This window comes from Silene latifolia, chromosome 7 (assembly GCF_048544455.1).
Source record: "Silene latifolia isolate original U9 population chromosome 7, ASM4854445v1, whole genome shotgun sequence".
Taxonomy (NCBI): Eukaryota; Viridiplantae; Streptophyta; class Magnoliopsida; order Caryophyllales; family Caryophyllaceae; genus Silene; species Silene latifolia.
In genome coordinates this window covers 15,470,460-15,582,028 of record NC_133532.1, presented here as the reverse complement: position 1 = coordinate 15,582,028, position 111,569 = coordinate 15,470,460, and the positions used below count along the sequence as shown (strand labels likewise).

General features: G+C 39.5%; 6 protein-coding genes across 6 annotated transcripts; 3 read left to right on the top strand and 3 right to left on the bottom strand.

The window, feature by feature from the left end:
• The first annotated feature begins 878 nt into the window (after positions 1-878).
• LOC141591837 (multiple organellar RNA editing factor 2, chloroplastic-like) lies at positions 879-4,431 on the top strand. The gene is made up of 4 exons (XM_074412320.1): positions 879-1,354; positions 2,944-3,041; positions 3,354-3,419; positions 4,146-4,431. Exons 1-4 carry the CDS (start codon positions 939-941, stop codon positions 4,286-4,288), a joined length of 723 nt encoding a protein of 240 aa, XP_074268421.1. The 5' UTR covers positions 879-938; the 3' UTR covers positions 4,289-4,431.
• Positions 4,432-6,951: 2,520 nt separating this feature from the next.
• LOC141591836 (ethanolamine-phosphate cytidylyltransferase-like) lies at positions 6,952-15,971 on the bottom strand. Its single transcript, XM_074412319.1, has 10 exons — positions 15,451-15,971; positions 13,535-13,770; positions 13,000-13,187; positions 11,764-11,835; positions 11,145-11,212; positions 9,650-9,770; positions 9,314-9,379; positions 9,110-9,232; positions 8,025-8,114; positions 6,952-7,433 (listed from the first exon to the last, which is right to left on the bottom strand). Exons 1-9 carry the CDS (start codon positions 15,771-15,773, stop codon positions 8,043-8,045), a joined length of 1,269 nt encoding a protein of 422 aa, XP_074268420.1. The 5' UTR covers positions 15,774-15,971; the 3' UTR covers positions 6,952-7,433; positions 8,025-8,042.
• A 3,096-nt stretch (positions 15,972-19,067) lies between these two features.
• LOC141591835 (putative ribose-5-phosphate isomerase 2) lies at positions 19,068-20,649 on the top strand. The gene has a single exon (XM_074412318.1). The coding sequence runs from the start codon at positions 19,683-19,685 to the stop codon at positions 20,484-20,486; it is 804 nt and encodes a 267-aa protein (XP_074268419.1). The 5' UTR covers positions 19,068-19,682; the 3' UTR covers positions 20,487-20,649.
• Positions 20,650-20,809: 160 nt separating this feature from the next.
• Positions 20,810-21,328, bottom strand: LOC141589776 (uncharacterized). Its single transcript, XM_074410400.1, has one exon. The coding sequence runs from the start codon at positions 21,326-21,328 to the stop codon at positions 20,810-20,812; it is 519 nt and encodes a 172-aa protein (XP_074266501.1).
• Positions 21,329-24,851: 3,523 nt separating this feature from the next.
• Positions 24,852-90,188, bottom strand: LOC141589775 (aspartyl protease family protein 1-like). The gene is given in 8 exon segments (XM_074410399.1): positions 24,852-24,860; positions 24,974-25,168; positions 27,530-27,647; positions 88,514-88,612; positions 88,696-88,821; positions 88,823-88,920; positions 89,642-89,780; positions 89,893-90,188. Coding segments are annotated over 8 exon segments (1,080 nt in total).
• A 17,518-nt stretch (positions 90,189-107,706) lies between these two features.
• LOC141589774 (uncharacterized) lies at positions 107,707-108,991 on the top strand. The gene is made up of 2 exons (XM_074410398.1): positions 107,707-107,835; positions 107,987-108,991. The coding sequence occupies exons 1-2, from the start codon at positions 107,707-107,709 to the stop codon at positions 108,989-108,991; spliced, it is 1,134 nt and encodes a 377-aa protein (XP_074266499.1).
• Positions 108,992-111,569: the final 2,578 nt, after the last annotated feature.

The following is a 111,569-nucleotide window of genomic DNA, read 5'->3' as shown; positions in this document are numbered from 1 at the left end:
AGTGGGGGCCTAGATTATTTCTAGGCTGCCCACTAATTTCTTGTAAAATTTTTGATGTTTTCCTTTAATAAAAGTTCTGGTTATAAGAAAAAATAAAAATAAATAAAAATAATAATAATATAATATAATATAATTCACAAAAGTGGTAATTAACCCATAACTTTAAGCCAATTGTGAGATTAGGCCTCGTAACTTACAAATGTAGTAATTAGGCCTCATAACTTTGGCAAAAAGTGAAATGTAACTCAATTTCTCTTTTCAACTTAAATCATATCATTAAATCATTTTATATATAAGTTCATTGTGCACTAAATAATTATTAACATTTAAAAAGTATTTATTTAATTTATTAGCATAATTTTTAGAATATTTTTTTTACTAATTTTATCATAATTCACATACATATGAGAGTACGTTTACAAGATTTCAATTTTATTTAATTCATTCAAATATTTGTTTCCAACAATGTATACATGATTACATACACAATTTTAAAATTTTAATAAGTTTTATTGTATACTTATAAATTGTATTGATGAATGAAATTGAATTTTTGTGGTGCAATTTTGGTTGAAAATAAAAATTGGGTTGAATTTCACCTTTTTATCAAAGTTATGGGGCTTAATTACTACCTTCGTATATGGATTAATCTCATAATTGGTTAAAGTTATGGGAATTAATCATCACTTTTGCGTAATATAATTAAACAAACTAAATCTAATTGATCTTACTGAAATCTAATTAATCTTACTGAACTTGAACTAAACTGAACTGGACTGAATACTAACTGAACTAAACTAAACTAAACTAAACTAAACCAAACCGAAAAAATCAAACTAAACTAAACGGGTTTAAGTCGACTTGGAATTCCCAACACAAAACGCACCCTACAACATAAACACAAAACCCTCTCACTCATTTCATTTCTCTCATCAACAATGGCGACAACCACCATCACCAAAACCCTAACAACAACCCTATCCCTCCGCTCGTCCCTCAAACGCCTCTTCTCCACCGTCCCAACCATCACTCGCCCACCCACACTCTGCCCCACCCGACCCGCTCGACCATCCCTCATTATCTCCAACTCAACCCGGTCCCTCGCACCGTTTTCCGCCACCCGGTTCGACTCCATCCGATGCCGGGTCAACCGGTCCGGCCCATACTCTCCACTCAATAACAACTCCGGTGGGTCCAACTTCAGTGACCGCCCGCCTACGGAGATTGCGCCGCTTTTTCCGGGTTGTGATTATGAACATTGGCTTATTATTATAGATAAACCCGGTGGCGAAGGCGCTACCAAACAGCAGATGATTGATGCTTATATTGAAACCCTTTCTAAAGTTGTTGGCAGGTTATTACTCATTTTAATGTAGATTGTTACTATTATGGAGTTGTTTTGATTGATTAATTTTAAGGTTTATACTCCTCGGTCCCAATCATTTGTTTGACTTTGATTAAAATTCCGCTCTGGAAGAATAGAAAGCTAAACATGTGATTGTAACGGAGGGGTTTATACATTCTTGTTGTTTTATGTTATTGAAGTTGAGGCAAATCTTCTGGATATCATGTTAATGTCTTAGGCATTGATGGAATTAAGTGCACTCCCTCCGTCTCAATTATTTGTTCGCATTTGATTAAAATACCGCTTATGAAGAATTGAAAGGTAAACAAATGAATGGAACGGAGGGATTATATACGTCCTTGATGTTTTATTTTATAGAAGTTGAGGCGATTCTTCTATGGATATCATGTTAATGTATTAGGCCGTGACGAAATTAAGCGGGCTTGAAAATTTTAGAATTTTTAGTTAAATTTATCATTTTTGTCTCTTTGTTTACCTTACTGTAATACAAGTTTCCTTGAAAATTTTCACGCTTGTATGAATCTTGGTTCCGCCACTGGCGTTGGGAATACTAGTCATTTGTAATCTAAAAGACCCTCTTAATTCTCATGTGCTTGCTTCAAGCTTTGTGTAGATTTGAGCCATTTGACGTTTTTCGAGGAGAAAAAACCAATTGGAATTGAGTGACAGAGGGAATAATAAAAGAAGTATAATACCATTTGCTTTCATTTAGGGCTAATGGTCTAGATTGGGAAAGCAACAATTTGGATCCTCTGATCCTCTCCCTCTCAATGGTCCAAGTTTAGTTCCGAGGTGATCCAATGGTCAATCGTTTGATGAAATGGAGAAGGAATAATGATTTGACATTGTTCTATTAGAGGAAATGGAGAGAAAACGAAGAGTCTCTATGCTCGCAAAACGGGGGTAGGAACTTGGAGGGGAGGGAGGGTAATAGTTACGCACCTTTCCACCACTCTACTATAGGTTACTTTCCCTCCATATGGCAGTCAAATTCCTCATTACCACCTGTTTCTTTGCTCGTTCCCACAATCGCACATGTATTACTTTTAATATGTTACTCTCAATTAGAGATGTTCATAGACGGTGAGTTGGGGACAATGCATTTTCAATATTTTATAGTCTCTTGCCCCATGTTTTACCTGCTAGCCCCTTTGTCATTCAGCGAAAAAGCACTGTTAGGCCTGGCTTGGATTTGGTAACCTATGTCCTCAATCCAACGCACCTTTTATGGTTGCTTGTTTGACTGTCATGGAGCTGCGCTGAACAAAATTTGGGGCTTTTTGTTCACAACATGATCTGACAACTCTATATATTTGCTTTTTCAAATCTATAGCTCTCTGTAAAAGGTAGTAAAAATAGAGTTAAATTGTTACATGTGAGCATATGACTGTTTTGCTTACTTGTGCTTTTGAATCTTAAACAGAGTCAAATTTATGAATTCATCTGTGGATGTTTGCTTTCTCTTTTGTCCTTTGCTGTTTTTTTATATTAGCGACACATGAGTCTACGACAATGTGGTTTCTTAACTTGCTTTGTAAATTTGAATTTGATTTTTACATTGTGTATGAATGAATCAGTACGGAAGAGGCGATTAAGAAGATTTACAACGTCTCTTGTGAGAGGTACTTTGGGTTCGGTTGTGAAGTTGATGAAGAGACTGCAAACAAGATGGAAGGTAATGTGGCTTTTTATGGTGGCTTGTTTATGCCTCTCTGTTTAGTTATATACTCCCTCCGTCCCGGTCAATTGTTCTTTGGTTTTGGCACAAAGACCAAGGAAAGAGGAGAGGACCAATAACTAAATGACAAGTGGAACAAATTGAATGAGAGTGATCAAATTACTCATCAAGTTCATTCTTAAAATAGAAAGGACAACAAATGACTGAGACACCCAAAAATGGAAAAGGACAACAAATGACCGGGACAGAGGGAGTACTTAGTTATATACTGGTATGCATTTATTCATCTGGAAGTTGGTTTGCGTGTAGGTTTGCCGGGTGTTCTTTTCGTTCTTCCGGATTCCTATGTTGACCCTGAGTACAAGGACTATGGAGGTAAACATATTATATTCCATTCATATATGTTTGTTTGAAGATAACTTTGATTCTCATAGAATCCTTGCTTGTTTCGTTGAATTGGATCAACATTGGTTAAGAAGTTCAGATGAACTCTAGCTGCACCGATCTGCCTAACATACAGTCGTTGGAGTGATATATCATGTGTTTTTTGGTTGTTTTCTAAGTTATGCATACCGTAAATATTGAGATGCCTTGGGTTCTTGCTTGTGTCTTCTACAATTTCCAAATTTTGAAGCGTTGGAACATGTTGGGTTCTTGCATGAGAATATACATGATATTTTAGCTCAACTTTTCACCGTAACTCCTCCCGAAGAAAAAACAGAATATACATGATATTTTTTGATGATAAACTAAATACTAAAGAATTGTATCAACCAAAATTGATAGATATTTGTATATTACTCCTTCTATCCCATTTTACAATCTGATTTTAGTGATTAACAGTGTTTACTTGAGAATATTATAGTTGCAACTTTTTAAAGATGATAATAGAAAATAGTAGTCGTAATAAATTAAACTTGACAAAATTTACACTCTTCGTATATTTTGAGGAATTTCTGTTCGAAGGTGATATTAGTAGACCACCGTCAAATAAGGGCAATATACTGTATGTGGGATTGGTGTTGTACAACTCACTACTAGTTTGTAGTTTGTACACATGTTTTAAACCCTAAAGTGTGCTCTCCGTTTTATACTCTGCAGGGGAGCTGTTTGTTAATGGTGAAATCGTCCAGAGATCTCCAGATAGGCAAAGGAGAGTTGAGCCAGTTGCTCCAAGGCATGGTGATAGGCCCAGATATAATGATAGAACTCGTTATCAGAGGAGGCGTGAAAGCACCAGGTGATCTCGATTGGAAGTTTGGAACTGTCAACTGCTGCTATCGATTTGGCTTAAGTATGTAAGAAAGTTGAATGAAACTAGCTTGTAACCCGCCTACCTCGAATTCATATTGTTCCCACTTTTTTTTTTGCTTAGTTCTTTGTTTTTTCGTTTTTTTATTGTGTACCCTCATTTTTTTTTATTTTCTACGGTGTACGTGTACCTTTACTTTTCCTAAAACACGGCGTATACCTATAAAATTCTAGTATTAATTAGTATACAACGTGACCCAAACTTAATTTTCCGTCAATTTTTGCTTAGTTTTATAGATGATGTGCATTGTCGGACTTTTATAATTGCCGATTCACCCATTTCCCTCCATAATTAGTGACTCAACAGTTTTCCTCCATTCATTCTCCTGTTTTCCTTCCTCGAGTATTTATGGGTTGAAGTTTGTTTTTGTGTCATCTTGATTAATCAATAATAATCACCAAAAAACTGAATTAAAATACGTTATCTCAAGAAAACTGAATTAAGATACATAAACTCTACAAAAGATGCATTTTTTTCTCAAATGAGCAGTACGAATATCAATATCGAATGAAAAGCATAAACAACTAATCATACAAACTGTCATTATTTAAGAAGTAATTAAATACCTAAATATGAAGAATAATAATTGATCGCATAAACACAAACACAAATCTTGATTGTGTCTAAATTTTTGGGGGAGAATCGAGAGTTCTTAGGTTTTCTCTAAGAGCTAAAATGAAAAATAACAATACGAGTGGAAGAGTTTTTGATAAAGAGGTCGAAGTTTAAATCCTGAGAATGATTAGATGGCTAATAGTGAGTCATGCACTAAACATTCTCCACGTCAGCACTTATCACGGATTGTCAAGTTTGGTCACGTTGTGTACTACAGTAATTAATACAGTGGAGTTTAAGGGTACATCGTAGAAAAACCTTTTTTTTTTCTTTTCTTTTCAAGTGAACGTCTTGTGTCCTTTTTGTTTCAAGTGAATGTCTTGAAAGTTTCCAACTTACCCATCAATTAACTAGCATGTTGCCAATAATTGTAGGTGCTTTTATGTCAAAAGAGAGTTTGAATAGAAATGATCCGCAAAATCTTACGGAGTAGTAGACTATTTTTTTTTTTTTTTTTTTTTTTTTTTTTTTTTTTTTAAGAATCAATCAGTAAAGAAAGTGTTTTTTACATTGTGGTGACGCCACTAAACCATACCTATAAACAACAGCATAAAACACGAAAATACTACTAATAACATAATCTAAAACAACAAGGTAAATGCATCGGCTGACAATAATGTGTTGGCGGCGTACGACGGCAGGCAGGCCACAGACTTGGACTTCAAAAACATCCTTTACACTCTGCGATAGACGAGCAACGTTGGCCAAAGGAAGACATCCATCTTTGTTTGTCTTGATTGATGAAGCTTTGGAGAAATACCTACAACAAAACCCAATGAAGAGTCTCGGAGATTCATCTCCTTGGCTGTGATATACTTCCTCAGTAGACCAAAGAGCCCCCTTAATCTCGTCTTTACTCGTCTTAAACGGAACAGCTTCAGAGAAATACCTACAACAAGACTCAAAGAAGCGTCTTGGAGATTCATCTCCTTGGCTGTGATAAACGTCATCAAGAAACCAACGAACCCCTTGACCCAACGAGGAAGACCAAAGTGCACTTACGCCCCAAGGACGTAGAAAGAAAAGGCGGAAAACAAACCATGAAAATCTGTCTCCAGAGGAGAACAATCTCCTACACTTTGGAACACCTCCCCCGCTGATCAGAACCTCGTGACCAAGACAAACGAGTAAATATGTGGGAAATAACTTAGAAACCCACTTGAACTTTTCCTTTACCAAAACCCTCTTGTAAAACCGCGGAGAGCTATGTGCAACACAAACCCGATGCAAAGTACCAGACAGCCTAGTTAACCCGTGGATAAGGGGACAGGACACCCCAAACCATAAGGATTTTATTATTTGGAAAAACAGAAAAAACGATAAAAAAGACTTAGACATCAGCTTGATGTGGATTCCACCGCATCCGACCCGAACCAACAACACAGCCAAGAAAACCCGACCTCACCCTACCACACACATCTCAAGAAAGAAAACCCCAAACCATGACCTCAGACACAAAGAATGACGGAACCAACGGACCCACCAAAACCAAGACCGATTAATCAGACCGAGCTGACACAACGACACCAACGACAACACCCGACACCAAACCCAAAACTCCCCAGGACCATCGGCCCTACATGCAACTAGATCAATCCAACGGAGCTAATACAAACCTGGTAGAGGATACGACTCACGTTTTGGTATCAAACCTTTCTAAAAAGAGGCATGCGGAGCTAAATGGATAAATGGAGAGTGTGTGTTATGATAGTTCACCATAAGTCACGATGCTTTATAAGGCTTGACAAGGTCTACATTGGCATTTTGGTGTAGTAAGCCAGTAACAACTGCATAGGAAGAGCAGGCCGGTTTGAGCCCCCCATCAACTGCAAGCCCGAGTCCTGACCCTTTAAAGCAATGACACAGATCCTATAACAATGACTCCCATGGCTTTGAATATGCAAGTCAGTGGGAACACGAGGTGTGAAATTTGTACCATGTCATTTTTGTACTCGTTCTAAACATTAACATTCAGCCGTGTGAACCTTGACGATAACAACTCAATTATACTACAAATTTCAACAGAAAAAACAGTGCTCGAGTTAATTAACAAGCCCCCAACCTAGGGCAAGGAAACAGGAGTAACACAACATTCCTCTACCTTGAATGAGGAGACGGTTTTCAAACACAATGCTAATTACAAACAACCATATTTGCAAAATTGTGCATGAATTGGTTTGTAAAATTGACACATCAAAGGCCAATCGGAATTTTAATAATAGTAAAATGTCAAAATTTTGTTCCCTCCTTCAATGAACTTCCTCTATCAAGAAACAGAAAGGACTGGTAATCAAACCACTTATGCTTGGAATTGCATTGTCAGCGCACCTGAGATTACATTACATCGTGTGCAGCAGCTTATTTCCACCCTCCTTGTAGTTTCGGTACCCTATCTCTGCTCGAAAATTTTATGCCGCCTAACTATAACTTAATGAAAGCTGAATGGACTCCAATGCGGCAGCCTACACATGTATTTTGTTCGTTAAAAGATGCAAAGTTAACTTACACTTTGAAACTAAACATGATGATGTGCATATGACACTCCGAGTTTTCATTTCCATAGGGTCAAAGACGGATATATTCTTAGTGTTGCGAAGTAGAATAGTACAAATGCATTTTACAATGCAATTTTTTATTATGAATCATATGGAAACAGTACACGGGGACAACTGCATACATTCAAGCCCCTATTACCACGCCACAAGCAGAGATCAATGAAGCGCTAATGTAATGTCATTGTTATTTACTCTTATTCGTCTGCAATTTGTGTCAGCATGATTACACTGAAAAACTTGCATATTTTGCTAGAATAAAAACTTGCATATTTTGCTAGAATAAAAACATGCATACTTTGCGCCATGATGTTTGGCTGTGTGGGGAGACGTGTCCCCACGCGACGCACAACCAAATTCAAATGCTGAAGTATTGTAAAGCCAATGTTACATCAGCACGAGTGTAGAACCCATTTAATAAAGGATTTCAGATCACGGACAAATACTGATAAAAACGCATGTAAACAATAAAAATTGATAAAACGTATATGATTTACCTACCTATTCCAGCAGAAGCATTCAATCACCAGTAACGTGGATTTTATTCTCATAATATCTCCTTTCACTCTCTCCTTTCTTGTCATTGCGTTTCTGCACAGAAGGATAGAGGACCAAAGTGAATTCCAACCAGTAAATACCAGCAGAAACAGATAAAAACACCACAATCTACTATTCCTTTCTATACTTTCTTTTCCCTAATTTTGAGGCAGGGAAATCCTATTGCCACAAAATGCCTTAAGAGTGTCTGGAGAGAAATATACTGCTCTTAACATTCTTAATATGAACGACATGACATTCGTTAGCCTCTAGAATATTTTTTTTGTGTGCAATGTACTAACACTCAAATCACTTTACCAGTGACATCCCCAAGCCTATACCATAAGTAGACCTCGCAAAACTGACCCAACCCGAATGACCCCACCCGATAAGGCTGACCCGAGGCCCGAAAGTGACCCGAACATGACTCGAAACCCGAATTGACCCAACCCGACCCAGACCCGACCCTTGATTGACTCAATGTTAACCCGACCTAAGATGACCCAACCCGAAAAGACCTGACCCATAATTGACTCGATTCAAAATGGCTTTATGTAACCCAAAATGACCCGAAACGACAAGTACTAAGTCATATTAATGTTATATGCATCAAAATAGAGTTTCATTGGTTACAATAATTCTTAATAAATAGTTAAATTTGCAAAATAGTATTTCTTAATCAAAATAGTACTAACTAAAGTGTTTTAGCGATTAATCCGAAAACGACCCAACCCAAAATGACCCATACCCGAAAGTGACCCGACAATAGGTCACCCGAAATTGACCGAAAATGACCCGACCCAACCCGATCCGAAATGTATGACAGACCCGAAATGAACCGACCCAAACTGACTCGACCCATACCGGACCCGATTGACCCATTTGCCACATCTAACCATAAGCAGACCTGGAAAACGGGTCATTTTGGGTATGCTTATGCATAACTAGATTAAAGATAGTTGCGCTAAGAAGTAGGTGACTCAGGCAGAATAGCAGAAATGATGATCAATGCAGGAGTCGGGTGAGTGAAAACTGAAAAGAAAGCACACCTGATATGCTTCATGATTCGAAACTATTCTCTTAATGATTGTTGTTGTAGTGATGTCCAGTGGACTTTCTATGACTTCGAAGATACCCATGCTGATCGGAACTGCATATGGGTTGTCTTTTTCCTGCATATAAATAGCATCTCAGTCTCAACCTACCACAATAATTACATATGTAAATTACGTTACAAAGTATGAAATATTCACCAGCCGAAAGTCATCACCCTCGGCAACGGTTCCATGGATCACCAATGAGATGTTGAAAGTTGAAACCTGAAATATCATGACATCGATCTTAGTCAACAAATATACTTGCCCTTACTAAATCAATGCTGACAGAAAGTAGCAAGGAATCAGGGATAAAGGATCCTTGAAGAAATTAATCTGAGTAAGAATCTATATATCTATGTAAAACAAAACTTGAGCAGAAGCAGGGTGTACAGTCTCTTCCCTATCTCATACACCACAGCCTGTAACTCCTAGGCATCAACAAGAGACTGAAAAGAAAGAAGTAAGAAATGCTGGATTGAAAAGTGTACTAACCATGTCTTTAGAAATTTCCATAGGAGCACCAATAATCACCTCATCTACATAACGACAGGCTAATACACTCAAGCTTCTTTCATGTAAATTCATGATTGGGCGATGAGCTCCTCTTTTAGCACTGTTCGTCACAACATACAAATAAAAAAAAAAGCGCTTAGACCAACCCTCTACAATAAATGTAAAGTGCTTTAAAATGGCAACCACAATCAGTAGCACGAACAAGGATTATAGCACTAAAGCTCGTATTATATTATGGGTCATCCAGTAACAATATTTTGTGTTTTGAACACAGAAAAGGTTGTTTACATCCAACCGTCACTACTTCACCATAGGCAAGAGCCTTGGAGACACTAGGGTAATGTCGTTGCTATTGTAATTTCAATAGAAAAGTAATTTCAATAGAAAACAAAATAGTTCTGCTAATAAAATCTTTTGCTGTTGTAGACACTAGGAAATAAAAATATACCATCAATCTTACATTCTTGCGCGCATATAAAAGCTACAGAATTCTCTGATACCTATAAGAACAGTAACAAGAACTTGATAAAGTTTACTTGTTCTTTCACTACACTTTGGAAAAAATGGTGAGTAGAGTATAATGACAGTATGCTGCAAAATGTCGATAAATATCGAAGAAAGAAGATTAATATCGACACCTGCTTAAGAGAGTGGCATAAAAAGAAAAACTAAGAGGGGAGAAAACAGTAGGCTCCAGGGTGTGCTGCGACAGGTATATTGGAGATGGAATTATGGAAATGTCAACCAAAGAAGGAGGTCTAGGAGTAGGCCTTCAATATTTAGTGAAGTAATCAACTCTTAAAAAGGAACATCACTCCTCTATCCAGTAACAGCTCTAATAAGTTCTGGTAGCTCTCGCGTGAAAAACTTGATGGAGTCTTTATTTAATGGAAGTTGATTATTTTAGACAGGAATACTTGGATTTATAAAATTAAAAGGAATGAAGATAAAACAGCCTCATAAAAGAACGAATTACCAATTGTCTCAATTGACTAGTAAAACTGTGACGGGGATTCCCTTAAAAGTCTCCGGTGCTTATATTTTTCAAGCCAAAAGTTTACAACCACACAATAAAAACAATGGGGATGCTTTCAGATAAACTGAGATTAGAAGGAAAGTAGCGTTATCATTTAAAGATGGTAAATCAATAAACGAGAAGCTACACGAGGCAGAGCCTTCAAACACCAAATAAATCTACTCAAATCTCGTGGAAGTGAGGCAACGCATGGACTATGTTATTGCCTGATTAAACAATAGAAGACCATGAAATAATAATATTTATGATCTTTGACATGGGTTTCATGAATGTTGAAGAGGCAGAACAATGTTGATAATATTCATTACTAGATATATACATGTCACGCGTTTCACGCAGCAATGTGAAATATACATGCATGAATATATTAGCCCACAATGAAGCAATATCAAAAGGAACTTCATGTTTGTAGAATTGCTTGAGAAGAGCATGAATTACCTGATAGTCTGATCCGTGTGGATTCCAACAAGAAGAAAATCTCCAAATTCCCGAGCAAGCCTTAATATCTATAAGAGCAAGGATCAACATAGGTCAATTTAGCAAATATATAGAAGCAGACAAACAAAAGAGAAAAAAAAGGCGGTAGTTATGTCCATCAGGATACTGAAAAGCCCAAGCATGATGAACCACAAGAACTCCCACCAGAATTAGAGTAATAAACTTTTGACAGGAAAAATTATGAATCTCAAGGAGTGATCAATCGCAACCAAATTAACTCTTGAAAAGAACAAAAGGAAATTTTACACGGATATGGATAGCCAAGACGAATGAACACTTTCTTAGGACCTCCCACTTCTAAGTTCTAACTTGCAGAACATGTTATGACAATAACGGGAAAGACCAGATGCATTACATATATATGAAGTGTATCCTCCACATATGGACAAAAATCTAAGTAACATGATGCAGAAAAGCCTAATTAAATTGGAGAGCAAGTACGGAATGAAGGCTAATTTCCTTAACCCTTAGATAACTATGGAGTATATTGCAGAGTTCCTTAGCTAACATGACCTGTAGAAAAAATAGAAGACTCAGGAAACGGTAAAAGGCACTATACCTCCACATGGCCTGCATGGAAAAGATCGAATGCACCATCAATATAAATGACTCGTGAATCTGGTTTGGGGCCCTGTACATAGAAGCCACTAAGATAGCATCAGTACCAGAAGCTTAGTATGTGTTTCATTTTCAAGCTCGTAGCTAACATCGTAACACATCACAATTCCACCAAGAGATCTCTAAATATGCAAGAAGCCAAAAAAATGCAAAAAGCCACAACGTTCCAGTCTATTCACCAATTCAGTGTATGCTTTGTTTCATAAATGCACATGATATGATTTATGTTTTGATAAGATACGGTGACTCCCTTCCCAATGTCTAAGTCGGAAAGATGCTTCAGCAGTCCCCTCCTAATGCATTGCTCTTATAACCAAATCAAACCAAGTCTCCTACCATGAGGTATAGATCAAGTGAAAATTGAATTGCAACCTATCAGTGGCAGCCTATTTCCCCCTTCTACAACAACTTCCCTTGGTGCCTCAAAGATTTCTCCAAACTGGTCAGTACTAGCCTTACTCCTATGTTCATCCATTAATTGCTCAAGTACTTCACAATATAATATGTCAAGCTGGTATGAAGGCCCAAAGCAACTCACAATAAAAGACAACTTCAAATATTTACCCGTGTTAGGATTGTAAGATTATAATCACGACATTAGGATTCAAGCAATCTCACACATTTAGTTGCTCTTGCTAATGTAATTGCTATAGGATTACATGTTACAGAAAAGTAATAGGATTGACCTCTCTAGTTAGTTTTCATAATAATTTAACATATATCATATCACTAAATTTCGCCTGCATTTAACAGTAACAGACTCTTGAAATATAGTGATTTCAAATTAAATTCCCCAATCTCCCCAAATAGCGTACGCATAAATAGTACTCCCTCTGTCACTGTCCGGTCATTTGTTGTCCTTTTCTATTTTTGGGTGTCTCAGTCAATTGTTGTCCTTTCTATTTTAAGAATGAACTTGATGAATAATTTGATCAATTCACACTCAATTTGTTCCACTTGTCATTTAGTCATTGGTCCCTTCCTCTTTCGTTGATCTTTGTGCCAAAACAAAAGGACAACAATCGACCGGGACGGAGGGAGGAACACACTAACACTAATCATAATAGATTTCACATTACGAATGGGCCAGCTTACATTTTCAGAACTATAACCCATAACTACACACATACCACATTCCAAATAGGCCTCATCACTTAAAATTTGTCAGTTTCAGTACCTTTCCATTAGAGAACTGAACAATTCTACGAGACGTAGGAAGAAAGTGTGAAATGCGAGTTTCACCAGCTGCTACGCCATCCTCAAATTTTTGGCTATTATTACTACCATGGCTGAACTGTCTCTGGAGGGATGAATGATTAGATTTGTCATTGAGTGATCTTTCTCTGACACAAAGGAGCATACGGCCTGTACATATATAAGAAACATGTCTAAAAACTCCTGACATTGATTGTGTGATAAATAGAAATAATAATACATACAAAGCTATCTGAACTGTTAGCCTAAAGAGCATTACTGCACATTTTGATACAAAACATGTCTAAAAAGCCCTGATATTGATAGTGTGATAAATAGAAATAACAATACGTATAAGGCTGTCTGAACTGTTAGCCTAAATAGCATTACTGCACATTTGACAGGACAGAAATCACCCAATAGCACACACAGGGAAAAAAAATGGTGTTAAACACATACGGAGTATTACATAATTTTAGCAATAAAGAAAAGTCAAGAAGTCAGAACAGAGTTAGTACCAACAATGTCAGTGCTGGATACGCCCTCTGTACGTTTGATCTGCTTAAATCGGCCAGCTGTTTTGGCAAGAGCATAAGCATCAGAACCATCAGGAAGAAGACATGGGTCGTCTCCATGAATAATGTAGTCAATGTTATATTCCTCAAATAGCTTCTTCATGAACTCTTCAGAAATTGCATAAGGTGCATCAGGAATGACCTCATCCACCCATTTCACAGCTTGAACCATTATCATCCTGTAGAGTGTTCAATTAAATTTAATTAGTTTTAGTTCCAAATTTTTTTATTTCCAGTAACATCAGATGACACCCTATATCAGCAAAGCTAGATAAGTATAAATCAAAGCTAAAAGCATTAATACAACACCACCTTCTAAACAGTAGGATATCATCACCAAAAATTCTCAAGAATTTTATACCAATTTACATCTACCAACTAAAAGTAATAAGTGACAATACAACCAAATTTACATCATTCATCAATATACCTATAAACCAAAATAAATTGAACAACTAAAAATTATATTTTGTTTAAAGACTATTACGAATAAGCAGATTCTACGACTACACTCAAAAGTATACCTTACTTTACTATTAAGCTCAAGGTTCAGATAATGTATTCAGAAATGTCAAATTCAGTAAAACCCACTGAACAATAGACATAACTCGTTGGAGCATTGGGTAGTGTTGGATCAGATTAAATTTCGGTCATAAGCTAAAAGCCTAAAGCATCACAAAACAAAGGTCTAAATAAAACCAGCTCCCTTTCTGAAAAGGGTTCTGAAATTCCAGTAACAAAACTTAAGGAAAGTCATACTCACATTCTCAAGGATTTATGACAGAATAACAAATAATGTAACATTATTTCAGTGTTCAGCACTAGGATTACAAAAACTATGTCCAGACTCCACAAGACCATCAAACAAAACCTCAATCCTGAATCCTAGGATTACAAAAACTATGTCCAGACTCCACAAGACCATCAAACAAAACCTCAATCCTGAATCCCCGTTTCCCAACGTAACCTCCCAAGTTATCAGCAAAAATCATCCATAAATTATCACCTCTCTAGGAATCTATGACTTAAACGGTACAGACTACAGCGTACATCTCAAATAAAAGTATCAAAAATTCAGTAATTAAGCTCAAGGATCTCACAATAAGCTCAATAAAACACTAAAACCATAACTGACACCTCCATTTCCAATACAGCGTCCAACTTTTTAGCTACAATCACTAAGACACAACAAAATTTTCTCATCATCCCATGAACAAATGACAAGAAAAAAAAGCATCTAAAATCAGTAGCTAAGCTCAAGGATCACACTAAATACACTCAAAACCAACAAAACCACATCCCCAATTCCAACAAAAACTCCAAATTTCAAATGCCATTTACTACTATCAATAAATGAGTGTTTTCATATATAAAAGGACCGCCTCACAATGAACACCGCTGCACAATGAAGACGATCTTCAATTCAACAAGCGCCTAAGCTCAAGAATCACCCTAATTACACACAAAAACAACAAAACCAACATCCCCAATTCCAACAAAAACTCCAAACGTTAAGCACAGTTTATAACTATCAATAAACTTAAAGCACAATTTATAACTATCAATATAAAAGGACCGTCTCACACTCTATGCTCTTGCACAATAATTGCTCCCAAAACAACAATCTAAACAAAGAATAGTATCTTAAATTCAATAAACACCTAGCTCAAGGATCACACAAAATACACTCAAAAACAACACAACCCACATTCCCAATTTCAACAGAAACCCGAAACATTAGGCACCTAAGCTCAAGGATCACGCAAAATCAACAAAACCCACATCCCCAATTCCACCAAAAACATCAAATTAAACCTAAAAAACACAAAAACAACAATAAAAACAAAGAAAAATCAAACCTTTCATCAAGAGAAGTAACAGGAGGACCCTTATTAGCAGTAATTTCAGCATCACTAACAACACCAACAACCAATTGATCACCCAAAGCACGAGCTTGACGAAGAGCATTACAATGTCCATAATGCATCATATCAAAACAGCCATCCATATAAACCCGAATCGGTTTCTTCTTCTTCCTAACCCACATTTCTAGGGTTTCTGATAACCCAGATGCATGATTTATTCCCCAAATTGATAACCCTAATGCTACCCCTGTTACAACACATTTTGCAACAAATTTCAACCTTAATTCTGTAATTTCTTTCGCCTCATTGGATCCCATTTCTGTGAGAAAGATGTCGTATGATTTGGGAATCTAGTCTTATGTACGAATATTAATGTTAATTCTTATACATTAATAATTGATCTGGTGAAAATGGTTCTAGTTTCTACATTAAAACAACACAAAACAAGCTTTACAGGCTCATTTTGTTAGGCCAAAAATGGTGTTGACCACTGTTGATAGATCCTCAAACTCCTTTTCTAGAGTTTATGCGAATACTTTATCTCAAGAATATGATTCTTCTTCTCGAACAATTGGGACATTTGGACTGTTGGTCCAACCCGAGCCGAACCCGATGCCATCCGAGTCGATCATCCATTTTGATTTTTGGCAAATCCGGTCTCTAATCTTAATTGGTTTAAACCCGTAGAAAATCGATCCAATGCTAAATCATTTTTTTTTTCTCGAACAATTGGGACAATTGGACAGTTGGGTTCAACCCAAACCAAACCTGATGCCATCCGAGTCGGTCTTCCATATTGAACTTTGGCAAATCCAATCTCTAATCTTAGTTGGTTTAAACCCGGAGAAAATCAATCTAATGTTAAAGACCCTAGAGGCTTAGATGGATCATCTATGTTAAGGTTTTTTTATATATGAAATCATGATTCTTATAGTAAGGGTAACTTAAAACTCATCAAGAAAAAAAAAGAAAAAAAAGTAAATGTCTCGTTATATAGTAAGCTTTTATATGGGCTTCAAATAGGATCGGGGCTTTTTTTATTACTGTATTATTTATTTTAGAGTCTCACTGAGGTTGAGCATCGGGCCTAGGTTGGAGTGGAATGTGGACAAGCGTGAGATCATTTTGATTGAGCTCGAGATCATATTTAACAACAATAAAGAGTTTGTTGGGTGGATTAGACTCATTAGTCATTATATACTGTATGTTTTTACATATCATACAAAATAAAGTATTTTTTTTTTGAAGAAAAGCCGAAGGTTATACTATCAGAGACGAAGCTACGCCTGGGCCAGATGGGCCATGGCCCAGGCAAAATTCCTAAGAACAAGTATTAAATAAGTAGGCTAATGATAAATAAATTACATATGGCACATTGGTAATTGCTAAAGTGGTAAGGACAACTAAGTGAATTCAGCCAGAAGGTCACACTTTCGAGGAAAGTAGCTTGCAATTTTTAAGTTTTATTTTTAATTTTTTAACAATTTGCTTCATTTGTTTAGGTTGTCTATTAAACATTCTTTTTTGTCAACAATAGTTTTTTCGCCCAATAATTATTTACACTATTTCAAAACGGAAGGACCCATATTTTATCAAAGTACTATTTATACGACTTTAACCCCATTTTAATTTATCATAAAGGCGTCTTATAAGAGATTTATTATTGTTTACATTTGTAATTTTATTCATCGTTTAAACTAGTATTAAGAACGCTTTGTAAATATTGAGTAAATTAATTTATTGGAAAAAAGGAATGCATAATCCAATAATTAAACAAGAATAAATCCTAATTCAATAAATATGTTTTATACTCCGCTAAAAATCCTATTAAAAATAAAAACCGTTGACATAATGGTTTGAGGTCACCCTAATGAATGAGTATATATCGATAAAATAAAAATCGGCCTAGATACAAATTTTGTCCTAGCTTCGTCCCTGTATACTATAGTAACGAAATATCAAATAATATAACACTGTTAGCAGAAAGCGGTAAAACTTCCGCCCATATTACTCTACCAGTAGCCCTTAGAATAGGATGAGCTAACTAATGAGCAACACAGTTATGAATACGACTAGTATATGACTAAATAACGGAATGAAAATTACTACATAAAAGAAAATATCCTCTAAGACCAGCGAAACTAAGCTCCGTCCAACACGCTTTCCTTTCAATGCTTTCACCACTTGAAGACAGTCACTCTCCAAACTTTGTGTTGAATAAGATTTCTTTATTGGTGTTGGTTCTAAGTACATATTGCTATGACCTCTTAATGATGATATCAAACTTTTAGGATCCTTAGTGCTCAAACCAAAACAAGTAACATCGTCGCGATATTCTGGAATTCCAGGGTCAAAACTCCAAAGTTGTTAATGTAGAAGCTTAATTTACTGAACAATTTTGCTTATTTTACAACCTAAACCACGAGCCCCTAGTTCCGACCACCTCTTCCTCAGCTCTCGACCTCATTCTTTCCCTAACCCCCGCGCGTCGACCCCTTCCCCTGTTCCCGATCGTTGATCCGGTCATGGCCATTGGTTTGGGGCCATGCGTCGTTGCTTGTGGTCTATGGCCTAACGTTGTCACCTTGTCGGTAATTTGTGGCCCTGCACAGTCTCTATCGCATGTTGGTGGTCCCCCTCTTTTTAATTCAGTTTCATTAAGTTCAGTTCAATCCATCTATTCGCAAACTAACTCTTACTTCATCTTTATTCGGTTTAGTTCAGCTGAGTTCCATTCAGTTCAGTACAGTTCAGCTCCTATCAGCTGAAAAGGACGTGTCATGTGTCTCTGCATTTTTTTTTGAAAGAAAGAATCAATTCATTAATAAATAGTCATACAACATATACAACATGTGTCAAATTTGACCGGATACAACTCGACTAAAACCAAATAAAATAATATCTCGTTCAAAGAAAGATCTGTAAACTTGAATTGCTCCAATACACATCCTCTATCATATCGCCACAAACAACTTTTTACAAGAGGATCATAAAATCTTGAACCTTGACGAGAGACGATTTTATCTGACCAAATTGAGTGTAAGCAACAAATCGACAATATATGTAATACCATATAACGATCCATTACGAAACTGATCTTCCGCATCTTCACCATATGAGGAACACCAAAACGCTCTTATCTATATTTCTAATAGAACTGAAACCTAGAAAGACAAAGACTGAAAGAACTCCGAAAATAAAGACGGACAAACGGATGCCATCAAATAAAGCGTCTTGCTTGTGACTTGTGACCTCTCACAAAAAGGGAGATGGGACAAGGTGGAGCACCCCACATGTGCTTCTCACTCGCCTCTCAATGAACATTTTGTGAGAGAAAATGGTATCCCTCACAACATGTGACGAATATCGTCCGTCTTTAATGAGATTTTGCGTCAAAAGATATACTTTTAGTTGTGTCTCAGCCTTTTAAACCTCATAGTTTTTTTTTTTTTTTTTTTTTGGATGGGGATGTACTCCGTTGAATTTAGTAACGTACCGAGTACATGAAACAAAGCCATCAATTAACACGAGACTTGACGGTTCTACAAGAGACAACCCTCGCGGATTGGCCTCCCAATCAAGGAACCATGAAGAAAACGAGTAAAACAAAATGCCGTAAAAAGAAGACCGAATCTCCCTCTTTCCCTACAATTCAAATCTTCAGCTTTATCCTTTACGTTACGTTCTCCACCCATTAAACCCTAAAAATTAATTACCCCAACACCTTTTTCCAGTTTTCCGCAACTCTCTTCTCCTTCAATCAGCCACCACCGCCCATTCTCCGAATCCCATCCTTTTATCATCTTTTCTCCCTCTTTTTCACACCACCACTTATTATATTCTCTTCTATCTTCATTTTTCCCTTTATATCTTCCTTAAAAACCCTTAATCTTTCCTACCCATTTCAGCATTTCCCTTTAATTTATCTGGGTATTCCTCAATTTCCCCCTTTTCTTCTTCATTTCTTCATACTTTCCATTTACTTTTTCGAGTAATTATTGTGTGAGACGGTCTTATATTTTTGGTTGTATTGCTAACAAGCGCTGTTCTTTCCTACCCATTTCAGCATTTCCCTTATTTTCATCTGGGTATTCATCTGATTTCCCAAATTTTGCTTCTTTTCCATCCAATTTTGAATTTTTTTTATTGGGTATTCCTTTGATTTTCCCAATTTTGCTTCTTTAATTAATTGGGTATTCTTTTTCATCCAAATTTAAGAAAAAAAGATGGCAATTCCATGCACACATTTGATAGCAGGTGAAAAATCAACCATGGAAAATGGGGTTTTAATCGGTTCACCATTATCAACAACAGGAATATTATCACAAGATGAATTGAAGAAAATTGCAGCATATAAAGCAGTTGAATATGTTGAATCAAACATGGTTTTAGGCTTAGGAACTGGGTCTACTGCAAAACATGCTGTTGAAAGAATTGGTGAATTGTTGCGTCAAGGGAAATTGACTAATATAATTGGTATACCGACGTCGAAACAGACTCAAGCACAAGCTATATCATGTGGGATAACATTATCAGATTTGAATTCTCACCCAATTGTTGATCTTGCAATCGATGGCGCGGACGAGGTAGACCCACATATGAATTTGGTTAAGGGGAGAGGTGGGTCTTTACTTAGGGAAAAAATGATTGAAAGTGCAACAAAAAAGTTTATTGTTATAGTTGATGAATCAAAGATGGTGGATTATATAGGTGGAAGTGGTTTAGCAATGCCTGTTGAAGTTGTGCCATTTTGTTGGAAATTTTCGGCCGAAAGGTTGAGGATTTTGTTTGAGGATAAAGGGTGTGTTGTTAAGCTTAGAACAATTGGTGAAAATGGTGAAGAACCTTATGTTACTGATAATGGGAATTATATTGTTGATTTGTATTTGAAAGAAGATTTGGGTGATTTGAGTTTAGCTAGTGATGCTATTTTGAGGCTTCCTGGTATTGTTGAGCATGGTATGTTTATTGGTATGGCTACTACTGTCATTGTCGCTGGCGAACTCGGGATTTCCATTAAGAATAAGTAGAATTGAGATTCTGATGTTTTTGTTTTAGGCTTTGTAGTGAATTTTGTTTTGGTTAATTAGTTGAGTAGGTTGGTATGTGGGAAGTTAGTCTTCCAAATTCTTGTTTTGTTGGGATAATTGTTCGAGTTTTTGTTAGAATTTGATGATTAATGTCGACTCATGACGATGTTTTTGCAACTATTTCATACATTCAAGAAATCTGAATTCTCTCAGAAGAGGAAGTGATCAAATGTGTGATTGTTTTCTTAATGTGTATGCTGAGTTTCTTAATGGGACCGTCTCACAGTGAGACGATCTCAGTACAAACATATCTAATCATATCGCTAACCCAGCAATCTGATAAGATCACTGGACAACCGCGACAAGTCCTCTGTCAACTGGTTCATGGCACTTATCATTTGCCACTTAGGGGACGGGTTGTGATCAACACCTTGTTGACACTTTCGGGCATATTTCATAGCTATGTTAGCCTTATGTTTTGCTGCACCGTTTGGCTTGCCATTCAAAGCCATGGCCCTATATAGTTGAATGCATCTTCCGACCACTTGTTCTTCCTTGCCGACAACCCTACCTCGCAACCCTTGTAGGTATCTTGATGTAACCTTTGCCTGAGCCGATAGCTGGTCAAGGGCGATTTGGGTTAACCCATTGACATTGGCATGTACACTTCGTGGATCGGTTCCAAGTGTGTAGGCACAAAACCCGAAGTCTCTTGTTTTTCGGCAAGTTAATGACAGTTGTGATTCGCTGTTCAACTTCCGCATTAACCCATTGCATTGAGTTGATGGTGAAGTGATGAAAGCAGATATGAGAGCAATGTAAAATACAAATGAAAGCTTCATGTTTTAAAATTCTAAGGAAATACCAACAAATTGTAGATGAAATAAAAGGCTGGTCTATACTCTCTATATAATGTGTGTATGAGCCGGACGAATTCTGCAAAATTTACATGAAAAGGAATAAAATCAGCAAATCCAGAAAAAATATACATGGAAAGAAATGTATACATTAAAATCAAGAGAAATACTATGAATTTTATGATTTTTATCCTAAAAATTCGAAAAGAAGCAAATCGTTAAGATTTGAGCAAATCATAGAGTGCAGGTACAACATTCTTCCATTTTCAGGCACAAGACTTGTTTAAACAAAAAATGAGGCTAAGACTCGATTCGTCTTTCTGCTCATATTGGTACATGAGCTTGGTAAGCCTATCTGGCCTAAGCTTCGAGCCATCGACCTGTTCGCTCTGAAGTGGTAAACTTTGGGTCGATTTAGAATTAGTACCCATGTGAGTTAACGAGTAAAAGTGTACTAAGTATGACAGCTGAGAACAACAATGTTGGTAAACTGTAACTTTAATCGATTGATATCAAGTAAATGAAGAAGATACAACAGATTGAAGATAACAGTATTACAGACAGTGTGACTTGTTCGACTTTGCAAGATGAGATAAGACAACAATACGAAACTGACGGCATTTGTGACTGTAACTTAAATCACGAATGTAAGACAATAATTAAGATGAGTGATCAATGGAAGGAGATTGCAAGGAAGTGATCGATGCGTTGCAAAGTCAAGCTGGAAGAAGTGATTTTCATATAGTCATTAACGAATTTTTGTTGCTTTGTAATAGCTTTAATTCAGTTAGATGGTCGCATATTACTATATTAGTAGGAAGTATAATCGAGCCGCTCATTCTTTGGCTCATTGCCTCATTCATGTAATTTGGGTGGAAGTAATTTCTTCGATGCCTCGACCATTCCTTGTTGCATCGTGGATATTACAAAAGCCGATTTAATGGCATATGCGTAATCCCGCTTTGGGTTTATTTCAAAAAAAAAAAAAAACCGAGTTTGTTATTTGGTGAGATGACGATGATGTGTCAAAGAAAGAACACATTTTTTTTTTTTTTTTTTTTTTTTTTGAGAAAAGATCATTATCATTAATAAAAAGTCATACGACATCTACAACATATGCCAAGCTCAATCGGATACAAATCGATTACAACCATAGGAAATAAATTCTTGTTCAAAGAATGAAACACCGCAATGTAGTCTCTATCATCGATTCGCCGCAAAAGGCTTTCATCCATAAGAGGGTCTCCGAATCTTCCTTGACGAGTATCCATTTCTTCTGACGTGATTGATTGTAGCCATGAATCGGACAAAATATGTAAAACCATATAACGATCTATAACAACGCTGATCTTCTGCTGACTTATTAGAAAACTGCAAACGAACCAGAAAACGAAAGCTCGCAAACTGAGAGAAGGACACCACCGATAGTTATCGGGGACAAAGCCCTCAGAAAGAGAGACGAAACAACAACGAAAGCGGAAATTAAACAAAATCATAAAGGAAACAAAGCAGAACACAGGAAGAAAACGGAAGCCACCGCCTCCCTACCAACCCACAACACCGCCAGATCCAAACACCACCCTGCCACACCACCTCAACAAATTCGTCCGATAAGACCCAAACAGCCCACATACACCACGCGGACCGAGAGGAACGGGCAGACCCGTACGATCCAGAACCGGGTGTGGGTAAGAAAGGGGAGGAGGGTTAATCGGAAGAGAGGAGATGGGTCGCCGGAGAAAGGTCTTGAGAGACCCCATCCCCGGCGACATGGTAGGAGGTTGATGGGTAGCGGTGGGAGGAAGGAGGAGAACGGCGACGGCAAAGGGTGAGAATATAGGGTTTTGTTTTTTTAGAGAGAAGGGGGAGAGAAGACACGGGTGATTATGTTGGTGATGCTAACTTATTTGCATGTTATAGATTTTAGGTAAACTAAAAGAAAGAACACAGTTTTAGTTCTACCACTGTTAGGTCCTGTACTTTTGGACTTAAAGTCACTTAATTTAAGTTCACTTCAGATCGTTTAAGTTCAGTTCAGTTCAGCAGTTCAGTTCAGTTCCTATAAGTTCAGTTCAGTTCAGATCCTATAAGTTCAGTTCATAAAATTTATAAACGGAGTATTATTTTTAAAAATCGACACAAAAACATTTCACATTAATTATTCGATACACATAATAATTTTAGAAAAAAATGGAAGTGATGGATTCTTTGTCGAGGCCATGGATTCGATACACATAATATTAATTATTCGATACACATAATAATTTGGCGAGGCCATGGATTCTTTGTCGAGAGTGAGAGTGAGAGTGAGAGTGAAGATGGAAGTGATGATGATTACGGTAATATGGAAATTAATGGTTAGAACAAAAGATGTAATATGTGATATAATTTATCGTAATGTAATTGTAGTATAATGTATGAACAAAACAATGTATAAAAAGCGGAAAAATATTTTATCGTATCTTGTGTTTTAGACTATATTTTTTTTAATCAATGTCCTCTCTTAACAATTAATAATAATAATAATAATAATAATAATAATAATAATAATAATAATAATAATAATAATAATAGTTGCGCTTTTTTATTAAAATAATAATAATAATAATAATTAAGTTAAATAAATTAAGTTAATTTAAGTTCGGATCTTATAAGTTCAGTTCAGATGAAGTCCAGTTCAGATTCTATAAGTTAAATTCAGTTCAGATCCTATAAGTTTAGTTCAGTTCAGATCGTATAAGTTCAGTTAGATCCTATAAGTTCGATTCGATTCGATTCTATAAGTTCGATTCGATTCGAATCCTATAAGTTCGATTCGAATCCTATAAGTTCGATTCGATTCGATTCGATCCTATAAGTACGATTCGATTCGAATCGATCCGTTTGATCAAAAGAACATGACCTTAATGCTCTATTGCTCTAAGACCACTTTCCACATAGGACCAGTCTAATTACAAAAAAACCCAAATAGATTTAGTTAATAAAATCGTAAAAAGGTATTTTATTTTGACAACCTAAAATTTTATATTGATAACTTATGTATTTAAATATACTAGTTTTCATTGTAAAATGTCGATTAGTTAAAGTAAAATTAAAATTTAAAATAAACTAATACTCCCTCCCATTCACAATAAACCTCTCATTTCATTTTGGCACAAATATTAAGGAAACACACTACCCCACCATATAATTAAATTTCAACCACACAAATACACTACCCCACCATACAATTAAATTTGGACCACACAAACACTTACCAAAAAAGGAAATATGGAGGTTATTGTGAATAGACGGAAAAGGAAATAGGGAAGTTTATTTTGACTGGGAGGGAGTATTATTTTTGGGCTTATTTTCTTTTGGATTAGTCTTATACTAGGCCTTATAAAAAAGTTGTTGATTATTTTAAAAGTAAAATAAGGCCCAACTGCCCAAGACTTCCTACCTTTGACGTTTACTTGTGCATATCAAGACAGTTACTTATAATATTTAATTGTTCTCCTTCAAATACTCAACAAAGCTGTAGTAGCACATTGGCAAATCTAATGACTTAAGATTCCAGGTTCAACTCCTGGCTACAGTAAACTTTTTGTTTTTATTAATTTTTTTTTTATTTACAACAATCCGTTTTACGCCATTCAATCCATCCCTCTGCAGCTCAGCTGATAGCGGTGCTTCAACTTGGCAATCTGGCCTAAGCTTTGGCTCTTTCAGCGATCTGCTTTTCTGCTCTGAAGCGGTATACTTCGGGTTCTCGACCAATTTTATTGGTTTACATAGGACATCCAATGCGTCTTCGGGCACAACCAACAATAATTCCTTCATTTTCTAGAAGCCATACAAAAGCAACTGTATAACTATTCAAAACAATTTAAAGAGAACAAAAAGTTTTGAGATTTTTCAAAGAGCTCGACATATTTAGCAGATAGGTCTAGAAGCTTGCTACGGTTATTAACGGAGTAAAGAGACATGAACGGATGAACTTGACAAAAAATCAGAGGAACGGTACTACTACTTACTAGAACAATGAAGCTGATATATATCATATACGAATACTCAAAAATCCTTAATCAAAGCGATGAGATTTCTCAAGTTTACAGACCGCTTAGCATCTTCCATTGTCAAGTACAAGACTTGTTTAAACAAAACACGAGGCTAAGATGATGACTGAAATGTTCATCTACTTCATTTAATTAGTTTGATATGATCTACTCATATCGGCATTTGAACTTATCAATCTGGCATAAGCTTTGAGCCGTCTGCCTTTTCGCTCTCAAGTGCTAAACTTTGGTTTCTCTGCTAATTTTGCTGTATTACATAGGATTATCACGTGTTTATCTTTAAGGATATAAGTTTATATATTTCCATAAACTAAACAACAAAGTTGTAGTAGCACATTGGCAAATCTTCAAGGTATGAGATTCCAGGTTCAACACCTGGCTACAACATATTTTTTTACTTATTTCTCAAGGCTTGTTCAATTATTCCATTCTATCTTCTATAGTTCTATGTCAACTTCCTTTTATCATTCTTTAAATTAATTTGTTCTTCGAAACAAATTGACCATCTTAATAAGGTTAAAAACATCCATTGCATTATTGATTGATTTATTTTTAATTTGTTATTCTGAAGTTTTAGAAAATATCACTATAATTTTCAGTACTAGCAAAATTATGAAGAAAAAGTTATTTTTCTGTTAGTTTGACAAAATTATACAGAGTACGATGAAAAATCATCTGCTGGCTTTGTTCCTGATTGTTGTAGGGTAATTAGAAGCATAGATTGATGATTTGATACAAAACTACTTGAGATTAAATAGGAAGGGCTAGGCCGAGCGAGGCAACACGTTCTTGTCAGCCCGTGACGAAGCAAAGGACAACATGTTCCAAGGTCATCAGGCCACAAAATGCTGAATGACGTCGACATATGTCATGAGGTCAAAAGGATGAGACATTTGTATACGTATTACATGACAATCCCCTGAGCTGGAGATTGGTATTCATTCATATGTTTATTGTTTTAAACTATGGAGTTGAAAGACATGTAGTAGAATCAACTCTTATCTAAGGGCAAACAATGCTTGCTACCACGCACAAATATCTGATCATGCTTACAACAACTTCAATAGTTGGTCAAGGGCGATTTGGGCTAATCCATTGACATTGGCGTGTGCGCTTCGTGGATATAAACCGAAGTCAGCTGTTTAACTTCCTCATTAACCCCATTGCATTGGGTTGATGGTGAAGTTATGAAGGCAGAGATGGAATAAAGACCAGGGAGATCCTATGAATTTTCCGTTGTAAACAAAAAATGAGTGTAAGATGATGACTGAAACGTCGTAAATTTTACGCCATTCAATCCGTCCCTCTGCTCATAGCGGCTCTTGAACTTGGCAATCTGGCCTAAGCTTTGAGCCATCTGCCTTTTCGCTCAGAAGAGGTAAACTTCGGGTTCTCTCAGAATTTACTAGTTCAATTATCAAACGTTGTTCAGAATTGCAAAATTACTCGTAAAGCAAATCTCGTTATATTTAATTGTTCTCCTTCAAGTACTCATCTAAGGGTGCAATCTTTTCTTCATTTCCTAGTAACCACATAGAAGCAATTGTATAGCTATTCAAACCGGTTCAGACAGAAGAAAAAAAAAAAAAAAGTAGACAGTTTATTAATCATATTTTTCACATGTTCATCGAGTTCAATGATCAAACCGGCGTTGCTAACAATTGCAAAATTACTAATAGCCCCACTTAAAAGAAACTGTATTTGAAGAGTAGGGATACCAAGTACTTTAGTCGGGGTGAATTTGGTACTCCTTTTAATTTAAAGCTTCTATTTTACGGAGGGCTAATAAAAGTAAGTCAAATAAACAATGTAAATTAGTAAAAGTGTAACTTTTATCGACTGATATCAAGTAGATGAAGAACATCCAACAGATTGAAGACTTCCTAACTTTGACGTTTACTTCAGCATATCAAGGCTGATACTGATAATATCTAATTTGTTTCCTTTAACTAATCACCAAAGCTGTAGTAGTACATTGGCAAATCTCATTATATAAGATTCCAGGTTCAACTCCTGGCTACAGCAAACCCTTTTTTCATTTTTTTCCCACAAAAAAAAAACGGTTTGAACTTCGCAATCTGGCCTAGCCTGTCAATCACAATGTTGATATATCTGAGTACTACTTGACCTTTTGGAGGACTGGTGTTTGGCTTTGGTTTTTGCTGCCTTTATCTCCGAAACTGATTCGACCTATGCCATCAGGGCTAAAACACATGGAAAAGGAATTTGCAACAAGTTCTTGACTTGTGAAATTCTAATGAGCAAGGAAGTCTGGGAATCGATTAATTCTCATTGATCAAACCTAGCATATACAAACCTATGTATATATACAGTACAAGGCAAAAGATACAATCTAACTATTCCTAAGTTAGCTCCTATTAACAAGGTAACAAAATAATTTACTTCCCTAAAGTTAAGGATCACTACAACCGAATAAGATCAAGGAATATACTCTAATACTCCCCCTCAAGTTGGAGCTCGTGGCAACCCGAGACCCAACTTGTATAGTAAGTGATCAAACAACTCTCCACCTAACGCCTTTGTGAACAAATCTGCAATTTGTTCCTTGCTACGGACATGGAACATGTTAATCACATTTGAGACTAAATGTTGACGGACGAAGTGACAATCTATCTCAATGTGCTTCGTCCGATCATGAAAAACCGGATTTCTCGCTATATATATTGCAGCTTGGTTATCACAATAAATGTCCATAGCTTTCGTATGAAAAACCCCCAACGAAGCCAAGAACGCTTTTATCCATATCACCTCGCTAGTCACAGCTCCCATAGCTCTATATTCCGCTTCTGCAGTGGACTTGGCCACGGTTAACTGTTTCTTCGTCCTCCATGATATAGGCGAGTTCCCTATCGAAACAAAATACCCACTTAAAGATCTCCTTGTCAATGGGCAACTCGCATAATCCGAGTCACAATATCCCCGTATTTGCAAATCTCCATCTTTCTTAAGGAATATCCCCTTGCTTGGACTTCGTTTAAGATGCCACACGGCCCTTAGAGCCGCTTCCCAATGCTCCTTGCGAGGCTCATTTACAAACTGGGATAGTATGTGTACGGCATACACTAAGTCAGGTCTCGTGATTGTCAAATACACTAACCTTCCAACAAGCCGTCGATACTTCATTATATCCTTGAGCACATAACCTTTCGCCATTGCTAAATTGTGTCGTGACTGGACGGGTGTGTATACGTGTAGATACCTCATTTCTGCACCTCCCGCAAACCACCCGGTGATGATTGGGCCGCATGTTTGGTACGCGGAACGACTTGTGACAATTCGTAAGATTATCGTCAAGTGATTGCTCAAATATTAATGTCTACCTCTTAGTTGTCATCTACGTGCCGATACGGTCGTTTTGATGAATTAGAGTACATTCGGAGTCCGGGCCTAAAACCGTCTCCATTTTCTGATAACCATTAAATCCCGAGTCAGAATGTTCTGGAATGTTCCGGATATTTCTATTCCATATTTCATAAATTTTATCTTTTAGTAAACAATTTCCCGTAATATTCACATAAGATATTAAGGAAAACCGAATTATTTCCGTCCTACCATAACTCAAACACGGAAATCTTTCTTCCGCAGAGGAAACCCCTTGGGAAACGTACGCAGCAGTCTGCGCCTCTTCCAAGAGACGCAGTGGGCGCCGCGCCTCTTCCCAGTGCCCTTTTCTCGCGTATTTCTCGTATCTTTTTCATATCTTTCCGAGATTCACTTCCAAAGAGTCTCCGAAACCCTAATTCCTTCACGTGATTAGTATAAATAGGAGCCTTCGCTCCTCATATTTCTCACGCAAGTGTCCGCCCTTCTCTTCTCCCTTTGCATTCTAGACTTTGTTCTTACTTTTTGGCGTCTACGTGCTTGAACTTTCGACCACGTAAGCTCGGATCCTTCTGAGTACCAGCCTCCCCGTTTGCATGACCGACCAATTTGACCAACTACACATCAATCAACTTAATTAACTTAATCGTTTTCCTCTTACGAGGGCACTTTCTTTGCATTCGCGTCGAGCATCACTAATCGATATCTTAGTCCTTCTCGTTTCGTCAACATGTAAGTCTGAGGGTGTAAAAATCTCTTTTATTTATTGTATTTGTTTATTGTAATCATCAATGTAAGATTTATGTCGAAAATATCATTAAATTCGATTTCTAAAACCATGCTTTAAAACTTCCTTTTGCGGATTTCCAGTAGATAACCGTCGAGAAAGGACGCAGCAACTGCTGCGCCTCTTCGAAGGAGCGCAGTTCCTGCTGCGCCTCTTCGTGAGGCTGCCGCAGTTCCTGCTTCCTTTCTTCTTCGTTCGTCCTCTGTTATTCGTCAAAGTTCTTTTATTTGTTTCGTTTGTTTGTTAATTCTTCGCCATGATAGCATATAATTCACATGTATATTATTATTCATCATCTTTTTATCATCACAAATTCGACTTAAATCCCAAATAATCCAATATTTGCGGGTTTTCGTCATTAAATTCAATTCCGGGTTATAGAGATTCAATTCATCAATATTGGGTTTCTGGAATTCGTCTTTGATATAGTTTTCATCTGTTATTTGTCATATTCATCGCATATTCGTCATTAATCCATCGTGTCTAACCTACTTAATTGAATTAATTTGTTTGGTTTGTTAATATTTTTCACTCCTGTAATTAATCCATCCTATGTTAATTCCGTCTTATTCATGTTTTACTGTTTTCATGACCCATTCGTATGTTAAATAACCTACTAATCACTTCCGTCCGAGTAAATAATACCAATTGATCATTAAATCACCAATTAACATTAACGGCTTGCAATTACGGCTTCACAAATGAATCCGAGCCAAGGAACAGACGCAGCGTCACGCGCCTATTCCAAAGGACGCAGGCTCTCTGCGCTTTGTTCTGGCCGAGTTCTCACCCCGAACTCTGTTTCTGCCTTGACGTAGCATAATTAGTTTACATATTAACTAACTATTAACCGTAATATCACGCTAATTCCTGTTCGTTAATTTATTTGATCCTTTCTTTCATTCTTTTATTCTTTTTTTCTCAAATCATCCGTTTTAAAGGTATTTTCGACATAAATCGCCTATTCCATTGTAATTGTTGTAATTTTCATTATTGTAATTTATATTTATTGTATTTCTTTTATTGTTTGTATGCATTCGCATATAATTGAACCATACATCCTACTTTGACATTAATTGTATGCTAATTAACTGTCAACCGACTTAGTATTAATTTCTCACATGTTAGGCTTAAAACTTGGATGTTGCATTGCATGCATATAACCGACGATATATCAAGTACGAATAACTTCCCTAATCATTAGTAGAGGCCGCTATCGAGGCGGGCGGGATTAGGTGTTCGATCAAAAGAGCTTCCTAATACGTACCCTCACCCCTTACTCCAGATATCTGTGAACACCCGTGTTCATTGGCATCCACGAGAGTCGTTCTAGACATAGAATGCTAAGGGTAACGATTGCTTAGTGTTCATGTCACTACTTTGTGCCTTGACATGACACGAGGTATTCGAACGGTTCCAATTTCCCATAAAAATTGGTGGCGACTCCATACAAAAATGCAAACGCTTGTTTCTCTTTTCCTCCCAAGCGCCCCGTGCGACCCGTCCATCCAGTTTGGCGACTCATTGGGAAATACACTTACGTGTAGCAAGGGTAAAACTTGAACAAGGTTAGGGAATAATTTGTACAAGACAATTGTCGGTTTTCATAACTCGGTCTTCCTAGACCGTTTCATTCGGTCTTCCTAAGCCCAACCCAACCCATTCGACCAATCGTCCCGTCTAAACGGTCCTAATTCTTATTTGGGCCTAAGGATGGATAGCGATTGACGTCATCCATACCATGATGCTTACTCTTGTTTGTATCAAGGGCCTTCACTACTTGAGGAAATGGACTAGGAATCGGCCTTACTCTTGTTTGGTACGAGCCTCTCCACAGACTTCGGGTTTGATGGTTCGGTATAGCAACCCACCCTTTAAACCAAAACCCTTTTAAATGCACTCAGCATCCCGTTATAATGCTTGTATAAATGTGTATACCTTACATGATTACCACTTCTAAACAAAACCATGACGATTTTTTTTTTCAAAAAATCAAAACCCATTTTCAAACAAAAATTTCGAAATAGACCTTCAATTAGCGCAAAATCCGGTCAAAACTCTGTCGTGTCAAAATTCGGGCCACAAGCCCATTTCAAAACCTCACTTCGAGTCCACTCCTACAACTACACTATAGTTGACTAGGACACACATTTTCAGAAACCTTGTCTTTCTTCAAAACTCACTCAACACAAGTGGCACACACCCACTTCACGAGTCAAAACATTTCTTCTTTTAGCAAGTGTGGTAGAATGGTCGATCGTGTTTTGATCCGTCGCCGATCTCTTATCCAGTTTTCAAGATGCCCGGATCAAGTGATGAAACAAACCTCCACCAACTTCAAGATGGTAATGATCGAATCCTAGCCGCGCTAGCCCAAATGCAAGTTACCCAAGACCAAGTCTATGACCGCCTTGAGCTCATTGAGGGCCGTATCTATGCCGTAGAGGGAAGGTTGCCTCCTCATGAAAGTGAAGTACTACGTGACTCTGACAATGAATCCAAGGATGAAAATCCTCTCATGGGGATGATCTGCAAAATGAGAAAAGACTCCAATACTTAGAGGAGCAATTGATGTACCTTAAGGGGGATGACATTTATAGGGAGAACAATCGCAAGTATGAGGCCGTCAATTCCAAATTGCCAACTAACTTTAATATGACGGATATCCCTAAGTTCAAGGGACACGAGAACCCTTTGAACCACATCCGTGCCTTCAAGGATTACATGTCTATCAAAGGCATCAAACCCGAGATGTTCTTAAGGATCTTTCCTTCATCTCTTGACACCATCCCGAGGCAATGGTTCTATTCCTTAGATCACAAGAAGGTCGCTACTTGGGAAGACGCCGCAATCGAGTTCTCTAAACAATATGCGGATAATGCCGAAATCCATGTCAACATGCGTACTCTAGAGGTTCTTACCCAAAATGACAAAGAAGGATTCATCGACTTCCTAAGTAGGTGGAGGAAGACTAGCACTCAACTAGTTGAACGCCCGGATGAAGCTACTCTTGTGGAGAAGTTTGTGGATAATCTCAAACCCATCTATGCCAATCATTTGAGATACCAAAACATCAAAACTTTCAAGGACTTGACCGTACTAGGGACAAGGATTGAAGATGACATCCGTAAAGGACTCTTGTCCAAAACGGTAGGTCGAGGATATCAAGGGTCCACAAGTCGTTCATACGGCTCTACTAGCAAGACCGATGAAGTTAACCTTCTCGAGCCATCCAAGAAAAGTACCCCACCAAGGAAATTCACAAACCTTGGGACACTTACTCCAACGCTCTAAAAAGGTTAATAAAGCAAGGTAAACTCCAACCCATTGGACCTACTCTCGAACCCGAAAGGAAGTCCAAGTTCTGGGACGAGAATTCGTACTGCGAATACCATAGGGGTAAGGGGCACGACACAGAAAAATGCTACAAGTTGAAAAACGTGCTTCAAGACATGATTGAAGATGGTCGACTACCAATACCACCGGGAGGCAAGCCCAACAACACTCAGAATCCTCTTGGAGTTCTAGTGATCACAAGTGATGAATCTACCTTAGATTGCTCACACCTCATTTCTCCAATCGAAAATGAAATTTATGCAATCGAGAATGAAGGGCTCTACTCTACTATCTCCCCTACCATTTCCGACTTCATCACCTGGGCAAGGAGTGTGGATAGACAAGTTTGGGAATTAGAAAATGTGGTGATAACTTTACGCGATCCCAACGCAACACCCGAAGAACATGTGCCACTAATCTTCTCTCAAAATGCTACTATGCAAGAAGTAGTCACCGTGGTTGATAAACTAGTCGACCAAATCATACGACTGGAAGATGATATCATGAGAATGAGGGAACTAACTGCAATCAATGAAGTTTGGGCCGACGATGACGAGGACGAGTATCTCATTGAAAACTCCCTAGTCAAAGAAATAGTCCAAAATGGTGAAGACCAAGATGTGGACCACCTAACTCGTTCGGGTCGTCCATATCAAAGCACTACTCAAAATGGTCCAACCAACATCATCACACCAAGTGACAACGAAGATGACTCCACTGATCATTTGCTCAAGCAATTACAGAAGACAAAGGCTGATCTTTCGGTCTGGCAATTAGTAGCAAGCTCATTCCCACATCGCCAAGCTTTACTGCAAGCTTTGGCCAAGCTAAATGTAGCACATAACTCCACTCCTGAAGATGTAGTCAACTTGGTCTTCAAAGAATCACCGAAGCTAAGTAATCATATTACTTTCTCGGACGAAGATTTGCCACCTTTTGGCGCTAGTCATAACCTTGCTCTATACATCACTGTCATTTGTCTAAAGAAGAATGTGCCAATGACCTTGGTGGATGACGGCTCCGCGGTCAACGTCATACCTCTCAAAACGGCATACAAACTAGGCATGAAAGAGTCGGATTGGACCCCTACCAATCAAGGTGTGCGTGCGTATGACGGTACACGACGAGAAGTGGTAGGACTTGTTAACCTAACCATAGCCACAGGGCCAATCGAACGAAAGGTTAACTTCCAAATAGTGGACATTGAAGCTTCATTCAACATACTTCTAGGAAGGCCGTGGATTCACGCTTCCAAAGCGGTAACATCCACCCTTCATCAAAAGATCAAGATCCTACTAAATGGAAAAGTAGTGACAATCACTTCGTCACCCATCAAGGCAATAATCGAAAAACAGTCGAACAATCAAGTCCTTGCAGATCCTGTATACGAACTTGGGGGCTTCCAAAGTGTAAGTGTCATAGAAAGTGAATTAGCACCCTTGTATTATGATCCCTACTCCAACTTGGTGGTCAACCACATACTCAAATCCCAGGGATACTTCCCTGGAATGCCTTTGAACCTTATTCGGAAGAATACCTTCGCACCATACAAGGAAGGCAACTCAAAGAGGATACCACTTGGACTAGGGTACAAACCCACGAAAGAGGAGGTTCTCGAAATGCTTGCCCAAGTCCAAAACCGCAAGCACGTAGGAGTCCAAATGCGACCCTATCTCCCTACCTTAAATGGGTACTTTGTTCAAGAAGGAAGTCTAGAACTCTTTCACGGATTTCCCGAGCCTTGGCATTATCTTGAGAGGAAGCTAGTCGGAATCGAGATCTTTCACGATTGCTACTTTATCCCTCCAGAAACGGTTCCTACCGTCAAAACCCGTCAAGCACCTTGCTTAGACGAACAAGCTGTTAGCCTATTGTTTGGAGAAGATCGATTCGTCAGGGCCGCGCAGGATGAGATCATTACCATGATACTTCAAGACGATCGCTTCAACCCCACCGCGTTAATCACGAACCGACACAAGACAACGGCGAAAGGATGGAGAAAATCAATCAAGTGGACCAACAATCAAGGAAGACTCTTCAAGCTCACCACTAGAGAAGGAGAGATGTTCAAAGGAGAACCTGAAGACGATGAGTTCGAGTCGGAGTCGGAGTCGGAGTCTAGAGAAGTCATTAGAGAGTCTACTCCTGTCGTCATCCCCACTCCCTTTATTTCTCCTAGCTTAGCCTCGAGTAGTCACAGTAGTTCGGGGAATGCCCCAACCATTGTTCCTTTACCGCCACTGACCATGGATCAGTTAGCTTCTTTGTTTCAACTCTACTCAAATTTTAATATGAATAAATCAGGTTCTGCTTACTCTTTGTGTTATCTTGAGTGCAATTCTGTTTATGATGATACTGAGGATGACCAAGACCCAGACTCGATCGAAATACCTCCCTACATAGCCAAAGAAATACTACAGGAAGGGGAAGGGGACCAGTAATAGAGGACACCGAACCCATCAATGTTGGAACCGAACTAGAACTCCAAGAACTTAGGATAGGGACTACCTTGAGCTCTATCGAAAGGGCCGATTTCATAGACCTCCTAAATGAATTCAAAGACGTTTTCGCTTGGTCCTACAAAGACATGCCAGGGATCGACAGGGATATTGCCGAACATAGGATTCCGATTAAGCCAGGTTTCAAACTCGTGAAATGTGCTTCGACGAATGAGAACAGAATGGGCTCTAAAGATTAAGGAAGAAGTTGACAAGCAATTCAAAGCCGGTTCATCAAAGTTTAGTATTCGACGGGTAGCTAACATAGTACCCGTACCCAAAAAGGATGGGAGAATCCGTGTTTGTGTTGACTTTAGGGACTTAAACAAAGCAAGTCCAAAAGATGACTTCCCTCTACCTCACATCGACATATTGGTGGACAATACTGCTGACCACGCATTACTATCCTTCATGGATGGGTATGCGGGTTACAACCAAATCAAGATGGCCATGGAAGATATGCATAAGACCGCCTTTGTCACCCAGTGGGGAACCTATTGCTATACGGTAATGCCGTTCGGATTGATCAACGCCGGAGCTACATATCAACGCACCGCAACTACACTCCTACATGACATGATGCACAAAGAAGTTGAGGTATACGTAGATGACATGATTGTCAAGTCCAAGGAAACAGAGGGACATATTGCAAAACTTCGCAAGTTCTTCGCAAGGCTACGAAAGTACAACATGAGGCTCAATGTAACACCCCCATACTCCAAGTGCCTTACCAGGACCACTCAGGTATGAAGATATTACCATCTCGGTTACCCGAGGCAATGATAATCAAATAAACAATAAAGAAACAACGTTTAAATAGAAACACTTAGTGAAAGGTTACAATCTCGAAACCAAAACCTAAAGTACAAATACATGTTCTCAAACTGACTGTTTACTGTTCTAACTGAAATGTAAAAAAACTACTAAGCTACAGCGGAAGACTTCTATCATCATATCGTGCCAATCCCAGCTATCCCAGTACTCATCTCATACCTGCTCAATATCTGCTCACCATCCCCGAATGGATCACCGCAGGTTTATAAAACAACAACCGGGTCAAGATTAATCACACAACTCAATATATATCAACAATAAGATAAATGACATGACCTTAATCATCACACACACAACCACACCAATTCCAACAATCTCCATCACCGATCCGTCCACCTGGACCGATCCTGCCATGGGGGACCGCAGCCCGTACCCACCAAATCCCCGCTCCTCATAATGAGCGATAACCCTGTCCATTAATGTGCACATCCCTTCTGTGGCGGGTTCCACAGAAGGCGAAACTAGGGCGTGAAGCCACTCCCGCAAGTGACCCCACTCAGCCGAGGACACGCCTCGAGAACCAGAGACAAACAATCATAATCAACAAACCGTCACAATACAATTACTATATTATTCAATCAACCACAACACGTCAACAATCATCCCATTATGGGACTAATACTGAGTAGGAAATCCTACCTGGAAAGCACAACAATCAGACGGTCTCTACAGCTGTATCAAAAAGCCTCTTCTACAAATCCTCCTCTTATCATACATACACATAAATGCTACCAAATCACATACTACTCAAAAACCCCCAAATTCCTATATTAGGGTTTAACCAATTCAAAGGAAAGACAACAAAAAGGGTACATAGATCTTACCCTCGACGCAAGGAACTCAACGGTATAATCAACGCTGAGAACTGACCTTCCAAACTCCGGGGATTGCTAATAATGCGATTAAGATGAAGAACTTGCTTGCTTTCTCTCTTAAACAGTAATTTAGGTTTTTGCAAAAGTGTTTAGAATAATGACGACGAAGGTTATATATCTTAATCGCATAATTAACAAAACCCGAGAAAACTCCTCGTAAAACCGGCTACTCGATCGAGTACCCAAGGTACTCGATCGAGTACCCCCTACTCGATCGAGTATCCCAGCTACTCGATCGAGTACCCAACAGGTCAGAAACTTTTCTAAAACGCAACTTACCCTTACTCGACAGAGTAAGGCCTACTCGATAGAGTACCCCAAGACTTATAAATACGGAGTATTACAGTCTTCCCTCCTTAAAAAGAACTTCGTCCCTGAAGTTTAACCCATACATGAAACAACCATGCTAACTCGACCAAGACACAACAACATAACTAAGAACTCAAGAACTCGACCAAACATAAAACATGAATTCTTGACACCCACTCCACCAACTATGTTTACTTCCTTAATCATGACTCACGATATCGTATCCACCACATATATATCTCTCACGACACCAACTCCATACATAACCAACTGCCATCCTCTAACGCTGCTAGCTCCATAGTATCATCTACTATCAAATCCAAAATCAAGACACTCATAGACATCAAACGGAATGTTACATTCTACCACCCTTAAAAGTGTAGATACCTCATTTCTGCACCTCCCGCAAACCACCCGGTGATGATTGGGCCGCATGATTGATACGCCGAACGATTTGTGACAGTTCGTAAGATTATCGTTAAGTGATTGCTCAAATATTAACGTCTACCTCATGGTTGTCCTCTACGTCCCGATACGGTCGTTTTGGCAGTAATTAGAGTACATTCGGAGTCCGGGTCAAAAACCGTCTCCATTTTCTGATAACTGTTAAATCCCGAGTCAGAATGTTCTGGAATGTTCCGGATATTTCATTTCCATATTTCACAAATTTTATCTTTTGGCAAATAATATCCCGTAATATTCATAAGATAATCGAATTATTTCCGTGTGACACCCTCACATATAGCGTTAAATAAACACGTAAAATTCTACAGAAAAACTGACAGGATATGTTTGTAATTGGTTCAACCAAATAAAACCTGTAATTTTAAAAACTTTTCTAAACCATTCACAAACATTTCCAAAAGGAGAGTGCCAAAACCTGCAAAATCTAACAAACTAATTTACATAACATAATTAAAGACGCGGGGATATAGTGATACAAACCAAAATAGATGAGGGAGACATATGTCCCTCCAAAATATAAATACAAACAAAAGTTAAAAGGTTTACTACAAAATATAGACAACTAAGTCCAAGGTTCTTTTGCTCACTAGCTCGTCTGTGTACCCCATTTAATCATCAACCTGTCAATCGCATTTTATACAAACACGAAAGCCACAATTCAGTGGGGAGTAACTTCGAGTCCTCCCAGCCACGGAATGTCAAATTTAATGTAACATGTAGTGTAACATGTAAACAACATCATAAATCAATTAACTATCGAGTATTCTAACATATGACCACTAAACTGACTAAATTAAACTATCATGTGAAACATATAACAAATAGTAATCCAAACTTTATCAATTGTAACCGGCTTACATCTCACCTATTACAATTCATAAAATCACCATACAAGAAAGGGCAATATATCAAAGACAGCATAAGTTCTTAGCACCGTCAATAGTCACTCAGAACCCGAGTCTATACCACGAGGTAGGGAAGGTAATCGAACCGGTATCTTGGCTCAGAGGTTCTATCAAAACATGGCCAAGACACAACACAACCCTAGCCTAAAATCTGCGCAGACCTAGACATGCGGATACACACCACCGCACCCAAGACCCACAATTTTTCTAAAACAAAGTGGTACCCTAAGGAGTCCACCAAAGGGTTGGCTAGTACTTAAGCTGACCACTTACTATCAAAATAAGTAACGAGGTCATGCCCCAACTTGGATATAAACCCACCAAGTCAGGAACACAAAGGCTATTAAGCAGTGAACATATACTCGTCAAAGACTATAAAGACCTATCTATGACAAACACAACAACCTGCAAAAAGTATTCAATACCAATTCCATTTCTAACATTATTAACAATATTAAAGGTTTCAGGGAATCTAGGGCCGTTTCTACAATATAAGGAACTATTAAATTCAACCAACAACACATGTGAACTAAAACTTAATGAATGGCCTAAAACAAGTAAAAGGCCAATTATCCATTTTCACATTAATTTTCATCCAACCGAATTTTTACCCGCAACCCCAGTCCCGCGACAGGTACGGGTTAAATTGCGGCTGACCAATCACACAATTGACTGACATCGAATCAGTCAAAGGGACTAAGGCTCAGTTTTCGGCACAATCATCAAAACATTACAATTATCACTATAAAATTCATTTTGAGCCTATTCATTACAATTTCATTTTATAATCTATCCTAACATGTGATAACTATCAATATAAGCATAATTTTACCAACCTCATTATCTTTACTACTAACATTATTCATTTCAAAGGTTTAACCATATGTTACTTATTCTAACTATAACATTAATGAACCTAAAACGATGAACAAAGCATGAAAAACCGCGAAACAAGCAACGGACCAACCGGGCCAACCCCAAGGCGCCGTGGGCTGCTCGGCCTGTCGCCGCCGCCGCCACCCCCATCCCTCCATTTCTCCATTTTTGTTCATTTAACATCGTCCAAACATCAATTAATCATTCCTATACTAATATGTTAACTTAAACTAACAAAAGACAAGCATTAGACATGCATGCAACCCATTTTATCATGTGAAAATTTACTACTCAAACAAAAATCACAAAAACATACAAAAAGCAAAGAATGTGACGATTATTCGTCGAGTAACTCGAAATATGTTACCTTAAGCTATAAAATGAGCAACTAGCACCTTGAAAACCAAACCCTAACATGAAACTAGCTACTATCTTCAACAACATACGAGTCTCCAAACTCGTCCTCCAAATCTTCACCTAAATAAACAATAAAAACACAATTATAAGTACAAAAAACCGAAATTTGCCCAAATTCGTCTTAAATCAACATCAAGAAAACTGAAATTAAAACATACTAGGTTGTAGATCTCGAAGAGAGGATTCCGAAAATATAAATTTTGTGAAAATCCGACAAGAAATGAGGAAGTTATGGTGAAAACTAGCTTAAAAAGCTTAGTTTTGGTATGATAATGGTGTTTTATTGTTTGGAATAGTTTAGAATGAAGAAGGACAAAGAAAAATCAGAAAAAAAGGAAGGGGAAAGGAGGTGCCGCGGGAAAGGAAAGAAAAGAGGAAGGGAGCGGGTTTTAGTCGGGATTTTACGAGTCGGTTTTGGCTCGTTTCGATAATAATTAGAACCGCTTGTCAAATGCAAATTCCGACAAGACCAAAGTTCTTAAACACGAGATTACAAGAAAATTGAGTATTCATATGACCCATTTCCATAATCGTTTGCCCAATTTTCAATAGAGTTGTCATTTTTCCCCGATATGCCCTTATTTCAAAATAAAAAGTTTTTACACGGTTTGAACTATTTTTAAACATTTCGAAATTATCAAAATAAATACTTTTCTTCAAAATAAAAAAAAATTATATTTCTTTGAATTATTATTATTTCAAATACATTAATATCAAATTTTACTTGATTAATAAATTATTTCCGCAAAATAATAATGGTTCGAAATTACGGGGTGTTACAATCACCCCTCCTTTTAAAAAGTTTCGCCCTCGAAACTTAGAAGGAGAAATTATAGTATACAACATCTTAATAATATAATCATAAGAAAAATATAGGTATCTTTTCAAAGAAACGGTGATACTCTTGTTGATCAGACAAGAACATCCACATTCATATCAAGATATATAAAAATATTTCTACACCAATAAATGAGAAAACCCATTATTGGGACGTCTCCAATAACGAGATTTAATATTCATTAATGTTAAAACCATTAAAAATCATAAAAGCATTTTCAAAATTTTAGTTTAAAGTTATATAATAAGAATAATATCTTTACTAATTATGATTAAATACGGCTTAGTAACTCGGAAAAAGAGTAAGAAAAAGGATTACCTTACGGAAATAAATCAAAATTTCATTTTCAAATCTTTAAAAATAGGTTAGGTTTGCAGAAGTGACATAAACTTTTATGAATGAATCGAAACTGGTAGCTTGAAAGTTTAGAAGTCGTACAAAAAAGGAAAGTAACTTAGATAGCATAAAAACAAAGTATGTTAAGAGAGCTCAAACTTAATCAACAAGAGAGCTATAATGAATTTCATGGGGTAAGAATTGAAGTCGAACCTAACAGGGTGTCAAAGATGGAGTTTCATAAGAACCAACATCAAACTTATGAGAGGAGTATGATGAAGTAAGGAAAAGAGGTATGAGCGGTAACGCTCATGATCAAGGAAGAAGGGAGATTAGACAACAAGGAAACGCCAGACACTCTTATCTCAAACAACAACATCACTCAAAACGGTTCCGAAAACTTCCTAACAACAAAACTCATAACCACATCACTCCCAAGGGTTTCCTCAATCGCTTATGTTACCTCTTCCTAATATATTCCCTGGAACAAGATATTTCACTCTAAGTGTGATCTCATCGCTCCAAATCCTCAAACATCCCGAAACAATTTCACAAGCCTAAGGTCAAGGCTTCCAACAAAGTTATATTCGTATCCAACTAGTGTCAACTATGGGTTCCTCAAATATTCTACAAGGTTCTCATTTCAAAACAAGGTAGTAACATACCCACCCCAAAATCCGAAAAATTAATAGGATCTCAAGTTCCTCTATCCTTTTACTTATTAAGGATTGCCAAATGCGGAACTACACTCAGCTACACTCAGCTACAACACCGTCCCATCATCTCAAGTACTCAATGCGACCTCAAGGTCTATAAAACTATAGGATTAACAAATTCTTCTCAATACTAAGTCTCTCTCAACTCAAGAACTCTCAAGAGCCAACTAATACCAAATCACATCACCAATCCATTCTGGTCATCAACATCCCCAAGGAGTATTCTTTCAAATTTGATATCCTAAACTTACTTACCATCAAATTCTCAAGGAACAAGGTCATAATTGTAACAACACTTTATCACCTCAGAGTTCCTAAAGCCATAAATTGAAATTATGTTCCTTAGCCTAACAATTGGTGTCAACCATACCATTACCCTTTCTAGTTACCAAAACAAGTGCTAAAACCTCCCAATAATGTAGCTTACTCTCACTCTCATACCATACCTCAAGTATTAATCAATATCACTCACTAAAACCAACTAATAATCCCACATTTAACATTTCTCACACGGTAACATATACATTATCAAACCCTCATCTCCAAAGTGATTATGGAAGCCAATCACAAACTCGACTACTTAGTCAATCCTATATCCTCAAGTCACATCTCACTAACTCTGTAAACATGGTCAACAAGGTACCAACTATACTAAGGAGATAAGGAGTGATAACGGGATAGAGAAACGGTAAAATATTTTCGAAGGGTGCATGAGCCTGACAAGTTAGGAAACTAAGGAGTCGGACCGTAAAGATAACGGTTGGCAAAAATAAGAGGTATTCGAGTTAAGAAGATATCTCGGGCAAGAAGAAGACACGTAAACTTTGGCATAAAAACAGGGTTCAATGATCGTTAAAGAGAAGGAAAGGAGAACAGAAGCGGCATAATGAAAGGGTTACTGCTTACCAAACACTCATCAAAGCTTATGATCGATATGGTAAGGTTACATCACTAAGGTGCTCAACAAAGCCTCAAAAGTCCACCAAATCATAGGACTAACAAGGACTCCACGAGGGTAGGTATTCCTCAACTCAATTGGTTCTAAGAGCCAAAATTAATTCACCACACAAATTCATTTGTTACCACCCATGTCCCAAAGTATCTCCTTTACAATTCTCGTCATTGAACTTCACTTACTATGTCATCCCCAAGTACCATAGCTTGTCAACTCCATCATCTCACCACTTAATACTTCTAGTCTCCGATACCATAAATTAGAATCACAACCTTGAACTCACGAACTACATCGAACAACATTCCACCCAAAATTTCCAAATCCAGATATGATTAATAAGGTCAACCACGTGTTCTCAAATTTCGAAAGGTCAACAAGGGCTACTCTATACTAGATTTGGTCAACTCAAAAGGTTTAACAAACTAACTAATTCCAAAGTACGATACCAATCCATTAAGCAACATCAATGTCCTATTGTATTCCTTTCAAGGCCTACAAGGATTAGTGCTAACTATCATTCCTTTAATTCTCCACAGGAAACATCGAGACTCTCAAATGAAGTAGCTCAAGTTCATTCCATCTTATGTGCTATGGTAGTACCCATGCTCAATCATCTATAACAAACAAGCTCTCAATAGACATAAATCCCAAGGTGTTTCTCATTTCACTAAGTTCTCATATCAAACACAACTAACAAGACTAACCAAAGGATCCCAAGTTATATTTTCCTATACAACTCAAACCCTAAACAATCAATTTCTCAACTCGTTCACGCCCTCCAATGATACATTCTCTCAAAACTGGGTTCTCTTGAACAAGGGAACTATCCTGCGGAATAAAAGGAAGGTGTCCACAAGGACTCTTATTATAAGAAGAAAACGAACCAAGGATGAATCGGGAGAAAGAATAGAAGAGTAGTTACCAAGGCGAGAGAAGAGGAATTAAAAAGACGAATAAACAACGAGATTGGAAGATTAAGGTAAGATACACTGAATACGAAAAGAAGTATCGAGAAAGTGGAAGCATTCATCATTTGGCATAACCAATCTTCAACATTCGGCAACGGCCACTCAGTCTTGGTCACCAACGAGTAAGATCACGGTCATAGCTTCAACGACACGAAAATTAATAACTAACAATTAACAAACCCAGCTGGTAAGATTGCATTATCTACGTTTCTTGAAGAGCCATCTCGCAAAATAGAACATTGGTTAGAATCTAACAAATAGCAATCACAAACAGACTACCACATAAAATCCTAAATCTACCCATCCTACCCATCTCTCAAGTTTATTATTTAAAGGTCAAGTGATTTTAAGTGGGGTGCACAAACGTGCGTCGGGAGCAACAAGCTCTGATACCAACTGTGACACCCTCACATATAGCGTTAAATAAACACGTAAAATTCTACAGAAAAACTGACAGGATATGTTTGTAATTGGTTCAACCAAATAAAACCTGTAATTTTAAAAACTTTTCTAAACCATTCACAAACATTTCCAAAAGGAGAGTGCCAAAACCTGCAAAATCTAACAAACTAATTTACATAACATAATTAAAGACGCGGGGATATAGTGATACAAACCAAAATAGATGAGGGAGACATATGTCCCTCCAAAATATAAATACAAACAAAAGTTAAAAGGTTTACTACAAAATATAGACAACTAAGTCCAAGGTTCTTTTGCTCACTAGCTCGTCTGTGTACCCCATTTAATCATCAACCTGTCAATCGCATTTTATACAAACACGAAAGCCACAATTCAGTGGGGAGTAACTTCGAGTCCTCCCAGCCACGAAATGTCAAATTTAATGTAACATGTAGTGTAACATGTAAACAACATCATAAATCAATTAACTATCGAGTATTCTAACATATGACCACTAAACTGACCAAATTAAACTATCATGTGAAACATATAACAAATAGTAATCCAAACTTTATCAATTGTAACCGGCTTACATCTCACCTATTACAATTCATAAAATCACCATACAAGAAAGGGCAATATATCAAAGACAGGCATAAGTTCTTAGCACCGTCAATAGTCACTCTGTAACTCGAGTCTATACCACGAGGTAGGGAAGGTAATCGAACCGGTATCTTGGCTCAGAGGTTCTATCAAAACATGGCCAAGACACAACACAACCCTAGCCTAAAATCACAAGAGACCTAGACATGCGGATACACACCACCGCACCCAAGACCCACAATTTTTCTAAAACAAAGTGGTACCCTAAGGAGTCCACCAAAGGGTTGGCTAGTACTTAAGCTGACCACTTACTATCAAAATAAGTAACGAGGTCATGCCCCAACTTGGATATAAACCCACCAAGTCAGGAACACAAAGGCTATTAAGCAGTGAACATATACTCGTCAAAGACTATAAAGACCTATCTATGACAAACACAACAACCTGCAAAAAGTATTCAATACCAATTCCATTTCTAACATTATTAACAATATTAAAGGTTTCAGGGAATCTAGGGCCGTTTCTACAATATAAGGAACTATTAAATTCAACCAACAACACATGTGAACTAAAACTTAATGAATGGCCTAAAACAAGTAAAAGGCCAATTATCCATTTTTCACATTAATTTTCATCCAACCGAATTTTTACCCGCAACCCCAGTCCTGCGACAGGTACGGGTTAAATTGCGGTGACCAATCACACAATTGATCGACATCGAATCATCAAAGGGACTAAGGCTCGATTTTTTCGCACAATCATCAAAACATTACAATTATCACTATAAAATTCATTTTGAGCCTATTCATTACAATTTCATTTTATAATCTATCCTAACATGTGATAACTATCAATATAAGCATAATTTTACCAACCTCATTATCTTTACTACTAACATTATTCATTTCAAAGGTTTAACCATATGTTACTTATTCTAACTATAACATTAATGAACCTAAAACGATGAACAAAGCATGAAAAACCGCGAAACAAGCAACGGACCAACCCGGGCCAACCCCAAAGCGTAGTGGGCTCTGCCGCCACCCCCATCCCTCCATTTCTCCATTTTTGTTCAGTTTAACATCGCCTGAAACATCAATTAATCATTCCTATACTAATATGTTAACTTAATCTAACAAAAGACAAGCATTAGACATGCATGCAACCCATTTTATCATGTGAAAATTTACTACTCAAACAAAAATCACAAAAACATACAAAAAGCAAAGAATGTGACGATTATTCGTCGAGTAACTCGAAATATGTTACCTTAAGCTATAAAATGAGCAACTAGCACCTTGAAAACAAAACCCTAACATGCAACTAGCTACTATCTTCAACAACATACGAGTCTCCAAACTCGTCCTCCAAATCTTCACCTAAATAAACAATAAAAACACAATTATAAGTACAAAAAACCGAAATTTGCCCAAATTCGTCTTAAATCAACATCAAGAAAACTGAAATTAAAACATACTAGGTTGTAGATCTCGAAGAGAGGATTCCGAAAATATAAATTTTGTGAAAATCCGACAAGAAATGAGGAAGTTATGGTGAAAACTAGCTTAAAAAGCTTAGTTTTGGTATGATAATGGTGTTTTATTGTTTGGAATAGTTTAGAATGAAGAAGGACAAAGAAAAATCAGAAAAAAAGGAAGGGGAAAGGAGGTGCCGCGGGAAAGGAAAGAAAAGAGGAAGGGAGCGGGTTTTAGTCGGGATTTTACGAGTCGGTTTTGGCTCGTTTCGATAATAATTAGAACCGCTTGTCAAATGCAAATTCCAACATGACCAAAGTTCTGAAACACGAGATTACAAGAAAATTGAGTATTCATATGACCCATTTCCATAATCGTTTGCCCAATTTTCAATAGAGTTGTCATTTTTCCCCGATATGCCCTTATTTCAAAATAAAAAGTTTTTACACGGTTTGAACTATTTTTAAACATTTCGAAACTATCAAAATAAATACTTTTCTTCAAAATAAAAAAAATATTATATTTCTTTGAATTATTATTATTTCAAATACATTAATATCAAATTTTACTTGATTAATAAATTACTTCCGCAAAATAATAATGGTTCGAAATTACGGGGTGTTACATTCCGTCCTACCATAACTCAAACGCGGAAATCTTTCTTCAGCAGGAGGAAACCTCCTGGGAATAGACGCAGCAGGCGCTGCGCCTCTTCCAAGAGACGCAGTGGCTGCTGCGCCTCTTCCCAGGCCCTTTTCTGCATGTTTCTCGTATCTTTCTCATATCTTTCCGAGATTCACTTCCAAAGAGTCTCCGAAACCCTAATTCCTTCACATGAATAGTATAAATAGGAGCCTTTGCTCCTCATATTTCTCACGCGAGTGTCCGCCCTTCTCTTCTCCCTTTGCATTCTAGACTTTGTTCTTACTTATTGGCGCCTACGTGCTTGAACTTTCGACCACGTAAGCTCGGATCTTTCCGGGTACCAGCCTCTCCGTTGCATGACCGACCAATTTGACCAACTACACTCAATCAACTTAATTAATTAATCGTTTTCCGCTTACGAGGGCACTCTCTTTGCATTCGCGTCGAGCATCACTAATCGATATCTTAGTTCTTCTCGTTTCGTCAACATGTAAGTCTGAGGGTGTATAATCCTTATTTATTTATTGTATTTTACTTTTCGTATCATCAATTTTAAGATTTACGTCGAAAATACCGTTAAAACCGATTTCTAAAACCCTTTGTTAAAACCTGTTTTTGCGGATTTCCAGTAGATAACCGTCGAGAAAGGACGCAAGAATCGCCGCCTCTTGAAGGAGCGCGATTCTGCTTGCGCCTCTTCGTGAGGCTGCCGCAGTTCCTGCTTCCTTTCTTCTTCGTTTGTCCTTTGAATTTCGTATCCAAAATCCTTCTTTTGCTTATTCGTTTGTCTATTCTTCATCATGATAACATATTAATTTCACATGTATATTAATTATCATCATTCACATGTTTAATTCATCAAATCCGACTTAAATCCCAATTAATCCATATTTGCGGGTTTTCGTCATTAAAATTCAATTCCGGGTTGTAGAGATTCAATTCGTTCATATTGGGTTTCTGAAATTCGTCCTTGATATAGTTTAATCCGTCTTTTGTCATATTCGTCGCATATTTGTCATTAATCCATCGTATCTAATGTTAGTTAATTAATTTCAATAGAGGACTCATTAATATTTTTCACTTCTATCATTATTCCATCATGTAATTAATCCGTTTGCATCCGTCTCATTCATGTTTTACTGTTTTCATGACCATCATTCATATGTAATAACCTATTAATCACTTTCATCCGAGTAAATAATTAAATTAATCCTTTAAATCACCAATCGACATTAACGGCTTGCAATCACGGCTTCACGGCGGGCGAGCCAAAGGAACAGACGCGCGCGTCACGCGCTTATTCAAAAGACGCAGCTCTGCTGCGCCTGTTCCTGGCTGAGTTCTGTCCCTAAACTCCGTTTCTGCCTTGACATAATTTAATTAGATTACGTATTAACTAACTATTATCCGTAATATCACTTCTGTTCTGTTCGTAATTCTTTTATTCTTTTTCTCAAATCATCCGTTTTAAAGGTATTTTCGACATAAATCGCCTATTCCAATGTAATTAATGTAATTTTCGTTATTGTAATTTATAGTTATTGTATTTCTTTTATCATTTGTATGTTTTCACATGTAAATCAACCTTAAATTCCTACTTCGACCCAATTGCATGCTAATTACGTGTCAACCGACTTAGTTAATTTTCACATGCTAGGATTAAAACTTGGATGTTGCATTGCATGCATATAGCCGACGATATATCAAGTACGAATAACTTCCCTAATCATTAGTAGAGGCCGCTATCGAGGCGGGCGGGATTAGGTGTTCGATCAAAAGAGCTTCCTAATACGTACCCTCACCCCTTACTCCAGATCTCCGTGAGCACCCGTGTTCATTGGCATCCACGAGAGTCATTCTAGACATAGAATGCTAAGGGTAACGATTGCTTAGTGTTCATGTCACTACTTTGTGTCTTGACATGACACGAGGTATTCGAACGGTTCCAATTTCCCATAAAAATTGGTGGCGACTCCATACAAAATGCAAACGCTTGTTTCGTTCTCACCAAGCGCCCCCGTGGGCGGCCCGCTGTCCACAGTTTGGCGACTCCGCTGGGGATAATACACTTACGTGTAGCCAAGGGTGAAACTTGAACAAGGTTAGGAAATAGTTTGTACAAGACAATTGTCGGTTTTCATAACTCGGTCTTCCTAGACCGTTTAACTCGGCCTTCCTAGGCCCAACCCAACCCATTCGACCAATCGTCCCGTCTAAACGGTCCTAATTCTTATTTGGGCCTAAGGATGGATAGCGATTGACGTCATCCATACCATGATGCTTACTCTTGTTTGTATCAAGGGCCTTCACTACTTGAGGAAATGGACTAGGAATCGGCCTTACTCTTTTTTGGCACGAGCCTCTCCACAGACTTCGGGTTTGATGGTTCGGTATGGCAACCTACCCTTTAAACCAAATCCCTTTTAAATGCACTCAGCATCCCGTTATAATGCTTGTATAAATGTGTAAACCTTATGTGATCACCATTTCTAAACAAAACCATGACGAATTTTCAAAAATCAAAACCCTTTTTCAAACAAGAATTTCGAAATAGGGCTTCCAATTAGCGCAAAATCCGGTCAAAACTCTGTCCGTTTGTCGTGTCAAAATTCGGGCCACAAGCCCATTTCAAAGCCTCACCTCGAGTCCACTCCTACAACTACACTACAGTTGACTAGGACACACATTTTCAAAGACCTTGTCTTTCTTCAAAACTCACTCAACACAAGTGGCACACACCCACTTCACGAGTCAAAACTTTTCCTCTTTTAGCAAGTGTGATAGAATGGTCGATCGTGTTTTGATTCGTCGCCGATCTCTTATCCAGTTTCCAAGATGCCCGGATCAAGTGATGAAACGAATCTCCACCACCTTCAAGACGGTAATGATCGAATCCTCGCCGCGCTAGCCCAAATGCAAATTACCCAAGAACAAACATATGACCGCCTTGAGCTTATCGAAGGCCGTATCTTTTCCGTTGAGGGAAGGTTGCCTCCTCATGAAAGTGAAGTACTACGTAATTCCGATGATGAATCTAGGGATGATAATCCTCTCATGGGAATGACTTCAGCTGAGAAAAGACTCCAATACCTAGAGGAGCAATTGATGTACCTTAAGGGTGATGACATTTATAGGGAGAACAATCGCAAATATGAAGCCGTCAATTCCAAATTGCCAACTAACTTTAACATGACGGATATCCCTAAGTTCAAGGGACACGAGAACCCTTTGAACCACATCCGTGCCTTCAAGGATTACATGTCTATCAAAGGCATCAAACCCGAGATGTTCTTAAGGATCTTTCCTTTATCTCTTGACACCATCCCGAAGCAATGGTTCTACACTTTAGATCACAAGAAGGTCGCCACTTGGGAAGACGCCGCAATCGAGTTCTCTAAGCAATACGCGGATAATGCCGAGATCCAAGTCAACATGCGCACTCTAGAGGTTCTTACCCAAAATGACAAAGAAGGATTCACCGACTTCCTAAGTAGGTGGAGAAAGACTAGCACTCAACTAGTTGAACACCCGGATGAGGCTACTCTTGTGGAAAAGTTTGTGGATAATCTCAAACCCATCTATGCCAATCATTTGAGATATCAAAACATCAAGAATTTCAAAGACTTAACCGTATTGGGGACGAGGATTGAAGATGACATCCGTAAAGGACTCTTGTCCAAAACGGTAGGTCGAGGATATCAAGGGTCCACGAGTCGTTCATACGGCTCTACTAGCAAGACCGACGAAGTTAACCTTCTCGAGCCATCCAAGAAAACTACCCCACCAAGGAAATTCACAAACCTCGGGGATACTTACTCCAACGCTCTAAAAAGGTTAATAAAGCAAGGTAAACTCCAACCCATTGGACCTACTCCCGAACCCGAAAGGAAGTCCAAGTCTTGGGATGAAAATTCATACTGTGAATACCATAGGGGCAAAGGGCACGACACAGAAAAATGCTACAAGTTGAAACACGTGCTTCAAGATATGATTGAAGATGGTCGACTCCCAATACCACTAGGAGGTAAACCTAACAACACTCAGAATCCTCTTGGAGTTCTAGTGATTACAAGTGATGAATCTACCTTAGATTGCTCACACCTCATTTCTCCCACTGAAAATGAAATTCATGCAATTGAGAAAGAAAGGCTCTACTCTACCATCTCCCCTACCATTTCCGACTTCATCACATGGGCAAGAAGTGTAGATAGACAAGTTTGGGAACTAGAAAACATGGTAACAACCTTACGCAATCCCAACGCAATACCCAAAGAACGTGTACCATTGATCTTCTCTCAAAATGCCACTATGCAAGAAGTAGTCACCGTGGTTGATAACCTAGTTGACCAAATCATACGACTAGAAGGTGATATCATGAGAATGAGAGAACTAGCTGCAGTCAATGGGGTTTGGGCCGATGATGATGAGGACGAGTATCTCATTGAAAACTCCCTAGTCAAAGAAATAGTCCAAAATGGTGAAGACCAAGATGTGGATCACCTAACTCGTTCGGGTCGCCCATATCAAAACACTACTCAAAACGGTCCAACCAACGTCATCACACCAAATGACAACGAAGATGACCCCACTGATCATTTGCTCAAGCAATTACGAAAACAAAGGCCGATCTTTCGGTCCGGCAACTAGTAGCAAGCTCATTCCCACATCGCCAAGCTTTACTGCAAGCTTTGGCCAAGCTAAATGTAGCACATAACTCCACTCCTGAAGATGTAGTCAACTTGGTCTTCCAAGAATCACCTAAGCTAAGTAATCCTATTACTTTCTCGGACGAAGACTTGCCACCTTTTGGCGCTAGTCACAACCTTGCTCTATACATCACTGTCATTTGTCTAAAGAAGAATGTGCCAATGACCTTGGTAGATGATGGCTCCGCGGTCAACGTCATACCCCTCAAAACGGCATACAAGCTAGGTATGAAGGAGTCGGATTGGACTCCCACCAATCAAGGTGTGCGTGCATATGATGGTACGCGACGAAAAGTGGTAGGACTTGCTAACCTAACCATAGCCACGGGACCAATCGAACGAAAGGTTAACTTCCAAATAGTGGACATCGAAGCTTCATTCAATATACTTCTGGGAAGGCCTTGGATTCACGCTTCCAAAGCGGTAACATCCACCCTTCATCAAAAGATCAAGATCCCACTAAATGGAAAAGTAGTGACGATCACTTCGTCACCCATCAAGGCAATAATCGAGAAGCAATCAAATAATCAAGTCCTTGCGGATCCCGTATACGAACTTGGGGGCTTCCAAAGTGTAAGTGTCATAGAAAGCGAATTGGCACCCTTATACTATAATCTCTACTCCAACTTGGTGGTCAACCACATATTCAAATCCTAGGGATACTTCCCTGGAATGCCCTTGAACCCAATTCGGAAGAATACCTTCGCACCATACAAGGAAGGCAACTCAACAAGGATACCACTTGGACTAGGGAACAAACCCACAAAAGAAGAAGTTCTCGAAATGCTTGCCCAAGTCCAAAACCGCAAGCACGTGGGAATCCAAATGAGGCCATATCTCCCCACTTTAAATGGGTACTTTGTTCAAGAAGGAAGTTCAGAGCTCTTTCATGGATTTCCCGAACCTTGGCATTATCTTGAGAGGAAGTTAGCCGGAATCGAGATCTTTCACGATTGCTACTTCATTCCTCTGGAAACGGTTCCTACCGTCAAAAACCCGTCAAGCACCTTGCTTAGACGAACAAGCTGTTAGCCTATTGTTTGGAGAAGATCGATTCATTAGGGCCGCGCAGGATGAGATCATTACTATGATACTGCAAGACGATCGCTTCAACCCCACCGCGTTGATTACAGAAACCGACACAAAACAGCAGAAAGGATGGAGAAAATCGATCAAATGGACCAACAATCAAGGAAGACTCTTCAAGCTCACCACTGGAGAAGGAGAGATGTTCAAAGGAGAACCAAAGACGATGAGTTCGAGTCGAGTCGGAGTCGAGTCGGAATCTAGAGAAGTCATTAGAGAGTCCACTCCCCGTCGTCATCCCCACTCCCTTCGTTTCTCCTAGCTTAGTCTCGAGTAGTCACGTAGTTTGGGAAATGCCCCACCATCGTCCCTTTGCCGCCACTGACCATGGATCGGTTGGCTTCTTTGTTTCAACTTTACTCAAAAATCTTAATATGAATAAATCGGTTCTCGCTTACTCTTTGTGTTATCTTGAGTGCACTGCCATTTACGATGATACTGAGGATGACCAAGACCCAGACTCAATCGAACTACCTCCCTACGTAGCCAAAGAAATACTACAGGAAGGGGAAGGGGGACCAGTAATAGAGGACACCGAACCCATCAATGTAGGAACCGAACTAGAACCCAAAGAACTTAGGATAGGGACTACCTTGAGCTCTACCGAAAGGGCCGATTTCATAGACCTCCTAAATGAATTCAAAGACGTTTTCGCTTGGTCCTACAAAGACATGCCAGGGATCGATAGGGATATTGCCGAACATAGGATTCCGATTAAGCCAGGTTTCAAACCTGTGAAACAGAAGCTTCGACGAATGAGAACAGAATGGGCTCTAAAGATTAAGGAAGAAGTCGACAAGCAATTCAAAGCCGGGTTCATCAAAGTTTCCGAGTATTCTGACTGGGTAGCTAACATAGTACCCGTACCCAAAAAGGATGGGAGAATCCGTGTTTGTGTTGACTTTAGGGACTTGAACAAAGCGAGTCCGAAAGATGACTTCCCTCTACCGCACATTGACATATTAGTGGACAATACTGCCGACCACGCGTTACTATCCTTCATGGATGGATATGCGGGTTATAACCAAATCAAGATGGCCATGGAAGATATGCATAAGACCGCATTTGTCACCCAATGGGGAACCTATTGCTATACGGTAATGCCGTTCGGATTGATCAACGCCGGGGCTACATACCAACGCACCGCAACTACACTCCTACATGACATGATGCACAAAGAAGTTGAGGTATACGTAGATGACATGATCGTCAAATCTAAGGAAAGAGAGGGACATATTGCGAACCTTCGCAAGTTCTTCGCAAGACTACGAAAGTACAACATGAGGCTCAATCCTCAGAAATGCACATTTGGGGTAACATCTGGCAAACTCCTGGGATACGTGGTTAGCCAACGTGGTATAGAAATAGATCCGTCCAAGATCACGGCTCTGATCGAAATGCCACAACCCCAAACAAAAAAGAAGTCGAGGATTCCCGGGAAAAGTACAGACATAAGTCGATTCATATCGAAACTTACGATGATTTGTGAGCCTATCTTCAAGAAACTCAAGAAAACAGACCACACCATGTGGGATGATGATTGTCAAAAGGCGTTTGACCGAATCAAAGAAATATTGGCTAAACCACCAGTGCTCATGCTGCCACAACGAGATCAACCTCTTGGTTTATATCTCACAGTAACTGAAACCGCCATGGGTGCTATGCTGGCTCAAACTGTAGGAAGTGAAGAAAGAGCCATTTACTATCTAAGTAAGAAGTTCTTGGAATATGAGTGCAAATACTCACAACTCGAAAAGACATGCCTCGCTCTTGTGTGGGCAACAAAGAAGCTACGTCACTACATGCTTAGCTACTCCGTCAAGATATACTCTAAAATGGATCCAATCAAATACCTCTTCGAGAAACCCGTCCTCAACGAACGTCTGGCAAGATGGACTCTGATGCTCTCAGAATTCGACCTTAAATATGTGCCACTGAAAGTTATAAAAGGTCGCGCCGTCGCCGAATTCTTCGCAGAAAATCCTATCAACGACGCACAAACCATAGATACTTGGTCATTTCCCGATGAGGATATACTTCAAACAGATGTAGATTCCTGGGATCTCAGACTTTGATGGAGCATCCAACTTAAGAGGATTCGGAATAGGAGTGTTGCTCATTTCTCCCGAAGGTGAGCATACACCAATTGTCATCAAACTCGACTTCGAGGTGACAAACAACGCTGCAGAATATGAAGCTTGTCTCATTGGACTACAAGCGGCAGTAAGCTTAGGCATTAAAAACCTCCGAGTACATGGGGATTCATCACTGATCATCAACCAAGTTACGGGATCTTGGAAAATCCGAAGCGAAAGCCTCGCACCCTATCAGGCTAGGATAGACCAAGTCGCTCAATTCTTTGATCACGTAACCTACCTACACCTACCTCGGGAGGAAAATCAATTTGCAGACGCTCTTGCGAAACTTGCATCTTTGATAAATATGCCAGATCACATGATGGAAATGTCGTTGTGCATCGAACGATGGTCAGAGCCGGCTTATGTTCACCAAATCACCGACGAAGAGGAAATCGCGCAGGAACCCTGGTTCCAAGCAATCCTGAATTTTAAGCTTAATGGTACCTATCCACAAGATATGGACAAAAGGGGACAACGTGCTATACGCCTATTAGCTTCCCAATACATTCTGATGCAAGGAGAATTATACAAAACAACACCTCTTGGTGTAGTCCTACGTTGCCTTGATCATTCACAGGCACGAAAGGTGATGGAAGAAGTCCACGACGGAGAATGCGGTCCTCACATGAGTGGGCCTATGATGACAAAGAAAATCACACGTTTGGGATATTATTGGACCACTATGGAATCCGATTGCATCAAATACGTGAGACATTGCCAAATCTTTGGGAATGTACAACATGTCCCTCCTTCATTGCTCTACACGATGACATCTCCTTGGCCATTTTCCGCATGGGGAATTGACATAATCGGGAAGATAACCCGCGCCGGAACAGGAGGTCACTGTTTCATTCTAGTGGCAATTGACTATTTTACCAAATGGGTAGAAGCGGCTTCCTACACTGGTCTTACGGCTAAAAATGTGGCAAAGTTCATACAAAACAACATCATCTGTCGATATGGTTGCCCACATGAGATCATTAGCGATAACGGGTCACACTTCCAAGCTGAAACCGAGCAATTGCTAGCCAAATACAAGATTAAGCATCACCACTCTTCGCCCTATAGACCACAGACTAACGGTGCGGTAGAGGCGGCAAACAAAAATGTTGTCACAATTCTCAAGAAAATGATCGACAACTACAGAGATTGGCCAAGCAAAATACCCTTTGCCTTATGGGGATACCGTACATCTGTCAGACGCCCACCGGGCTACTCCTTTCTATTTGACCAACGGCATGGAAGCCGTACAACCAATCGAGCTAGAAATACCATCCCTGCGTATTCTACTAGAAAGTCAAATCCGGAGGCCGATTGGAAGAGGGATAGATATGAAGAACTCATCCTCCTGGATGAACGTAGGGTCGCGCGCCTTACATAATGTCCAAACATATCAAGCACGTATCAAACGAGCTTTCAACAAAAGGGTTAGGCCAAGAAACATCAAAGAAGGAGACTTAGTACTCAAATCGGTCAGAGCTCTTTTACCTGTTGACCCAAGGGGAAAATTCAAACCTAATTGGGCCGGACCATTTCTAGTCAAATCCATACTCCCAGGGGGTGCGGTTAGAATCACAGACCTAGATGGGAATGAGTTTTCAAACCCCACAAACCTTGACCAACTAAAACGGTACTATGCCTAGAATAGGAACAAAAACGCGCCTCGCGTAAACCCATGTGTCGCTCTTGTGGCACTAAATAAACGGCCCCTGGCCAAGCTTAAATAAGCTAAATGTCACTGTGCTCTTGCATTTTGACGAAATTGTCATCCTCATATCATCAAATAAACTAAATTCGCACCTCCAGAGTAAGCAAAAGCTCATGCTTATTTTCTATGTTCATTACAAGCTCTTGCTTCGAACAATTATTCTTTTACATTTACTCGAACTACGCGCAAGGGTTTGATTTCGCTTTAAGTGAAAACGTAGGCAATCCTTCACGGGATTCAACCCATTATATCTAAAATGTAAATAGAAGGACATTTGCATTGCATTTGAAATTCGACAAGAATAATAAGTAGAAAATCCCAACGGTTTCATAACCATTTAACCTCTTTATTTCATTCACTTCCTAAATAATAGTAGTACGTTACATAATAAAAATGGAATAGGCTAGGATTCTAAAAATCCCTCCTTTTTATTACAACAACAATAATAATAATAATCAAATAATAAATAAAGACTCGGGCTATTCCTCCATCTTCCCCCTTGCCCTTGTCATTCTTGTCATATTTCTTGTCACGACCTCGAGCTGGGCGCTCTTGCACCACTTCAGACCTAATCACCAACGGTCTTTCTCGAGGCCTGACTCTTCCATTCTTGCCAACCACCATCTCTCGCGACAGAGTAGTCTTTGATTTCTTTGAAAGATGAATGACTTGAAACCCGGCTTCTTCTTCTCCTCTCGTCGATGTTTCTCCTTCTCTTTCTCTCCTCGCGCACCTTGTAGTCAACAGGCTCGCATTTTCTCGCCTCTCGCGCTCTTCCGGAGTTGTAGCCTTTCGCCACCTCAGATAAGAATCCGACACCCACAAAGCATTGGCGGAGAAGCTCAAGAACCACATGTTTCTCTGGGCCCATTTAATAGCCCACTCCCTTCGGCTCTCGGTAGTAAGCGCCATAGCAGTCATGGGGACGGTGTCAAGCCTCGGATCGTCTCTGCTTCAACCCAACTTGCCTCATCGGTCTTTTCCGGAAAGATGCATACCATAAACTCCAATCCCGGAATGCGCACGGACCTAGTGGGATCCAAAGAAGACACTCCAGTGACAGACTTGAGGTGCCACCACGGTACAACCCACCTAATCAACGGACCATCATCACTCTTCAGCTTATTCTTCCAATAATCACAGACCCGAGTGAAGTCCACCATGTACAACCGCGTCCTCATCGCAATCGAACGGGAATGATAGGAAAGTGCATGAACTGGGGGCTCGATCAATCGGAGCCGTTCCATAAGCCAAACCTACCAAAAAGCAGGCATTAGACATCGAAAAAAAAAAAAAAAAAACGAAAAAAAAAAAAAAAAAAAAACGAAAAAAAAAGAGGTGTCTTTTACCTGCAAAATGACGGGACTCCCCAAGAACGGCAGATCGCGGTTGGATTTCCTATTGTCCAAACCCAAAATAATCTCTCCTAAACATAAGCAAGCTGGGCTCCTGCGCAGCTCCATTTGCTCAATAAGGCCCAAAAGACGGGGATCACCCCTCAAGTCTTCATCAACGTGTCCTTGGAAGACATACACGTGCAACAAACAAAAGCCAAATGCCCTCCTCCTAGCAACATGAGAAAACAGGGTCGGCCTGTTGATGAATCGGTCTACAAAGTCCAACATTCTCACACCTTTTGGGGTAACTAGACGGTCCACCTCAAGTCTGGACAGCCCATGCAAGTCTCTGAATTTGCTCTTATACCCTTGTGAAGTGGAAGGAATGGCAGGTAAATGTTCGGGGTCCCACCCACCAATAGCAGCAATTTCTTCAGGAAATGGGCAAATGTCACCTCCTGGGAACGCGAAAACATGATAATTCGGGTCCCAATAGTCAAGGCAAGCATCCAAGCATGGTTTTACAACCTTAATGAGTTTCAAACTCAATAAAAACCCAAGATTATAAGCACCCATGTCATGCTTCTCCATATTTGAAAATTCATTGGTCCATTCCTTCAAGCGGATCTCCAAAGTATTCATGATGACAATTTTTTCTCTTGAAGATTTATTTTGTTAGTTTTATGTGAATAGACGAAGAAGAGACGGAAGATTTATGTGAATTAAAGCTCCGTCGACGCTTCTATTTATACTAATTGCTGTTTCCAAAAATCCGCCAGAACGGACCAAATTGGGAACAAAGCGCGGCCGCTTTGCGCCTCTTTAAAGGGACGCACTCATGCTCGCGCTCTTCCCTTTGATCTCACTTCTGTGATTTCCGCGTGGGATCTTTCCTAATTCTATAATGAATGATTTCCTATTCCTACGGGGTTTGATTTTGGTAAATACGGGAAGATTACCATGTTTCAGGCTTCCTAAATTCGCGGGCACGCATTTCAAGGCGACATCGACACCTTCGCCATTTTATCACACTTAATTCATTTTATTTTTTTAGGATATAATTTTCATTGTCTTTTTTTAGGAAATAATTTTCATTCATTTTTTTTTCAGGAAATAATTTTCATCTGTTTTCGCTTTAACGAATTTCAAGATTTCATTTCTACATTTTCTAACTTATAGATTTCTCTTTTTTCTTTTTTTTAAGGGGTAACCCTCCCTACCGTCCGGTCATTTCCGGCAAAATTTTTGCATTCTTGTGTTCTTTTGAGTCTCATTTTGCGCTAATTAAGGCCATCTGTATATAAAAATGTATGCTTGGCGTGATTTCTATGTAAATTTCGGCAAAGATGACGGCGTAAACCGTTATCTACCAAACTGTTCAAGAGCTAACTGCAGATACAAGCAACACAACCCAAAGAAACGGCACTCAAAGCCGTCGTATATACACCAAACAGAGCAAATGTACAAGCAATCGGGGCTTGCGCCAACAAAGTCCAAAAGTCCAAGCAAACCGGGGCTTGCGCCCAAACAAAGTCCAAAAATGTTCAAAATCGACGTCCAAATGTACAAGTCTACGTAACTACACAAACTACTGCTGGCGCCCTCCAACTCGGCAACTCTCACCACAAGAGCAGCGATCTCGGCATCCCGAACCTCGAGCTCCCTCAACACGCGAGCTGTCTCCTCCCGAGACTGGGTCAACTCTCGCTCCAGCTCGCGGTCACCCTGTAAACAGCAATAAATTGGCTCATGTCAATCGGTTCAAGCAAAATTGGAAATCAAAAATCAAAAAAGAGAAATGGGTGTAAGGTTCATACCGACGACCTCGACCACCGACGAGTGCCTCGATGGCAGTAGCTCGCAGCCGGTTGGCCACCCTCCATAGCGCCACGAACCGGGACGGCGCGACCGCATTTTCAAAAGAAACTCTCGGAAATTGAACAAGCTCAATCAAATGTGTTCCTACACGAAAGTTATACAAGTTAGAAACTCACCCTCCGAATCGATGATGATCTTGCCATCGTCTAGGCCAAGATCCGTCACACATGCCTACGTCAAAGTCACGCAGCTCGGAGATCGTCGTCCTCCCGGTCGCGTCGGTGTACTCGAGGGTCTCGGGGTACTGGGGGCTCGATGCCCGCCGCCTCGACCTCCCCGCAAGGACAAATAGCTCTCATTAACCGATGATCTTTCATCGTAATTCTCAAAATCAAATCAAGGAAAAGTAAAAGATACTCACCACTACCGGCCAGTACGCCAACCTCCCGTAAAGGAACGCCGAGTAGTCCTTGCCGAGGAGAAGGAGGTCGTCGCCACGGCACCGCCCAAGTCCGCCTCCCTCTCGGCCTCGAAGGCTCCCTAAACATCGTCTGGGAGGATCGACGGAACCGTCAACGCATCCCGAGAGCACCGACGAGCCAAACGCCGCCAAGTACCACACAGACCCATCGACGTCCTCAACAATGCGCGACTCGGGCTCCTAGGTCAAAGGACCTCAACCACGAAAGGAGGCGCTCCAGCGTACTCCGCCCAGGTCCGGGCACCCACTGTGACAAGGTAAGGCAAAGATCAGTCCTATGATCAATTAAAAGCAAAGTATAAGAAGTATAAATGAATACGAATGGGATACTCACGCCGCTCACCAAGAGCGTTCACATCCTCGCCGTAGACGTTGTGAGAAGAACGCTTGCTCTTCGTCCGGTACATCACCCAATCCCTCACCACAGGATAGGCCCTCTCCAGCGGCTCCGTCCTCTTGGGCGCGAGACTTGGGAAGTAAGAGTACACCCACGCCCGTAGCGAAATAATCGTGACGATCTTTCGTGATTTGATAAAGAAAGGAATTTACTTTGGTCTAAAGGAAGGTTCATACCTCCAACAAGTAGTCCCGTCCGACAAAGACCGGAGAAGTCCCCTTCTCCATCAACTCCGGACGAACCATGGCCCTCATGAAGCGGATGAGGACCGCGAAACCAAGAAGCATGACCAGTCCCAAAGGTGCCCTAGGGAACTCGGTCGAAAGGAAGAGAAGAAGCTTCGTCGACAACCTCTCGCCCTTGTCTCCGAGGTAAATCGAAGACAGAACCACCAAAGCCACGGACGAGCCCTCTCGCTCACCAGACAGGAGGAGGAGCCGTCTCCCTCCCGTCAATCGTCACCGGCCGGGTCTTCCCCAAAGTAGTCTCGAACGTAAGAACTGGGTACCAAACCCGAGAGATCAGAATACCTTCGGCGACAAGTTCCAGCCAATCAACATCCTCGCCTCGGCCGAGTCCGCCCTCATGGCGCTCCGCCACACCATCTCCTCGGTCCCCACACGGCGGACTGTAAATCATGCCGTAATCCTCCAAGGTGACTCCCACCTCACCAAAAGGCATGTGAAATGTGGAAGTCGTATCCCGGAACCGGTCCAAGAAAGCGCGGACCAGGCTAAGGTTAGCCCGCAACTTCCTCTTTACGATATCCCTCCAGACCTGAACCAGAGGACCGAACGCTCCACGCTCGATCATGGCCCTCTCCTCCGCCGACAGCCGCTCGTAGTGCTCCATCGCCGTCGTGTACCCCGAGAACGACCTGATGTTCCCGGCCTCCTATCATGATTTGAAACAAAGCTATCTTTAGTTTTGACTAAAATTTGAAAGAAATTTGGACAAAAAGAACGAAAGAGGGGGAGCAAAGGGTAGTGAATTCCTATTTACCAAGCTCTTCACCGTCCCCGTAGGACGGGTGACCCTCTCGCAGCCCACACGAGGTGACTACTCTCCCGTGTCTCACCACGCAGGGCTCCCCTCGGACGACCTCCTCGCCCGACGTTGGCTCGTCTCGGGATCTCTTCCTCCTCGACGCCTCCTCCTCGTGAAACTCGGCGGCCATCACCGCAATGGTGAAGGCCCGCTCTAAAGCCTCCTCAACAATAGCGGCGTCTATCTCCATGGGAGCTCTCCCAGAAGTAGAAGCCTCATCACCGCAACGTTACAAAGAATTCGGCCGCGTCACATGACGACGAGCCTTTGTTAAGGAGTTTTCGAGCTTTCAAAGCCCTGAAATCGCTCTTTCCTTGCCATCTTTGGCCATATTCCCACCAACCCGATCACTCATGTGATAAATTGGGTCAAGTCAAGTCTAATTCGAAGCCTAGTTCCGGGTTCAAGTCAAAAATTCGGCAGCATTTCGCTATAACGGCGATTATGCCCTAGAAAGGTGTCCTGAAAAAGTTGTCACAAACCAAAATTCCGAGACAGTAGAAAGTTTACCCATCACCCAAGGATCCCAAATATCAAATTTCATCGCAAATGGGCAGTCCTAAGGCTATTTTCGAAGCAATTTACGGTTCAGCTGTAAAACCGTCTCAAAATTTCACTCAAAGGCTCAAAACTTGATGAAAATTCGAAACAAATACATGGTTATGTTCCTAACATCACCTACTATCCGTTTCTAACATCAATTTGGCAAGGCAAATCCATTTGGGGGAAAAGCTCCAAATTTTCAATCAAAAGGGTCGAAAACCCTAAAGTTCGCGGCTCAAAATTCAACAAATGTAGAGGATTAATGCAAGATTAAGATACATACCTCGATTAGTCATGTTTAAAGCAAGCTTTTGAATCAAACCTTGGCGGAAATGGTGAAGATTTGAGAGGGAAATGAGTGATTTGTGTTTCGAATGCAAATGAAACAATCCCTCTGATTTTCGCGTTTTTACGCAGGAAAGCCAAATTGGGGAATAGACGCAAAGAAGGCGCCGCGCTTTTTCCAAGAGACGCAGCTCTTGCTGCGCCTCTTCCTCTTGTTCCCTCCATACGAATTTTCAAAAATTCGTTATAAGTTCGTTATTTGTGGGCCCATCTTTGGTGCGCCTCTTCCCAGATGCTATTTTACTCTTTCGGTCCGTTCGACGATTTTCTTTCGTTCCGGCTCGCATTTCCAAGCCAGCAGTAGAATATTTATTCCTTCCAAGACTCATTTTGCTTGTCGCAACGACAATTTAATTATTCACAAAAATTCGACACACGTTCATTATGTCTCAAGCGAGAGTAAGCGGATATACTTTCCCTCTCATGACAAGAAGAATAATCCCAACTATGTCTCCAGCGAGAGTAAGCGGACGCACTGTCTCTCTCAAGACGTGAGGATTGACTTCTACCCAAGCATATCTTTCCCTCCAGCAGTTCCCAGCCGTGTCCTGCTACTCAATATTTTCCCGAAGATTATCCAAACATTTTCCTCCAGCAGTTCCCAGTCGTGTCCTGCTACTCTCAATATTTCGTGTTTCCCCGCGGAGTTCGACGAGGGTGTCGTTCTCCAGAAGTTCCCAAACCCAAAGCCTTCTTTCTTAGGTTCATAAACCCGAAATTAGGATTTTTTAAACTATAGGATCCCAATCCTTTTAGGTTCATAAGCCTCCAAGTCTCCCAAACCAATAAAGTTCCTATACCCAACCTCCGGTTTACCCTTTAAGTTGAACTTACTTTAGACCTCCTTCCCGTCAATGCTTTCCTTTAGGGTCCCACACCCTAGCACCAATCCTTATATACCCTTTAGGTCTTACCCTTAGCTCCCATGCTCAACCTTAGCTCCTACGCAACTCCGGAAGCATCTCGAGGAAGAAGTCTCAGGTATGGTCTCTTCTTATGGCTGGCGAGCCTCCTTACGTAGTCTAATGGACTTTAAACGACCCTCCCCGATAGTCGACAGACTCTAAAATGTTCCCGACGACAAGTCCTTGGTTCAGACCCCTTGAACCGCCTCGCGTCGCCATAGTCGTCAGGTTGTAATCTTCGATTGACCTGATGGCTATACTTTGACTTTCGCCTTGTCCAAGCCTCAGTCAAAGTGGGGGCTCTGTAGATACCTCATTTCTGCACCTCCCGCAAACCACCCGGTGATGATTGGGCCGCATGATTGATACGCGGAACGATTTGTGACAGTTCGTAAGATTATCGTTAAGTGATTGCTCAAATATTAACGTCTACCTCATGGTTGTCCTCTACGTCCCGATACGGTCGTTTTGGCAGTAATTAGAGTACATTCGGAGTCCGGGTCAAAAACCGTCTCCATTTTCTGATAACTGTTAAATCCCGAGTCAGAATGTTCTGGAATGTTCCGGATATTTCTATTCCATATTTCACAAATTTTATCTTTTGGCAAATAATATCCCGTAATATTCATAAGATAATCGAATTATTTCCGTCCTACCATAACTCAAACGCGAAATCTTTCTTCAAAGAGGAGGAAACCTCCGGGAATAGACGCAGCAGTCTTTGCGCCTCTTCCAAGAGACGCAGTGGGCTCGCGCGCTCTTCCCGTGCCCTTTCTCGCATGTTTCTCGTATCTTTCTCATATCTTTCCGAGATTCACTTCCAAAGAGTCTCCGAAACCCTAATTCCTTCACGTGAATAGTATAAATAGGAGCCTTCGCTCCTCATATTTCTCACGCGAGTGTCCGCCCTTCTCTTCTCCTTTTGCATTCTAGACATTTTTTTCTTACTTATTGGCGCCTACATGCTTGAACTTTCGACCACGTAAGCTCGGATCTTTCCGGGTACCAGCCTCTCCGTTGCATGACCGACCAATTTGACCAACTACACTCAATCAACTTAATTAATTAATCGTTTTCCTCTTACGAGGGCACTCTCTTTGCATTCGCGTCGAGCATCACTAATCGATATCTTAGTCCTTCTCGTTTCGTCAACATGTAAGTCTGAGGGTGTATAATCCTTATTTATTTATTGTATTTTACTTTTCGTATCATCAATTGTAAGATTTACGTCGAAAATACCGTTAAAACCGATTTCTAAAACCCTTTGTTAAAACCTGTTTTTGCGGATTTCCAGTAGATAACCGTCGAGAAAGGACGCAAAGAATCGCCGTGCCTCTTGAAGGAGCGCAGCCTCTGCTGCGCCTCTTCGTGAGGCTGCCGCAGTTTTCTGCTTCCTTTCTTCTTCGTTTGTCCTCTGAAGTTCGTATCCAAAATCCTTCTTTTGCTTATTCGTTTGTCTATTCTTCATCATGATAACATATTAATTTCACATGTATATTAATTATCATCATTCACATGTTTAATTCATCAAATCCGACTTAAATCCCAATTAATCCATATTTGCGGGTTTTCGTCATTAAAATTCAATTCCGGGTTGTAGAGATTCAATTCGTTCATATTGGGTTTCTGGAATTCGTCCTTGATATAGTTTAATCCGTCTTTTGTCATATTCGTCGCATATTCGTCATTAATCCATCGTATCTAATGTTAGTTAATTAATTTCAATAGAGGACTCATTAATATTTTTCACTTCTATCATTATTCCATCATGTAATTAATCCGTTTGCATCCGTCTCATTCATGTTTGACTGTTTTCATGACCATCATTCATATGTAATAACCTATTAATCACTTTCATCCGAGTAAATAATTAAATTAATCCTTTAAATCACCAATCGACATTAACGGCTTGCAATCACGCTTTCACGCCACAAATCGGGCGAAAGGAACAGACGCAGCGTCTGCTGCGCCTATTCCAAAAGACGCAGCTCTGCTGCGCCTGTTCCTGGCTGAATTCTGTCCCTGAACTCCGTTTCTGCCTTGACATAATTTAATTAGATTACGTATTAACTAACTATTATCCGTAATATCACTTCTGTTCTGTTCGTAATTCTTTTATTCTTTTTCTCAAATCATCCGTTTTAAAGGTATTTTCGACATAAATCGCCTATTCCAATGTAATTAATGTAATTTTCGTTATTGTAATTTATAGTTATTGTATTTCTTTTATCATTTGTATGTTTTCACATGTAAATCAACCTTAAATTCCTACTTCGACCCAATTGCATGGTAATTACGTGTCAACCGACTTAGTTAATTTTCACATGCTAGGATTAAAACTTGGATGTTGCATTGCATGCATATAGCCGACGATATATCAAGTACGAATAACTTCCCTAATCATTAGTAGAGGCCGCTATCGAGGCGGGCGGGATTAGGTGTTCGATCAAAAGAGCTTCCTAATACGTACCCTCACCCCTTACTCCAGATCTCCGTGAGCACCCGTGTTCATTGGCATCCACGAGAGTCATTCTAGACATAGAATGCTAAGGGTAACGATTGCTTAGTGTTCATGTCACTACTTTGTGTCTTGACATGACACGAGGTATTCGAACGGTTCCAATTTCCCATAAAAATTGGTGGCGACTCCATACAAAATGCAAACGCTTGTTTCGTTCTCACCAAGCGCCCCCGTGGGCGGCCCGCTGTCCACAAAAAGGAACTTCGTCCTCGAAGTTTACTAACACTCATAAACATCATCATCCAACTGTCAACACTGGTGAAATATTCTCACACTCCTAAACATCGAACTACTACAAGCACGGTCATGACCTTTAACAAAATTAACCACAACACGAATCAACCTTTTATTCGACATCAAGACTCAAACTTCCAAATATATTACCATATGCATACCCATCAAAATCTCTTTTATCGCATCCTACTCCTCTTAAGATAAATGTTACGTCCGCGTAACTCGCTAATACTAAATCCTAGATATATCTTTTCATTATCCTCATCACCACCGCATGTCAAAGATAACCACCTATAATCTAAACACTCGCCATGCACATATTCAAGGCTCTCTTACTTAAACAACTCTCATACTTCACTTCACTCGTCACACCACCTAACCTATACCACAAAATTCTTAGTTTAACCCAAAACTTCACTTGTTCCCTATTACCGCAACATGACACACCTCTCTATATAACTATATAAAACGCTTATCGCCAAAAGCATAACTCACGATCCACACTTGTTACGTACACTCACACTAGATCCTCAAATTCCTTTCTTAAATTACCGCAAGACTCATACATAACTTAACACGACACTTATTATTCAACACCCTACACTCACTGTCTCAACAAAGGATTATGAACCACCTGCATATATCAGATCATTGCCACACATGTTCTACGAATCACTTGCCATGACTATGACTACCGATGCCTCATCTTAAAACAAGATCAAAATTACTCTAATAACTTCTCACAACTGTGTCCCATCAACAGAATGTCACTATACCATGACAACAACGAAAACATGTACAACTCTCTTTCATATCATACTCTACCCTCATTCCAAAACTTAACTGGTAAGAAACATCGATAACAAAACAACTGTCTATCTGTACAAAACCAAATTCACGAAGCAACATCAAACAAAACAACAATCTATGTATGACTGGTATGTACTTTCGAAACTCGAATCATAATCATCCCGCCTACTCCACCACAACCGGTGACGGCACCACAACACCGCCACCAACAGCCACATCGCAGTGCGAAAAAAAAAAAATACCCGCATCTCAACACTAAATATCGTGCCCGGATCACCACCCGAGGCACCACAACCACATCGATAGTCATCACAACTGCATACAACTCCCATAAATACTGACTCATAATAACTTCTCAGACAAGAAAAACTTACTCAAATCCACTTTACTAAATCATAACACAACATATTTTATGAATTAAACAGGTAATAACCTCGTGAATATCATCCCCTTACCATATCACAGATTGACATGTATCATGAATACATATAAGTATAGCCAGTCATGCCAGATCACTCAAATTATTACCTTTTTGAATATCATTCAATTAGATTAGCGTACTCAACATGCACTACAGAACATTCAAATAGCAACTTTATGATAATCACACCATACCACGTCTTGTGAGGTCAAAACCTCACACAAACATTTATATATCACAGACCCGTAATCACATCCAACCAGTCAATCCTGATCACGTAAGTTACCACTCAACAAAGGTTACCTGTCGCCCGAGCTTAACTCGTATGCCCCTCATCACCTTCTTCCATTCGCATAACCAGCACCTTCTGCCATACATAACTACACAGCTAACACTCACTATGAGAAACCGCCTCCTAAGACTATGTCTTATACTTCCTCACAACCATACCTATCAATTCAATCTCTACAAAATCAGCCTCTTTAGAATTGCCATCTTTCCTATTTATCATTAACCTTAACCACTAGCGACAACACCTCCACACAACTACCGTTCATACATCAAACTTCTTACACTCATCTCTAAACATCACCGTTTCTTCCCTATCTTTGGTTATCATCCCCAATAATGAGCATCAAATCCATCAACAAAACTACCTCAACACTCTTCCCAATACTATCCTTAATTGTGTCATCATCTAACTCTCTACTCAAAATCTCATATCATGCAGATATTCTACCAACTTCTTACTCCCTTAATTCCTCGAAACTCATGATTAATCATGTTGTCCTGAAACTTCTGTATAATCATTAATTTACTTACTCTTGATAGTATCATACATCTCGACGATTCCTTACTTTTATGTCACATAACTCCGGTCAACATTTTCCTAGTTTTACTCCCCTCATTTTTTTCTTTTACACTCGACAAAATCAATTAACCATTCAACTCCTTATCCCTTCTACCTAACTCTTTAGTGTTCCGGTTACTTTCTCATTACTCCAACACCCACATCTCATTATTTCATATCGATATCATCTCACTCTTTCTTACCATAAAATATCCTCTTATTATGCCATTAATCACCCTTCCACTAATCCATCCATAGAATCAACGTTTACTGTTTGACAATTGCATCTCTTTTTTTTTACATCTCTAGAAATCAATTTTTTTTATACAGTTAAATACCCAAGGAAATCACACATTAGTTTCGTCTCTCGATAACACAAAGTGCCTTACCAGGACCACTCAGGTATGAAGATATTACCATCTCGGTTACCCGAGGCAATGATAATCAAATAAACAATAAAGAAACAACGTTTAAATAGAAACACTTAGTGAAAGGTTACAATCTCGAAACCAAAACCAAAAGTACAAATACATGTTCTCAAACTGACTGTTTACTGTTCTAACTGAAATGTAAAGAAACTACTAAGTTACAGCGGAAGACTTCTATCATCATATCGTGCCAATCCCAGCTATCCCAGTACTCATCTCATACCTGCTCAATATCTGCTCACCATCCCCGAATGGATCACCGCAGTTTACAAAACAACAACCGGTCGATTAATCACACAACTCAATATATATCAACAATAAGATAAACAGACAGCTTAACTGTCACACACACACAACCACACCAATTCCAACAATCTCCATCACCGACGTCCCACTGGACCAGCCCTGCCAGCTGGGGACCGCAGCACCGTACCCAAAATCCCCGCTCCTCATAATGAGCGATAACCCCGTCCATTAATGTACATCCCTTCTGTGGCGGGTTCCACGTATATGAACTAGGGCGTGAAGCCACTCCCGCAGTGACTCCACTCACCGAGGACACGCCTCGAGAACCAGAGACAAACAATCACAATCAACAAACCGTCACAATACAATTACTATATTATTCAATCAACCACAACACGTCAACAATCATCCCATTATGGGACTAATACTTTTGAAAGAAATCCTACCGAAAGCATAACAATCGACGGTCTCTACAACCAGTATCAAAAAGCCTCTTCTACAAATCCTCCTCCTATCATACATACACATAAATGCTACCAAATCACATACTACTCAAAAACCCCCAAATTCCTATATTAGGGTTTAACCAATTCAAAGGAAAGACAACAAAAAGGGTACATAGATCTTACCCTCGACGCAAGGAACTCAACGGTATAATCAACGCTGAGAACCGACCTTCCAAACTCCGGGATTGCTAATAATGCGATTAAGATGAAGAACTTGCTTGCTTTCTCTCTTAAACGGTAATTTAGGTTTTTACAAAAGTGTTTAGAATAATGACGACGAAGGTTATATATCTTAATCGCATAATTAACAAAACCCGAGAAAACTCCCAGTAAAACCGGCTACTCGATCGAGTACCCAAGGTACTCGATCGAGTATCCCAGCTACTCGATCGAGTACCCAACAGGTCAGAAACTTTTCTAAAACGCAACTTACCCTTACTCGACAGAGTAAGGCCTACTCGATAGAGTACCCCAAGACTTATAAATACGGAGTATTACACTCAATCCTCAGAAATGCACATTCGGGGTAACATCTGGCAAACTCCTGGGATACGTTGTTAGCTAACGAGGTATAGAAATAGATCCTTCCAAAATCAAAGCTCTGATCGAAATGCCACAACCTCAAACAGAAAAAGAAGTCAGAGGATTCCTGGGAAAAGTGCAGTATATAAGTCGATTCATATCAAAACTTACGATGATTTGCGAGCCTATCTTCAAGAAACTCAAGAAAACAGACCACACCATGTGGGATGATGATTGTAAAAAGGCATTCGACCGAATCAAAGAGATATTGGCTAAACCACCAGTGCTCATGCCACCACAACGAGATCAACCTCTTGGTTTATATCTCACAGTAACTGAAACAGCCATGGGTGCCATGCTGGCTCAAACTGTAGGAAGTGAAGAAAGAGCTATCTACTATCTTATTAAGAAGTTCCTGGAATACGAGTGCAAATACTCACAACTCGAAAAGACATGCCTCGCTCTTGTGTGGGCAACGAAGAAGCTACGCCATTACATGCTTAGCTACTCCGTCAAAATATACTCCAAAATGGATCCGGTCAAATACCTCTTCGAGAAACCCGTCCTCAACGGACGTCTAGCAAGATGGACCCTGATGCTCTCAGAATTCGACCTCAAATACGTACCACTGAAAGTTATAAAAGGTCGCACCGTCGCCGATTTTTTCGCAGAAAATCCTATCAATGACGCACAAACAATAGATACTTGGTCATTTCCAGACGAGGATATACTCCAAACTGATGTAGACTCCTGGGACCTGTACTTTGATGGAGCATCGAACTTAAGAGGATTCGGAATAGGAGTGTTGCTCATTTCTCCTGAAGGCGAGCATACACCAATTGCTGTCAAACTCGACTTCGAGGTGACAAACAATGCCGCAGAGTACGAAGCTTGTCTCATTGGACTACAAGCGGCAGTGAGCTTAGGCATTAAAAACCTCCGAGTACATGGGGATTCATCACTGATCATCAATCAAGTTACAGGATCTTGGAAAATCCGAAGTGAGAGCCTCGCACCTTATCAGGCTAGAATAGACCAAGTCGCTCAATTCTTTGATCACATAACCTACCTACACCTATCTCGGGAGGAAAATCAATTTGCAGACGCTCTTGCGAAACTTGCATCTTTGATCAATATGCCAGATCACATGGTGGAAATGCCTTTGTGCATCGAACGACGGTCAGAGCCGGCTTATGTCCACCAAATCACCGATGAAGAAGAGATCGCACAGGAACCCTTGTTCCAAGCAATCCTGAATTTTAAGCTTAATGGTACCTATCCACCGGATATGGACAAGAGGGGACAACGTGCTATACGCCTACTAGCTTCCCAATACGTTCTCATGCAAGGAGAATTATACAAAAGAACACCCCTTGGTGTAGTCCTACGTTGCCTTGATCATTCACAGGCACGAAAGGTGATGGAAGAAGTCCACGATGGAGAATGCGGTCCTCACATGAGTGGGCCCATGATGACAAAGAAAATCACACGTTTGGGATATTATTGGACCACAATGGAATCCGATTGCATCAAATACGTAAGACATTGCCACAATTGCCAAATCTTCGGGAATGTACAACATGTCCCTCCTTCATTACTCTATACAATGACATCCCCTTGGCCATTTTCTGCATGGGGAATTTACATAATCGGGAAGATAACCCCAGCCGGAACAGGAGGTCACTGTTTCATTCTAGTAGCAATTGACTATTTCACCAAATGGGTAGAAGCGGCTTCCTATACTGGTCTTACGGCTAAAAATGTGGCAAAGTTCATACAAAACAACATCATCTGTCGATATGGTTGCCCGCATGAGATCATTAGTGATAACGGATCACATTTCCAAGCTGAGGCCGAGCAATTGCTAGCCAAATACAAGATTAAGCATCACCACTCTTCGCCATATAGACCACAGACTAACGGCGCGGTAGAGGCGGCAAACAAGAATGTTGTCACGATTCTCAAGAAAATGATTGACAACTATAGAGATTGGCCAAGCAAGATACCCTTTGCTTTATGGGGGTATCGTACATCTGTCAGGACGCCCACTGGGGCTACTCCTTTCTATTTGACCTACGGCATGGAAGCTGTACAACCAGTCGAGCTAGAAATACCATCCTTGCGTATTTTACTCGAAAGTCAAATCCCAGAAGCCGATTGGAAGAGGGATAGATATGAAGAACTCATCCTCCTAGATGAACATAGGCTACGCGCCTTGCATAATGTCCAAACATATCAAGCACGTATCAAACGAGCTTTCAACAAAAGGTTAGGCCAAGGAACATCAAAGAAGGAGACTTAGTGCTCAAATCGGTTAGAGCTCTTCTACCTGTTGACCCACGGGGAAAATTCAAACCTAATTGGGCCGGACCATTTCTAATCAAATCCATACTCCCAAGGGGTGCGGTTAGAATAACAGACCTAGATGGGAATGAGTTTTCAAACCCAACAAACCTTGATCAACTGAAACGGTACTATGCCTAGAATAGGAACAAAAACGCGCCTCACGTGACCCCACGTGTCGCTCTTGTGGCACTAAATAAACGGCCCCTGGCCAAGCTGAAATAAGTTAATGTCACTGTGCTCTTGCATTTTGACAAATTCGTCATCCTCGTATCATCAAATAAACTAATATGCACCTTCAGAGTAAGCAAAAGCTCATGCTTATTTTCTACGTTCATTACAAGCTCTTGCTTAGAACAATTATTCTTTTACATTTACTCGAACTACGCGCAAGGGTTTGATTTCATTTTTTTAAGTGAATACGTAGGCAATCCTTCACGGGATTCAACCCACCATATCTAAAATGTAAATAGAAGGACATTTGCATTGCATTTGAAATTCGACAAGAATAATAAATAGAAAATCACAAACGGTTTCATAATCATTTAACCTTTTTTATTATTCATTTTATAATAATAATAGTAAGCTACATAATAAAAATAGAATAGGCTAAGATTCTAAAAACCCCACCTTTTTTATTACAATAATAATAATAATAATAATCAAATAATAAATAAGGACTCGGGCTATTCCTCTATCTTCCCCTTGCCCTTGTCATTCTTATCATATTTCTTGTCACGACCTCGAGCCGGACGCTCTTGCGCCACTTCAGACCTAATCACCAGCGGTCTTTCTCGAGGCCTAGCTTTTCCATTCTTGCCAATCACCATTTCCGCGATAGGAGTAGTCTTTGGTTTCTTCGAAGGATGAACAACTTGAAACCCGGCTTCTTCTTCTCCCTCTGTCAGATGCTTCTCTTTCTCTTTCTCTACCTCGCGCACCTTGTAGTCAATGGGCTCGCGCTTCCTCAACTTCTCGCGCTCTTCCGGAGTAGTAGCCTTTCTCCATCTCAGATAAGAATTCGACACCCACAAGGCATTGGCGGAGAAACTCAAGAACCACATGTTTCTTTGGGCCCATTTAATGGCCCACTCTCTCCGGCTCTCTGTAGTAAGCACCATAGCAGTCTGCGGGACGGTGTCAAGCCTCTGGATCGTCTGTTTCAGCCCGACTTGTCTTATCAGCCTTTCCGGAAAGATGCACACCATAAACTCCAATCCAGGAATGCGCACGGACCTAGTGGGATCCAAAGAAGACACTCCAGTGACGGACTTGAGGTGACACCACGGTACGACCCACCTAATCAACGGGCCATCGTCGCTCTTCAGCTTGTTCTTCCAATAATCACAGACCCGAGTAAAGTCCACCATATACAACCTCGTCCTCATCGCAATCGAGCGGGCATGATAGGAAAGCGCATGAACTGGGGGCTCGATCAATCGGAGCCGTTCCATAAGCCAAACCTACCAAAAGCGGGTATTAGACATCAAAAAAAAAAAAAAAAAAAAAAAAAAAAAAAAAAAAAAAAAAAGAGAAAAAGAAAAAAAAAAAAACGAAAAAAAAAAAGAAAAAAAAGAGAAAAGATGTCTTTTACCTGCAAAATGACGGGACTCCCCAAATACGGTAGATCGCGGTTGGATTTCCTATTATCCAAGCCCAGAATAATCTCTTCTAAGCATAAGCAAGGCGGGCTCTGCGCGCACTCCATCTGCTCAACAAGGCCCAAAAGACGGGGATCACCTCTCAAGTCTTCATCAACATGCCCTTGGAAGATATACACGTGCAACAAGCAAAAGTCAAATGCCCTCCGCCTAGCAACATGAGAAACGGTGGGGTCGGCCCTGTTGATGAATCGATCTATGAAGTCCAACATTCTCACACCCTTTGAGGTGAGGTAACTAGGCGGTCCACCTCAAGTCTAGTCAATCCAAGCAAATCTCTAAATTTTCTCTTATACCCTTGCGAAGTAGAAGGAATGACGGGCAAGTGTTCGGGATCCCATCCACCAATAGCAGCAATTTCTTCAGGAAAGGGGCAGATATCACCTCCAGGGAACGCAAAAACATGGAAATTCGGGTCCCAATAGTCAAGGCAAGCATCCAAGAAAGGTTTAACAACCTTGATGAGTTTTAAACTCAACAAAGACCCAAAATTATAAGCACCCATATCATGCTTCTCCATATTCGAAAATTCGTTGGTCCATTCCTTCAAGCGGATCTCCAAAGTATTCATGATGAAAAATTTCTTTTGAGAATTTTATGTAAATAGACGAAGAAGAGACGGAAGAATTATGTGAATAAAAGCTCCATCCGCGCTTCTATTTATACTAATTTCTGTTTCCAAAATCCGTCGAACAGACGGCTTGGGAACAGGGCGCGACTCTTTGCCTCTTCAAAGGGACGCAGCTCATGCTGCGCCTCTTCCTCAGCTTCACTTCTGTGATGTTCCGCGTTGGATATTTCCTAATTCCATGGCGAATAATTTCCTATTCCTACGGGTTATTATTTTTGGTAAATACGAGTGGATTACCATGTTTCAGGTTCCCTAATTTCGCGGGCACGCATTTCAAGGCGACATGGACATTTTCGCCATTTTACCACACGTGCACATTTTTCATTTTAGGAAATAAATTTCATTTTCTTTTTTTAGGAAATAATTCCAATCCATCATTTTAGGAAATAATTTTTAATCTCAACATGTATATATTAATTTTTAATTTCTTAATTTCATTTCTACATTTCTAACTTATAGATTTCCTTTTTTTTCTTTTTTTTAGGGGGTAACCCTCCCTACCGTCCGGTCATTTCCGGCAAAATTTTTGCATTTTTGCATTCTTTTGAGTCACTCGTTTTGCGCTAATTAAGGCCATATGTATATATAAATGTATGCTTTGCGTGTTTCTATATAAATTTCGGCAGCATGACGGCGTAAACCGTCATCTACCAAACCTGTTCGAAACTAACCTGCATGTACAAGCAACACAACCCAGCAGCAAAGGCACTCAGGCCGTCGTATATACACCAAACGAAGGAAATGTACAAACTGGGGGCTCGAGCCCCAAACAAAGTCCAAAAATGTTCAAAATCAATGTCCAAATGTACAAAATACGACAAAAAAAAACTACACAAAACTACTGCTGGGCGCCCTCCAACTCTACCACTCTCGCCGCAAGAACGACGATCTCGGCGTCCCGAACCTCGAGCTCCCTTAACAAGCGATCTGTCTCCTCTCGAGACTGGGTCAACTCTCGCTCCAGCTCGCGGTCACCCTGTAAACAATAAATTGGCTCATGTCAATCGATTCAAGCAAAATCGAAAAATCAAAAATAAAAAAGGAACTAGGCGTAAGGTTCATACCTGACGACCTCGACCGCCGACAAGTGCCTCGACGGCAGTAGCTCGCAGTCGGTTGGCCACCCTCCACAACGCCACGAACCGAGACGGCGCGACCTGTATTTTCAAAAAAAATTCTCAACAATTGAACAAAATCAAATGTGTTCTTACACAAAAGTTATACAAGTTAGAGGCTCACCCTCCGAATCAGATGCTGCCAATCGTCCAGGCCAGCATCCGTCACAGCTACGTCGAAGTCACGCAGCTCGGAGATCGTCGTCCTCCCGGTCGCATCAGTGTACTCGAGGGTCTCGGGGTACTCTGGGGGCTCGATGCCCGCCGCCTCGACCTCTTGCAAAGACAAATGGTTCTCATTAATCGATGATCTTTCATCATAATTCTCAAAATCAAATCAAGAGGAAGAATAAAAGATGCTCACCACTACCGCCGATCGCCAACCTCCCGTAAAGGAACGCCGAGTAGTCCTCGCCAGGAAGAAGGAGGGCGTCACCACTGGCACCAGCCAAGTCCGCCTCCCTCTCAGCCTCCGAAGGCTCCCTAAACATCGTCCTGGGAGGATCGACGGGAACCGTCAACACGTCCCGAGAGCACTGACGAGCCAAGCGCTCGCCCAAGTACCACACAGGACCCATCGACGTCCTCAACAGCAGTCGGCTCGGGCTCCTGGGCCGAAGGACCTCAACCACGAAAGGAGGCGCTCCAGCGTACTCCGCCCAAGGTCAGGCACCCACTGTGACAAGATAAAACAAGGATCATTCCTACGATCAATTAAAAGCAAATATAAGAAGCACGAGTGAATATAAGTGAGATGCTCACGCTGTCCAGCTGAAGAGCGTTCACATCCCGCCGGTAGACGTTGTGAGAAGAACGCTTGCTCTTCGTCCGACACATCACCCAATCCCTCACCACGGGATAGGCTCTCTCCAGCGGCTCCGTCCTCTTGGGCGCGAAGCCCGGGAAGTAGGAGTACACCCACGCCTGTAAAGCAAAATAATCAATAACGATCTTTCGTGATTTGATAAAGAAAGGAATTAATTTTGGTCTAAAGGAAGGTTCATACCTCCAAGAAGAGTCCGGGCCGACAGCAAGACCAGGAGAAGTCCCTTCTCCATCAACTCCGGACGAACCATGGCCCTCATGAAGCGGATGAAGACCGCGAAACCAGCAGATGACCCGGTCCCAACGCCCTAGGGAACTCGGTCGAAAGGAAGGGAAGAAGCTTCGTCGACAGACCTCTCGCCCTTGTCTCGAGGTAAATCGAAGACGAAACCACGAGCCAGCAAAACGAGCCCTCTGCTCACCAGACAGGAGGAGGAGCCGTCTCCCTCCCGTCAATCGTCACCAGCGCCGGGGTCTTCCCCGCAAAGTAGTCTCGAACGTAGGAACTGGGTATCAAACCCGGCACTGTAACAGCCTTCGGCGACAAGTTTCAGCCGATCAATCTCCTCGTCTCGGCCGAATCCGCCCTCATGGCAGTCTCCGACCACTCCACCTCCTCGGTCCCGCACGGCAGACCAGAAATCACGCCGTAGTCCTCCAGAGTGACTCCCACCTCACCGAAAGGCATGTAAAACGTGGAAGTCGTATCCCAGAATCGGTCCAAGAAAGCGCGGACCAGGCTAAGGTTAGCCCGCAACTTCCTCTTCGCGATGTCCCTCTAGACCTGAACCAAAGGACCGAACGCTCCACGCTCGATCATGGCCCTCTCCTCCGCCGACAGCCGCTCGTAGTGCTCCATCGCTGTCGTGTAACCCGAGAACGACCTGATGTTCCCGGCCTCCTATTGTGATTTGAAACAAAAGCTATCTTTAGTTTTGAATGAAATTTGAAAGAAATTTGAACAAATGAATGAAAGAGGATGGTTAATGAGTAGTGAATTCCTATTTACCAAGCTCTTCACCGTCCTGTAGGACAGGTGACCCTCTGCAGCCCACACCAGGTGCCTGCTCTCCCAAGTCTCAGCCCACGCAGGAGCTTATCTCAGCTGACGGCCTCCTCATGGACCCCGTCCCCAGCAGCCATCACCGCAGCGGTGAAGGCCTGCTCTAAAGCCTCCTCGACAGTAGCAACGTCTATCTCCATGGGAGCTCTCCCAGAAGTAGAAGCCTCATCACCTGCAACGTTAAAGCAAATTTAGGCCGCGTCACGTGACGACAAGCCTTGGTTAAGGGATTTTCGAGCCTTAGGAAGCCCTGAAACCGCTCTTTTCTTGCCATCCTTGGCCATATTCCCATCTACCCGACCACTCATGTGGTAATTTGGGTCAAGTCAAGCCTAACTTGAAGCCTAGTCCCGGGTTCGAGTCAAAATTTCGGCAGCATTTCGTTATAACGGTGATTATGCCCTAGAAAAGTGTCCTGAAAAAGCTGTCACAAATCAAAATTTCGAGATGGTAGAAAGTTTACCCATCATTCAAGGATCCCAAATATCGAGTTTCATCGCAAATGGGCAATCCTAAGGCTATTTTCGAAGCAATTTACGGTTTAGCTGTAAAACCGTCTCAAATTTCACTCAAAGGCTCAAAACTTAACAAAAATCCAAGACAAATACATGGTTATGTTCCTAATACTACCTACTATCCATTTCTAATGTCAATTCGACAAAGCAAATGCGTTTGGGGGAAAAGCCCCAAAATTTCGATCAAATGGGTCATAAACCCTAGATTTTTCGGCTCAAAATTGGACAAATATAGACGATTAATGCAAGAATGAGACACATACCTCGATTAGTCATGATTAATGCAAGCTTTTGGATCAAACCTTGGCGGAAATGGTGAAGATTTGAGAGAGAAATTGTGTGATTTGTGTTTCGAGCAAATGAATATAAACCTCTGATTCATCGCGTTTTTACGCAGAAAAATCACTTTGGGGAATAGACGCAGCAGGCGCTGCGCCTCTTCCAAGAGACGCAACTCTTGCTGCGCCTCTTCCTTGTGTTCCCTCCATACTGATTTTCAAAAATTCGTTATGAATTCGTTATTTGTGGGCCCATCTTTGGTGCGCCTCTTCCCCGATGCTATTTTATTCTTTTGGTCCGTTTGACGATTTTCTTTCGTTCCGGCCCGCATTTCCAAGACCTTTTGCTTGTCGCAACGAGCATTTATTCCTTCACAGAATTCGACACACTTTCATTATGTCTCCAGCGAGAGTAAGCGGATATACTTCCCTCTCATGACAAGAAGAATAATTCCCAATCATGTCTCCAGCGAGAGTAAGCGGACGTACTGTCCCTCTCAAGACGTGAGGATTAACATCTACCCAAGCAGATTTCCCCTCAGCAGTTCCCGCCTGTGTCCTGCTACTCGCAATTATTTCTCGAAGACTACCCAAGCGCTTTTTCCCAAAGAGCTCCCGCCCGTGTCCTGCTACTCACAATATTTCGTGTTTCCCATGCGAGTTCGACAAGGAGTCGTTCTCCCGTTTCCCAAACCAATAGAGTTCCTATACCCAAACTTTAGCTATCCTTTAAAGTTGAACTTATATTTGGCCTCCTTCCCGTTGATGCTTTCCTTTAGGGCCCCACACCCTAGCACCTATCCTTATGTATCTTTTAGGTCTCACCCTTAGCTCCTACGCTCAACCTTAGCTCCTACGCACCTCCGGAAGCATCTCGAGAAGAAGTCTCAGGTATGATCTCTTCTTATGGCTGGCGAGCCTCCTTACGTAGTCTAATGGACTTTAAACGACCCTCCCCGATAGTCGACAGACTCTAAAATGTTCCCGACGACAGGTCCTTGGCTCGACCCTTGAGCGCCTCGCGTCGCCATAGTCGTCAGGTTGTAATCTTCGATTGACCCGATGGCTATACTTTGACTTTCGCCTTGTCCAAGCCTCAGTCAAAGTGGGGGCTCTGTAGATACCTCATTTCTGCACCTCCCGCAAACCACCCGGTGATGATTGGGCCGCATGTTTGGTACGCGGAACGACTTGTGACAATTCGTAAGATTATCGTCAAGTGATTGCTCAAATATTAATGTCTACCTCTTAGTTGTCATCTACGTGCCGATACGGTCGTTTTGACAGATAATTAGAGTACATTCGAGTCCGGGGGCCTAAAACCGTCTCCATTTTCTCGATAACCATTAATCCCGAGTCGAATGTTCGAATGTTCCTGGATATTTCTATTCCATATTTCATAAATTTTATCTTTTAGTAAACAATTTCCCGTAATATTCACATAAGATATTAAGGAAAACCGAATTATTTCCGTCCTACCATAACTCAAACACGGAAATCTTTCTTCCGAGAGGAAACCCCTTGGGAACAGACGCAGCAGTCTTTGCGCCTCTTCCAAGAGACGCATGGGCTGCCGCGCCTCTTCCCGGCCCTTTCTGCGTATTTCTCGTATCTTTTTCATATCTTTCCGAGATTCACTTCCAAAGAGTCTCCGAAACCCTAATTCCTTCACGTGATTAGTATAAATAGGAGCCTTCGCTCCTTATATTTTTCACGCGAGTGTCCGCCCTTCTCTTCTCCCTTTGCATTCTAGACTTTGTTCTTACTTTTTGGCGTCTACGTGCTTGAACTTTCGACCACGTAAGCTCGGATTCTTCTGAGTACCAGCCTCCCCGTTTGCATGACCGACCAATTTGACCAACTACACATCAATCAACTTAATTAACTTAATCGTTTTCCTCTTACGAGGGCACTTTCTTTGCATTCGCGTCGAGCATCACTAATCGATATCTTAGTCCTTCTCGTTTCGTCAACATGTAAGTCTGAGGGTGTAAAAATCTCTTTTATTTATTGTATTTGTTTATTGTAATCATCAATGTAAGATTTATGTCGAAAATATCATTAAAACCGATTTCTAAAACCATGCTTTAAAACCTCCTTTTGCGGATTTCCAGTAGATAACCGTCGAGAAAGGACGCAGCAACTGCTGCGCCTCTTCGAAGGAGCGCAGTTCCTGCTGCGCCTCTTCGTGAGGCTGCCGCAGTTCCTGCTTCCTTTCTTCTTCGTTCGTCCTCTGTTATTCGTCAAAGTTCTTTTATTTGTTTCGTTTGTTTGTTAATTCTTCGCCATGATAGCATATAATTCACATGTATATTATTATTCATCATCTTTAATATGTTTTAATCATCACAAATTCGACTTAAATCCCAAATAATCCAATATTTGCGGGTTTTCGTCATTAAATTCAATTCCGGGTTATAGAGATTCAATTCATCAATATTGGGTTTCTGGAATTCGTCTTTGTTATAGTTTTCATCTGTTATTTGTCATATTCATCGCATATTCGTCATTAATCCATCGTGTCTAACCTACTTAATTGAATTAATTTGTTTGGTTTGTTAATATTTTTCACTCCTGTAATTAATCCATCCTATGTTAATTCCATTTTATTCATGTTTTACTGTTTTCATGACCCATTCGTATGTTAAATAACCTACTAATCACTTCCGTCCGAGTAAATAATACCAATTGATCATTAAATCACCAATTAACATTAACGGCTTGCAATTACGGCTTCACGGCCAGAACTGAGCCAAGGAACAGACGCAGCGTCTGCTGCGCCTATTCCAAAGGACGCAGCTCTGCTGCGCTTTGTTCTGGCCGAAGTTCGTCCCTGAACTCCGTTTCTGCCTTGATGTAGCATAATTAGTTTACATATTAACTAACTATTAACCGTAATATCACGCTAATTCCTGTTCGTTAATTTATTTGATCCTTTCTTTCATTCTTTTATTCTTTTTTTCTCAAATCATCCGTTTTAAAGGTATTTTCGACATAAATCGCCTATTCCATTGTAATTGTTGTAATTTTCATTATTGTAATTTATATTTATTGTATTTCTTTTATTGTTTGTATGCATTCGCATATAATTGAACCATAAATCCTACTTTGACATTAATTGTATGCTAATTAACTGTCAGCCGATTTAGTATTAATTTCTCACATGTTAGGATTAAAACTTGGATGTTGCATTGCATGCATATAGCCGACGATATATCAAGTACGAATAACTTCCCTAATAATTAGTAGAGGCCGCTATCGAGGCGGGCGGGATTAGGTGTTCGATCAAAAGAGTTTCCTAATACGTACCCTCACCCCTTACTCCAGATATCTGTGAACACCCGTGTTCATTGGCATCCACGAGAGTCATTCTAGACATAGAATACTAAGGGTAACGATTGCTTAGTGTTCATGTCACTACTTTGTGTCTTGACATGACACGAGGTATTCGAACGGTTCCAATTTCCCATAAAAATTGGTGGCGACTCCATACAAAAATGCAAACGCTTGTTTCTCTTTTCCTCCCAAGCGCCCCCGTGGGCGGCCCGCTGTCCACAATACGGTTTTAGCTCCTTCCATCCCCGTTTCCTCTATGATGTTCATCGCATATTTCTTTTGATTCAAGAACAACCCATTTGCACCATGTGCTACCTCTATGCCCAAGAAGTACTTGAGCCTTCCCAAGTATTTGATTCCAAAGCTCTTATCCAAGAATCCTTTGAATTTTGTGCAAGCTTCTCGATCATTACTAACCACTATCATGTCGTCTACATACACGAGAACTCCTATGAATACCCTATTTCGATTGAAAGTAAACAAGGAGTAGTCCGCTAACGACTGAACAAAACCGCAACTCTTCAACGAAGTGGTCAGTTTGGCAAACCAGTTTCTGCAAGCCTGTTTCAACCCATAAATCGATTTCAAAAGCTTTCATACCTTGTTTTCTCCCGTCCTCTCATAGCCTTGTAGAATCTTCATATAAACTTCCTCCTCGAGATCTCCATGTAGAAAGGCGTTGTTGACATCTAATTGTTCAATAAACCAACCTTTGATTACGGCCACTGCTAGCATACATCTCACACTTGTCATCTTTGCTACAGGCGCGTAGGTCTCATGAAAATCGATCCCCTCCACTTGAGTGAATTCTTGTGCTACGAGTCTTGCCTTGTACCGTTCCACTGTTCCGTCGGCTTTATACTTTATCTTGTATACCCACTTACAACCAATGGGTTTCTTCCCTTCCGGTAGTGTCACCACCTTCCACGTCCCATTTTTTTCAAGGGCTTCAATCTCCTTGCTCATGGCTTCTCTCCATTTCGAATTCTTTGCAGCCTGAGAATAATGACTGGGCTCACGATTGTCATCAATCGTGGCTAAGAACTCTTTGTGTGATTGACTATAACAATTTGTATCAACATAATTGACTAGAGGATAACGCGTACCTGACCGTGAGGATGAATTTTGGACGTGATGAGCATTCGAATTTGAGGTAATTATTCTTATCGATTTGCAATAATAATCCTTTTTCCATGCCGGTTCGAATTTTTCCCGTGCTCCACGACCCATTCTTTCCTCACCCGTGTTTGTACCCGTCTGTTCCTCTATCAAATCACCAATATGCACGCTATTTTCAACACCTCCAAGCTCATGATTTCCTGCATTTCCCGTACCATTCCCAACAATTTCTTCTGTTTCATTGCTATGTTCATGCACCTGTTCCACATCTTCCCTTGCTTCACTATTCATGTCAACGTGACCAGGGGAATAATGTTCCCAATTATCTTGATCCAAAGTGCGTCCTATTTGTGACCCAGGGACATCATCCGTGACCGAGTATGGATAGACATGTTCATAAAAAATAACATCTCGTGACACGAAAACCCGCTTTTCCTTTAAGTCATATACCTTCCAACCCTTCTTACTATGGGGATACCCGATGAAAATGCACCGCTTCCCACGTTCCCCAAATTTATCACGTTGTTTGTCTTTGTTATGGACATAGCATAGACATCCTAGAACTTTTAAATTATCAAACGTGGGCTTTCTTTTATGCAATATTTCATAGGGTGTTTTACCATTTAGTAAGGGTGTAGGTGTTCTATTTATAAGATATGCAGCCGTGAGTACGCATTCACCCCAAAATTGGATAGGTAAACTCCCTTGAAATCGCAATGCCCTTGCTTTTTCAAGGATGTGACGGTGTTTCCTTTCTACCCGACCATTCTGTTGGGGTGTGTCGACATTGCTTGTTTGAAACAAAATACCATTCTCTTCATAATAGTGTTGCATGGACCCAGACAATAATTCTGTTCCATTATCACTTTGAATGACTTTGACACACGTTTCAAACTGAACTTTTACCATTTGACAAAAAAATTTCATTAGGTCTCCTGCTTCACTTTTCTCTTTCATGAGGTAAACCCATACTCCCCGGCTATGGTCATCAACAATAGTCAAAAAATAATGGGCTCGAGTCAAACTAGCTACACTGTATTTTCCCCATATATCACAATGAATAAGACCAAACAATTTATCACACCTTTTATTATTGAGCTTAAATGAAGTGCGAGACTGTTTGGCTCTACAACACAAATCACAAAAATCGTCTGAAAACCAACGCAAATTATGTCCAACTAAAGAAGAAAATTGGGAAAAAATACTCGTAGAAGGATGTCCTAGTCGTTTATGCCATAGACGACTATCCTTTGGTGCCATGACCCTACCTGCAACTTCTGTCTCTTTCGACTTGAAATAATAAACCCCTTTCCAATGCTCACCCCGTCCAATCTCCATCCTCGTAGTCCGGTCCTGCATTTCACAATAATCCGAATGAAATGTTATTATACAATTATTTTCGCGTATTATTTGTTGGACGGAAATTAAATTACAAGTGAGCTTAGGTACAAACAAAACATCTTTCAATATAAAATTAGGACCCAATTGAACTTCTCCATGAATGCTTGCTTCGATTTCTCTCCCATCCGGCAAACTTACTGATGACGGAGTATCGACCCACGAATTCATCAACAAGTCACGCTTTCCTGTCATATGGTGAGACGCACCACTGTCTATCATCCATTCAACATCAATGGTTAATTTCATACCTTTTAATTTTTCGTTTCCATCAGGACTCGCCCCCAACAATGATCGAATCCTTTCAATTTCTTCATCTGTAAAAGGAACGTTCTTGCCTGATGGTTCTCCTTGTCGTGCACCTGTTGCTGCTGTCATGGCGCTCGCCTGGTGTGTGTTCTCACTCTGTCCTCGTCCTCTGCCCCTGCCACGACTGCCATTTCCTCGACCAGTCCCATATCGTCTTCGTCCTCTCCCCCTTTCACGTGCCTTCACCACTTCGTAACCATGCTTATCGTATCAATTTTCCTTCTTATGATAGTACTTCTTGCAATGAGTGCACCGGGGTGGCTCTTCTTCGGTTTCTGGTTCTGGAATGTGTCCCTTTCTTCCATAGGATGCCTGGCAGTCATCGCAGCCTCATCTCGTTCTTCCTTTACTTTGGTAAGGGAAGCATGTCTCTCTTCTCTCAAAATCAGGGCATAAGCACGAGTCAAACTCGCTATGGGATCCTCCATCAGTAGGTTAGTTCTCACTTGTCCATATAATTTTGAATCTAAACCCATTAAAAACTGATGTACCTTCTCCTCTTCTCGTTCTTTTGCTATTGTCATGGCTACACCACAAGTACAATCTTTGATCTTGCTATAATTTGCCAATTGTCCCAGATAGTCTTCAATCTCGTATAGTATTCTACTACCGAGTCTCTTCCTTGTTTGCATTCGTTCAACTCGCTCTTCAACTGATGAACCCTAGGTGCGTTGCCCGCCGAGTACCTATCACGCAATTCATCCCAAATTTCTTTGATGGACTGCAAAAAGGAGATGCTCGGATGAAGCTTCGGTTCAATGACATTCCGAAGCCACGCGCGCAACATAACATTACACTGTCGCCATGCTACTAACTCTAGGCTGTCCTCTTCACCATTGCACTCGGGTTTTTTGACTTTTCCTTCAAGAAACACCAATTTGTTCTTAGCATCCAATCCATTCTTCACCGCCTCTGCCCACATCTCGTAGTTGTCACCATTGAAAATAATTTGTGTGACATTGAGATTAGGATTGTCGGACGGATGAAGATAGAGAGGTGAATTCATGGGAATGGTCTTTGGACCACCTCCTGTTTTTCCGCCATCACCAGGCATGATGAGGTCGCTGGATTTCTGGATTTTCGTTTTGATTAATTTTTTTTTTTTTTTTTTTTTGTGATTAGATCGTAAACCTATGTATATATACAGTACAAGGCATATACAAACCTATGTATATATACAGTACAAGGCAAAAGATACAATCTAACTATTCCTAAGTTAGCTCATATTAACAAGGTAACAAAATAATTTACTTCCCTAAAGCTAAGGATCACTACAACCGAGTAAGATCAAGGAATATATTCTAACTAGTATTGGTGCCCGGCTTCGGCAGGGCTACCTTTACTTACCATTAATTTTTTTTAATTAAATAAAATTACTTAAAGTTGCATAATACATAAATTTATCATTAATATATTTTTCTATGACATGTCCTAAAATTACGATGAAATAATTTTTGAGACAAATTCACTACTCCCGCTATTAATATTTTACTCTTATTAATGAAACAATAGTAATAACATTTCACTACTTGCCCGTAATCATTGTTACTTTAACTACTTCCGCCGTAGTTATTGTTACTGTCACCACTGCCAGATTAATATTGATAATTTCATTACTCCCCCCGTACTTATTATTACTGTCACTACTGCCGCATTAATATTGATAATTTCATTACTCGCGTCGTAATTATTGTTACTTTCACTATTGCCGCATTAATATTGATTATTTCACTACTCCCGTTGTTTCTACCACTTTCACTAATCTCGCTGATAATATTGTTACTTTTACTATTCAAATGAGTGATTACTATCATATAACTATATCCAATGCACCTTCAAAAAAAAAAACTATATCCAATGTTACTACAATTATTTTCTTTACTGACGAAATTACTTTCACTACTTAGGCATGCAATTTTAAGAGGATTATATATTTATATAAATATATTACATATATGCATTAAATCAAATCGAAAGAATTATGCAATATTATATATTATGGAATCTAACTTGAATTATTTATAACCCACTTATATTATATTCTTGTATGTTAAATAATTAACATCTCTATACATCTAATAAACTATAAAGTTTAATAAAATTGCATAGATTTTAAGTTTAATATATAATTTTATGATGATAATTATTAATACCATAAGTGTGCATGTTTATACTAATTAATTATTTTACTTGAAATTGACCTTCTTAATTAATTATTTTATTTTAAGGAAATTGACCAAGTTTTAGTCTCTTACAAATGTTTAGGAAAATTACCAAGCTTCTATATAATTTAATTTTAACCCAAACTATACAATATTTGCATTGAGATCCCTTAATCGGGTCCATCACACGGTGCTAGTGATTTAAAACTATATAGTATAATTAATTTGTATCTTTCTGATTACTATCATATAACTATATCCAATGCACCTTCCAAAAAAAAAAACTATATCCAATGTTACTACAATTATTTTCTTTACTGACGAAATTACTTTCACTACTTAGGCATGCAATTTTAAGAGGGTTATATATTTATATAAATATATTACATATATGCATTAAATCAAATCGAAAGAATTATGCAATCAATACTATATATTAATTCCAGAAACCAAGGGACTTCAATGTAATTAAAGAAATATATACAAATTAATTATACTCTATAGTTTTAAATCGATAGCACCGTGTGATGGACCTGATAAAGGGACCTCAATGTAAAAATTATATAGTTTTAGTTAAAAGTATAATATAAAGATGCCTTGATGAAGAATATTTATGGAAATTACATTAAATTAAGGTAATTAAATTTAGAAAACACAAGAATATAGTGATTTTCCTTAAAATTAACATGCCCCACTTATGGAATTAATTAGTATCATCAAAGAATTATACATTAAATTAAATGTAGTAAAAGTAATAGTACCAGCAACGAGATTAATAAAATTAACGGTATTAATATGGGAGTAGTGACAGTTATAATAATGATAGTGGGAGTAGTGAAAGTAACTACGAATGTAGTGAAAGCAACAGTGCTAACAATGAGAAAAATTATGAACAATTAAATAACCAATCGACTCAAGGAAATATTTTATTTATTTAAATATAGGCCGGATAAAATTAACGAGAATAATGAATTTAAAATAAAAAAAATAGAGGAATTAGTAAAAGAAACAATAGTAACCGCGGGACTAGTGAACGTAATGATATTAAGAAAGAATGTCGTGAAAGTAATAATATTAATAGCGGGGTAGTGAACGTGTCTCATAATTTGAAAATAAATTTTACATTTCAAGATATGCCGTAGAAAAATATATTACAAATAGTAAAGGTGTGAGTTAGACAACTCCAACATAGTTTATTTCATTGAAAATAAAATTTAACGGTAAATAGAGGTAACCCGGGCGAAGCCGGGCACCAAACCTAGTATTATATATTATGGAATCTAACTTGAATTATTTATAACCCACTTATATTATATTCTTGTATGTTAAATAATTAACATCTCTATACATCTAATAAACTATAAAGTTTAATAAAATTGCATAGATTTTAAGTTTAATATATAATTTTATGATGATAATTATTAATACCATAAGTGTGCATGTTTATACTAATTAATTATTTTACTTGAAATTGACCTTCTTAATTAATTATTTTATTTTAAGGAAATTGACCAAGTTTTAGTCTCTTACAAATGTTTAGGAAAATTACCAAGCTTCTATATAATTTAATTTTAATCCAAACTATATAATATTTGTATTGAGATCCCTTAATCGGGTCCATCACACGGTGCTAGTGATTTAAAACTATATAGTATAATTAATTTGTATCTTTCTTTAATTACATTGAAGTCACTTGGTTTCTGGAATTAATATATAGTATTGATATGCTAGGACGCTAGGCATGGAAACTACATCCATAGAAAGTCCGAATAGGCCATTTGGAGCTCCAGCTTCCAAGAAATGACCTGTTTGAATAACACCGCAAATCGCATGGAATGAAATATTCGATGTCCGACACTTAAACAGAATAGTTGAACATATGATTCAGTGAAATGAATGTATGCTTACCCAAAAGGGATCGTGACATCAATTGGTTGGGAAGCAGCATTATCAGTTGTGAGATGCAATAAATCTTGGACGACGTAACCAGAGGATGATGTGTTTGCTGAGAGATACTCAACTCTGGAGGGACAATAACTCTCAAGGCAAACAGCTACGTTCACGAGCGGGCTCTTTAAAGCATGAAAGCCGTGTGCCGATTGATGAAGTACTCAAGTCAGTATATGTTGAACTCTATTGTCCGAAATTTCAATAAGAAAAATCGCATTCGGTGGTGGAGCGAGGAGGGGCTAGCGGGGCGGCCACCCCACCGACATTTGAAAATTTCGAAATTTTTAGTTAAAATTTTCTGATTTTTTAGAGGTTGCCTTATGCTATAACCTCTGTGTCCACGCTGAAATTTTACGCCCCCGCTGGTTTTAAATCCTGGCTCTGCCACTGATCGCATTGAAATTTTCAAGCAATTCAGAGATGAACCCAATACGCTAACATAATGTACATATGTTTCTAGTAAATTTGCGAGATTAAGAAGTATAATTTTCATTTTTAATGGAGCTTAACTGAATCAAGTAAAATGGTTACTAAGTTAGTCCCTGCAATTATGCAAATGATCATCACCATGGTTCAGCCGAATTTAGCCTTTTTACGCGTTGGTTGAATCAACTCATGGGTAATGGTCCTCAAGGGTGGAGTCTATTGGTTAAAACTTGGGTGAAATTCCCAGGAGACTCTGGTTCAATCCTACCCAAGAGCAAAAATCTTGTGGACCATTCTTGGCCTGAGTCCATGCCTAATAGACTTCGAGCCTGTCACCCTCAGGTGGCTTACCTGGTATACGTGGTTTGCAGGTTATCACGTACACCCGAGGGTTTACCCAACTCATGGGTAATGACCGCGTTTTTGTCAGAATAGCAGAAGTTGAAAAAATAGCATGAAATGCATAACATAGGTATACCTCTGTCTGACTGAACTCATAGCTCCGAACACAGTTAGACGAACAGTCGCATGGTAACCAGAAAAGGCCACTGCCAGTGTCAAGTGCCACAAGATACCAGGATGCTGGTGTTCCGATTGATACATTTGCGTAATACAAACTGAACCACAACACAAGACATATAAAAAACGACAGTATTAATTACTCGCAAAATACTATTCGATAAAAGATTTGAAAGAAATGTTGAGAAATGCCGAGAGTTTTGAACATACAATCCCAGTTCAGGGATGGAAAGAGTAGCATTTCCTGTAGCAAATGTAAGGGGAGTTTTATGATCAGTTTGTCCTGCTAATCTTCGGCCATGAAAGCGATCACGATGCACCATAGCATCATAATACTCCATTGTACCCATTTCAGGAAACTCATTGGTAACACCAAACATTGACTTGACAGGATCAGAAAACCGATGGTGGATATCGAACCCGACTCCATTAACACCTTCACAACTCTGCCACCTCCAAACACATACTATTAACAACACAACATATCCATAAATTGTTGAAGTCATGACTTAGATTTATTTGAAATAAAAGTAGAAAAATGTATTAACAAAATAAAGTCTACAAACATTTTGATTTAGAGAGATGAATCTAGTCATATAGAATTAGTTTAGTTTGATTATGTTGATTAAGTCATATAATCTTCAATTATGACTGAATTGATCATGATTAGTTCATATGACGATATGGACTTCAGTCCTACTACGAAGCAAACGATGACTTGAGTCCTAATATGACTACGAGTCCTAATATTACTACTAGCTAGCTATTGAGACGGAATAGAAGTCTCTTAGATGTCGAGTTAGTAATTTCTATCAACAATAGGGATTTATGTTATAGTTTATTATATTTCTCGACAATCCTATTTGTATCAAACTAGCTACGATGTACACCTATATAAGGTGATCGATTATTGATGAAATAAGACATACAAAATTATCCGACTACCTATGTTTAACATGGTATCAGACACCAAGCTCCAAATCCAATAATACAATTTTTTTTCCCTGAATCATGGCTACAGGAGACGGTTCTCTAATACCGCCTCCACCACCTCCACCCTCACCACCAAATCCAACCGCCTCACCCTTTCATCTTGGCAGTCAAGATAATCCCGGAAATGTGATTACCAATGTTCAATTACGAGGTGAGAATTATGATGAATGGGCTCGCTCAATTCGTCTTGCTCTCAAAGCACGACGGAAATTTGGTTTCATTGATGGCACAATTGCCAAACCTACAACCAATCTTGACGATTGGCATACTGTTCATTCCATGATTGTCTCCTGGATTATGAATACTATTGAACCTTCTCTTCGCAGTACTATTTCTTATTATGAAGATGCCGTCCTTTTATGGAAAGATCATCAGGATCGATTTTGCGTTGTCAACGGTATTCGTGTTCAACAGTTGGAAACTGCATTAGCCGGCTGCAAACAGAGTAAAACAGAGACTGTTGCACACTACTTCGGTCCTCGACCATTGGACTTCTGCTCTTCGCGTTGTACGATACCTTAAGGGCTGTCCTGGACAAGGCATTTTTCTTCCGAAACAAAATACATTGCAGCTCCGTGGTTGGTGCGACTCCGATCACGCTACTTGCCCTCTTACTCGTCGCTCTTTAACTGGCTGGTTTATTCAGCTCGGTTCATCTCCTATCTCTTGGAAAACGAAGAAACAACCAACTATTGCTCTCTCTTCGTCTGAAGCCGAGTATCGCTCTCTCGCCGCTCTTACACGTGAACTCATTTGGCTCCAAGCCTTGTCGAGTGATTTGGGTGTTACTCATAACAATGGTATGGCGGTCTATTGTGATAATCAATCCGCTCTTCATATTGCTAAAAATCAAGTTTTTCATGAACGAACCAAGCACATTGAAATCGACTGTCATTTCGTGCGCGCTGCCATCAAAAACGGTCTGATCCGACCGTCTTATGTGCCTACTACTACTCAGTTAGCGGACATTTTTACTAAAGCCTTGGGTAAGGCTCAATTCTTGACTCTCTTGTCCAAGTTGGGCATTCGAAATCTCTACGCCCCACTTGAGGGGGGGTATGACGATATGGACTTCAGTCCTACTACGAAGCAAACGATGACTTGAGTCCTAATATGACTACGAGTCCTAATATTACTACTAGCTAGCTATTGAGACGGAATAGAAGTCTCTTAGATGTCGAGTTAGTAATTTCTATCAACAATAGGGATTTATGTTATAGTTTATTATATTTCTCGACAATCCTATTTGTATCAAACTAGCTACGATGTACACCTATATAAGGTGATCGATTATTGATGAAATAAGACATACAAAATTATCCGACTACCTACGTTTAACAGTTCATGACAGGTTTTGCAAGCAAGTTATTATAATATCATACAATAATGTTAAGGTCAAAGTCTAATGGGTAATTAAGAAATATTTATGAGTATTGTTTTTTGTTGCTTATAGGGAATGATTACTTGCATTAGTTTCATTGAATTTTCCATAATTAGATATTATTAATACTTTCATCGTTTCAATCATTTATTTTAACTCTGATTAAAATTCAGTGATGAAGTGAAAAATGGAAAATCTGAAATTTGAAGTTAAGTTTTTGAAATTTTTTCAAGTTTACTTTTTGATATTACTTGTTCACCTCCGTTAAATTTCTCCGACCTCAAACGAAAAATCTTGACTCCGCCTCTTACAATGAATATAAAAGGAAAATAAATGAGCGATATTATCAAGTATAACATATAAGAATTGGATAAAAATATTCAAACTTTGAACCAGTTGTACACTTGCACAGTTGTAGACCGTTGTATACGATTCATCCTCCTGATAAGGAAATACGTTGCATCAAAGAGGTTTCTAATTCGCAGCATGATCTTGTCATTATCATTGTTCGAACATTCGTACGGTGAGAACGATGGAAGTACGGTCGTAACAATCTACTCGTCCGTTATAGTCATTTGTTTATTTATTCATTTTGGGTGTTTCAGGCAATTTATTATCTTTCTATTATGAGAATGCCTTTAATAGCAATTTAATGATCCATACTCAATTTGATCCACTTATCATCGGTTGATAGATGAATCATCTCAACCAAAACCTTAAGGTAATGGTTTAGATGGTTCATCTATCAGGGTATCAGAGCCAGTGTGACTGAAGGTCACGGGTTCAAATCCTGGCAGCCTCCAATAACTCACGAAGCTGAAATTCAGCACATGGTATGAGGGGCTTTTGCACTAACCACTCTTCAAGCCCAATAGGCAATCGAGTGAAGGAGCGTAATAAGAATAAATAAAATAGTTGGGTATCAACTATTACCTTAAGATTTTGGTTGAGATTGATACCCGTCGCTGTGAGTACCAAAGATAAAATTTATAATCTCCTATTAAACTAACCTAGGCTAGTGGTAACAGGGTCGATCCGCAAGGAGGCAGTTGTAAACTTTAGTTGTTTAATGAAAGTCTAAGGTAACTAATATGGGGGTTGATTTGAATTGTTCTATAGCTAAAAACAATAAAAGGAAAATAAACTAAAGATATGATTTAAACAGATAAAAGAAGGGTACTAGGATGGTCGGGTCATTATAGCTTCGGCGGCAGCAAACTAAGTCGGTCTAAATCAAACACAAGTAAGGCGGGAAATAAGGGGTCCTCTCGGTCCACTCCTAACAAATAGCATCTCTCGATCTCGCTATAGGTCCCTAATGTCACTAATACTAACTTTCGTCCTGAAAAGCGACTAATGGTCTAAACTATACCTATCTTTCGATCTTAGCATAGTTTAGTCGAATTAATTGATGGTCAAGCAACCTACCCTACCTTTCGGTCTAATGGGTCGGTCACAAAATAGGTATCTAACTGGTCGCATGCATTCGATTCGTTAAATACAAGATTAAAAACAATTAAAACGAAAGATAACCTTACAAGGTCAGTCGATCGACCAACAATGTCAGTCGATCGACTGACACGCGGGTTCAGTCCGTGTTCAATCTAATGCCGCCTAACCATAAATCGCCTACATCCTAGCACTAACTATTTAGCTACTCATGGTGAATGTAAAAACAACAAATAAACTCATGACAATTACGGAATTCATGCTTTATGTAAATAATAACAGCGAAAATATGACAATTGGCTTTGGGGCATTAACTATCAATTCTATACTATTAACGAAAGCGAAGCAATAAACTAAGATTAGGGCAGAATCAAATACCGAAAATTCCAGAGGAAAGATTAAGAACAAAGGTGCAGAAATTCCAATGCTAAAGTCGATATACCAAACCCTAATTACTCGGAAAATAAACTAAACTATTGTGATGTGAAACTTAATGTATTTTCTGATACTAAAACTAGATGTTGGTGTTACGTTATATAGCAATAAACGCAACAACTTATTTCTAAAACCTAAACTTCACGGGCCTTGAGATTCACGACTTTCTAATTCTCGTCTGGTAAAGAAATCGGTCGATCGACTACTCAGGCTGGTCGATCGATCGATCGCTCCTCGAATAACGAGCTTCGGGATCCGATAGTTGGTCGATCGACTGATGGGACTAGTCGATCGACCGGATGAGCTGCTACTTGACTTCTTTATTCTCGTGGACTTGTCTTTTGGGCCTTGGATCGCGCACCAAGCTCGTTCCTTAAGCAATTCCTTTACGTCATTTACAATGCAGCTTACCCGGGGACGGATTTGGCTTGATTTCCCGTCGAATTCTTCACATTTCTGCAATAAAGTACAAAATACGGAAGTAGACGGAAATAGGGAGAAAAGCAACAAATATTACACAAATGAGCTCTGAAATGCGTGTAAAAAGAGATGTAAAACATCATATAAATGACACGCATCAAATCTCCCCAAACCAAACCTTGCTTGTCCCCAAGCAAGAACTAGACTCGATCTAATGACCTAATGGAACGAGTTCAATCTCAGAGCGAATTGACAACTGTAAAACCTAAACCAATTTAATGCACAACCAACAATCAATTAGTAATGTGAATCATGCAAACGAGTTATAAAGTCGTCGAAAATCACAACCAGTTAATCGTAGAGACTTATCAAATTGGACTCTCACGGGCCACTCAAATCACTCAATAAGCGCAGGTGATATATATGTAAGATAGGAAGAATAAATTTGTAGCGACTCTCACCTAACTGCGACCTATGAAAACATGCCAGCAATAAATTATGAAGATGACCTCTATGACCATACATATGCATTCCAACCAAACAGATGACCATTGACACATGCCGAGGTATAATTATGGAAGTGTGAGGTATGGGTAAGAAAGGGCAAAACATTTTATGGTAAAGTGGAGGTACAGGTGATCAAGCTAGTACCAAAACGGAACCAAATGGCAACATCCAACTTCTTGCTCATAATCAAACGAAACAGTGCCATAACAAGCACAAAACTCACAAGCTCCAAACTAATAAATCAATAAACTCCCCATAGGATATAAATGAATCATGGGAGCAAAAATCGCCAAAAGATAAGGATTAAATCATGCGAATTGACTTTTTTTTTCTTTCACGAACGTCAGTCGATCGACTGCTTTGAACAGTACAGAAACTTTTCTCTCTTTTTTTTTTCTTTTTCGAATCATCTTTTTTTTCTTTTTTTTCATTTCTTTTTTTTCTTCTTTTTCTTTTTCAATCTTTCTTTCCCTTCTTTTCATTTTCCCAACAATACCTCAAACATGAGCAAATGCTACCAAAAACGAGTAACAATCCCAAAAACTAGGCTACTAGCTTGACAAAGGCAGGCTATGTGTAGTATGTAGTAGATAGGACAAAAAAGGATATTTTTGGCAGTGTGAAGCTTATGGGTAAAATGAGAAAAAGGAAACCTCTACCACATGTGTCAACTAACCACAAACCGAATGCATACAGGTATTAAGTAGATCAAATTCATAATTATGCAAATTAAGGAAACATGTTTCATAAGGAGTACTACTCACATTCCTAGATGAACTGGTCATGAATGTCACCATTATAGGCTCTAAAACTCGAAAAATATGATGTAGGTTGCCAATTTCCTAAGTCAAGTCTCAAGTTCAGCAAGAATGTAACGAAAACTCGTAGATATGCACTTACGATTCTACTAATAACATGTTAATCAAGCAAGGCTCAGGCAAAACAGGTGCAAATGCTAAATCATCATGGGAATACTACCGTTCCGACTCGACCTATATGCTAAAATAAACGTGCATTTTATGGAATTTTTTTTGAATTTTTGAATTTTTTTGGATTTTTGGATTTATGAAGGAATGAAATGAAACAAAGCAAAAACAAAATTAAAACGTGGATGCAAGCAAATGATATGCGACGCAAAACCCTTCCCCAAACCAAATCGCACAATGTCCCCATTGTGCAAAATCATGTAATGAAAGCGAAGAGAAACGGGAATTTGCGAGAAAAGGGAAATAAAAACATAATGACATAAAGTAAAGACTTGGGAACTCACAAGACTTTAAGCGCAGCAAAGGAAACCTCCCCAAACCAGCGTGAGCTAGGAGGTTTCAGAGCCCACAAGTGCTACCAATAAGGACCTGAAAAGACAATTAAAAACCACGCATAAGACTGAAGAAAACAATTTTGAAGCGTAAAATTGTGCAAAAATGAGGCAATAGAAGAAATAGACAATTTGACGGAAATAAAGTGGAGTAGAAGACTCCCTTAGGACCGCATATCGACCAAACACAGCAGGGGAGAGGTCGTGAATGAACATAGCAGCAGCAGTGGTCGATCGACCTCATCACCAAGTCGATCGACCAGGTGGTCGTGAACAGTAGCTCCTTAGACCTGCAGTTCAGTCGATCGACCAATGGTGCCAGTCGATCGACTGAAAATACTGCTGCAGAGTCTTATTTCTTCGTAATTGCTCAATGATTTGAGCTAATAAGCTCTAAATACCTGCAAAAGCACAATGATACGCGCCAAAAATTGCGCAAAACCCAGAACGAAGTCTAAAGTACTTAAAAATCCTAAGCAAACGAAATAAAAGCGAAGTTTTCGCGCACACAAAAGCAATAAAAAAATAGTTCGAAAGCAATAAAGTGAAGTTTATAACGAACTTGATCAACTAATAGTTGATCAAGAAGGACCACGGTATGGCCCACTTCGTCGGCTTCTGGCTACTAGAGGTAGCCTCAATGGTGCTCATCTTATCATTTGCACCCTTCTAAGCATTGACAGTCGGAGAACTCAGCGGATCAGCTTCGTCATCTCCCCAATCAAGGACTTCCTTTGGATCATCAGAATCCAAATCAGACCATCTCACTGGCTCATCTTCCACTTCCTCATCAGTCCCATAGCTTAGGCATCCAAGACCGCCTCTTTGAATGATGGGCTTCGTCGCAGCTGGAGCATCCAGCTGCTCTTCCTTCCCCAAACCAGCTCCTGCATTATCTAAAACAACAAGTTCTTCCTCCTTTTTGCTCCCAATCCGGGGCGGAGGGGTTAACACAGCAGTAGTAATAGGGATAGGCAATTCAGGAAGCACAAAGTACGATTTCTTTTCAGAAACCGTATTACAAGTGACAGGCCACATGACATCCTTTTTCTTAGCTGGCTGGGCAAAAACAATAGAGTGCTTTCCCACTTTGAAAGTTAAGGTACCTAGACCGACATCGATGACTGCACCAGCAGTGTGCAGAAACTCAACTCGCGCAAGGATCTCTCAATCTCAGGGTTCAATGGTACTAATTCTCCACCCTGTGACCTGCGCATAAGAGGAAACTACAACAAAATATAAGAACAGTTTAAGGAACGGATGTTCCTTAAACTAAGAAAGACTGAAAATTAAACAACTAAAATTAGGACTATTGCCTCCCCGCAAGAATCGCGCCAAAATTTGATACCCGTCGCTGTGAGTACCAAAGATAAAATTTATAATCTCCTATTAAACTAACCTAGGCTAGTGGTAACAGGGTCGATCCGCAAGGAGGCAGTTGTAAACTTTAGTTGTTTAATGAAAGTCTAAGGTAACTAATATGGGGGTTGATTTGAATTGTTCTATAGCTAAAAACAATAAAAGGAAAATAAACTAAAGATATGATTTAAAACAGATATAAAAGAAGGGTACTAGGATGGTCGGGTCATTATAGCTTCTAAGGGCAAAGAAACTAAGTCGGTCTAAATCAAACACAAGTAAGGCGGGAAATAAGGGGTCCTCTCGGTCCACTCCTAACAAATAGCATCTCTCGATCTCGCTATAGGTCCCTAATGTCACTAATACTAACTTTCGTCTGCGACTAATGGTCTAAACTATACCTATCTTTCGATCTTAGCATAGTTTAGTCGAATTAATTGATGGTCAAGCAACCTACCCTACCTTTCGGTCTAATGGGTCGGTCACAAAATAGGTATCTAACTGGTCGCATGCATTCGATTCGTTAAATACAAGATTAAAAACAATTAAAACGAAAGATAACCTTACAAGGTCAGTCGATCGACCAACAATGTCAGTCGATCGACTGACACGCGGGTTCAGTCCGTGTTCAATCTAATGCCGCCTAACCATAAATCGCCTACATCCTAGCACTAACTATTTAGCTACTCATGGTGAATGTAAAAACAACAAATAAACTCATGACAATTACGGAATTCATGCTTTATGTAAATAATAACAGCGAAAATATGACAATTGGCTTTGGGGCATTAACTATCAATTCTATACTATTAACGAAAGCGAAGCAATAAACTAAGATTAGGGCAGAATCAAATACCGAAAATTCCAGAGGAAAGATTAAGAACAAAGGTGCAGAAATTCCAATGCTAAAGTCGATATACCAAACCCTAATTACTCGGAAAATAAACTAAACTATTGTGATGTGAAACTTAATGTATTTTCTGATACTAAAACTAGATGTTGGTGTTACGTTATATAGCAATAAACGCAACAACTTATTTCTAAAACCTAAACTTCACGGGCCTTGAGATTCACGACTTTCTAATTCTCGTCTGGTAAAGAAATCTGGTCGATCGACTACTCGGCCGGTCGATCGATCGCTCCTCAAAGAACGATAGCTTCGGGATCCGATAGTTGGTCGATCGACTGATGGGACTAGTCGATCGACCGGATGAGCTGCTACTTGACTTCTTTATTCTCGTGGACTTGTCTTTTGGGCCTTGGATCGCGCACCAAGCTCGTTCCTTAAGCAATTCCTTTACGTCATTTACAATGCAAACACTTACCCGGGACGGATTTGGCTTGATTTCCGTCGAATTCTTCACATTTCTGCAATAAAGTACAAAATACGGAAGTAGACGGAAATAGGGAGAAAAGCAACAAATATTACACAAATGAGCTCTGAAATGCGTGTAAAAAGAGATGTAAAACATCATATAAATGACACGCATCAAATCTCCCCAAACCAAACCTTGCTTGTCCCCAAGCAAGAACTAGACTCGATCTAATGACCTAATGGAACGAGTTCAATCTCAGAGCGAATTGACAACTGTAAAACCTAAACCAATTTAATGCACAACCAACAATCAATTAGTAATGTGAATCATGCAAACGAGTTATAAAGTCGTCGAAAACTGCTGAACCGTTAACTGTAGAGACTTATCAAATTGGACTCTCACGGGCCACTCAAATCACTCAATAAGCGCAGGTGATATATATGTAAGATAGGAAGAATAAATTTGTAGCGACTCTCACCTAATCGACCTATGAAAACATGCCAAAGAAATAAATTATGAAGATGACCTCTATGACCATACATATGCATTCCAACCAAACAGATGACCATTGACACATGCCGAGGTATAATTATGGAAGTGTGAGGTATGGGTAAGAAAGGGCAAAACATTTTATGGTAAAGTGGAGGTACAGGTGATCAAGCTAGTACCAAAACGGAACCAAATGGCAACATCCAACTTCTTGCTCATAATCAAACGAAACAGTGCCACAACAAGCACAAAACTCACAAGCTCCAAACTAATAAATCAATAAACTCCCCATAGGATATAAATGAATCATGGGAGCAAAAATCGCCAAAAGATAAGGATTAAATCATGCGAATTGACTTTTTTTTCTTTCACGAACGTCAGTCGATCGACTGCTTTGAACAGTACAGAAACTTTTCTCTCTTTTTTTTTCTTTTTCGAATCATCTTTTTTTTCTTTTTTTTTCATTTCTTTTTTTTCTTCTTTTTCTTTTTCAATCTTTCTTTCCCTTCTTTTCATTTTCCCAACAATACCTCAAACATGAGCAAATGCTACCAAAAACGAGTAACAATCCCAAAAACTAGGCTACTAGCTTGACAAAGGCAGGCTATGTGTAGTATGTAGTAGATAGGACAAAAAAGGATATTTTTGGCAGTGTGAAGCTTATGGGTAAAATGAGAAAAAGGAAACCTCTACCACATGTGTCAACTAACCACAAACCGAATGCATACAGGTATTAAGTAGATCAAATTCATAATTATGCAAATTAAGGAAACATGTTTCATAAGGAGTACTACTCACATTCCTAGATGAACTGGTCATGAATGTCACCAGTTATAGGCTCTAAAACTCAGAAAATATGATGTAGGTTGCCAATTTCCTAAGTCAAGTCTCAAGTTCAGCAAGAATGTAACGAAAACTCGTAGATATGCACTTACGATTCTACTAATAACATGTTAATCAAGCAAGGCTCAGGCAAAACAGGTGCAAATGCTAAATCATCATGGGAATACTACCGTTCCGACTCGACCTATATGCTAAAATAAACGTGCATTTTATGGAATTTTTTTTGAATTTTTGAATTTTTTTGGATTTTTGGATTTATGAAGGAATGAAATGAAACAAAGCAAAAACAAAATTAAAACGTGGATGCAAGCAAATGATATGCGACGCAAAACCCTTCCCCAAACCAAATCGCACAATGTCCCCATTGTGCAAAATCATGTAATGAAAGCGAAGAGAAACGGGAATTTGCGAGAAAAGGGAAATAAAAACATAATGACATAAAGTAAAGACTTGGGAACTCACAAGACTTTAAGCGCGAGAAAGGAAACCTCCCAAAACCAATATGAGCTAGGAGGTTTCAGAGAGTGATGCTACCAATAAGGACACGAAAAGACAATTAAAAACCACGCATAAGATCAAGAAAACAATTTTGAAGCGTAAAATTGTGCAAAAATGAGGCAATAGAAGAAATAGACAATTTGACGGAAATAAAGTGGAGTAGAAGACTCCCTTAGGACCGCATATCGACCAAACACAGCAGGGGAGAGGTCGTGAATGAACATAGCAGCAGCAGTGGTCGATCGACCTCATCACCAAGTCGATCGACCAGGTGGTCGTGAACAGTAGCTCCTTAGACCTGCAGTTCAGTCGATCGACCAATGGTGCCGATCGATCGAAAAATATCTTTGCGAGTCTTATTTCTTCGTAATTGCTCAATGATTTGAGCTAATAAGCTCTAAATACCTGCAAAAGCACAATGATACGCGCCAAAAATTGCGCAAAACCCAGAACGAAGTCTAAAGTACTTAAAAATCCTAAGCAAACGAAATAAAAGCGAAGTTTTCGCGCACACAAAAGCAATAAAAAATAGTTCGAAAGCAATAAAGTGAAGTTTATAATCGAACTTGATCAACTAATAGTTGATCAAGAAGGACCACTGTATGGCCCACTTAAACTTCTCGGCTACTAGAGGTAGCCTCAATGGTGCTCATCTTATCATTTGCACCCTTCTAAGCATTGACATCGGAGAACTCAAATGGATCGGCCTTCGTCATCTCCCCAATCAAGGACTTCCTTTGGATCATCAGAATCCAAATCAGACCATCTCACTGGCTCATCTTCCACTTCCTCATCAGTCCCATAGCTTAGGCATCCAAGACCGCCTCTTTGAATGATGGGCTTCGTCGCAGCTGGAGCATCCAAATGCTCTTCCTTCCCAAACCAGCTCCTGCATTATCTAAAACAACAAGTTCTTCCTCCTTTTTGCTCCCAATCCGGGCGGAGGGGTTAACACAAAGCGAGTAGTAATAGGGATAGGCAATTCAGGAAGCACAAAGTACGATTTCTTTTCGTAAACCGTATTACAAGTGACAGCCACATGACATCCTTTTTCTTAGCCGGCTGGGCAAAAACAATAGAGTGCTTTCCCACTTTGAAAGTTAAGGTACCTAGACCGACATCGATGACTGCACCAGCAGTGTGCAGAAACTCAACTCGCGCAAGGATCTCTCAATCTCAGGGTTCAATGGTACTAATTCTCCACCCTGTGACCTGCGCATAAGAGGAAACTACAACAAAATATAAGAACAGTTTAAGGAACGGATGTTCCTTAAACTAAGAAAGACTGAAAATTAAACAACTAAAATTAGGACTATTGCCTCCCCGGCAACGGCGCCAAAATTTGATACCCGTCGCTGTGAGTACCAAAGATAAAATTTATAATCTCCTATTAAACTAACCTAGGCTAGTGGTAACGTGGTCGATCCGCAAGGAGGCGCTTGTAAACTTTAGTTGTTTAATGAAAGTCTAAGGTAACTAATATGGGGGTTGATTTGAATTGTTCTATAGCTAAAAACAATAAAAGGAAAATAAACTAAAGATATGATTTAAACAGATAAAAGAAGGGTACTAGGATGGTCGGGTCATTATAGCTTCTAAGGCAAAAACTAAGTCGGTCTAAATCAAACACAAGTAAGGCGGGAAATAAGGGGTCCTCTCGGTCCACTCCTAACAAATAGCATCTCTCGATCTCGCTATAGGTCCCTAATGTCACTAATACTAACTTTCGTCCTGAAAAGCGACTAATGGTCTAAACTATACCTATCTTTCGATCTTAGCATAGTTTAGTCGAATTAATTGATGGTCAAGCAACCTACCCTACCTTTCGGTCTAATGGGTCGGTCACAAAATAGGTATCTAACTGGTCGCATGCATTCGATTCGTTAAATACAAGATTAAAAACAATTAAAACGAAAGATAACCTTACAAGGTCAGTCGATCGACCAACAATGTCAGTCGATCGACTGACACGCGGGTTCAGTCCGTGTTCAATCTAATGCCGCCTAACCATAAATCGCCTACATCCTAGCACTAACTATTTAGCTACTCATGGTGAATGTAAAAACAACAAATAAACTCATGACAATTACGGAATTCATGCTTTATGTAAATAATAACAGCGAAAATATGACAATTGGCTTTGGGGCATTAACTATCAATTCTATACTATTAACGAAAGCGAAGCAATAAACTAAGATTAGGGCAGAATCAAATACCGAAAATTCCAGAGGAAAGATTAAGAACAAAGGTGCAGAAATTCCAATGCTAAAGTCGATATACCAAACCCTAATTACTCGGAAAATAAACTAAACTATTGTGATGTGAAACTTAATGTATTTTCTGATACTAAAACTAGATGTTGGTGTTACGTTATATAGCAATAAACGCAACAACTTATTTCTAAAACCTAAACTTCACGGGCCTTGAGATTCACGACTTTCTAATTCTCGTCTGGTAAAGAAATCTGGTCGATCGACTACTCAGGCTGGTCGATCGACTGCTCCTCAGCAACAGTAGCTTCTGGGATCCGATAGTTGGTCGATCGACTGATGGGACTAGTCGATCGACCGGATGAGCTGCTACTTGACTTCTTTATTCTCGTGGACTTGTCTTTTGGGCCTTGGATCGCGCACCAAGCTCGTTCCTTAAGCAATTCCTTTACGTCATTTACAATGCAGCTTACCCGGGGACGGATTTGGCTTGATTTCCCGTCGAATTCTTCACATTTCTGCAATAAAGTACAAAATACGGAAGTAGACGGAAATAGGGAGAAAAGCAACAAATATTACACAAATGAGCTCTGAAATGCGTGTAAAAAGAGATGTAAAACATCATATAAATGACACGCATCAGAGATGGTTCATTTATCACCTTCCTCATAATTAATGGTACTAGAGATTTTTAATTAGAGCAATATTATTTGTGTTAATTGACTAATTCTATTACGAAGTACTACTAACTAATGTAATATAATTATCGCAATGAATATTTTGATTTTGTTTAAATTTTGACTCTTTTTATTTAGGTTACTCTATTAAATTACTATTTCTTTCGTCTTAAACATTTGTTTATCTTTTATAATTTCTGGTGATTTAATTAAATTCTAATTACATGTAAATAAATAATCATGGTGGAATGAGTAATTTGTTTCTAAAATGTTCTATCTATATTTGTACTCGTAAAACATCACATTTTGGCTCTACTAACTTGAGTTTTAGTTAGAATTTACAAATTCTCATTTATGATGGTCACAAACTTATAACGACTCACACTCAATTTAAATAATATTAAAAGAGAAAGAGGATTGTAAGAGGTCACTTGCAGTTTTTGTATTCGAATGGTTGACGTTTAGCAACTTGAAGCAAAACATGTACGGAGTAAGTTGGATGATTTCAAAGTGTTTGTATGTGGACCGGTAAAACAGAAGTCACAACTGACAACTCACAAGAGAAAGGAAGAAACAAGAGGAATGTTCCTACATTTTGCGTGGAAGACTTTTTGCACATTATTCGCTGATAAAACCTTATTTCACAATTAGTTTAAATAAGGATTAAAAAAAGTAGTTGTGATTTTGTTAAGATCGGTTATCGCCCGGGCCTGGGCCGCACCCGTATGGAGGAGAGAGAGTCCAACTTATAAGTTCAAGGAGGTTTCATCCCAAAAGCAATTGGCAATGGGTGGAGTAACTCCTTGATTTATATGATAGACAACTCTCTCCTCTTTTTCCAATGTGGGATACTCACATGTGCCTTTATCATGGGTGAGCTGTATCTTGACACTCCCCCTCACATGTAAGGTCCCTGTTCAGGCAGATTGGATTTTTTAAGTCTTTTGTCCAACTGCAATTTTTCTGACCCAACTTTTACTTATAAGTCCAAGGAAGTTTCAATCTACCTGAACAGGGACCTCACATGTGAGGGGGAGTGTCAAGATACAGCTCACCCATGATAAAGGCACATGTGAGTATCTCACATTGAAAAAAGAGGAGAGAGTTGTCTATCATATAAACCAAGGAGTCACTCCATCCATTGCCAATTGATTTTGGGATGGAACTTCCTTGGATTTATAAGTCGGACTCTCTCTCTCCTTCATGCGGGTGCGGCCCAGGCCCGAGTTCACAAGTATCTTTTTATCATAAGTAAAAATGGCGGTTCTTCTGGTGTAATATTACTCGCGGATCTGATAAGAATTATTTCAAAAAAAAAAAAAAGAATTAGATCATATATAAATAGACAAACTTAAAATATAAATTGAAATCCAAATAGACTCAATCTAGCTTGATTTTTTGAACCTCCAACTTACTTTTAAGCCTAATTCTCAAAATGATTAAGTAATCCGTAATAATTTTCTGATAAGAAATTGAGTTGAATACAAACATACTTATAAAGTTTAAATGTCCAAATTTGAACCCGACATTACTCACTTCCAATGCAAATGGCCAGTTTATTATGTTCAAAGCAGTAGACAAAGATATTGTCGTGCGCTCTAATCATGGTATAAGGGTGAGATTATCAGTCAGACTCTTCCAAGTCTTAAGACTCTGTCACATCAGCTTTTCACTAACTTTTATTATTTCTTTATTGTTCAGACTCACCTCAGATTTTATACATTTTCCGTCAGACTCATCTCAGACTCTACTTTTCCACTTCACTTTATTTTTTTAACAAAAAGAAAGGACACATGTTGGTCACCCATTGGTTAATATTTCTTTAAGGTGGGATCAAGACTCACCCAAAGTCTTAAGTTGAGTCTTGGATTTCTAAGACTCAACTTAAGACTTTGTTAAGACTCTATCAAGACTAGGGTAGATTATTGGTAGTCTTGAGTGAGTCTTGTCTCAAGACTTACCAAAGTCTTGTCTCAAGATTACCAATAATCTTACCCTAAGTTTTAACCAAACAAGGATACCATTTATATCGAGCAAATGAAAAATTCCAATTTGAAAGTTAGCTGTTCCGATTGGTATGAAAAGCATTTAATCAAAAGTAAGACCCTCTTTTTTTGGACTGAAACTGATTTGATCTGAACTGAACTGAATTTATAGGATCTGAACAAAACTGAACTGAACTTATAGGATCTGAATTGAGCTGAATTTATAGGATTTGAAATGAACTGAACTTATAGGATCTGAACTCAACTTATAGGATCTGAACTCAACATAAATTAAGTGACGCATAAGATCTGAACTAGCATATGTCGATTATCTTAAGTGGTTAAGTTATAAGTGGCTCATAGGATCTGAACTGAACTTAAATTAAGTGACGCATAGGATCTGAACTGAACTTATAAGATCTGAACTTAACTGAACTGAACTTATAGGATCTGAAGTAAGTTTAAATTAAGTGATTTTTAAGGTAAAAAAAAAAAAAAAAAAAAAAACAGAGCCTAAGTACATAATCAGAGCAAAATGAGCGATTTTTATAAGGGTCCTGCTATATGTCGTCGACATTTTACTAATTATCGTCGACAATTAATGTAAATTTCCAAGTTTGCCCTCCATAACATGACTCCATATACGTCTCACTGAAATGCAATTTCCGTCTCCGTCTCACTAAAATGCAATTTCTGTCTCACTAAAACACAAGTCACCGTCTCACTAAAATTTTTGAAACGAAAAAAAAAAGTCGGTTTTTCAGAAAAAAAAAGAGCGGTATTTGTAATTAACAACATGAACGGGAACGATTTTTACAACGATTCCAACAATGAAGCTAGTAATGAGGTGAGTTTACGATTTTGTTTTGTCAAAAATTTATGTTTTATTATCGATTGAATACCGAATTAGGATAGATGCCTTGATTGTAGACGGAATTATGATAGAATTTGTGACGGATTTATTTGAAAATGCAATTGAAAAAAAAAAAAAAAATAACACGAACTGGGCCTGGACGAAGAGATTTTTCGTCCAGACCAGGTAATGGACGAAAAATTCTTTCGTCCACAATGGGCCTTGGACGAAAGAATTTTTCGTCCAATACCGGGCCTGGACAAAAAATTCTTTCGTCCAAGGCCCATTATGGACGAAAGAATTTTTCGTCCGGGCCTGGTTTTGGACAAAAAATCCTTTCGTCCAAGGCCCAAACCGTGTATTTTTTTTCTTTTTTCTTTTTGTTTCCGACTCGTTTTGTGTAAAACATTTAAAATAATTATTTTCCGTCTTTGTATTATATTTTTTTTATTTTTTTATTTTTTCCGACAATTGAAATAATTAATTACCGTCTTTATATTATATTTTTATCTTTAATATTTCCGACTCGTTTTGTATAAAACAATTGAAATAATTAATTACCGTCTTTATATTATATTTTTATCTTTAATATTTTCGACTCGTTTTGTATAATACAATTGAAATAATTAATTACCGTCTTTGTATTAATTAATTATTTTATTTATTCCGACTCGTTCCGTAGCAAATAATTAATTAATAACTAATTTATCGAAATGCGTGCGCAGGTGATTAACGATGGAGACGGTATTGATTACTCAGATCATTTTACGACTACCTTGTTCTTTGCATCAAGTATTGAAGCGTTTAATTGGGCATATGAGATCGGACTCCGACTCGGGTTTGGTATAAAAATAGCAAGCAACAAGAGAGTTGGTCGTAACACGAATTTGAGACAAGATTATTTTGTTTGTCGGATGGGTGGAAAAGGTCCCGTAAATAAGGATGCCGATTCTTTAATTAGGGGTAACACGGCTACCGCGTGGTGCAAATGCAAATTTTCAATGAAAGTTGTTGAATTAGAAGAGAATAAGTGGAAGCTTGTGATAAGATCCGGGTTTCATAATCATGCTTTAACGTTGTATTGTGACGGCGACAGATACTTTGCAAAGTTTGATGACGAGGAGTTGGCTTATATCGATGCCCAAGTTATAGCTCACGTTAGACCGGCAATTATTAGTGCGGGTTTGCATCAGCGGAATCCGGAAAAGTCAAGACCTAATCGGCGACAAATCTACAATCGTTCTCAGAAAGTAAGGGCCGAGTAAAGAGATGGGAGAAACCCGGCTGTGAGATGTTAGCACTTGCGGTTCAGCATAAGTACGTTCATTATTGGGTCACTGATCAGGAGACCGATGAGCTAACCCACGTGTTCATGGCTCATCCAGAAGCCGTTAAGATGTTTCGATCATACTATTATGTGGTATTGATCGATTCCACGTACAAGACAAATTTATACCGTCTTCCGCTTGTTGAGATGGTTGGAGTCACACGGGAAGAGCTTTGTCATCGCGTATGCTCTTGTGACGCATGAGTCCGAGGATGGATATTTGTGGGTCTTACGGAAACTGAAGGCCCTTCTCAATGATGTCGTTCAACCTAATCCTATTGTTACTGATTGCGAGGCAGGTTTGTTGAACGCGATTCCCATTGTTTTTCCGGATTCGTCTCACTTGCTATGTCTTTGGCATATATATTCTAACGTGGAGACGAAAGCACTTGATATCACGGGTCAGGATAGTTGGGCTAAGCACATAACTTGTAAGTTGTTTGAAGCGGTTGTCGAGGCGGAGACCGAAGATAAGTTTAATGTGGCGTGGGGCAATTTGGCAAGACAATGGGCGGGAGTGGCGGCTTATATTGAGAGGCAATGGTTCCCGCACTTGGAAAAATGGGCCAAGTATAAAACAAACAAGATAACTCGTTTTGGGAATACTTCTACATCCCGGGTTGAGTCGGCTCATGCGAATTTGAAGAGATGGTTGAATAGCGCGAAACTGGCCGTTGATGGCATTTGGATAAGGTTTCATTCTTTGATGGAAACGCAACATGTTGAGATCCGACACTCGTTGGAGTTATCTAGATCGAAGCGGTTGACGAGGATTCAGCGATTATTTTCCAGACTTTCTTTAAAAATATCAAAGAATGTCATCAGTGAATTGCGTGAAGAATTCGAAAGAGGTGCCAAGATGACGGAAGATGCCTTGATTATCGATTGCGGTTGTGTAAAGGCTACTACACTTGGTTTGTTATGTGCTTGTTCACTTCATCGCATTGCTAGAAACGGATCTCGGGTCCCTGTTGATGTGTTATATGCATTTTGGAGGAAGTTGGAGTACGATGGTTCGGAGGCAATGCCGACTTGTGACGATGATCGATTGGAGGAGTTATTCGATGAAATTCGGAATGCAGATACGAGTATGAGATCATCCATGTTCGATGCCCTTTACTCTCAGATACATCCGGAAGAGGAGGATGTTAACGAGCCCCGGGTGAACGAGAACCCTAGAGGACGTCCGAGTAGGGGAACTCGTAGAGATCCGTCCGCGTTGAGCATGCACGGGTTCGGGTTCGAGTAGGCAGTGCTACGCCCCAAAGAAACGCGTCTTCCTAACGTACTCCGTCTAGTACCCCCCGTTCTACTCCGACGGTTCCTGTTACTCCGTCGTCTACTCCCCGTTCTACTATGACGGTTCGTTTTACTCCGTATAGTACCCCCCGATCCACTCAAACGGGCCCCGGTACACCGTCTACCACTGCTACCACGAGTACGGGGAGTTTCGGCACATCGTATTGCGCACCTCTTGAGGTAAACTACACCATTGGTCATTCGAGGTACTTTCCTTATCTTCACTTTTTGCCTTCCTGGTTTCACGAGCATTTAGAAGCGTGGTTTAATCCTTCCGGAGACGGTCATTGTGGTTTTCGAGTTCTCTCACATGCTGTTCGGGGTGACCAATCTCATTTCACGATGGCTAGAACAGATTTACTTAGGGAAATCCGTAGTCCCCTTTACCGTGATCATATTTATGGCCCAGGGAGATTTGATGCGGAAGTAGCTAGAATTACATTTATGGATCAAATACCGTGTGGCTCGGGTCATTGGATGGACAGTTTCGATCTATATGGTTATGCTACGATGTACAATTGGGTGATATGTTGTATTTCTTCATTTGACGATCAAGAAGGTCACCGACATTGGAATGGTAGTTATACTAATTTGCCTTTACGAGCCCCCCCGGAGTACGTACCCCATATGGTGTCTTATGGGTATTACATGCGGGAAACCACTATTTGCGGCTCCGGGTACGCCCCTTGTCACCTATGCCTCCAATAGCCCCTTGTTGGGTACATGATGAAAGCGTAGCTCATTATGATGGTCTGTATCGACATCAGCTATCTGTATGGCGCAGTTTCGCGAGTTGATCTTTGCTTTTATTTGTCCGATTATTGTACCTTTTATTTTATTTATCCGATTATTGTACCTTATATTTTATTTATCCAATTATTGTAGTTTATTATCCTCTGCATCCGATTAAATGACTTAAAACGTAATTTAATTAAAACATTCCTTAAAACACAATTTGACATATTTTAATTAAAACATTCCTTAAAACACAATTTAACATAATTAATACATAAACCAATTAAAACATACCATACCCCAAACCCCAAACCCCAAACCCCAAACCCCAAACCCCAAACCCTAAACACCAAACCCTAAACCCCAAACCCCAAACCCCAAATCCCAAACCCCAAACCCTAAACCCTAAACCTCAAACCCATATCATAAACGATTATTACTTAAAACATAACATAATTAAATAACTACCGAACTTAATTATCTTCCGATGATGAAGATGACAATTCCTTATCTTCTTCATGATCTTGAATCTCAATTTCTTCAGGTTGGGTAGACATATATTGAGTCAACAAATCATTGATGTAGAGATAAAGAATTCCTTGGTTGGGCACTCTACCGGCACATAAGTCTGATAGTCTTGGGTAATCGATCACGGTGAGAATGCGCTCAAAATATGTAAAGATATCACTTCTAACCTGCGAAACTCCCACAACTTCTCGTTTAGTACTTCATCAGAAACAACCTCATCTCTAACTGCTGGAGTTAGAACATGATCCGGGTTTCCGGCTAAAATTATACAAAGGCTACCAATTGGAGGCTCTTCAAGCATGTGCCATACAAAGGTCACCGGGAACCACCGATTCAAGACGCTCAATTAGAATTGGTAAATTTTGAACAATTAGATCGATTCTTATTTGATAAACTCTGATTTTTTGAGCATTTGTGAGAACCATTTTAGTATTGTAGTGAGTGAATAGGATTGGATGTTGTGATTGAAATTGACATAGAATGGCTTATTTATAAGCTATTAATTGTAACGGCTATTTTTTAATTGTAACGGCTATTTTTGAATTGTAACGATTATTTTGAATTGTAACGGTTATTTTTGAATTGTAACGGTTATTTTGAATTGTAACGGCTATTTTTGAATTGTAACGGTTATTTTGAATTATAACGGCTATTTTTGAATTATAACGGTTACTTTGAATTATAATGGTTTTTTTTGAATTATAACGGCTATTTTTGAATTATAACGGTTACTTTGAATTATAACGGCTATTTTTGAATTATAACGGTTACTTTGAATTATAACGGTTTTTTTGAATTATAACGGTTATTTTGAATTATAACGGCTATTTTTGAATTATAACGGTTACTTTGAATTATAACGGTTTTTTTGAATTATAACGGTTATTTTTGAATTGTAACGGTTATTTTTGAATTGTAACGGTTATTTTGAATTACAACGGTAACATTTTCCCTATATAAACATCTACATATTGAGGTATTTCTGAACTCATCTTCAACTTTTTCTATTTTCCAATCATTTTCATCTTCTTCCATTTTCTTCTTTAACTCTCTACTTATGTCAACATCATCCTCAATGTGGGGAAACCACCCAATTGAAAGCCTTGATTTTAAGAATCAAATTTGCAATCGTTGTCAAAGAAACGCTATCATCATGATTTCCGGGTCAGTTACTAATCCGAAGAAAGCGTATTTTAAGTGTGTACCTTGCGATCATTTTGTGTCGTGGTTGACTGAAGATCATTTGACAATAACAAAAAAGTTGA

Bases quoted from the DNA above. Each gene is read 5' to 3' on its own strand.
- LOC141591836 (XM_074412319.1), bottom strand. From the start codon at position 15,773: ATGGGATCCAATGAGGCGAAAGAAATTACAGAATTAAGGTTGAAATTT. The intron at 9,771-11,144 runs GTAATTCATGCT...TGTGACGAACAG, and splicing joins CACACGGATCAGACTATCAG to TGCTAAAAGAGGAGCTCATC. The intron at 9,380-9,649 runs GTTAGTACACTT...ATGATATTTCAG, and splicing joins TGGAAATTTCTAAAGACATG to GTTTCAACTTTCAACATCTC.
- LOC141589774 (XM_074410398.1), top strand. From the start codon at position 107,707: ATGTTAGCACTTGCGGTTCAGCATAAGTACGTTCATTATTGGGTCACT. The intron at 107,836-107,986 runs GTATTGATCGAT...CGGAAACTGAAG, and splicing joins TTCGATCATACTATTATGTG to GCCCTTCTCAATGATGTCGT.
- LOC141591837 (XM_074412320.1), top strand. From the start codon at position 939: ATGGCGACAACCACCATCACCAAAACCCTAACAACAACCCTATCCCTC. The intron at 1,355-2,943 runs GTTATTACTCAT...TGAATGAATCAG, and splicing joins CTTTCTAAAGTTGTTGGCAG to TACGGAAGAGGCGATTAAGA. The intron at 3,042-3,353 runs GTAATGTGGCTT...GTTTGCGTGTAG, and splicing joins GACTGCAAACAAGATGGAAG to GTTTGCCGGGTGTTCTTTTC.
- LOC141591835 (XM_074412318.1), top strand. From the start codon at position 19,683: ATGGCAATTCCATGCACACATTTGATAGCAGGTGAAAAATCAACCATG.
- LOC141589776 (XM_074410400.1), bottom strand. From the start codon at position 21,328: ATGAAGCTTTCATTTGTATTTTACATTGCTCTCATATCTGCTTTCATC.